The sequence below is a fragment of the Mirounga leonina genome, unplaced genomic scaffold (genome assembly GCF_011800145.1).
Source record: "Mirounga leonina isolate KUSES-001 unplaced genomic scaffold, KU_Mleo_1.0 Mir_175, whole genome shotgun sequence".
NCBI classification, from domain to species: domain Eukaryota; kingdom Metazoa; phylum Chordata; class Mammalia; order Carnivora; family Phocidae; genus Mirounga; species Mirounga leonina.
In genome coordinates this window covers 15,727,349-15,869,326 of record NW_023270453.1, presented here as the reverse complement: position 1 = coordinate 15,869,326, position 141,978 = coordinate 15,727,349, and the positions used below count along the sequence as shown (strand labels likewise).

General features: G+C 48.1%; 2 protein-coding genes across 4 annotated transcripts; both read left to right on the top strand.

The window, feature by feature from the left end:
• Positions 1 to 4,036: 4,036 nt before the first annotated feature.
• On the top strand, positions 4,037 to 32,074 carry RBM17 (RNA binding motif protein 17). Its single transcript, XM_035021704.1, has 12 exons — positions 4,037 to 4,178; positions 11,284 to 11,421; positions 15,663 to 15,779; positions 18,558 to 18,724; positions 20,773 to 20,870; positions 23,777 to 23,833; positions 25,016 to 25,157; positions 27,080 to 27,231; positions 28,354 to 28,427; positions 29,254 to 29,352; positions 30,471 to 30,543; positions 30,673 to 32,074. Exons 2-12 carry the CDS (start codon positions 11,299 to 11,301, stop codon positions 30,774 to 30,776), a joined length of 1,206 nt encoding a protein of 401 aa, XP_034877595.1. The 5' UTR covers positions 4,037 to 4,178; positions 11,284 to 11,298; the 3' UTR covers positions 30,777 to 32,074.
• Positions 32,075 to 62,311: 30,237 nt separating this feature from the next.
• PFKFB3 (6-phosphofructo-2-kinase/fructose-2,6-biphosphatase 3) lies at positions 62,312 to 139,363 on the top strand. Of its 3 annotated transcripts, XM_035021702.1 has the most exons (16): positions 112,119 to 112,600; positions 119,913 to 120,038; positions 120,914 to 121,010; positions 121,674 to 121,740; positions 122,252 to 122,326; positions 122,694 to 122,750; positions 124,925 to 125,049; positions 125,739 to 125,946; positions 126,225 to 126,371; positions 126,533 to 126,637; positions 128,189 to 128,318; positions 129,018 to 129,080; positions 129,207 to 129,271; positions 131,097 to 131,270; positions 132,715 to 132,737; positions 136,664 to 139,363. In XM_035021702.1, the coding sequence occupies exons 1-16, from the start codon at positions 112,525 to 112,527 to the stop codon at positions 136,668 to 136,670; spliced, it is 1,545 nt and encodes a 514-aa protein (XP_034877593.1). In that variant the 5' UTR covers positions 112,119 to 112,524; the 3' UTR covers positions 136,671 to 139,363. The 3 variants fall into 3 exon arrangements, with proteins under 3 accessions (XP_034877594.1, XP_034877593.1, XP_034877592.1); XM_035021703.1 differs by lacking the exons at positions 112,119 to 112,600; positions 132,715 to 132,737 and adding an exon at positions 62,312 to 62,406; XM_035021701.1 differs by lacking the exon at positions 132,715 to 132,737.
• The last annotated feature ends 2,615 nt before the right edge of the window (positions 139,364 to 141,978 follow it).

The following is a 141,978-nucleotide window of genomic DNA, read 5'->3' as shown; positions in this document are numbered from 1 at the left end:
AAAAAACCAAAAGAGTTGGTTAACCATGGTTGGTTAAAAATCTGTTTCCTTGTAGAAATCTACCTCTCTTGGGTTATGTGGATCTTTGCTTGGTGCCAGTTTTGTAGTATGCAGGATGGGAAGATGTGCTTATTTCCAGGCCCTTATTTCCAGCGGCAGGTCACTCCCATTCTCTGCTCATGGTCTGGCTCGGTTTTCACTTTGAGCACTCAATGTGATTTCAGTGATATTCAAATGATTTCTACAGGGTTTGCTCCTTCTAACATAGCCTGCAAAATACCATGTGCTATAGACTGAATGCTTGTGTCCTCCCAAAATTCATACGTTGAATCCTAATCCCCAGTAATGGTATTAAGAGGTAGGGCCTTTGGGATGTGAGGAGGTCATGAGAGTTGGAGTCCCCATGAATAGGCTTGATGCCCTTATAAAAGAGATCCCGGAGAGCTCCCTTCCCTCTTCTGACATGAGGACAGACTAAGAAGACATCAGGCAAGCCTTGCTTATTCACGTGGTAGCTTCATGGTCCTATAGGTGCATTCAAATAAATAACAGCCTGGCAAGTAAGAAAAGAAGAAGACAATAAGAAGAAGGAACATGGAGAGAATGGCTGGCTGGCTGGTGGGCTGCACTGACAGGTGCACAGACCTTCATGGGCCCAGCTTGGGTTTTCTTCTCAAAATTCACCCAGGCCCTGGACAAATAAATCTGTTCACATCTATTTCATCTGTTCACCAGTTCTCTGCCCCCTGGGGAGGAGTGCTGTCTCCTACAATCTGGTCTACCCACCTCCCACCACAGACTGGGTGTAGAGACAGCCCCAGATCTACCTTGTGTCTCTCCAATGAGATCTTAATCTCCTGCTGGGTTGAGTCATTGCCTGTGTGTCTAAACCAAAGTTCCTTCCACTGAGAATTCAGTCTCACCACCTCCCAATCACTGCACATCTTCCTGCCTCTGGGAAGGGCCTGTTTCCTAGAGTTGTACACAGCCTTGGTTCATTCCCTGGCCATCTCTTCCTAGTTATGTTACCTGCCTCTAGCAGCCTTCAATATGTCTGCTCCATTTTTTCCTACCCCCTTTTCCTTCTGCTAGACTGAAATGCTACCTGGTTGACCACAGGCTCCTACAAGTAGCAATGCCTTTGGAGAAGTCTTCGGATTCCACAGCTGAGTGTGAACCTGAGAATCAGGTCTATGTGTGACCTTGAACCTAAGCCTGATTACATTTGAACCAGCAATCTGGAGTAGGAATGGCTCCCCTGATTTGGAAATCCTCACCTCTAAAATGGAGCTGACCCCCACAAACCTGGGGCTCCAAGCCAACCCTGGAAATGAACCCTCCCAAGCCAGGACTGGTTCCTTCAAAACAATTGAGTGAGCACTCCAGCCCTGAGCACGTTTGTCTTATTGCCAGAAGGTTCCCCTTCTCAGTGAGGGCTGATCGCCACAGCTCTGGGAATGGCCTTACCCTAGGACTGAGGATCTCTGTCCTAATGCCATACTACATTTTATTTAGGATTTTTGCCTTGACAGTCTTAAGTGAGAATGGCTTATAGTTTTCTTTGGGGTATATTTATTAGGTATCACTACTGTGATGGCTCGTACAAGAAATTTGAAGCTTTCCTTCATTTTCTATGCCCTGGAACAGCACATTAGGATTCAATGGCCCTAAGGGTTTGGACTTGCTGCTATTTTGGACAGTAGGTCTTTGCTCTTCTTCCCTATTTCTCCTCTGATTGTTGGTCTGTTTACATTTTATAACTTGTCTAAAGCCCATTTTAAGAAATTATACTGTCCTCCAAATTAACTCCTTGATCTAGATTTTCTGACTTATTTGATAAAATTCAACAAAGTCTTCTCTCAACTTTCCTCTGTGTCTGGAGCTCGTTGCTTTGATTCCATACTTTGTATATTTGTACTTTCTTCTTGTTTTCTTGTTCAGCTAACAGCTTACCTATTTACTTTCAAACAATCAGCTCCTGGATTTATTTTTTAGTTATATATTTTTCTGTTCTATACACCATCATTTTAGGCTTTTATCTTTACTCATTACATCCTTCTGCTCTTCAAAGTATATTTTGTTCTATTTCTACCTTCTTGCATGGGTGCTTAATTCATTTCATTTATCCTAACTCTTTAATTAACATGATCATTTAAAATCATGATCTTAGGAATATGTAGCTAAATCCCATGGGTTCTGATTGGTCATTTTCACTTTCATACTCTTGCAGGTATTTTCTATTTTGTTTTTGGTGTTTTTTTTTTGATCCAAATGTTATGTGACCCTTTAAAAATTTCTGGGCAGTAGGAATATTTTGTTTTCTGTTTTGTCATTAATTTCTAGTTTTACTGAATTGTGATCCTATAATATTATCCATATGGTTCTACTTATTGAGATATATTAAGATTTTGCCTGTGGCCTAAAATATGGCCAACCCTGAATGTTCGTTCCAAGGACACTTGAAAAGATGTAATCTCTGTTTCAGGATACAGAATTTTACATATTAGATCTACCATATTAAATTAATAATATATTATTGACATATTAATAATATATTACCAAATATCTAATATTAAATATATCAATATATTATTGTTAATAATATATTATCTAATAACTAATATTAAATTAATTATGTACAATTAATATAATAGAATATATTTTTAGGTCTTCTCTATCCTCTTTTACCTCCTGTGCCCTCAGTCTGGCAAAGACTATCAATTATTTCTAACTATTTATTCTTTTTATATCTCCTATAGTGTTTGCTATGAATAATGAAATTATGATATTCGGTGCATAGATATTCCTATTTTTTCCTCATTGTGAATTGCAACTCTTATGATTGTAAAATGCCCTTCTCAATCTCATTTAATGCTTTTTGCCCTGAAATCAGTAAGTTTGTGATCCCTGATTTCTTTATGTTTGCATATTCCTGGTATATCTTTTCCAAAGTTCTTGTGTTTTTGAACTTTCAGAATGACTATTTTATGCATGTTCTTGTGCGTAACATAGAGTTGTGTTACGGCTGGTGCTCCAACCTGGAGTTGCATTTTTCAGACAAGTATGTTGGGCTTATTTAACATTTACTCATGTAAGGTGTTTCGTCTTAGTTCTCGCATGTTGTTTTGTTATGCTTTCTGTTTTGTAACTTTTCCAGACAGCTCACTCTGTGCTCTTGTTTGACTTTGTAGTTGTGTGTATGTGTTTTGATCACTTGAAAGGTTTGCATTTTTGTTCTGGGTTCTGTGATTATAATGACAATGTTACTTGATGTCTTTAATCATCTTATTTCTTTAGGTTGTCTATTACCTCCCTACTATATTTCTTTCTTTTCTCCCTTTTCCTACTCACCAGATTTTAGCTGATTATACCTCTTCTTAGTATGTTCCTTTGTAGGAAGATGTGTATTTTGATCTCTCTTATTTGATTTATCAGCTCGAAATATTTTTTATCCCTCATTATAGAGGTGAAAATCATATTTACACGAAATCCTATTTTCTCTTTCCTCGCACTTTTTGTTACATCGTTTTTAAATTGGGAGGCCTTATAACATTTACCTTCTCTTGTGTAAGCCTTCTCTTGTGTAACCTCATCTACTCTCTCCTTAGTCGGACTCTTAATTCAATGCATCCGTTTTGCAGGAGCTTTCCCATACATCTCGCTTATGGCGATTTATTTTCAGCTTTGTGCTTAGACATGGACGGTTTTGAATGAGTGAGAACGAAAGGGTTGGAGGGATTCTACCCCCCTATCCTATTAGAACGCAGCGGGCTCGCAAAGACCGTCTTGGCAGCCTTTGGACATTTCTCCTGCTCACCATCTGGGGTCACTGCCAGGCTCTCCCGAGTCTGAAGTTTCACAAACTCGGGCCACTGCGACCCCTCGTGGCGGGAGAGAAGGACGCCGGCGGAGGGGAGGTGCAGTGCGGTCCTCCCGCCGGCAGGGGTCGCCGGAGCAAAGCGGCCCGCGGCTCAGGCGCAGGCGTGCCTCTCTCCCGGCCGCACGCGCTCCCTGACCCCGCGCCGCCGCGCGACCTGCGCACTCGGCGTAGGGGTTGGCGCCGGTTCAGGTCTTGCGGTCGCGGGCTTACGCCGAGTACGCCCAGGCCGTCCTCTCCGCGGCGCCTCGGCCCCGGTGCGCCGCCGCGGCCCATGGGGAGAGTCGGCCGGGCGGGCCGGGTAAGTGGCGCCCGAGGCGGCGTCCGGTCGGGCGGCCCGGCGGGGAGCCGGGGCGGGAGCGCCTCCCCAGGTGGCGCTGGACGCGAGGCCGCGGCTTTAGGCCGCGCCGCAAGGGGGGCGAGAGGTCCCGGGCCGGCCCCCCGGAGCCGCCGACGCCCTCGGCCTCCGTGCTGCGGGTCCGCGGCCCCGGCTGCGGGCGACCCGCAGTGTTTCCCCTCGCGCCCGCCGCCGCCTTCCTTTATTTGCCTCGGGTCGCCGGGCCCTCGAGTTCTTCCTGTCTCCTTCCTATTCTTCCCCTTCCCCGTCTGTGTGTTTCCTCTCTTGGACCCGAGCACGTTGTGTTGTTTTTTCTTTTCCCCTCTCCGTCGGCCCTGTTTTGGAAAAGTTGCTCCGTCCCTAGACCCTGGTAGCCAGGCTTGTGTCACCTGTGGCCCAGCACACTTGTGCCCCCCCCCCCCGGGCCCGGGGAGCGGAGAGGAGGGAAGTCGCTTCCTTCCCGGCCGCGGGACGGGTCCCTCCGGATGTGTTGACCTCCCCGAACGGCGCAGGTTTACCTAGACAGATGATGGGAGACAGAACTCAGGCGTTACCTCGGTCCCTGTCCTTGTCGGGCGGTGTTGTAGCCCTGATGCTCAGTCACCAAACATGTTTCCGGAGCATTTCCCTTCCCAGACCATGTGTCCTGAGCAGCAGACGCGGGATAAATAAGTAAGATTGGGTTCCTACTCCGGGAGTTTGGTCTCTAGGAAAACAGGCGTTAAAAACCCATCCCTGGGTTGATCGGAGGCTTCCCAGAGGGGGTGATGCTTATAACTGAGTCTGGGAGGTGTTTTGTTAGGTGTGCGGGGGCGGGGGGGGGGGGCGGAAGGCTCCCTGCTGAGGAAAGAAGTGCAAAGGTAGCAGACGAGAAGCACCATAGTGCATTCTGGAAACGGCAGGTAGGGTAGTTTTGAGGGGCGGGTAGTCGGGTGAGCTCGAGAAGGTTCTTTGAGAAGGCAGTAAAGGAGAGACGCTGAAGGCCCTTATTGCTAGAGCCAAGCCTACGGATGGAAAATAGCGTGTCCTGGAGAAGGGCAGAATTGTGCATATACTCCGGCGAGCGCTGTGTCTCCGGACAACAGGTGGAGTTTTTAAAGGCTGCACCTCAGTTTCCACACGTTTAGGGGATAAAGGCCACCGCCATTTTTACTGTAATAGAGATATTTGAGGAACTGGGGGTAATGCATTAGTAACTTAAGCAGAGGGTGTGTTTTAGAATTTTATTAAGAGACGTGCTGCCTGCTCTACAGCTTAGAATGAGTAGGTTGTGAGACAAGAATGTCACAAGGTGTGATAGACGTGTTATCAGTGGAAAGCTGTTGTGATGGTGGAGTTCTGTAATAACTAAAGATAGCCTTGATGGAAAATAAGAATTTGAGGGGAATTGTCCCAACTGAATGCATAGAATGGATTTCTTTTTTACCTGATTTGTTGTAAATTACCTTCAGGGAACATCCAGGGCTAGTAATCCCTCAAGTCTGTCATAACAGTGAATAGTGAAGGACGTTTTGTTATCCACCCACATTCCAGGTGACTTTCCTGGACTTCGTGACAGTACACCTCCTCCAAAGAAGGGATGTGACCGGGGTGTCAGAGGTGGAGATACAGGAAAAAAAATGTTTTCATTCTTTAAAAAGTCGTTGTAAATTTTACATGGGCATATGCTTTTTATTGCTTATTACCTGTATTTTTTGTGAACATCAATGTGCACCGCCCCTCATAGTTCCCTTCCTTTTCCTTTCTATCTGTATATACTTTCCACGTTCTTTAGGCTTTATTTTTGCTTTATGATACATGAGTATCTATTTAGTGATTTAAAAAAAAAAAAAGGTTTCTTAACCATGCTGCTTCTTCAGGTGCTCAGAACTCAGACTTTGACTCATTGTTAGTTGTATGGTGGTGGTCGTTTTTCTCCCATTATGATGGTGTACAACTTAGAATTTAGCACACTGGGCGCCTGGGTGGCTCAGTTGCTTAAGCGACTGCCTTCGGCTCAGCTCATGATCCTGGAGTCCCGGGATCGAGTCCACATCGGGCTCCCTGCTCGGCGGGGAGTCTCCTTCTCCCTCTAACCCTACCCCCTCTTGCACTCTCTTTCTCACCCTCTCTCTCTAATAAATAAATTAAAAAAAAAAAATTTAGCACACTAACGTCACATACCATTTACAATAAGTTGTGTCCTTAAAAAGCAGATCTGAAGATCTTATTGTTTCATAATGTGATTTAAGTAGGTGCACTTGATAACATTTAGAAAATACGAAGTGTTTGCAGTGTTCATAGCATGATGTTCAGCTGGATGAAGACAAAATCAGCCCTTACCTTTAAGGGACTTGTAACAGAGGAAGAGACAAGCGTGTCAACCGGGAGGCAACGTAACCTGTAGAAGTTGCTCTGAGTTTGTTCAGGGGAAGCAAGTTGAGGATGGAGAGTTTTATGTGGGGTGGCAGACACTGAAGGCTTCATAGATGCACTTGAGAGGTGAGAAAGGTGGGCTGCTTCTGAGAAGACTCGTTCCATGTTCTTTTTCTACTAGTTGCATGTTTAAAAAAATATTTTGCCAGCTTAGGTAGAATTTTAACAAGTCATCATTCTTCTGGCAGACCGTGTTTACTGTGTTTCTTCTTAAGAACAAAAATGGCGCATACGTGAAAGATGTGTTGATCAAAGCCTGGTGTCACTATAAAAAAGAAATAGGTATTTTAAAGTTCTAAAAGTCACATGTCTGTGTTTGTATTTGATCCTGACTTAAAGTGTATCCAAATGTTAGAATGCGCTAGTTTTTATTACCTGCTGCTAGACTTCATGAAATAAATGTGTTCTGTCATCTAAGTAACATCTCAGCAGTAATTAGGTTAAGTTCATGGCAGTCTTGTCAATGCTTGTTACATTTCAGTGACTGCAGTGGGGAGAATGAATGAATCAACTCTGGTATATTAGAAGTGCTTCAAACAGCTAAAATCAAAATGTGCACACCTTTATATAAAAGGAGGATAGTAAGGAATTAATGGGAATGGAATTCAGGGTGCTGCCCACCCCTGGGCTGGGGAAATCACATGAATGGGATGGGGAGGGGGTGGGCATCGGGATTTAATGCGGTTTTTTGGTCCAGATTCTGACTCTTGTGGTAAATTCACTGGTGCTGTAGCATTGCAGTAATTAAAAGCAGGCCATCCATACGTGGATGGATAATGAGTGTGTCATTGCTGTGATTAATCCAGTTCTGTGAATTCAAAGTCCATTCAAGCGAGAAAAGTAAAGAAAGCTCTTCCTCATTTACTGTGATGCACAGATCTGATCTATAAGCTCTGTGTCACAGAAAACCAGCAGATGCTGGTGAAATGACATCAGTTTCTAATATTTGAAGTGTGTTTTCAAAGGTTTTGAGAACAGAAATGGTGGTTTAAATGAACGTAAGATTTTGCTCCATAGTGATTTTCAAAGCTTGGAGAGGGGGCAAATCAAATGGAATCGTCAACAGACCATCTTCGATTTGGAAATGGAATCACTGGAAGTATGGCCCCATGGGACCTCATTAATTCAGCCATGAAATCTTTGGATGTAAGAACTCTGGTGGAGGAAGAGATCCTCTATACTGTTTGACTTTGTTTTAACCCTCAAATTTGGGAAAATATTTCCATGAAAGTTTACTCTTCCTGGTAGGGAAATGTACTAGTGTTAATTAGACAGCAGCCTGTTCCTCAGGTGCTGCCTCTCCCTCCCTTTTGTTACTTCCTGTTTGTGTGTGGTAAACATACGTTAACACACAGCCTGGGATTTGAACCATTTTAAGTGTGTGGGACCACGGGGCAGTAAATGCATACACATTGTACAACCATTAGTACCGTCTATCCAGAACCTTTCTCCTGTCGTTAACATTCTAGTGGAACCTCAGGATTGTGTCATTTCTCTGCTGATTCATGTGGCTACACAGACTTCACTTAATAAGTAATATCTCAGCAAATACTTGTTTATTAAATTCCTACCCTGTGCCAGAAATTGGAGATGCACAGGTGGATAGGCTAATCTTTTTGCTTCAGAGTTCAGTGGGCATTTGGTTGGCATATTTCCATTGGCACCAACATATTTGTAAATACCATTTTTGGTGAGGTTCTTAAGTTTCTTATGAAGCGGTACTGGGAGAAGTAGAGTTTGGGTTGCAAACAAATTTGCAAACAAATACTAACTTTGTTTATAATTTCCAAGAAAGCTTCATTGTTTATATTTACTTCCCAGAATGTGTTAGTCTTCCCTTGCCTTTGTGAGAATAAAGAAAGAGAAAACGAATGAACCCATGGTTTAACTAGGCTTTTGTTTAGTGACTATTTGAATGAAGAGAGCCTGTACAGTTAAATGAGGTTAGATGAAGGGTGTGTGGCCATTTTTGAAGTAGTTTGAGAACCACAGTAGTAAGCTGGACATTCAGCATTGTTTTTCTTTGCTGTTGCTCTGAGTTCTTCTGATGAAATTTAAAGTTTAAGGATAGGTATTTAGATAAGAAGAGTTAGTTTTGAATACCGTGTGGGCTCTTGCGGAAGGTGCATGAAAGCCTCTAAAGCTCTTCGGTACATTGCTCTTCCTTCTGGGCACTCATCGTTGGCCAGAATCTCTGAAAAGATGGCTTGGGGCGGGGGGGGGGTGTTGCAAATAGAGCATTAACCGTGCAGTTGGCCTACCTTCCTGTTCAGCTCTGGGTCAGACGTGATCGTAGTCTGGGGAGAGTGCAGGGAACTCAGCAAACTGGATTTAGGTTTTCGTGGGGTTTACCATAGTGTGGATTAAAACAGGTTCTGAAGTGGATGCCAGGGGCTTTCCTTACTGTTTCTTTATTGCCTCAGTGACTTGAGCTTAATGTGACAACGGGCCGCCAAGTTCCCGAATAAAATGTTCACTTTGTCTGGCACTGCAGGCAGTGGGCATTTATTTCCCTGTTGGATATGCTGTCTAGGAAATTCTTTGTTCATGCTATCAGCTGAGCTGGTGAGTTGTCACTGAAGCCTTACTGAGGAGAACATGCAAGCATTCCTCGATTTTTAGGTGATTCATTAGAGCAGTCAGCCACCAGTACCCTGGGCTCTCCTTTATTCTCCGTGTCTGTACTGCCGTGGGGGCCTTTCATTTAGAAATCAAACCTGAGAGCTTTTAGGTAATCTGAGGGCTGGAATATTAAGGATAGAAGAAACGGAAAAGCAGCAACAGTTGTGTGGGGCCTGACTTCCAGGCTGAGAACTGCTCTGCTCAGACCCAGACCAGCTCTTCTTGCCGGGGGGAGGAAACGTTGGTACCCACCCCACACAGAGTGAACCAGGGTCAGCCAGGATGTTGCGGTGGCAGGGTCTTAGAATACCAAACCTAGAAGGGTGGAGAAGTAAGCATATACCAGAGAGAAGTTTTTGCCCTGAGTCTGACACAGCCGGGAGGATTAAATATTTTCCTTCTTGTCTGTATTACCTTCTTTTCCTTAGAGACCGACACAGGCGAAACAGGATTTGTTTGACACAGTTCCTATGGCAAAATGCTGTCTGGACCTGGGAACTGACAGATTTTTTTGGAATGTGGCCATGAGTCAGAAACTACCTATGCTAAATATTTTGCAGTACGGGGATTTCAATTTTTTTTCTCTCTCTTTCCACTTGTGAGAAAGAGATTGATTTTTTTTTTTATTTTGGGAAGGGTCTCTGTTGTGGTCTCACCCAGAATGTTGAGTTTTTTAAAAAGGTGACAGTAGGGGCACCTGGGTGGCTTAGTTGGTTAAGCGACTGCCTTTGGCTCAGGTCATGATCCTGGGACTCCAGTCCCACATCGGACTCCCTGCGCAGGGGAGCCTGCTTCTCCTTCTGACCCTCTCCCCTCTCGTGCTCTCTGTCATTCTCTCTCTCTCTCTCTCTCTCTCTCAAATAAATAAAATCTTATATAAATAAATAAAATCTTAAAAACCAAATAAAAAGGTGACAGTAGGGATTTAGTGTAAAGGGTTGTGGTGTTCCCATTACTAGGTTTGAAATGGGTCTTCCCACCATGACCTGGGCAGATTTATCTCCCAAAGTCCCAGTTCTGTAGCAGGCTAAGCTTTAATGGTAGCTTCTAGTAGGCTCTCCAGCAGATACTACATTTACTACCAGCCTGGCTTGATAAGGCTTCCTAAGTGTGAACTCTTCCTGTTTTTGTTGTTGTCTTGTGTTCTCTGTTCTGCAAGGGTATTATGTATCGATCATTTACATGTAGATTATTATCTTTGTAATTGATGTTATTAGAGATTACAAATTTCAACTTGATGGAATATGAAGAAGTCAGGATATTTATGATCTGCCTCTCTACTCTCAATAATCATAATTTATTAAAATACAGCATCCATGATATAATTTGTTTTTTAATTTCTAGGCATATGTTTAGATTTCTTCTTTTATAAAAGGTAGCTAATAGTGCTAAATCAACCTGGTAATAATGGGTTGTTGTAGTTTCTACTTTTTGTTGTTGAGACAAAAAAGAATTTTTTAAAAATTGGGTACATGTAGGGGCGCTTGGGTGGTTCAGTCGTTAAGCGTCTGCCCTCGGCTCAGGTCATGATCCCAAGGTCCTGGGATCGAGCCCCGCATCAGGCTCCCTGCTTGATGGGGAGCCTGCTTTTCCCTCTCCCACTCCCCCTGCTTGTGTTCCCTCTCTGTCTCTCTCTTTCTCTGTCTCTCTCAAACAGATAAATAACATCTTTAAAAAGAAAAAAGAAAAATTGGATACATATAATTGACAATACGTAATTATTAATAATCATTATATGCAGTAGCACAGAATGATTTCACTCATGAATTACTTGGCCACATGATATAGGTAAAAAAATTAATTCTGCAAGTTTATTTGTAAGCTAATATGCAGATCTAGTGTCATGTGTTAGGGCACTGATTGGCAGTATCAGGCATCTTGGCTTCTGTTGCTGAAGCTTCCTGGACGAGGTGATCTCTTCCAGTACCTTTCACCTCTAAAATTCCATGATACTGAGTTATTTTAACATGAAAAGATGTGAAATCCTTCCTGTATTTTGCATTCTTTAAACCCCATCCCCCTTGCCTTTCAGCATTAAATTGGAAAGATGTCCCTGTATGATGACCTGGGAGTAGAGACCAGTGATTCAAAAACAGAAGGCTGGTCCAAAAACTTCAAACTTCTGCAGTCTCAGCTTCAGGTCAAGAAGGCAGCTCTCACACAAGCAAAGGTAAGATAAGCCCATGGTGTGGAAGTGGAAATCTATAAAGCAGGTTCCTCCTGAGGAGTACGAGTGCTTTGGTTTCAGCTTGCTCTTCTGCCTGTTTATCAAATATGTAGGGTTAAACATTTATAGGCGGAGAGACTCTGGGTGGAGAGAAGTAAGGAAGTTAAGGTGAGTCCTGGGAATAGAACTGTTTGAGGGAATCAGAATGAAGAAAAAGCAGGACTGTCGGTTTCCAGCAATGACACTGGTTTTCAGGCCTTTTAGTGTGTCTGAGATTGGCCGAGGGTTTGGTTGGAGTGTTGCTTTGTTAGCCATATTCCTGGGTTGGGGCTTGGGAGTCTGCTGTTCGTTGTAGGGGTCTGGAAGCAGCACGTGGAGTAGTGAGGCTCGGCAGGAATTAATAATTTGTATGCCTTAGTGAGCGCTCAGATTGGTTCTGAATGTGTCGGGCATATGTAGTCTGGGAGTAATTGGTTTTGATCCTGTTGGGTACATGTTGGGCACTGGTGACATCTTTGAAATTGAACAACATACAAGACATTAAGATTGTTAATAATGTTGTCCACTGTTGTCCATAAGTTGTCCACTGAATATTTGATCTAAAATGCTACTGTCAAAATACTTGTAGGAATGAGAATGGTATCTGGTTTGCTTGTTGTTTTAAGGGCCCTTATGTTTTAGAGCGCATAACCCAGTGGAGGCTATATCCCCCTAAATGGGGCGAATATTGTCCTACCTGGGTGAAAACTGTGCTGTTTTTATGTGTGGTGCAGGATACACATTAGGTACATAAACAGGTACATAGTATATCTGTGGTAAAGTTTTATGGGGTGGGGGGTCCAGGGAATGTATTAAGAAGTTCCTTGAGAGGAAAGCAATAATGAAACAAGTTAAGAAAACCTGCCTTAGAGGGGCACCTGGGTGGCTCAGTCGTTAAGCGTCTGCCTTCGGCTCAGGTCATGATCCCAGGGTCTTGGGATCGAGCCCCGCATCGGGCTCCCTGCTCCGGGGAAGCCTGCTTCTCCGTCTCCCACTCCCCCTGCTTGTGTTCCCTCTCTTGCTGTCTCTCTCTCTGTCAAATAAATAAATAAAATCTTTAAAAAAAAAAAGAAAGAAAGAAAACCTGCCTTAGAGATATATTGAAATATTTACTGATAAAATGTTTGAATTTAGGGGATTTGCTTTAAAATAATCCATTATGGGGCAGAGGAGGTGAGGAGGCACACGGAACACAGTTCCCCGTGAGTTGGTAGCTGGTGACGCTGGGTCACAGAGATTTAAGGATTCATGAATCTGTTCTCTTTACATTTTGTGTTTGGAATTTTACATCATAAACATTTTTTTAAAGTTGGAATTATTTTTCTTTTCCTTTACTACCTCCTCAATTGGTGCTTCTGTTGAAGTGCTTACATGTGAGTGCTCAGTGGTGTAAAAGGTTTTTAGGATTAGTATACCCACAGGTAAAACAACAGTGAAAATTTTTGTTTTGTCAATTCTGTTGATCAGGGTTTTTGTCTTTTTCAAATTCATCATGACGAGATTTAAAATTTTTATGCCAGTATTTTTAAAGAGAGAATTTTGTTGTTTTAAAACAACCTTTCACCCCACTTGAAGGGAAGATTAGCAAAGCAAGACTTGTTTTTCCTTTTAATTTTTAAAAATTGTTAGTTTTTTGGGCGCCTGGGTGGCTCAGTTGGTTAAGCGACTGCCTTCGGCTCAGGTCATGATCCTGGAGTCCCGGGATCGAGTCCCGCATCGGGCTCCCTGCTCGGCAGGGAGTCTGCTTCTCCCTCTGACCCTCCTCCCTCTGCTGCTCTCTGTCTCTCATTCTCTGTCTCTCAAATAAATAAATAAAATCTTAAAAAAAAAAAAAATTTAAAAAATTGTTAGTTTTTTAAATCTTTCTGAATTTCATGTAACTTTTACTTTGCACACTAGATCTAGGAATAAGGTTTTATATTCCCATACCAGTACCATTTTATGTATTATTCTTCAAGGCCTAACATTCCCTTTTGTAAAATGGCTCTGGCTGTTAAGGAGCAATCTCACACTTAGTAACATAAATTCAGTTAGACTTTAAGTGGATATAATTAGTGGACAGTCTTAGGTCAATGAGAGAGAACAAAGTAGAAGAGCAGAAGTCAAAATATACTAGATATATACAGATTAAAAACTGGGCTAATTCTTCAGTTAGCAGCGTAAATACTGTCAGCTTCATGGATTACCTGCAGCCAAATTTTAAAAATCCTAATTTGTTTCTTCCTGCCCAATGTAACTTCAGGATCACTTACTCTATCCAGTCAGTGCATATTTATAACCTGTCGGTTAAAAACTAGCTTATATAAAATACTATTGAGAAAATAGATCCTTTGAAAAAATATATTAAAAAGTTAAATGAAATTTATTCATGACGTACTGATTTTTCTGTACTGTTACTTTACTCACATGAAAAAGCATGAGATGCTGATAAGCAAGGAAATAGGCTTTTTTATGAAGTCTATAGACTGTTGGACATCCTTGTTAGTATCTGCTTCAGTCTGTTTAATTTACATTTATCAGGTTTTCACTTCTTCAGTACAGTAATTTCAGCTACTAGGACATCTCCTGAGGTTTCAAATGGGTTTTTAGAAGATAGGTCAGAATAAAAAGTGGCCTGTGAAATCATTTCTGCTAACTTTCTAATATCTTTTTGAGATTGCTGTGTGAAGTTAGTATTTTGTTTTTCTTGAAGGGACGTGAAGGTACGTTGCATTGATTTTCTTAGGTTTAATTGACTAATTAATTACTCAGTTCTAGGTTGGCCTAACCAAACCTGTAAAAGTGTTTGGTAGAGAAAACTTTACCTACAGCTGAAAGATGGAGCTGTGGTCTCATCTGTGGAATAATAGAAAAATATATGATTCTGATAATCTTCCCCACTGCCCTCTCAACTTTGGTATTCACTTAGTGGATTGTATATTTAATGATTGGATTAAATTTGTTTCCTTAACATTATAAGCACTGTTAAATTCAAGAGGGATAGTGGTTTATTTTGAGCCTTTTGTAGTACTAAGAGTGAAAACGTGTAACACTTTAATTGCAGCGGGGGAATTAAACCTTTGTAACCACAAGACCAGATGGTCACTGGCCTGCCCATCTGACGTTCGCCCTGCTGCCAGACAGCCTGCCTCTGAGCGCCGCAGCGGTGATGCCAAATGGAGCACAGCACCGCACCTGGGAGACACTCAGTTTTCAGGAATTAGGGGCAGAGAGGAATAAGTGAAACTAGACTGCCACGAAGTTACCAGATGGGTCTAGAACGTGCAGCGTTTTACAAGTGTCGGGAAAAGGAGAAGGAGACAAAGACGTTGCTCTGGAGATGATGGTGACAACAGGAGGGAAAGGAGTCTCTTCTAAAATGAGAGCTTTAACAATCAAACGCGTTGTGGGACTTTGGTATGATTCTGGTTCAAAATAAATGAGCTATTTAAGCATTTTAGGGGACAGTTCAGAAAATCTGAGTATGACTTGGATAGGAAATGATAACGGGATTTTTTATTTTATTAGGTGTGGTAATAGTACTGCGCTTATGTAAGAGAATGTCTGTAATTTTAGGAGGTTAAGGGAAAGTGTCATGAGTCTCCCAAATTCCTTCCGGATGGTTCAGTGCAATATACAGTGTACGGTAAAGAAAATGTGGTAACGTGGGAGCAGTGGTGGCTGGTTCATGAATGAGTATTGTTGTCTTTTTAAAGTTTTTCTGTGGGTTCAAAGTAAAAGAGGTAGGAGTTTAGATTCTGCTGGGAGGGAAAAACTCCTAGTCCACAAGTATCTTTCGCTCAGGATGTAAAAACATACCTCTTCCTTGGGGAAAGGCTCCCACTAGTCCAAGTGTGTTGTGCTGTTGGAGATTTGCCCTCCTATGCTCAGAGGGAAAATCAGTGTGAGAGCTTTTCTCGTTTACTATTTTACATGCAAATTTAAATAAAAGAGACCAAGCTTACTGTAAACCTTCTATAAGAATAGAGGAAATTTGATTAACAGAACAATAAAAACATTAAAAAAAATAGAGGAAATTTGTGTTGTAAAAAAAAAGGCTACAGAAACTGGTATATGGTAATGGTAATAATTAGAAGGCTGTTGTTTTAAGATTGTTTTTCTCATATCTGAAAGGTTTGTCACAGAGACCACAAAGCTTTGTTACAAACAGTATGAGTTTTAATTTGAAGCTTCAGTGTCCTTCTCTTGTTTGTCCATGATTTTAGAGCCAGAGAACGAAACAGAGTACAGTACTTGCCCCAGTAATCGACCTAAAGCGAGGCGGCTCTTCAGACGACCGGCAGATCGTGGACACCCCCCCGCACGTCGCAGCTGGCCTGAAGGTGAGCCCCAGCCCTGCCTGACGGGCTCTCCTGTTTCACGCATGTGTCCTCAGAGCACGATCCCCTCAGTGGGTCATTGTAGGCTAGCCAGTGTCTTTTCAACTGAATTGTAAAAATTAGTATTGAAAATAAAATAGTGCATTATAGAAAAGTCAGAAACTGGAGAGATGCAGAAAGGAAAGCAGTAGGACTTCAGTCCTACCCTCTAGAAGCTAAAAACTTTATATTTTGGAATATCTTTCCATTCTCTGCCTCCTCTATCTATCTTCTGTTCTCTAACTTGCTCTTCTCACTTTATGTGTTGTGAGAACACACTGTCTGTGTTAAAAAGTCAGGACTGTATGATCATTTTAATGGATTCACTGTACTTCCTCAAATGGGTGTACTGTAATTTATTTAGTTCACTTAAAGCTGGTTATATGGGTTGTTTCTAATTTCTGCTGTCATAAGGAACGTTAGTGCTTATTGTCTTACTGTGGATGAAAATAGAGAAAAGGTTTAAATTCTACCAGTCTAACCCTTATTACCTCAGCGATTTTACGTCATCTTAAAAACAAAGAAACACACATGATCAGCTCTGTAAATGGGTTAGTGAGGATGAGGAGGATCTGGACAAGGATAACTAAGAATCATAGTTCAAACGATACAAAATGAGGGATAAATGAATTCAGTGTAAACTGTGGTTAAAATCACACCCACTCTTCAGGTAACATTCCTTCTTCTACAGATGGCAGTCAAGTAATATGACTGCAAGAGTTTAAACAGCACCGTGCACACAAATTGCTTGATGAAAAATGACCAAAAGGTTAATAAATAGAATATGCTATTATTGCTGTTTCTAGCAAGATATCTTCCCACCCCCCACCCCCCCACCTATCAGAGAGAACCCAAATCAATTTGAGACACAGTCCCAACTGCATGCCCCCTCCCTTCTTTATTTAGTTTCAGTCAAAACTGTTCTGGGTTGGATTCTGTTCTCCTCATTTGCCTTTATTCTGAGATTTCTTGGCCAGAAGAACTGGCATTGGTCCTGCAGGCTGATAGTCGATATATCAAGGAGGAAAGGCATCCCCCAGTGGAGATGTTTCTGGGGATTCTTCATCATTTAACATTCTTTCCCCACAGATTATCTACCTAATTTTCCCTGACCACATCTAATCAAAAACTGGTTCACTGTCTTCTGTTACTGTGTCTTGACTCTACAATATCCCCACAACATATAAGTGTTTTAGTTTTACCCACCCTCCCCAGCATTGGGGTATTAACATTTTAATTTTTTAAAATTGAACAGATTGCTTTACTCTTTATAGCATTTAGAGATGATGGTTCCTTGTTCCACTCAGCAGGGTTTATACAGTAAAAGTTGTTTACTTTCAGATTTTGAAATGACAAAGAATTAACCTTGATATTGACAGTTGGTTCTGTCAGAAACTCTGTGGTGATAGTATTATATAAATTGAGTAGCTGATTGTTAGTTTCTCTCCTGTCTTAATAATAACTGAAAGGAAATCTTGTTCATGTGCCTTTGTGTTTTTAAAAAGTCTTTTATATGAATACAAATTCATAACTACCCTTTGGGAACCTTTCCTTAAATAGATTTGTATAAACTTTCCACTGTTCAGGCCTGGGAGCTGATTATAGCTTTCTAATTTCTTATATTCATTGGACATCATGTTTCCTGATTTTTCTAAAGAAGCATTGAAATGTTTGTTTTACAGTGCAAAACATCAGACGGAGTGGTGTAATGCAGGAATTGTGGGATTTAGATCCATTGACATTGAACATAAGCTCTCTGTATCACATCAGTCTTGTGTTCAGATACACAGTACATTCGACAAACAGCTGTCCTGCCTTTGCTGGTATGGACAGTGTCCTTCGTGAGGTGGTGCAGAGCGGGCCCTCCGAGACTCTAGTCCCAACCTGTGCGTGCTCAGGGTAACTGTGGAGACCAGCTAAGGCATCTCATTCGTGTAGATACTAAGGGGGAGTTATGCTAAGAAAACTAACAAAGTGTGGAGGTTTAGGTCCCCATTTTCAGGTTAGCTGTGCTGTGTCTGCTTTTTGTTTTTCTGAGTTCTTTAAGGCTACCTCTTTTCTCTCAAAGAGTAGCCCCAGTCTCTAAGTGTACAGAAAAATGCAAAATGTTATCATCCAAACCTGACCTTAGTGGACCTTAAAAGAACTAATGATGGTGTGAAGGGAGTTACAACCACTTGTGCCAGACTCGGTTCCTGAAATGCAACCTTCCTGGAAAGGGACGTGTATTCGAGAGGGTTTCAAACAGCCTGAGAGGATGCTTTCTGCCTTTATTGTGAAGTCTTAATATATCATGTTTCCATGTAAGCAGAATCCAAAATTAGTCTGTTAAATGACCACAAGAATGATTGTTATTCATGGATTGTTTATTTTTAAGTTTTCATAGAGACATATTAAAACAGAAGTATTCACTGTTTATTATAAATAGTCAAATTTATTGCTTGAAATTTTAGGTGGTGGCAGCTTGTTTAGGAATTCCAGGAAGATGCCCTAGGGTATTTATAGAATTAATACTGAAGGAGAGGTGAACTCTTGGCTCAGCTGTTCCATAGCTACATAGTGTGTGGCCGTGTCAGGTCACTAACTCTCCTTAGGCTTCTGTTCCCTTGTCTATAAAACAAAGGAGGCAGGTAGATGGTCTGCAAAGCCCCTTCTAACGCTCGTATTCTTTGACTTTAATTCTACGAATACAATTCTAAAACATGAGGATGATACATAGTTTGGCATTTTTACCTTCCTCAGGATCCTGTTCCCAGTGGATTTTCTGCAGGAGAAGTTTTGATTCCATTAGCTGATGAATATGATCCCATGTTTCCTAATGATTATGAGAAAGTAGTGAAGCGCCAAAGAGAGGAACGACAGAGACAGCGGGAGCTGGAGAGACAAAAAGAAATAGAAGAGAGAGAAAAGTAAGGCTCTGTTTGGATTCAAGGATATTTTCATTTGAAATAGTCATTGTGATATTAACGAATGAACCTTGGTGCTGTCTGTAAGGCTGAAGTTAGTTTTCATGGTTGATCTAAGCAGTCATCAGAAGGAATCAATCTGTTTTTAAGATTTTGTACAGGCATACCTCATTTTATTGTGCTTTGCAGATGCAGAATTTTTTTTACAAACTAAAAGTTTGTGGTGGGGCGCCTGGTGGCTCAGTTGGTTGAGCGTCCGACTCTTGCTTTCCGCCCAGGTCATGATCTCAGGGTCCTGAGATGGAGCCCTACCTCAGGTCCATGCCCAGCGCGGAGTCTGCTTGAGAGTCTCTTTCTCTCCTTCCCTCCTCCCCCCAAATAAATAAATCTTTAAAAACAAAGATCATGGCAGCTCTGTATGGAGCAAGTCTATCAGCACCATTTTTTCTTTTTTTCTTTTTTTTTTTTTAAGATTATTTGAGAGGGAGAGTGCGTGCGCAAGTGGGAGGAGGGGCAGAGGGAGAGGATCCTCAAGCAGAGTCCATGTTGAGTGTGTAGCCTGACACGGCTCCATCTCATGACCCTGAGATCACAACCTGAGCTGAAAGCAAGAGTTGGATGCTCTGCCGACTGAGCCACCCAGGTGTCCCTCAGTGCCATTTTTCTAACAGCATTTGCTCTCCTCATGTCTCTGTATTACTTGGTAATTCTCCCAGTATTTCAAACTTTTTCATTATTATATTTGTTTTGGTGATTTATCATCAGTGATTATGACTTGCTGAAAGCTCAGGATGGTTAGAATTTTTTAGCAGTATTTTTAAGGTATATACATTGGTTTTTTTTTAAGGCATAGTGCTATTATTACATACTTAATAGACTACAGTGTAGTGTAAACATATCTTTTCTATGCACTGGGAAACCAGAAACTCCATTTGATTCTCTTTATTGCAATATTTGCTTTACTGTGGTGGTCTGGCACCAAACCAGCAATATCTCTGAGGTGTGCCTATGGTTATGTTCCAGCATGAAAACAAATGCTAGGAGAAGATTTCATGTCTAGATGCAGAAGACTTGAAGTCTACATTTTGGGTGAATTGTTAGAAAAGAAACATAAAAATCTGAAGTTGAATAATCGGTTTTTTCCTATTCTTCTAGAATCGTAACTATTTAAAATACTTAAAATGTTATGGGTGCCTGGCTGGCTCTTGGTCTCAGGGTCGTGAGTTCAAGCCCCATGTTGGGCAGTAGAGCTTACTTTAAAAAATAAAATAAAATACTTGCAATGTTTAACTAATTTTGAGCCAAATGGAATTTTGAAAAGCTTATATACATCTTTTATTTATATTTTTTTAAATTTTTTTTATTGTTACGTTAATCCCCATACATTACATCATTAGTTTTAGATGTAGTGTTCCATGATTCATTGTTTGTGCATAACACCCAGTGCTCCATGCAGAACGTGCCCTCCTCAATACCCATCACCAGGCTAACCCATCCTCCCACACCCCTCCCCTCTAGAACCCTCAGTTTGTTTTTCAGAGTCCATTGTCTCTCATGGTTCATCTACCCCTTATTTATGTTTTTTAAAGGTATGGGTGAAAAGGTTTTATTTGTATTTCTTATTTTGAAAATACTGAATGTTAATTATTCAGTAGTTATATAAAATATTATATAACTTCTCATTATTTATTGAATCATTTCATGAAGTGAAAGCACATTCTAGAGACTCAAAATTATTAAAGTATTATCTATGTTGATATGCTTTAAAATTGAAAAAGGTAAACATCAAGGAAACTTTTTTCTTGCTACTTATATTCATGTGCCTGTTAAATTTGTTCAATTTATCTTTTGGATTTTTCTCACTTAATTTTGCTACTTTAGTCTTAAACCAGTTATTTGCTCATGTGCCCCCCTCCCACCCTCCACCCCCCAATTAATAGTTTAGTGGGAAAGAGAGGGTTTGAATATTTTCTAGCCAAGAGCAAGTCAAGGTAACATCCTTGGGTTCATATCTCTCAATTGGTTCGTCTGTAATGAATATTTGGTTCCAGGAGGCGTAAGGACAGACATGAAGCTAGTGGGTTTTCGAGGCGACCAGATCCAGATTCTGATGAAGATGAAGATTACGAGCGAGAGAGGCGGAAAAGAAGTAAGGCGTGGAACATAAATGTCACATTTCAAACATGGTGACATTCTCCTGTTTGCTTTTCATGTTCAACTTGATAAATAGTTCAGTTGACGTTGATTTCGGTAATTTTCTGTCTGGAATCCCGGCAATCCATGTTTGCGTAACAGTTTTAACCTATATCCTGTTTTCACGTGTATTCTCTTATGAGCTTCGCGATCACTTTCTCACATGTGTTGCTTGGAGACCTTGGGGATACCTTAGGTACCTACTACCACAGTTTCCTTACCCACAGGACCATCACATTGACCTCTTCCCTGTAGCCTGCTGCGTATCTGTTCAGCACCGACCAGAGAGTCAAGGCACTCGTTTCCACAGCGTTTGCCACTAACATGCATGAATTTGAGGAAATCTCTTAGTTTCCCGGGACGTTGGTTTCTTTCAGGGTCTGTGGAGAGCAGGGAGACAAGAATTTGAGCCAGGTACTTCATAAGGCCCCTTCATCTCTAAAATTTCACAGGCAGAATTGTACTTCTGTTAGAGCTGACTTCTTTGTGATCTCTAGATGGCTAAGTAGTGTTCATTTTTGAGAGAATGGAATGCTTCTTACATTAGCTTCATTGTGTATTAATTGCTGGGATTTCCTTGGCTTAGTTGACCAGTTTGGTTGACAGGTTGAGATTTATTTAAGTGAGAAATTTAAATCTTCTGTTTGTCTACTGGATACCAGCTACTGTTCTAATAAGCACTTTCATAGATTATCTATTTTACATCACACAACTCAGAGTAGGAGCTATGATTATCCCCATTTTAAAGGTGAGAAATCTGAGGCACAGAGGGAATAAGTGCTTTATAGATACAGATCCACGGTCCAGCTTATCCAAGATCTTCATATGCCCAAAAACCTATGTCGTCATCTTTAACATGAGACCTAAGAATCATGTTACCATAAAGGTGCAGTATATTTCCACATACATGAACTCAGTTGTATGACTAGCAGTTTGGCAAGCCTGGTCTTCCCCAGTGTACAGCCAAAGCTGCTTTAGGGTTTAATTTAAAATTTAAAATACTAATTGATTTGGAAAGGAACAAGTCTGTAATAATTTAGAATTCTTAATCTTTCAGTGCAGATATGAATTAAATGTATTTATAGGATGCTTAATAATGGCAACAACAAAAAGCCAAGTTCACAGATACAGAGAGAACAGATTGGCAGTTGCTAGAGATGGGGGTGGGAGGTGGGCAAAATGGGTAAAGGGGATGAAAAGGTACAAAACTTCAGTTATAAAATAAATCATGAGGTTGTAGCGTACAACATAGTTGTAGTTAATAAAACTATATTGCGTATTCCAGAGTTGTTAAGAGAGTAGATCTTCAAAGTCCTCATTATAAGAAAAGTTTGTAACTGTGTATGATAGATGTTAACTAGACTTACTGTGGTGATCACAATATACACAAATAGCAAATCACTATGTTGTACACCTGAAACGAATATGTCATATGTCAGTTATACCTCAATTAAAAAAAAAAAATACATGCTGAGCACTGTTAGGTGCTACGTTGTCTTTCTAACGGGGAGGAGAGTTAACATTTGAGTGTGCTCTGTATGTCAGGCATTATGTTAAACATCCCATATCTATCTTACTACTTAACAAATGTTAATTGACTTGTTTTAGAATCCAGTGCATAGGTTGAATATTTGTCTTACCTTTCCAGCTTACACATTGGCTGCCCTTTGGATAAGGAGCTGTGCTTTCTATGTTAAGGACATTGTTTTTTTTTAATGTTAACAAGAGCCATACAATCTAGTATTAGGAAAACAATGGCATTATATCCATTCTGCACGCTGCTGTTAACAGATCGATGTTCATATTTTAACCAGATTAGTAGCAGATTTCCAGTAATCACCTGAATTCTTTATACTGAACTCAGAGCTGATTTTTTTCAGAATCAGTCAATAATCATCTAGGTCTTAGTGACCAGGTTAAAAAAAAAGGAATGATAATAGGTATTTCAGGAGAAATGTAAGTTTTATTCATGTTCGTATTTCTCCGTAAGTACGTTGTCTAGTCCGGCCGTGTTCATCGTGATGCACGTACAGCGGCTTTAGAGGAGTCACTTTTGTGAAACCTTACGTATGCTGGTGCAACGTGGTCTGTAATCTGTTTGGTTTTTTTTAAATTTACATTTTATTGTTTTGATTGTTTCATTGGCAATTAAGTTGTAATACATGTGTTAGGGTTTGTGTCTAATGAAAAATTCCTTATGTCCTCCATGCTGTTCTCCCTCGGGTTGCTGGGTAGCAAGTGGGGTCTGTTTTGGTTGGTTGTGTCGTCATGGCCCAGGAAACAGGAGCAGGAATGATGACAGCGCAGGGGCCAGAAGTACCCACATTTCCAGATAGGCGTTTAGGTCCAGGGGTTACACCCTGGAAAGGAGTGTGCAGATAGTGGGCGCGAGCGTTGGTGCCGTGGGCAGCTGGGTTTTATCCTGTCCCTGCCCGTTGACTCCTCTGATCCTCTTCTCTTCTGAAAGATGGAAGGCAGTAAGACCTCCTTCTGAGGTTTATTGAACCTGAATTGAGATAACACATATGAAAACTCCTCACAGGCAACAGACTCTCAGGAGAGTTATGTTACTGCCTCCTAAGTAACTGCTCGCTCTCTGGGCTGTGTCCTTTCACCTTGCAGTTCGCTCATTAACTGCATTCTGGGGCTCTTGGCTGCCTGCTATGAAAAAGATATTTTGTCTGCCTCTGTTTTGCCCATTTTCTGTGTTTTTAATCCTAGACTCAGATGAATTCGTAAGTGTTAGCAGGAGGAATGAGGTAGCGGGTATTTTCCTGCCCCCTCCCTGGGCGAAGGGGTGCAGTATAGCACGGGGCGCCGGGTGTCCTCTCCGCTAATGGCGCATTCATTCCTGTCTTGCAGGTATGGGCGGAGCTGCCATCGCGCCACCCACTTCTCTTGTAGAGAAAGACAAAGAGTGTACGTATCTGTTTCTTGTCCTTTTTTCTTCTGACCCACATCTTGGGCCCGGGCAGGGGAAGTCTTGGCTTGAATCAGCCAGCTGTGCTGAATGTAAAGGGTCATGGCCTGAAAACCCAGCCTCTGGCTCCCCCACTGAGGCCAAGTGGGAGACCGCCCTTCACTCCTCTGCTTTAGAAGTTTTCACGCCAGGCTGAGGCTTGGATTTCATATAGCGATATGCTTTTCTTTTCAGTAATTTGTTTTATTTTCTCTGACATTTCATAGTTGGAGTTAGGTTAGAACAAATGTTGCTCAGTTTACGGTTTTCATACTCTGTGGTTTAGAGGCTGTTAAATTCATGACCTTCCACAAGGTGGCAGTGCCTTCCTTAATTAGATTTTTCTGCAATTAGTTTCTATTTCCTTACATACGTTGTGTATCTTTACTTAGATTGCCAAAACATGCTCACCCACTGTTTATTCTCCCAGTGGTCTATTCTAGAATATTTGGGTTGGAATTGGACTTTGATACAGCATCTAGATCGTTTTTGTATCTGCTGCGTTGGACCACACCTAAACTGTCCTAAGAAAATATAATCATCCTAGTGCTTTTTAATACCTGTTACCCAATTTATGTTATCTTTTTAAAGAAGATAATTCAAAAGATATTGTTAAATACCTTTTATGTGAAAACACCTGACAAACCATAAGCCCCAACTGAAAGAAGTCTCTGGGAGTGGGGCCCAAGCATCTAGATCTTTTTAAAGCTTCCCTGTTCACTGTTCTGGTACATGGTCCCTAATCTCAGAGACCTTTATTGTTTGCTAGGCTAACGAGGTAGTGAGATTAGAATCTTAAGACGGGTACACAAAGTGCTGTGGGCATCAAAAGAGAGTTGGACCTACTTGGAACATAGAGAACGTTTAAAGTTTTAGACACAGATTGTCATTTAAGAGCACTTTAAAGGGTAAATAACATTTCAGTAAGATGTAAAAAAAAAGACATTCGAGGAGATAAAAACAGGAGTAGCAAAGCAGGAAACAGGAAAATAGCGTTCTACCTCTGATTTTTCAAAATGTCATGTAGTGGCTGTAAGATTGATTTGTTTTTTTCTTACTCCTTGTAGGTACTGATCTGTGTAAATATAGTTCAGAATTCTTTTGTAGTACTTTGGTAAACCTGTTTTATTTTTATCCAATAGTACCCAGAGATTTCCCTTACGAAGAGGATTCAAGACCTCGCTCCCAGTCTTCCAAAGCTGCTATCCCTCCCCCAGTATACGAAGAACAAGACAGACCCAGATCTCCGACTGGACCTGGCAACTCCTTCCTTGCCAACATGGGGTAATGGTTCTGAGTGCTCTCATCTCAGCAAGTGTAAGAAGAACGAGACTCGGTGTGGAGTGTTGCCAGCCTTGTCAGTCGATGTAGCTTTTGTTGGGGAATGAGGGCACTCTCGGGTTTATGGGGAGACACTTGGTGTGTTCAGTCACACAGCGTCCTTCTTAAGAATCAGTGCTTGAGTCATGTGGAGGGTGTTCCAGCCTGACACTGCTAGGTTTTCTACCAAACAAAAAGCCTTCTCATGTAAGTTTTGAATGATTTAGATACTGAACGTTATAGTCTACAGGTAGGAACAGTTTCTGATAATTATTTACATTGATTTTCATAACATTTGCAAACAAAATAGCTCATGTGAATTAGAGCTGACATATGCTACGTCCAAAGGGTGAATGACATTTTTTTCTTGATAAAATGAGCCATTTGCTTTAAAGTCATGGTTCTGCACTTTGGCTTTAAAACACGTAGTCATTCTGACTACAGTTAGAAATTTGTTTGCCAGCATATAAAATTCAGTTTTAATGTTGACTTTCAGGTGGGGCTTGTGGATTTGTGTGGGTTTTTGGTTTTTTTTTTTGACCCCCACTGGATTCGGCCTGCGTTTTGGTTTAAAGAATGTTTTACAGTGTTGACAGTGTGTCTCCTCCTATGAGGAGCTATCCAGTGAGGCGACGTTACACTAGGCCTACACTCTGCCTGTGACCCTGCTGTGCCCTCCCCTGTGCGCATGTGCTTTGATTCTGAGAAGCCTTGTTGGGGGCACATGGCTGGGCTTCACTCCTGCAAGAGGGTATTCAGTGTCTGGCCTTGTTGGTATCCCTCTGCTTGATCTGTGCGGCTTTCTGTGGTGTAATTGCTGGCTAGTAAATTACTTGAAGAGGAATACAATTTAAAATGCAGCTCCTCGGTCACAGTAGTCTCCTCTCTGGTGCCAGAAACCACACAAGCAGCGTAGATAGAGAACACGTCCGCTCTTGCCCTGGACTGTGTGCTGGAGTGTGGACAGACATGAAGCTGTTTTTTGTTCTGCTGAATTCCCTTGGGAACAGGGATTAAATGTTCGCCGTATACCGCAGGAAGGTAGAGGGTGGCGTAGCTCAGCCATCTTCAGAGCTCTCTGCTCTAGGTCGACTTGTTCAAATGGAATTTTTAAGGAAATTACATACGGAAAATGACGTAGTTGCACTGTTACTTGAAGCAGCGTTTTGTGATTCAAGCCCTAAACAGCAGTGGTTGCTGGGGGGCCCCTTAGAGACCCGTGAGGCACCTCCAAGCCCAGTGTGAACGCTGAGTCCTAAGGAAAGAGCTATGGGCTAGGAATCAAGAGTTGGAGGTTCCGGTTAGACTTGACCCTTAGTACCTACAAAAGAATTTCTGAATTGGGTGTCTTGCTTTGCTCCTAGTCAGCCTTAAGCTGGTCAGCTAATCTGGGCCTCAGAAGATTTGCCCGTCTGTTAAATGGATGATCTCTAAGAGTTTTCGTTTATAAAGACTGTCATTGGAAACTCTGCTGTACTATTTAGAAAAATGTGGTGGTCTTCATAATGTGAAATGTATGCTTGCTGTTTGACAGGCACACTCAGAAATGAACCGTGGTCATAAACTGTATAGCGGTGCACACAAGACCTCTAGTGTTTTCGAACAGGGGTACTGGGAGAATTTTGTAGGAAACGGATATTTCCCTTGCCTCAAAGATAATCTTGGGATGTCCAGGATTTCAGCATTAGCCTTTTCCATTTTTTTCATCCTGAACATCCCCACAGCTTCTAGCAAATGGCCTGTTGGTATTATATGTGACCACATCGAAGCCCATGTGGGATTTACACTTTCTCTTTTTAGAAGGCGATTGCTGTGATATAAAATTGGCTTATGCTGTAGCTGGGGACTTCAAGTCCAAGAGCTCCTTCTCTTTTCCTTCCTTCCAGTGGCACAGTAGCACATAAAATCATGCAGAAGTACGGCTTCCGGGAAGGCCAGGGTCTGGGGAAGCACGAGCAGGGGCTGAGCACAGCACTGTCTGTGGAGAAGACAAGCAAGCGAGGAGGCAAGATCATTGTGGGCGATGCCACAGAGAAAGGTGGGTCTCCTCCACAAGCAGACCTTCCAGGGTGGGAGCAGGGGGAGGTGTGGTCCAGCGTGAGAGGACCGGCCCTCTTTGCAGTAGAACAAGAACTTGGAATTATGATGCATTCCAGTTCTGTGTTGTAGACACAGAGACTCCAGAGGCGCATCTATTTGTTTAGAACGGATCTAGAGATAGGAAGGTTCATGGGAGAAAAGACGAGAGACTGGCAGAAAATAAACAGCACTCAGAGAAGTGATTTCATGCCTGTTTCTCCTAGGCAAAGACCTTGCTAAATTGGTGAAGTTGTAGTTAGGTTTTTAGAGCATGAAAGACAGAGCCACATATAATATGTCCGTGATTGTGTCAGTGTATTTCCATCCTGTAAGAGTTCTTTACTTTTTTCTTTTTCCTGCCCTTTCATTTTAAGAGTGATTTCTCATTTTCTTACAGATTGATTGCTCTGTGAGATCTAATGTTATTTCACAGTCTGTTTGATAGATGATGCCTGCTTGGTGTTTTATTTTCATGTGATTATTCTGTGCTGAGGGCATATTGGAATGAGACAAACATAGCTTCACATTTAAGCAGAATTGAGTTTATTTTGAATATCTTAGTTTAGCTCCCTTTCCTAAAGAAAGAAGAAAACTTTGCTGGCAGCCCTGTCAATACGTAGCCTGAGGAAGCAGCTGGTCAGGCTGATAGGCTAAAACCCCAAATCAGCAGTCGCCCTGATTTGGGGGGTATGTGAAGTTAGTCAGCCAGTGGCTGGCTAATTCACTGCTTATTACGTTAGGCTAGTGACCTTTGGCCACACTGCATGTGGCAGTACTCTGACCTGTAAGGTTTGTGGTCTGTGCTCTGTCAACTCTGTGAACTGAGGAGGTGAACGAAGCAAAAATCGCAGGTAATTAGAGAAGCTAAAAACTTGTAGAAATGATGGTAAAAACCTATACCAAAGCAGGGCAGATATTTTCATCACAGATAAGGCTACATTTTTGCTCAGAGACTGCTTGCATAAATGCTTATAGATGACTCTAAGGACATAAATAGTGAGAAGTACTCTGGAAATTAAATTAGTCGTTGTAACTCGGACTCAGTGTTCTAACACGCCTACCTTTAAATGTTTTGCTACAGATGCATCCAAGAAGTCAGATTCAAATCCATTAACTGAAATACTTAAGTGTCCTACCAAAGTGGTCCTCCTAAGGGTAAGAAGCAGAATTGAAGAAACCGGGTTGTCCTACCTTGAGTTTTGCGTGTCAGTCCTCCCTGAGCTATCTTTGCATGCTTTTAACACTACTGCTAATGGTAACAGTTAAAACGGAAAATAATTTTCTTTGCAAATGATCTTTCTGGATAGACTCCATCTAAGATTGATGTTTTAGATTGTTTTTCACTAATGTTTATTTGCTAAATATAATATTTAAGACCACAGTGAGTAACTGCTTTAAAATATTTGAAATCAGTACAAGTTCAGCTTAGTTTAGGTATTTTGGTGCTTACGTAGATGCTCTTGTGACACTCTATGAAGCTTAATGTATGTGTGTGTTTGTGTTTTTATGTTTAGTGTTTCTCAAAAGATTTATTGATTTCACCTGTTATTTTACAACATCAATGCATTCATGCACTTACGCTCATTATTCACACCTGAAACGCTTATTTTTCCCTCGAGCAGTAGGTAAGCCATGTTTAACTTGGGCATCTGTCCGTGTAGGACACTCTTTTTCAACTTACACTTGAAGTAGAACATAAGCTCAAAAAATTATTTTTCAGTTAGATGAGTAAACGGAATAAGAGTGTACATCTGTTCTCTATTACGTGTCGTGAGGTCATAATTTGCTTTAATTCAACATGTTAAAAACCATAAATACATATTTTTATTTTGTTAAGAAATACCAACTCTTGGGTACTATAAGGATGAAAATTTTCATTGTGTCGTTTGGGATTGAGAACATTTGCCATCATGAAAGAAATTTATTCATCTCGTTTATATATTTGTAAATTATACTTGAACTTCTTTATTTTTTTTCGTAGAACATGGTTGGTGCAGGAGAGGTAGATGAAGACTTGGAAGCAGAAACCAAGGAAGAGTGTGAAAAATATGGCAAAGTTGGAAAATGTGTGATATTTGAAGTAAGAGGGTTTTCTTTTGATGTTTGTAACCCAAGTTGTAACTGACAGATTACCAAACATTTTCTGCAAGTAGAGACAAGGTGTGCTCTGAGTGTGTTGTTACCACCAAAGGTGACAGATGTTACTTAGTCACACTTCTCTTACTTGGTTATAACAATTTTAAACATAAAGACAAGAAGAACTTCAAATTTTATTTGGTGGAGGAATAAAATGTTTCATTTTATGATTGACGTTTAGTTTGGTGATTCAAGACTCACTGTCATATGTTCAGTAGTTCAGTTAGTTGGACATGCCTTTGGTTTCTTTCATTTGGCAAGTGTATATTTAGTGCCTCCCACATACATTTGGGAGACAGGAAACGTGGTCTGTGCTCTCAGTGATATGTTAAGTTGAAGAAGCAACAAAACAAGCACATGTAAAAATAGGGAATGTGCAGTTGCTAGACTCTGTAGTAGTCACTATAAATACAGGAGTCAAAAAAGGATTTGATCACAAAAAATAGAGCAAGCTTTGTGAACAATATCAGATGTGGGCTGAACTTGAAATGCATGGGTAGGATTTGGATAGGAGGAAAAGGTATCCTGATGGGGTCACAGCTTCTGGGAGACTAAGGAGGGCTACCGAGTGGAATGGTTGGGTGTGCTGGGAATCAACGGGGGCGGGGGGGGGCGGGGCCATGTTATGCAGGGCTTGAAGAGCCCAACAGGAATTTCAGTGAATGTGAGAGGCAGTTAGAACACAGATCTCTTCATCTTAAATTTCTGATCCCACTACTGCTGCTCTTCTATTCCATGTTCTGTTTGTTGACCACATAATGATTTGTTTAGGTGTCGGCTGCCATAGGACTTCTTCAGGGTCAAAGACTGCCCAGCTTAGTTAGTTCTGTGTTGTCTGCACCTAACATGGTGCCTCTCATAAACAGACATTCAAAAAAAAAACCCAGACGTTAACAGATTTTGATGACAAACAAATCATACTTATTTCCTTAGTATTTGACTTGTCTGTATATGATAATCATTGCAATACTTACTCTGACAAAGATCAATTAAGGAAGAAAACAAACTCATCTGTATCTCAGTTGATAACTTCACATATGACACTTTCCGTTTCTTTCCCAGATTCCTGGTGCCCCTGATGATGAAGCAGTACGAATATTTTTAGAATTTGAGAGGGTTGAATCAGCAATTAAAGGTAAGTGGTAGAGCTAAATGTAAAGAATAAAATGGAATTTGTGATCTTGATCCTTATAATTAAAACATATTCTTGTAATGCCTTACAGGATACCTGTATTAACTGATACTCTTTCTGTTTGTCTTTTAGCCGTTGTTGATCTGAATGGGAGGTATTTTGGTGGACGGGTGGTAAAAGCATGTTTCTACAATTTGGATAAGTTCAGGGTCTTGGATTTGGCGGAACAAGTCTGATTTTAAGAACTAGAGCACGAGTCATCTCCGATGATCCTTAAATGAGCTGCAGGCTGAGCAGAGAAGGAAAAGGCGTCAGCCGGCCTGGGTGGCTGCCGCATACAGAGACTCTTGGAAGGACTTCTAAGATATATGTTGATTGATCCCTTTTTTATTTTGTGGTTTTTTAAATATAGTATAAAAATCCTTTAAAAAAAAAACCAATCTGTGTGCCTCTCTGGTTGTTTCTCTTTTTTTATTACCACTTCTGAGGTGATTACATTTTTTGCTAGGATTTCATGATAATTCTCAAGTGCTTCAGTGATACAGCATTTCTTGCACTAAAAAAGCTAGAAATTTTTGGGATATGGGGTTGTATTGTTATCCTTTGCTTTTCTTTCTTTTTGATTCATTTTAATAAAACCTGCAAGTTACTAAACTGTAGCTTCATAAATTCTATAATAAAGCATCATCTTGGCCGTCTGCCGAAGGTGAAAATGTTTGCTTTCTCTAACAGAGAAGTTCTTATTGACTCCAGTCATAGAAAACTCTTTGTGACATGAGCTAAGGTTGAAGAATTGCCAACCTACCATGACTGTTTGGATAAATCATCTTTGGTGAAGTTAGACTGTGGGGTATGTGGTGGGTGTAGGGGTAGATGGGTATAAAAACCATGGATCTAGCACTTGTTTTCAGAGACTCACCTATAGTCTCTGAAATAGAAATGACATGTTGATTCTAGAATTCACAGGTACATTGTAAACGTGTGTCCAGTTATATTTTGGAAACTGTGGCTCCTTGGGGGTCATGTTTCTACTGGCAAAATTCGCAATAGTGTTAGTTCTCATATGTAATTTTTAAATTTATAAATGTTTCCACATAAGCTACTTAACCTGTACTGCCAGTTGATAGAATTCTGGAATTGTGAAAAATTGTACCGTTGAAGTGTGGTGGTATGTGTGGCTTAAAAATGTAGCAGGACCACAAAAAAAAAAAAAAAAACAAAGCCAGGTGACAATACTTGGTACTGAGGTTCATTGCCAGCACAGGAAGTGTTTCCAGAATATACTGTGCCTGTGTTCTGTTCCTTGCTTGCCCACGTACTGCGTGTGACTTTCCCAGAGTGGCAGCTGGAGAGCACACACGTCTATGTTGTCTCTAGGTGATTACCACATGGAAGTGTGTTATGACCCTGTGGGGGAAGAAAGCACTCAACAGTTCTTTGCATCCATGGTTTGGAGACAAGGAATATTCTGACCCTTTTTAAAAAAGGATTTTCTCATGTTTTTATTTAACATAAATAAAAGAATAACATTTTCTCTTTTGTGGTATTATTTTACTGAGTAAAGCTGAATTAAGACTCGGTTTTTGTGATAAAGGTGCACATATTCTCTAAAATAAGTTTGGGTTAAAGAATATAAGGTAAAAGAATTACATACTTGAGTATTTTGCAGGAATAAAAATCAACAGCAGCCCTGAGACTTGAGCAGGTCTTCCTATGGACCTGACCACCTGGACCAAATACTGAATGTGGATGACACCTTGGGCTTACAAGTACCTAAACGTGTTTATGCTAAGTACAGACCTCCCTCAACTTATGATGGGATTACATGCCCATAAACCCACCGTAAGTTGAAAATCCATTTAATACACCTAACCTGCCGAACAGCCTAGCCTAGCCTGGCCCACCTTAAACATGCCCACAACACTCCCATCAGCCTCCAGGTGGGCCAAGTCCTCTCGCAGGAAGCCTGTTGGATAATCAGGTGTTGAGTGTCTTGTGTCACGTACTGAGGACGGCCCTGTGAGTGAAGAACAGAACAGTGGGATTGGCCAGCTGCCTGGATGCAGCTCACTACCCAGCATCATGAGAGTGGATCCGACCACGTGTCGCTAGCCTGGGAAAAGATCCACATCCAAGTACGGTTCCTACTGAATGTGTATCGCTTCACACCATCGTGAAGTTGAAAAACTGTTGAGAACATCTGTATTTATGACTACAGCTTAATGTTCTTAAAAGTGTAAGTTCCAAAACGCCTCTAATGCCTGTATAATTGTTGTGCTTTATAGTAACATCATTGTTTATTTGCATTCAGGTGGCTTTTTTCAGTGTTTTCATGATCCACTCAGAGAAATGCAGGTGCCTACGATTCTTGTTAGCAATGGCACAACTTCGTATCTCTCTCCCCAACCTCTCTGATTATTAATTTTGAAATTTTCCATGACTGCATTAGTCATTTAGTGTTATTGGCAGTGAATTTCTGATACTTCTAAGTTTTCTGCAAGATAGTGCTTAAGAACTTTGAAGTTAATTTCCAGTATTAACTGCAAGGTCAAAATTTCCATATAAACTAAAAAATCAATGAAGCTATGTTGTAATAATTAGGTTCAGCCTCCTAGACATTTGTCACTCCTGGTCCACCTGTGCTCAGCGAGCCCTTCCTGTGTTCAGGGAGTTGCCTGCATCCACCTCCCTCCCTAAGGTCAAGACCAGAAACTTGCTTTCCCAGCCTGTCTTGCAGCTGGGGCAGTGTCCTGGCCCTTGTTGTTCCCATTGCATGTGGCAGTCTCTGAAGAAGCCGTCCTCACCCTGGCGGGGCAGGCCCAGTGTCATGGCCTTTGGGGCAGCGGTGCCAGAGACCTTGTCGTGTTGGAGTGGCAGGGCAGGCTCTGGAGCAGTTTCGAGGTGTGGTTTGGCAGTGTTCTTGGTCTGTTTAAACCTCCAAGCATGACGGGGGCCAGTCTGGAGATTCTTCTTTCCTATCTAGTTTTTTGTTTGTTTGTTTGTTTTTGGTTTTTGTTTTTGCTTTGTAAATTCCTTTCCTTAAGCCAGAGCGTGTTCTCTCAGTTGCAGGTAAGAACAACTGACTGATAAACAAGTTGATAGCTGGAATTGCAAATGACAGATCTTAAAAGAAGGAGGAGATAGGACAGGATTAGGGAGGATTCCCTGTGCTAGGTTAGTTGGCGAAATTGGTGAACCTAGTTATTTGGTGGTAAAATATTTTGCCAGACTGTTACTGTGCTTTAGCAGTAACAGACCAGACTGGTGTGAAGGGAAATAAGAGGGAAACCACAGAGCATTAGCATGTGTTGGTCACTTCTTAGGCGGCTGTGATGTTGGTGCCAGGCTGCGTGGGTTCAAACCCTGGTTCTGCTTGCTTGCTGTGTGACCAGGTGCCTTGGCCGGAAACGGAAATGATAATCACACCTCCCTAGGATTGTTAGGAAGATTAAGTCAATCATACATGGAAAGCAGTATCTCAGAAGTGTTGAGTCAGTGCAAGCTGCAAAGTCCTGCAAAAGAACGATAAAGCTGGTCTCGAAAAGGGAAGACTCCTGTGCTCGCCACCTGCATCTCAGTTGCCCGAGAGTTCTGAGTTGGAGTCCGGCTGGTGCAGGGAAACCTCCCGTCGCTGAAGCTCCGCCGAGGGCCCCAGCAGCAGCCTTAGCCAGAGTTCACATTGCAGATTGTAGTCCTGCGAAAATGGGACTACAGGTGCTGCTTTCCCATCTGAAAGGATGGTTTTGAATTGCTCAAGACAACAGCCTTAATTACTAGGCAAGGGAGAGGGGACTGGACAGACAGATGCCCAGAGACCCGCTGCTGTAAGACAGTGCTCAGGTGAGAGAGCCTGTAGGTGAGCTCGTCGTCGTGTTTGCTAGGGCCTGGAACGGGCCGCTATCCACGTCCTGTCTGCCTTTGTGTGTTAGGTCCTGTGTTCAGGGCAGGTCACCTGGCTGTGTAGCTGGAGGTGTGTACCAAGTCCGGCCACATTTGGCTCTGATGGAAAAAACTGCCTTTCACTCCCGAGATTTAGACTGGAATCAGTAACTGGAAGAGACTTGGTGTCGTCTCTAGGTCAGGGGTGAATGCTCTTAAAGAGTACATATGGGAAGAACAATGAATATTTGGGGGGGGAGCCAAAGAGGTCGACTGGCAACACTGCATATCCCAGTACCTATTCCCAAACTTCTATCTTAGGCCTCTTTTTTAAAAGCTGGAAAAATGAAATTCTTAACCTGGAGCCAGGAGCAGCCATGTGACCGTTCTGGCCCGTGAGCTCTAAGTGGGAATGGAGTGTGCGTTTCGGTAGTTTTAGAAATGCTTTTTACTTTCACAGTGGAGCCATGGCAGCCATTTAGTCCAGGTGAGCAGCCAACGTGCCAAGGAGGGTGGGAGGAAAAGCTTGGTCATGTCCGTGAGGTGTCGCTTTTCAGCTTTTCTGTACAGTTGTTTCTCTTTTGCTTGAAGGTGCATTCACTTCTTGCTGATACAATCTGTTCCCAAAATGTGTGTGATATTTTTAAAAACGGGGGAAATTTTTTTTGCAGATAATTAAAAATCACCTATTAGTATAAAACCTTGCAGATTCTTCTCCGTTTGCTTTTCCTAGAAGCAGTCCCTATCTAAACCGAAAGAGTTTAGTCCTTCATTTTGTTGCAAAAAGCATTTCTTTGTCGATTGCTGGGTACAGGTATTGTTTTTAGCACTGGGAATGAAGGAATGAATATGGTAGTAATCCTTTCAGAGAGTTCACAGTTTATTTCACACACACATGCGCGCGCACACACACACACAAGCAAAAACAGTGCAAGGTGAATGGTGCTGAGAGAAGATACGTCACTCGACTTGAGTTCTTTGAGGTTAATGATGTCCTCTCTGGTCCCAGCATCTAGCACGTATCTGGTAAACAATAAATTGGCAGTGAATTTGCTGACTGTGAGGCCACAGATCACAGATGACTGAGCAGATCTGTTAGGAGTGGCAAAGTCTGAGACTGCAGTTAAAGAAAAGGTGACTTGTGCTGTGGGTCTTGAAGGAAGAGTCATGATTGCCCTCTGGAAAGAAAGACAAGAGGACAGCTTCCCAGACAGAACTGCAGGGGAAGGACAGAGAAGTGATGGTGCCTTGCAGCCTTCTGACCTCGAGCTAGTAATGATCTGATCCTCAGCTCGATTAGTTCTTCCTCTCCCAGTTTTCTTAAACTTTTTATTTCAGATGTACAGAATTACATGACAGTAGTACAGAGTTCCCTTGTACAACCCCTTATACCACATGAGGGTGGTACATTTATCACAATGAGCAATACTGACAGGTTATTATATTCTTTATAGGATATATATTATTATAAATTATTAATACGTAATTTATTCAGATTTCTTTAGTTTTTACCTAAAATCCTTTCTCTGTTTTAGGATCCCATTCAGGATACTATTTTCCATTTAGCTAGCCTATCTTCTTAGGCTCCTGTTGGTTGTGACAGTTTCTTAGACTTTCCTTGTTTTTGATGACTGTGACAGTTGACTACCAGTCAAGTATTTTGTAAAACAGTCATCAGTTGGGATTTATCTGATGTTTTTCTCATGGTAAGACTTGGTTAATTTGGGGGGGGGGGGGGGGGGGGAAAGACCACAAAAGTGTAATGCCATTTTTATTGCCTATCAAGGGTACGTACTATGAACATGACCTGTCACTATTGATGTTTACCTCGATCACCGGCATGAATTAGTGTGCCAGGTTTCCCCACTCTGAAGTTACTCTTTTCTCTCCCTTTCTGTTCTGTACTCTGGAGGAAGTTGTTATGCACAGCCCACACTTCAGGAATGGGAGGTGGGTTCCACCTCCTTGGGGTGGAGTAGCTACATAAATATTTGGAATTCTGCATGGAAGATTTGTCTATTTTTCCCCCATTTGCTTATTTATTCAGTCTTATGTCAGTATGAACTTACTGATATGTATCTTATACTTCGGGTTATAAACCAGTATTCATTTTTTGACTCAAATTGTTCCAGCTTTGGCTGTTGGAAGCTTTTTCAGTTGGTACCTGTATGCCCTTGGCCTTTGACATCCCCATCATTGTGGGGTGTTTGTTTGCTTATAGCACTTCCTGGCACTACAAGATGCTCCAGGTTCAGCTTGCTGATTTCCTGCCTGAGTCCTAGAATCAGCCATTTCTCCAACGAGCGATGGTTCCTTTTCCTGGGGAGTGGTATTAGGAACCAAGATCTGGGCATTGGGTGTGCTCATTGCTGTTGGGGTGTCATTGCTTCCAGGCCCTCTCAGCTGATAGCGCGAGGAAATATATGTGTGTAGAATAACCTGTGTATATGTGACCATCTGTGTGTATATTAAAGTAAATATGAATCCATACTGATGTCTCCAACTCTGATCCCTTGCCCCCTGGACTCCCACCTTCTGCCATCCATTTACTTGATTGCTTCAGTGCCAGTATATATTTATAGCACTTACAGAATGTTTAATCCATATCCTCTGGGAAACAATTTTATCAACTAGAGTACAGTGCTTATGTACAGTTCAACATGTGTAGTCTTACAGACTTCACTCATTTCCAGTTACTTAGGTCAACACTTTATTCCCCACCCTGACCTTTAGTAAGGTGATTTTTTATGTTTGTAACACATTTGGATTTATCTGTCACATTCTGCATTTCACCCAGGGATCCTCCAATCTCCTAAATGAGTTTTTAAATTTTTATATATACATTAAGGTTTACTCTTTGTACTCTGAAGTCTTACAGGTCTTGACAGCGGCTTAATGTTTGGGGTTCACCATTACCGTATCACACAGAATGGTTTCACTGTCCTAAAATACATCCCTGTGCTGCACCTATTCAAATTTCTCCCCTCTCCCATGCCTGGCAACTACTCTCTTTATTGTCTCTATAGTTTAGCCTTTTCCAGAATGTCCTCTAATTGGAATCATACAGTATGTATGTATGTATGTAACCTTTTCATACTGGCTTTCTTCCCTTAACATTGTGCATTTGAGATTCATCCATTCATTCATATCTTTTTGTGGCTTGATAGCTTGGCTTTCATCAGTGACTAATATGTCATTGGATGTTTATTCCTTCCCTTATTGCGGGACATCTTGGTCATTTCCAGGTTTTGGCAGTCACGAATCAGGTGCTATCAATGTTTGTGTGAAGGTTCTTTGTGGACACAAGTGTGGACATTGTTTGGGTAAATCTCTAGGTGTGTGATTGCTGGGTTGCGTGCTAAGACTATATGGTAAGACTCTCCCATCATTCCAAGTTCACCCCATACTGGCTACTTTTTTGAAGCATATAAACATTCTCAAATCTCTCCCTTCTGTAGGGGAAAGAAGTTAAACTTGCATTTTTAGCTCACTCTCTTACTCCCCAGTGCCCAGCCTCTTCTTTCACAGCCAGGCTTCTCAAAGAATCACGTGCCCTCCATGGCCACTTGCTGACTTTTGATTCCCCACCCCCTCTCAGTTCAGCCCACACTTAAGGAATGGGGCTTGTAATTGACTACAAATCAGACCTCTGCTGCCACCAGACCTTCTCGATTGCTCTGTTAAAGATCACCTTGAGCCACTTCTAAAGGGGGTCTATGCAGTTCTCCTCATTGACCTTTTATGGCATTTGACACTTAACCACTCCCTTCTTGAGGCCTGTGACAACTCTTCCTGTTAGTGTTTGCCTTTATCGCTCGCCCTCTCCCTGGGTGATTTTATCTGCTCTCCTGGCCTTTAGTTTCTGCAGTGACTAACACACATCTTTATCTCAGCCAGTCATTACAAAACTTCTGATCTGTATCCAACTGCCTATTAGATGTCCCCCTCCCATCTGAAACGTGTTCAAATTTCACTTGCTTTTCCCATTTCAAACCTCCTGCTAAGCTCTCTAATTTGGGAAAAACATCGCCTAAGTCAGGAGCCTAGGCATCATCTTAGATTCCTCCTTTTCCCTTCTATCCCAACCTCGTATGTAATTGAGACCTGTTGATTTTATTTATTTTCTGTCTTTCATATTAACCCAGGGGAGTGCCTTGATTTCAGAGCCTCATTCTCTTGCCTGGAATGGATGGTGGTCTGTCTCCACCCAGTCTCCCTTTTCTGATCTTGCACTCTTCTAATCTGCCAAAGTCATGCCTTAGCTGTTCTGGTTATACCCAAAGAAAAGAATCTTTGGTCTAGGCAAGCCTCGGCTCTGGAAGCCAGTAAGCTGGGGAGTTCTCCCTGATGGAAACTTGTGCTTACTTATCCCACCACACCTTCACCTCATATTCCAGCAGGTAGAAACATTGGCAAGTTGTTTTGCCTGGAGAATTGACCCTTTCCCTGTCTTCCAACAATTATCCTGTACCTGGTGAATTACTACTCATGCAGGGCTTATTGGCACCACAAGCCTTACGATAGAAAACAACAGCCTTCTGCTCTATACCTCTCCTGAGATACTACTTTTAACTGTGTGAGTTGGGTTGCTTCTGGTCTCTGCCTCCTTATTCCTAAATACATCCTCATGAGGCTACTTTCCACCAACCCCCCTCCACTGCTCCCATTCTTCGCCTTTCTCTTCCTAAGCACATGTCTAAGAATGGTCTGAACTCAGTCTCCACCTTCTTAATTTCCATTCACTTTCCAACCCACTACAACTTAAGGAGTAAATCCAGAAAAAGATGACATGGACCCAGCACAGAGAGGGAAAAGCAATCCCCAAGATGACAGGGAAAGAAGGCTTGACCCAGTAGCTGTGCAGAAGGCCTGGAGAACTCAGTCCCTGTGGGGCAGGAAGATGAGGGCTCTTGGAAGGACGTCTTGAGCGGGAGATGGAATACTCTGACTCGCTTCCAGGAAAAACTTGACTTAAGTAATTCCAGGAAAGGTTGGACAATAATGAAAATGAACCATGGCTTAGCTGAGAGTAATATACAAAATGTGGCAACAATACAAATACTCATTTCTGGTCATTTTTTTTATTTTTGTTTTATTATATTAGTCACCATACAATACATCATTAGATTTTGATGTAGTAATCCAGGCATTGTTTTCATATAACACCCAGTGCTCCATGCAGTACGTGCCCGCCTTAATACCCATCACCGGGCTAACCCATTCCCCACCCCCCTCCCCTCTAAAACCCTCAGTTTGTTTCTCAGAGTCCACAGTCTCTCACAGTTCATCTCTCTCTCCGATTTCCCCCCCTTCATTTTTCCCTTCCTTCTCCTAATGTCCATGCTATTCCTTATGTTCCACAAATAAGTGAAACCATATGATAAATGACTTTTGATGCCTGACTTATTTCACTCAGCATAATCTCCTCCAGTCCCATCCATGTTGATGTAAAAGTTGGGTATTCATACTTTCTGATGGCTGAGTAATATTCCATTGTATATATGGACCACATCTTCTTTATCCATTCATCTGTTGAAGGGCATCTCTGCTCTTTCCACAGTTTGGCTATTGTGGACATTGCTGCTGTGAATATTGGGGTGCATATGGCCCTTCTTTTCACTACATCTGTGTCTTTGGGGTAAATACCCAGTAGTGCAATTGCTGAGTCATAGGGTAGCTCTATTTTTAATTTTCTGAGGCACCTCCACACTGTTTTCCAAAGTGGCTGTACCAACTTGCATTCCCACCAATAGTGTAAGAGGGTTACCCTTTCTCCACAACCTCTCCAACATTTGTTGTTTCTTGCCTTGTCAATTTTTGCCATTCTAACTGGTGTAAGGTGGCATCTCAATGCGGTTTTGATTTGAATTCCCCTGATGGCTAATGATGATGAACATTGTTTCATGCGTCTGTTAGCCATTTGTATGTCTTATTTAGAGGAGTGTGTCTGTTCATGTCTTCTGCCCATTTTTTGACTTGATTATTTGTTTTTTTGGGTGTTGAGTTTGAGAAGTTCTTTATAGATCTTGGATACCAGCCCTTTATCTGTAGTGTTATTTGCAAATATCTTGCCTCTTTGTTTTGTTGGCTGTTTCCTTTGCTGTGCAGAAGCTTTTTATCTTGATGAAGTACCAAAAGTTCATTTTTGCTTTTGTTTCACTAGCTTTTGGAGATGTATCTTGAAAGAAGTTGCTGTGGCCGATGTCACTGCCTGTGTTCTGCTCTAGGATTTTGATGGATTCCTGTCTCACATTGAGGTCTTTCATCCATTTTGAGTTAATCTTTGTGTAGGGTGTTAGAGAATGGTTGAGTTTCATTCTTCTGCATGTGGCTGTCCAATTTTCCCAGCACCATTTATTGAAGAGACTGTCTTTTTTCCATTGAATGTTTTTTCCTGCTTTGTTGAAGATTATTTGACCATAGAGTTGAGGGTCCATATCTGGGTTCTCTATTCTGTTCCATTGGTCTGTATGTCTGTTTTTGTGCCAGTACCATGCTGTCTTGGTGATCACAGTTCTGTAATATAGCTTGAAATCGGGCAACGTGATGCCCCCAGCTTTGTTTTTCTTTTTCAACATTTCCTTGGCAATTCGGGGTCTTTTCTGATTCCATACAAATTTTAGGATTGTTTGTTCCAGCACTTTGAAAAATGTCATTGGAATTTTGTTCGGGATGGCATTGAAGGTATAGATTGCTCTGGGTAGCATAGACATTTTAACAACGTTTATTCTTCCGATCCATGAGCATGCAATGTTTTTCCATGTTTTTGTGTCTTCTTCAGTTTTTTCCTGAGTGTTCCTTTACCTCTTTGGTTAGGATTATTCCAAGGTATCTTATGGTTTTTGATGCTATTGTAAATGGAACCCTTTCTCTAATTTCTCTTTCTACAGTTGCATTGTTAGTGTATAAGAAAGCAACTGATTTCTGTGCATTGATTTTGTATCTTGCCACATTACTGAATTGCTGTATGAGTTCTACTAATTTGGGGGTGGAGTCTTTTGGGTTTTCCACGTAAAGTATCATGTCATCTGCGAAAAGAGAGAGTTTGACTTCTTTGCCAGTTTGAATACCGTTTATTTCTTTTTGTTGTCTGGTTGCTGTTGCTAGGACTTTTAGTACTATGTTGAACAATAGTGGTGAGAGTAGGCATCCTTGACGTGTTCCTGATCTTAAGGGAAAGGCTCTCAGCTTTGAGGAGGATATTCGCTGTGGGTTTTTCATAGATGGATTTTATGAACTTGAGGAATGTTGTTCCCTCTATCCCTATACTCTGAAGAGTTTTAATCAGGAAAGGATGCTGTATTTTGTCAAATGCTTTTTCTACATCATTTGAGAGGACCATATGGTTCTTCTCTCTCCTCTTATTAATGTGTTCTATCACATAGATTGATTTGCGAATGTTGAACCACTCTTGCATCCCGGGGATAAATCCTACTTGGTCGTGGTGGATGATCCTTTTAATGTATTGTTGGATTCTATTAGCTAGGATTTTGTTGAGGATTTTGGAATCCATATTCATCAGGGATTGTGGTCTGAAATTCTCCTTTTTGATGGGGTCTTTGCTTGGTTTGGGGATTAAGGTAATGCTGGCCTCACAGAATGAGTTTGGAAGTTTTCCTTCTGTTTCTATTTTTTGAAACAGCTTCAGTAGAATAGGTATTATTTCTTCTCTGAATGTTTTGTAGAATTCCCCAGGGAATCCATCAGGCCCTGGACTCTTGTTTTTTGGGAGGTTTTTGATCACTGCTTCAATCTCGTTACTGGTTATTGGCCTATTCAGGTTGTCAATTTCTTCCTGTTTCAGTCTTGGGAGTTTATAGGTTTCCAGGAAGGCCTCCATTTCATCCAGGTTGCTCAGCTTATTGGCATATAGTTGTTGATAATAATTTCTAATAATTGTTTTTATTTCCTTGGTGTTAGTCGTGATCTCTCCCCTTTCATTCATAATTTTATTAATTTGGGTCATTTTTCTTTTGGATAAGTCTGGCCAGGGGTTTAACGATTTTATTAATTCTTTCAAAGAAACAGCTTCTAGTTCCGTTGATCTAATCTACTGTGTTTCTGGTTTCTAATTCATTGATCTCTGCTCTAATCTTAATTATTTCTCTTCTAATGCGTGGCTTAGGCACCAGTTGTTGCTTTTTCTCTAATTCCTTAAGGTGTAGCGTTAGTTTGTGAATTCGGGATTTTTCTATTTTTTTGAGTGAGGCTTGGATGGCTATGTATTTCCCCCTTAGGACCGCCTTTGCAGTATCCCAGAGGTTTTGGATCAATGTGTTTTCGTTCTCATTGGTTTCCATGAATTGTTTAAGTCCTTTGATTTCCTGGTTGACCCAAACATTCTTGAGCGGAGTGGTCTTCAGCTTCCAAGTGTTGGAATTTCTTCCAAATTTTTTATGATTGAATTCCAGTTTTAAAGCATTATGGTCAGGGCACCTGGGTGGCTCAGTCGTTAAGTGTCTGCCTTCAGCTCAGGTCATGATCCCAGGGTCCTGGGATTGAGCCCCGCATCAGGCTCCCTGCTTGGCAGGAAGCCTGCTTCTCGCTCTCCCACTCCCCCTGCTTGTGTTCCCTCTCTCCCTGTCTCTCTCTCTGTCAAATAAATAAATAAAATCTTTAAAAAAAATAAAGCATTATGGTCTGAGAATATGCAGGGAATAATCTGTCTTTTGGTGTTGGTTGAGACCTAATTTGTGACCCAGGATGTGGTCTATTCTGGAGAAAGTTCCATGTGCACTCGAGAAGAATGAGTATTCTGTTGTTTTAGGGTGGAATGTTCTGTATATATCTATGAGGTCTATCTGGTCCATTGTGTCATTCAAAGCTCTTGTTTCTTTGTTGATTTTCTGCTTAGGTGATCTGTCTATTGCTGAGAGTGGAGTATTGAGGTCTCCTACAATTAATGTATTGTTATCAATATGACTCTTTATTTTGGTTAACAGTTGGCTCATGTAGATGGCTGCTCCCATTTTGGGGGCATAGATATTTACAATTGTTAGATCTTCTTGTTGGATAGACCCTTTAAGAATGATATAGTGTCCTTCTGTGTACAGTCTTTTGTTTAAAATCTAATTTGTCTGATATAAGAATTGCTACCCCAGCTTTCTTTTGAGGTCCACTGGCATGGAAGATGGATCTCCATCCCTTCACTTTCAGTCTGGATGTATCTTTAGGTTCAAAATGAGTCTCTTGTAGATAGCATATGGATGGGTCCTGTCTTTTTATCCAGTGTGCCATTGCAACCCTGTGCCATTTTATGGGAGCATTTAGGCCGTTCACGTTGAGAGTGATTATTGAAAGATACGAATTAATTGTCATCATGTTGCCTGTGAAGACCTTGTTTTTATAGATTGTCCCTGTAAATTTCTGTAGTATATCACTCTTGGGGTCTTTCTCCTTTTATAGAACCCCCCCTTAGTATTTCTTGCAGGGCCGACTTAGTGGTCACATATTCTTTCAGTTTCTGCTGGTCTTGGAAGCTCTGCGTCTCTCCATCCATTCTAAATGACAGCCTTGCTGGATAAAGTATTCTTGGCTACATGTTCTTCTCGTTTAGTACCCTGAATATGTCTTGCCAGGCCTTTCTGGCCGGCCAGGTCTCTGTGGATAGGTCTGATGTTATTCTGATGTTCCTCCCTCTGTACATAAGGACTCTCTTCCCCTTAACTGCCCTTAAGATGGTTTCCTTGGTTCTAAGATTTGCAGGTTTTACTGTTACATGCCGGGGTGTTGGCCTGTTTTCCTTGATCTTGGGAGGGGTCCTTTCTGCCTCTAGGACACAAATGTTTGTTTCATTCCCCAGATTAGGGAAGTTCTCAGCTACGATTTGCTCAAATATACTTCTAGTCCTCTCTCTCTCCACCCCCTCAGGGATTCCAATAATTCTGACATTGGAACATTTCATGGTGTCACTTATTTCTCTGATTCTATTTTCATGGATTCTGAGTTGTTTTTCCCTGGCCTCCTCTTTTCCCTTTTTATCTATTAAATTGTCTTCCAGGTCACTAATTCGTTGTTCTGCCTCACTTACCCTAGCTCTTAGATTATCTAGATTAGATTGGCTCTCATTGGTAACATTTTTAAGTTCTGCCAATTCAGCTTTCATTTTTGTCCTTAGAGACTCTATGTTGCCATTAATTGATTTCTCCATTCTAGCTATTGTCTTCACAGTTGCTAGCCTGAATTCCATCTCCGAGATCTTGGTTATATCTACATCCATTGTAAATCTGTGGCATAAATCATAATCTCGGAGTCTTTCCTAATTTGGGGGGTTCCTCCTCCCTGTTGAGGGGTGGTTGAGGGAATGTATAGAGTCCAAATTATTGACCACAACCCAAGCAAGATGCACCTGTTTTCTTGGGACCTTAGGGTTGCTGGCCTCTTGTTTTACCAGCCTATCTTCTGGGTGAGGGGCCTGCTGCGCTGTTACTCGGGCAACCATGTTTGGGCATAGGCTCAGTGGAAATAATTTTTGGGGGGCTTTTGTTCCCTGGCAGTTTTCCGCAACTCTTCCAAGAGTCAGAGCAGAAGAGACCGTTTCCAACACTCTGCCTCAGAGCAGAGAGACTGCAGTCTGTTCTTCAGTGAGCTCTCCAGGCCACATGGTCTCTGTTTCTGTCTGTGCTGCTATAAACTGCAGCGTCCTGGGTTTTGCACCCCTCCACAGCGCCCCCAGTCCTGCCCCCAGGTCGGGGTACGTCTTTGCCCTTTGTGCCTCTAAAACCACCAACTGCCCACAGTTCGCATGTGTGACCCCACCGCTCCGGGTTTCCGCCCCAGGGGCTGCCCTAAAGTCCTTTCACCGCCGCTACCGGTCTGCGAGTCTGTGCCCCGTCCCTAGCGCGGGAGGCTATTGCTCACCGGCGGTGTAGGATCCCCACGGCCAGGCACCCTCCCGCTGCCGTTTATCCTCCAATATCTGCCCGCGGAATCACGGCTCCCCACTTTGCACCTCGAAACCAACTGCCTGTGATATTCTATTTGTAGAGATCCGGGTCTATCTTCCTACATCTCAGGCTGATTTCGTGGGTGCTTGGAGTGGTCTGGTAGATATCCAGCTCAGTTCCCGGGATGGTTGGAATAGGGTCCCCTATTCCTCTGCCATCTTTTCCCCCCTCCCTGGTCAATTTTTTAAATGCTGCTCTATGACTAACTTGAAAGGACGAGTAGGGGGTGTAGAAAGGCTAACTCTGTCATTTCCCAGGAAGTCACCGGATTGTTAAAATTTTCTTTGACTCCCCCACGTTGGATATCTACGCTGGATTCTCTGTTTTCATTTTCTGGATTTCCTCCCTATTTTTTGTGGGGCTTATCCTCTAGTAGTTTCCTGAGAAAAGAGACTTGGGAGATACAGTTTTTGAGGCTTTGCATCTGAAAGTATCTTGATTTTGTCATTGTACTTGATAATTTGGCTAAATCAGAACTCTTGTTTAAAACCCATTTTCCCTCAAAAATGTTAAGGTATTGCTACATTGTCCTCTTTCTTTAGTGCTGTTGAGAAAATGAATATCATCCTTTATAATCTGTTTCTCTTCTCTCTGGAAGGTTTTGTGATTATGTGTCTTGGTTTATATCTCTTCATTTGTTGGGCATTTGGGACATGTTCAGTCTAGAAATTCATGTCCTTTGAATTCCTATCCTGGAAATTTTTCATGTAATATGTGGTATTTGCTAACTTCCTCTCCTTCCATCATTACATCTTCCTTCATTGTATCTCATCTGGAGCTTTTATTAGTCAATTTGTTCCTGAATTGGTATTTCTGTCTTTTCTCTCATATTGCTGACCTTTCATCTAAGGCAATAAAATACAGAAGTGGTTGAGTCCTCGACCAGAACCTTAAGAGTTTAGATGTACCTGAATTATGGAGCTGCGTGTGTTGTTTTATTTTTAGAAGCAGTACCTTATAAAGATTTTCACGTCTTTTGAAGAGCAATGAATTTAATAATAACATTTTATATAAATGCACATATACCAACAATGTGGGAAAGTTAGCAGTTTCCTTCTAGAAGTATATTCCTCTGTTATTAAAATGTAGATATTATTTGCTAAATAAAAAGACATAGACCTTATTCCGTGAAATGCGATTTAGTAAGTTTCCTCTTTCAGTTATCGGCTAGACATTCACAAAATAGATTTTACTTTTTAAAGGTAACCGAAAACTTTTTTTAAAAGTGTGAGAAAGGGAAAGATTAGGGAAATATCTTACATGAAATAGCTGGGTCCTTCTCTTTAGCAACTGCCTTTTTCCCCTCCTCTGCACTATCAAATGAAATAAAAATACCTCTTATTAAGTCTCTTGTATTATCTTCTTCCTGCTATGTCCCATCTAAGCAGTGAACACCTGATGTTTTCAAGTTTCTCATAAGCCAAGGCATTGTCGCCTGTGGATGGGTTTGTGACAGAGCCTGTGGGTGGGTCCGTGGCTTGCTAAAACCAGAGCAGACATGAGGGGAGGAAGTAGGTCCACAAGAATGGAGTTGCTAAGAGAATTTTATTACTGATTTATCTTCAAAAAAGCAGAAGGAACAAATAGAATCAGAGTCTGATAATTTAGCAAACAATCTTAAGCTAGCAAAGATACACTTTGCAGTTACTTGCAGTACTGTTCTTCAGGCTGTAATCAAGAAGTAAGAAAAAAATCATGATGACGCTGTATCATTTGGAAGTAAGCAGATGGCAAGTCAACGAACCATCGTAGGCGAGTATAGATATGAGTACTGCATGAGAGGCCAGCTGTATTGAGTCATTCTGACCTGAATTTTGCATAATTCTTACCAAAATTCCGGTTGAAAAGTAAGTTCAGGGCTGTTATTCCTACTTCGTTTTTTTTTAATTTTTCAAAATAACATATGCGCATAATTATAAAATCCACTAAGTGCTCAGAGGCTCGTAGCAAATTAAAACAGCCCTCTGCCTCACCAGCCTTGTTGCCTAAAAGAAAACACATTCAACTCTCATAACTGACTTTTTATGGCATTTATTTCTCTTTTGAACTCATTGGCTCATAAGCTATTTCTTATTTGTAGATGTGTTTCTAGTGATTTTCTGTTATGGGAGAGGAGGATTTAGCTCTCTTATCCCAGCTGCTGTCTCATCTCTCCCTCCAACTCTTGTTAACTGTTTACATCAAAATTCTGTGTTAAAGCAGTAGTCACTACAAACCTAGTAGGACATAAATATGACTCATGCACGATCCAGGTAGTATATTATAGTTATTTTTTATATAACCTTTAGGTTTTCTAGAGTTAATAATAATTGCCCAGTTTTTAAAGATTGTTTAGTATATGTACCTATTTTAAGATTTTTCTGATTTCTCCTTTGGTGTTTATCTGCCATTTAGTATTTTTCCCCAGGTCAGGCATATCAGTGAATCTGTGGATTTTGGGGCACCTGGGTGGCTCAGTTGGTTAAGCAACTGCCTTCGGCTCAGGTCATGATCCTGGAGTCCCGGGAATGAGTCCTGCATCGGGCTCCCTGCTCAGTGGGGAGTTTGCTTCTCCCTCTGACCCTCCCCCCTTCTCGTGCTCTCTCTCTCTCAAATAAGTAAAATCTTAAAAAAAAAAATCTATGGATTTTGTATTTTCCCTGGTGTCCTCTTCCCCAATCTGGACTGGTCACTTCCTAGGCCTGCTGCACGTTGCCATCTCGACACTTCCCTTGGCTGTGTTTCATGTTGGGCCCTAATTTTCAGACTCTCCTACCTTCTACGTTTTCGCTTTAACAGGATACATCCTCCAGGCATTAATGTAATTGAAAACTGAGGGGTGAGTGGAGTCACATACAGTGTTGGAAAAGGAGAAACTTGACACGTCCATTCTCGTCAGTTCATTGTTGTTGCGACGGGGGGCATTGGGGGATGAGGCTGACGGCAGAGGCTGTGTGCCCTTTAGGCTGACCCCTGGCCTTTCCATCAGGAGGAGAAGCAAAGGGCAAGGACCTCCTACCTGGTTAGCCTGACGTGGCAACTGTTCGACGGCAGCTCAGGCTGCAAGCTGCCGCGGGTACACGTCGGAAATCTGGGAGTGCAGAAGGCCTCCTTGGGTCTGAAATACACTCCCCGGGTGGCACTCTGAGGTTTGTTTCTGGGGTGGCTTGCACAGAATGGATGGGTCAGGGGTGCATGGAGAGGGGAGAAAGGTCCCGGGGGGAGGATGGAACAAGAATGAAGGGGAGCCCCCGTATCAGGAAGTGAGCTCTGAGTAATCTTGTCGATCAGTCAGTTTTCCTGCTCTGCCCTCATCTGGCATTTTTTTTTTTTTTTTAAATCACATTGTGAGGAAAAGTGGCCACAGAACAGGGCTGGGTCTCAGTGGGCAGTGCTGAGAGGAAGGTTCTGGGCAGAATCAGAGTGAAGTTGGTAATAAAACTGCCTTAATCTATAAGTCAGTGGAAATCATCAGCCATTTGCCAGCAACATTTCCAGTTCCTCAGTGGATAATGACGTCAGAGCCAAATGGAAAAGCAGTGCATTCTGTACGGTTAGGCCTCATATCACAAAGGCAACAAAATGTAACGGTAGCTCTGTCAGTTTCTGGGGGCTGCCCAGAGCGAATTACCACACCCGGAGGCTGCAGGCGGAATTTGCCGCTTTCACAGTTCTGGAAGCTACAATTTTGAAATCCGGGTGCCTAGGGTGGTGCTCTCCCTGGAGGTGCTACAAGAGGATCCTTCCCTGCCTCTTCCTGGCTCTGGCAGCTGCTGGCAGTCCTTGGCACTTTCTGACTTAGGGACTTAATTCCGATTGTCATCACATGACAGTCTGTCTCCATGTCTCTTCTTCTAAGGACACCAGTCATGCTGGCTGCAGGGCTCCCCCTACTCCAGTGTGACCTCATCTTGACTCATTACACCCGCAAAGCCACTGTTTCCAAATAAGGTCACATTCTGAGGTATCAGAAAGGACATAAATTGCGCGTTTGAGGGCTGGGCGGGGGGAGACACTATTCAACCCAGCACAGTAGCTTCAATAAGAGAATGCTTTTGTCGCTTACAGAAAAGTTCCAAGATAAGCATCCAGGGGTGGCCAGGTGAAGGTATCGGGCACCTGGAGGCTGCCTGTCTGATGGCTCCTCAGTCATCCTCAGCATGTGCCTTCCACTTCATGGTCTGTGAAGGCTGCTTAAGTTCCATCCATCACGTCTGCCTTCCACCTTCAAGAAGGAGAACGGGGGGAGAAGAAGGGTTCACACGGCCCATGCCAGGTGTCCTTCACACTGCAATGCAGTATTTCTGCTTATATCACATTGGACAGAACTTTGTGGATGAGGCTGGGACGTAGCTTTTTTCAGATGGCTTTACGTCCTGTTCAAACTTGGAAGTTCCCTTTCTGAGGAAGAGAGAGTGGACGGAGATTAGGTGGGCAGCCAAGAGTCTTCCACGGTCGGGGTGGCTTTGTCCCGCTTCCCCATATCATGTGGAGTAAGTGGATTCTTAAGTGAATCTCCAGAAGTTTCTGTGTTTGTTAAGTGACTCTCTAAATGTCTGGATAGTGTTTTCTCTCAAAAACTGATGTATGTTTGTAGGACTCAGAGATGACCAAAGAACTCCTCGAGTGACTTTTTTTTTTTTTTTAATGAAATCCAGAGCTACTGCATTACTCTAGAAACTCAGGGGGAGTTATGATGCTTAATGTCTACCCTTGTGCAAGCATGACTGTTAAACAGCCCCAGCCTCCCATATCCTGCCCAAGACTCCTCTGGTCTGGAGGAATGAGTTGCCCTTACCATCCTGCATCCGGGCCACAGCATCTCCGTGCTACCCTTCTTCCATGCCCTTCCTGTGTGGGTCCACCAATCATCCAAAGCTGCGGACACAGTTAGGGTTTCTGCCACAGTCCAACGAGTCTGGATGTTCTCAGAGAAAACAAAAGGGAAGACCTTTTTCTGGCAGAGGCACTACCTTTGCTAAAAATAAAACCTTTGGCCCCGTAGGAAGTCTTCAGGAGGCCAGGACAGGATGGAGGAGGACACTTTTCTCACCTGCCACCACCACACAGCTCCCCTGGTCCAGTGAGTCATCCTCTTCGCTCTGACGCGTGGTCTCTGAGTCACCTCGCTTCTATGCCCGCCTGTTCCAAGTGTTCCAGCTGAGGTGAGCCTCCCATCGACAAAGAGGGTGTTCTTCTCCAGCTCTTCTTCACGCTTCATCTGCTCCTTGGCCTCAGCAGCACTAACAGTTGTCAGTGCCTCCCCCCACCTTCAAGTACTTGAGCATGCCTTGTGGAGGAGGCTTCCCGGCAGCAAGGGCACAGTCGTGCCTCAGCTGGCCGCGAGAACATGGGGGGCGGGGGGCAAGTGCAGGGAGAGGGTGCAAGGGGCGAGGGGGGTGCCTGCGGTGCTTATGCGCCTCACCTGAGCTTGCTCCTGTCCGTCTCCCTGTCTTACAGGTTCCTTGTCTCGGGGCCCATGCATTCTGAATGGCACGGCATGGACGAGGCTGGCCTCCTCACCGAAGAAGCCCTCCTTTTTCTTGAGGAAATAAAAACGGACCATTTTCTCAGACTCTCTGTAGGCTTCACAGTGGACGGTGGCTGATAAAACTCATGAGTGCGCGCTCCTCAACAGCAAGGCTGGTGTGTAATTTCCACGCTTGGGGCCATCTCACAGACCGTATTCTCTTCATAACAACAACTATATGCAGGAATGAAGGCCACGCTTGTCCTCCAAGCCATCAGACAGACGCATGTTCTCTGACACAAATAAACCTTTCTCCGACGGGTCCCCCCAGCCACCCACACAACCCCGCATTCCGAATAGCAGGTCCCCTCCTGCTAACGACAGACCTTTGGGGCAGGCCCAGAAGCAGTTTCCAAAGACTGGAGACCTCGCCCCCTGGGTGGTGCCGTCAGACCCACCGCGCTCTTCGGTGGCCCCGAGTGAGCCGATTTGTGTTGAAATATTTCCTCCTCCCAGGGCGTAAAGGGGAGGAAGAGGCTGGAGCAAGATGTTGAACTTCTTTATGAAGCAAGTCGATTTGGAAATATTAGGTGAGGAGGGAATGGGGCTCTAACTTGCTTTTATCAGTGTTAAAAGATGCCATCTCCCTGCTTATCTGATAGAAGTCAGTATTTAAGCCAAGTTGTGATTTGGTTGTTGACAGGTTGAAAAAATATTCAGGGAAATTATATATTTTTATACCAGTTACCCATTGGTGAAGTATTTCTTAAATGCTTACCATTCCATTAGGCACTATGATAAATTAAATAGTATATCAGATGTCTGAAAATCATGTTGAAAATCCGGGTGCAAATACGGTTCTAAAATATGTAAACAATAAAGCTAGTAAACAGGTGAAGGGGTAATTGGCCCAAAAAACCCACATTCAGAGCTTAGAGGACAGGTTTTTTTCCCCTGACTTCTAGAGCCATATTAAAACGAAAAATTCCAAAGCATGAACACCTCATCCACACAAAACTCCAGATGTTTAATACCTGGCTCCTCATACTCAGCCAGCGGTGGATGACCCCTTCGGCTCCGAGTCCTCTGCAGTTTCCAGTTCTCCATCCAGCCGGCCGGAGAGGGGCCATGGAGCATCCCCAGTCAGGTGGAGAGATGTGACACTGAATTTCAGGTTAATCTTGGGAATCTGAAACAGGTCATTTTAGTAACATGGTTTAAAATCCTTAGTCCAAGATTGGTGCTTGTCTTGAACATTTGCTCTAAGTTTTAAGGACTGGGATATAAAGAACTTTAAATATCCCACAGAGAATGCTTCTCCCAACCATCCCCGGGTCATTCTGAACAGGACTGAAAGGCCTTCGAATCCCCTCCTCTCCGTACAGGAGCTCCGTGGGAAGAGGCATCCCTTTCCCCTTTTTTCCACACACATCCTCTGCTTTCCAGCACGCAAGTTACAATTCTGTTTAATGAGATGAATGTAGAAATACCTGGGGTCGGGAGCCTCGGTGACACGTCTGCCTTTGGCTCAGGTCATGGGATCTCACATCGGGCTCCCTGCTCAGCAGGGAGTCTCCCTCTCCCTCTGCCCCTCCCCTTGCTTATGCTCTCTCTCTCAAATAAATAAATAAGAATCTTTTTTAAAAAGGAAATATCTGGGGTCTTTGAGGGAAAGTTTTTGCTTTACTGGTCAAAAGGAAGGATGTAATTGTGCTACTTCTGTCCCCATTCAAGCTTGCATGCCGTGCACCTCATGTCTGCAGACGCAGCATGGTCGGACTGTGGACAAAAGCCCACTTGCTGCGTGGCTGGAACAGAACACCATCGATTCATTGCACCAGCTCTGCACTGCTTACCTCTGGACTTCTCATGTCAGAAAAAGAAGCCCTTTCTTGTGGAAATCACAGCCGACCCGAGCTTCTGTTACTAGTGGGCAGAAGCCTCCCTAACTGAGAGAGAATTTGGTATCTGAAAATGCGTGGCTCCCAGGATTATTTTTTAAATTTAATACAGAGCTTAGGAGGTATTGCTTCTTTGTCATTGTAACACGTTTACTGAGCATTTTTTCACATGCCAGGCACTGTGCGAGACCAGTGACACAAGGAGGGACAAGATGTATTTGGAGTCCAAGCCACACAGAAATACGAGCACGTATTCAGCAAAGGTCACTTTGTGATCGACTGACTCATTCATTTAACAGTAATTATTGCTCATCTACAGTGAATCAGGCTCTCGGAGCCAAAGCTACAAAGATGGATGTCCTAGCTCAATGCTCTTAGGAGCACAGCCTTCCAAACATCCGTCCTTCATACAGTGAATGTTGAGGAACGACTGCTGTGTACCAGGCCAGCTCAGGAGCTCATGTCCTGAAGGAAAACATCAGTCAGCAGGGTCACAAAGTTGCCCCGCTTTGGGGTAGTATATCATACATCACAAAAGTTGGATTCAGGGGGCAACCAAACAAAGGATGGGGGGCACACCAGCATGAATGGTCAGGCTCTGTCCCGGGGGGGCGAGGTGCTGCCGTGCGTGCTGCCAGCCTGCCTGTCTCCCTCTGCCTTGTCTCGTGTGTGGCCAAGAAATGTCCCCCGGTCAGGAGGCCAGCGTCTTTCTCAAGCCCCATTTCCTTTAGGAAGTTTGCTGTGTGATCCGTGCCCGGGTGTGCAGCAGGCTCGCCAGGGCCCTTCTTACCTCGTCCTCGCTCCCCAATCCGCCCTTCTGCCCCCAGGTCAGCGAGCTGTCACGTCAGGACCAGGAGGTGTCTCAGTCACTTTACAGTTGAGAAGGGAAGCCTGCGAGTCAGCCGCAGAACCCAGTTCTCCGGATTCCTGGCCCTTCTGCCAAAACTGTCCATGGTTCTGCTTCGGGGAGGCCCAGGGGGATGAGCTGCTCTTCTGAACTGGGGTTGATGCACCTGCTTCCCGAATACAGCTCCTTCCCTCAGGAGCCACTCCTGCCAGCTCAGAGCGCGTGGTTCCAGCGGGAGCCGCTCCTTCAGGGCCTCCGTGGTGGCGGCTGGGGGGAGCAAGGTAGAGGCCCCGAGCACCACCGGCATCTGCCCTCGGTCACGCCCCCGCCCCGCGGAGGAGGCCGGGCGGCCATGAGCTAACGAGGTGACCGGTGGAAAGAAGATGCAAGAGACAGGCAAGGTCCTGGCTTGTACTGGGGCCATGTGCCCACTGTTCCCCACACAGGCCACCACCGCTCCCTGTGGTTTGGCCTTTCGTTCTGAGTCGCGTCAGCTTTCTTCCAGATGACTGCGCTTTGGCCTAAGCTCCTTTGAGTCTGATGTCTGTCCTTTCGCACCAAGAGTGCTGATGACCTCCACTGCTACCGGAGAAGCGCCCTCACCCCCGGGGACTGTGATTTCAACTCTCGCCTTTTCGTTAACCGTCCACATGCCGTCCCCCCACCCCCGCCCAGTCCTTAACTGTCCTTCCATCTGCGCAGCGGTCGGGCGAGGCCCAGACACAAGCACAGGATGCCCCCAGAACACGACACCACCTAGAAATTCATTCCCCGGCTAATTCTTGAAGCCATTTTTAAGCAGCAAGGGCCTTGAAAGAGCTTAAAAGCTCTTCTCGGACCCCATCTAGAAAATCCCCAGCAACAGACCTATAATTCAGCTCTCTTTTTAGCTTTGAACATTTTATTGCAAAAATAACCCACAATTCAGAAGGTCTGGGAAACCCTTATTTCGTTGTATGTTTTTGCCGACCTAATCAGGGTCTTTTTGGTCAATAGGTAACCTCAGTGCCTTGGAACAGGATAATGACATAATTGTTTTCTTTATAGACTCCCTTTCTTTCTTTCTTTCTTTTTTTTTTTTTAAAGATTTTATTTATTCATGAGAGACAGAGAGAGAGAGACAGAGGCAGAGGGAGAAGCAGGCTCCCCGCGGAGCAGGGACCCCGATGCGGGACTCGATCCCAGGCCCCTGGGATCATGACCTGAGCTGAAGGCAGACGCTTAACCGACTGAGCCACCCAGGCGTCCCAGACTCCCTTTCTTTTAACCGTGGAAAAGTTTCTATTTAAGCAGAGGAATAGGAAGCAAATTAAACTCATACTTTTGATATTTGGGGTTAAGTTAGGTGACCAGTATCTATTTGGCATTTTAAGAACTTGTAATTTTTTTTTTTTTAAAGATTTTATTTATTTATTTGACAGAGACACAGCGAGAGAGGGAACACAAGCAGGGGGAGTGGGAGAGTGAGAAGCAGGCTTCCTGCTGAGCAGGGAGCCCGATGTGGGGCTCAATCCCAGGACCCTGGGATCATGACCTGAGCTGAAGGCAGACGCTTAACGACTGAGCCACCCAGGCACCCCAAGAACTTGTAATTTTAAGAGAATGTGGCAAATGTGAGTATCCAGTGCACCAACCTTGTAATCCCACTTTAATATATATATTTGAGTAATTGATGTGGACTCATGATTTGACCTAAAAGTGCAATGCAATTTTATGAAGATTGTAAGCAATATGGGAACATCTAAAAGAACTTAAGATTCACCATATTTAGTTGGTTATTTGGGAGGGCTTGTGAGCAAACCAAAGTGTTCTGAAGTATAAAGTAGTTCATAAATGCAGTTTTAAATTGAGAAAGTAGTGGTTTAAATAACCAAATTTCTACATGGGACCAGTCATCAAGTTCCCCTTACCAGTGACTATTAAATTTTACTGTATTTTACATGATAAAGATATAAGTAGAACAACGCAGTTTTAAGTTAAGCCTACGGAATATCCCACATTGTGAATTTGGATAAAATGAGTGTTAAAAATAGAAATAACTCCAAGCAGTCTTTCGTATATATAAAAGCCACCCTTCAGTACAGTAAAAATCTATGCTCCTCCAACTTTACAGATTCTCTTTTAAGCAGTCATTTGGTCCTCACATTCGGCCAACAACTAATATTCTCTGCATTTTACAGATGGGGAAACAGAGGCAGAGGAAGGCAGAAATGGGCAGAAGGAGAGCCGGTCACAAATCTCCCACCAGCCCCCGCAGCCTGGCTCGTCCACTGTTCCGTTTGCCTCTAAATTGTCCTTATCACGGGTTAAGTGAAAGCCCATCGCGAAGACTTGCCCTTTTTCTCTGGAAGTGATTATGTGACTAATGGAAATCACAGTGGCTCTTCGCGTTCCCCTCAGAAGGTTGCAGCATATTCCGGGACCCTGACAGGGGTGGGAAGCCACCGCTTGGCCAGAGCAGTTGACCCTGATTTCTGGAAAAGAGGCAGCCTGGCTCCTCAGCCATAAATAGGTTGTTAAGACTAAGTCCACTGAGGTCGGATGGCCCTCGGTTCCCAGCTAAGCTAACCCTCTGAGGACGGTGATTTCCCGCCTGCAGGACACTGACCAGGGAGAGCAGTGAGAGCAGCGGCCTTGGTCAGGAGGCCTGCAGTGAGGTCTCCGCTCCGTCCTTGTCTGGCCGGGCACCCAGGGCAGGCCAGCTCCCGAGCTGAAGCCAGCTTGGGGCCATGCGGCGAACGCGCGCCCCTGCGTCGGTCAAACATTTGTCAGAGCACCAGGAGCAAACAACAAAAGGCCTGGTCATGTACTGGCCCAAGAGTGAGCTGCCTGAGAGCAGCCTGGTGACATTCTAGAGTCATTTCGGGCTCTGATGTTTTCAGTGGCTCCCCCCTCAATGCCACCCCAGCCCTGGGCTCGACGGGCATCAAAGGTCCGGGTTACGCCCTGTGCCCAGCTCGCGGAGACCCACCACTGAGTTTGGAGCCTCGCTTCCCCGGCTCTGTCCTTCTGAAGAAAGGGGTAGCTGTTCCCGAGGAGTGTCAGGAGCTGGTCAGCCTCAGGGCACACATTCCCAGCTGCCTACAGAGCGGAGCCACAAGGAGGCTGAGCAATAAGCACAGTGGTGCGCTCCAGCCATCAGGGACATCGAGGACTGGAACAGAATCTGTCCCCTAGAGACGAGATCCTGATTTCTGAAACCAACTGGAAAGAATTAATTACATTCCATCACAGTCAGGGCTGTACATAGGAATCGGTTTAAACAGGAGGATTTTTGGAAGGTCCTTAAAGCATTTTTTTAAATTTAAATTCAATTAATTAACATATAGTGTATTAGTTTCGGAGGTAGAGTTCAGTGATTCGCCAGTCTTATGTAACACCCAGCACTCATCACATCACGTGCCCTCCTTCATGCCCATCCCCCCATTACCCCATCCCTTCCACCCCCTTCCCCTCCAGCAACCCTCAGTTTGTTTCCTATAGTAAGAGTCTCTTATGGTTTGTCTGCCTCTCTGATTTTGTCTTATTTTTTCCTCCCTTCCCCTATGATCCTCTGTTTTGTTTCTTAAATTCCACATATGAGTAAGATCATATAATTGTCTTTCTCTGGTTGACTTATTTCGCTCAGCATAATACCCTCTAGTTCCATCCCTGTTGTTACAAATGGGAAGATTTCATTTTTTTGATGGCTTATTATTATTACTGAGGATTATTAGGGAAGGAGGAGACCCTCTCTGAGCCAGGTCAGACTGATTTGGTGGGCTCCATGATTCCTTCTACATCTATTCGCTAGGATTCTAATGATTTCCATGAATTCTAGAATTTGTGAGGAAGAGCTTTCCCTCCTTCCCTATGTATTTATTCAATGTTTTATTTATTTATGTCAGTATGGACTCACAAATTCTCACTTTATTCTACGGGTCACAATCCATTACTACCACGATTTATCTTCTTGCTCAGATTGGCTCAGAGGAGCCCTTTCAGCTTGGCCTCTGTGGCTTTTGGACACGTCCTCGTCATTTGTTGGTACCTCAGCAAAATGATTACTTAGTTTCTGGCACCACAAGATGTTCCAGGCTCATCTTGTGTTTTGCTGTTCCAGCCCGCCAAGGTCTCTTGGTTCCTTCAATCGGAGACTGGTATTTAGAGACCAACAGTCATGAGTTAGATGTGTCCATATAACTACTCTTAATGTTTACAGTTTTCTCCGATACTGTGGATCACGGATTCGTTCATGGCTACGTAGTTAGACGCGCGTGCACCAGCATGCGCATATGCACACAGACACACTCACATGTTGGTAATGGACCAATGAGCTCATCCCCAGGCAGCTGGATTTCCTTTGTCCCACACAACCCCATGGAAGCTCAGCCCCAACATTCCTGGGCCGGCCCACATGTTCCCACCCTGCATCTCCCATTGCTCCCATTGCTTCTCTCCTCTTCTGGGGACCCTTCCCTCTCACTACCCCAGGGACCCTGCTTCCAGCTCTAATAATACTAATATTAATAATAATAGCAGCTACCTTTCATTGAGCACTTGTGCTCCAGGCAAATATGATTTCACGGAATCCTGACAGCAATTCATGAAGAATGCATTATGCCCATTTTACAGACAATACTGAGGCTCCACGAGGGTATGTCATAGAGCCTAGAAAGCCATGCAGGGATTCTTAGCCAGTCTCTTCTCCCCACCCCTGCTCTTTGTATGCAGCCATCCTAGGGCTGGCTGGCTGTAGGTCTGCCTCTTGGCAGAACCCAAGGAGCTGCCGCCAGGGCCATACCATGCCAAGGGGCATAGAGTTGGGGGCGTACCTGGCAGTGGGGACAACCCCCGCTGGACTCTCCACACTGGGGAATCTGGTGGAGGTGGGGGCGGGGCTCTCAAGTACTTTGCGGGCCCTGCTGGTCCCTGTCCCAGGCACGCCTCTTCCTTCCTTCCTCCTTCACACACTCTTTACCACCATTCCTGGGCCCTGATCAGAAGGTTCCCTCTTCCTATGGCCTGAATTCCTTCATTGGAGATGAAACCTTACATTCGACAACTAGAGAGGAAAGGCTTGAAAATGCAAATACCTGCTAAGGAAGGGCTATGGGAAGGAGGAATTTCCAGGGTAGAAAGTGTGAGATCTATTCTATCTGAATGTCACCCTCCCTTTGGAGAGAGCATGAAAGCCTTCGGTGTGGCCTAGAAACTGGGAAAGAAATCTGGGAAGAGGGGCCTTTGCTTCTTGCAGTAAGACAACCAGAGGCTATGGGCTCGGCACTTCCTGCCCCAACAGCCTGGGCGGGGTGGCACCCAGCAGGGCATCGATGCCAGAAGAGAAGGGTGGCTCGAGCCCTGGATGAAAGGAGCCCCGGGTCTGATCCAGTTCCCAGGGGGCCCTCACCCCACAGCCCAGACCCACGCCCCTCTCTGGGTTTCTTAGTGCAGCCGTGACACCGGGAGAATTAGCAACATCCTTATTACCTGAGAAGTTTGCTCGCCTTGCAAATTCTTGCACTGCGCCCTAGACTTAACTAGATAAGAAACTGCCTGGGAGGCCCAGCCACCGGTTACAAACCCTGCCCTCCAGCCCGCACTCCTGCCTGCAAGTTGGAGCACCTCTGTCCTCCGGACTCAGTGACCAGATGATGTTATTGATTGATGGTGACCATTCTAAAGTGATGGTAGCTCACAGTTTCCCCCGTGGTTCCAGCCACGAGGAGAGATTTTCAGACACCACTTTGACGCGTTAAGAGCTCCTCGGAAGAGTCGGGTTAAATCAATAGTCATTAGACTGAGAACAGAAATGTCGGCGGACGAAGTTGGCCATTTGGAGAGTAATGACGAAATGACTTCACTCTATGACTCACACTATATTGTTGACAGAACCTGGGAATATATTCTTGATTTCAAATCGTTTCACTTCTTGCCTCCACGTCGAAAACCAGAATGCCATGTCCCCCTACCTCAGCCCGTTTTCCCAACCCGTACCAGGTCCTGGCTGCAATGAGCTCCTTCTTGAGCAAATCCAATTTTTCTTTTACTTTTTTTTTTTTAAGATTTTATTTATTTATTTGACAGAGAGAGACGCAGCGAGAGAGGGAACACAAGCAGGGGGAGTGGGAGAGGGAGAAGAAGGCTTCTCGCTGAGCAGGGAGCCCGATGCGGGGCTCGATCCCAGGACCCTGGGATCATGACCTGAGCCGAAGGCAGACGCTTAATGACTGAGCCACCCAGGCGCCCGCAAATCCAATTTTTCACGCCACTTGCTTCTCTCTTGTGCGGACTTGCCGGTGTCCTTCCCTCCCTTGTGCAGAGGACAAGCAGAAACACTCTTCGAGTTATGAAATGTCAACATCAACCCTCGCTGGCTGACTCTGATTGGGAGTGAAAGCACAAATGTCCCAGGATTATTAACAACACCCAGCATCTGAGAGGCTGCTCTCCAAAATGACAGAAACAAGACAGCAACGAGTCCCATGCTCTTGTTCCTCCATAGGATGACGCTCAAAGTGGAGAGATCAGGCTCCGGGGGTCCTAACTGGTTTTCCTCATAACGCTTCTGATACCAAATGTGTGGGGTTTCCACACCAACAGGCAGTTGTCTAGGTGTCCTGCCCTTCGGTTCAATTCTGACCTGACTCCCTGGAGTCAGCACAGACCCCACAGGGTAGGTAAGGGCTCAGTCCCACTAGACCGCCCCCCGCTTCAGATGCCAATACAGCTGCTGTGTGCCCAGGTCCCCCCTCTTCTGTCCAACTTGGCTACAGAGTCTCCACAATGTTCCCTCTTTCGGGTTTGATAATTTGCTAGAACTGCTCCCAGAGCTCAGAAAAGTGCCTTATTTGTTATTATCAGTTTATTATAAAGGAAAGGACTCAGGAAGAGCCGAACGGAAGAGATGCCTAGGACAAGGTAAGAGGGTAGAGGTGTATGGACCTTCCATGCCCCGAGCACGCCTGGAAGCTCTCCCAACCCTGTCATTTAGGGGTTTTTATGGAGGTTTCATTACGTTGGCATGACTGACCACTGGTGATCCGACTCAATTTCCAGCCCCTCTCCCATCCTTGGAGGTGGAGGGGTGGTGTTGAAAGTTCCAGCCCTCTAAGCATGATGTGGTCTTTCTGGCCACCAGCCCTAGCCTGAAGCTGCCTACGTGACCCTGCTGCCACCAGTCCTTTCATGAGTGTGCAAACACTCCCTTATCCCTGTGCAGATTCCAAGGGTCTTGGGAGTCGTGTGCCAGGAACTGGGGACAAAGACCAAATATGTATTTCTTACTGTATCACAATCAGCCACATGAGTCCACAAGGTAGTAAAGCTGCCAAATACAAGGAAGAAAGGCCCACCCACCTCAAATTGCATGTCCTCTGGCTTCACTGTGACTCGCGGCTGGACAAGTCTGAGATGTGCAGTCTTGCACACTTTATCTGGCTTTAGATAAAATTTGCTTTCCTTGGCAAGTGAGTCCATGGAGTAAAGTGCAAGTCCACTGAGTGTTACAGTTGTGGCAGGGAAAAGAGCAGGGGGAGTTGACAATCTCTCAATCTGGCCCCCCCCCATCCCTCACTTCCTGTTCCTCTTACACAGACTGACACCCACACTCATGAGGCCTGTGGCACAGGAGCTGAGGTCTGAGAGCTCAGGCCCATGCAACAGTGTCTTTCCAGAAGGCTCTACCAGGGCCATGTCCCAAGCCAACCGACAATACCTCGTCTGAACTAACAATTCCTTCCTTCTCCCAGACATGGGCTCCCTTTGAATGTGGGGCAGGAGTTTGGACTACTACCCATAAAAGAGAGCAGGCCAGGAAACTGATTCTAAGAAATGATTAAAAACAGACAACCCTCTGGCTCGGACTTTTCAGTTCACCTGGACGGCTTTTTTCACTACATAGAAGGTGGGGAAATTGCTATTTGCATGAGTGTCTCAAATATTAGATCAGGAGACTGTTCCTAACATCATTTCTTCAAATTGCAATGTAAAATAGCACTTCCCACGGGAATTAACTCTCAGCTAAACAGAAAGATGACCTGCCTTTGAGATACTTGATCCCATCAAATAATCAAGCATTTCTCAGGTGCTGGCCTGTACAGAGGCAAAATGAGTAGTAATGTGAGGAATGGCCTCCCTCCTCTCTCTAGGTTACAGTTCTTCAAGTCCCATTATTTTTATTATTTTTGACATATTTAACGACCTGTGCGTGAGGTGCTGTTCCAGGTTGCCGGGAAACAGCAATGACCAAAGGAGAAAAACAGAACGTTTGTCAGAGGTGGTAATTGCTGGGGGGAGTGGGGGGTGGGAGTAAAGCGGGGCAGGTGCCCAGGAGCGGGAAGGGTTTAGGGTTTTGAACGAGGGTGGCCAGGGAGGCTACCAGAGATGCACTTTGACGGGGTGCCTCCCTCCAGCCCTCATTTCATTTCAGTTCAAGCCAGCCAGCCACTTGAGCCGTCCCCCTGTGCCTGAGGACCGAAACATAAGCGCGGGGTAAAGTTCCCCAAAGCCTTCCGGGGAGGGCGGCCCCGAACCGGCCGAAGGAGCCGGCGAGGGGGCCCGACGCCGCCCCTGCTCGGGAGGGGGTGGCCCGCGGCCCCGCGGCGCGCCGGCAGCGCAGGGGTTAAGCGGGTTCCGCCGGGCCCGCCCCGGAGGCTGCGCCGCCCGCCTCGCCGCGGTTCCTCCCTCCGGCTGTGACGCGCCCCGTTTTGCCCAAATATGTCCCTTCCCCGCCCCCCCACCCCGCCCTCGCCCGGCGCCCGCAGGCGCCCCCGAGCCGCGGGGCTGGCACTCGGACGTCGCCCGGCCTCGGAGTCCCGGGACAGCCTCGCGGGGCGCCCCCCTCCGCGATGCCCTTCAGGAAAGGTAGGCGCCGTCCCCGCGAGCCCACCGGCCCGGCCCTGGCCGCCCCCCGCGCCCGCACTGCCCCCCACGCCCCCCGGGCCCCCCGCGCGCGCCGCCCCTGCCGCCGCCGCACGTGCCCTCGCCGGTGCGAGTGGCGCCACTTGGAACCAACCCCCAGGCGCGCTGCGTTCAAGTTCGCGGTTCTGCTGGAGCAGGCTCGCGCGCGCGGACCCGCGGCCTGGGGGCTCTCGGGGGTGGCAGCTTCGCCGCGTGGGCTCCCGGCCGCGCACTCCGGTTGCAGGCTGAGCCTGGGGGGGGGGGCGGCGGGGGGGCACGCCGGTGTGGAAGGCAGGTCTGTGTGCGAGTCCTGCCGCCGCGCTTCTCTGCCCCCGTCACTCTTGGGAAGTCATCTGACCACCCCGGAGCCTCAGGGTCTTCTTTGGCAAAATGGGCACGAATAGGGACGACTGCATGGGGACCGGTGGGACGGTGCACGGAAAAGCAAACAGACGTGAGGTGAGGTGGGCCTGGCCTAGGGAGGTGCCCTCCAGCAAGACCTTCCCTCACCGGGCCCCCTGCGTGGAGTGCCCCACCTGGCCCTCCTGAAGGAGCTGCATTCAGGCTCCTTCACTGGGGCCTTCCCCCCTGCAGGGGGTGGTGGGTCGCACACGGCCTGTCAGCAAGCCCAGATGCTCCTATGGCCCCCTGCCCCAAAAGGGGGCTCCCCCCCCCCCCCCCGCCGTTGTATTGGGCCTCATTTTATGGGCAGGGTGATGGAGGCCCTGATGCTCCCAAGTCACTGCAGGGCTCGCTGGAATGCTAGCCCGGGACAGAGAGGAAGACTCAATTTCACTTTGCAATCAGAGCTATCTGACTCCTTCCCTGTTTGTTCAGCCTGGGAGGGGCTTGGGCTCCGGTGACCCACTGTCACTTAAAACCCAAGGCTTCTGCACCCCCACCTGGGTACGGTGGCCTGGTGAGAAGTAAGTGAGAGGAGGCCTCCACCCTTCCCGGGTGCCTGGGACTGAGCGTGTGGCCCTCTCCCCGTTCCCTCCGTCCCTGTCCTCTTGCCCTCTCTTCCCTTCCCTCATAACTCAGATTAATAGGTTAATGCTGTGGTTGCCCGTGATGCCCTATTGGCCTTTGTCCCTTAAACAGAGGTTGCTAAGATGCCACTTAGAGCTCCTGGTTGTGAAGGTGGATGGTTGGCACTCCTTGTTCTTTGGGGGATGGTGAGAAGTGAGGTGACCGCTTCTAAGAGCCGTCCTCAGTCAGCTGATGACGTTTAGTCCCATGGTTGCTGTCCTCAGTGTCTCCATGATTCCCGATGTAACACTGTGCCCTCGTCTGGAGGTTCCCTCAGCTCTCCTCACCTGACCGCGTTTAGCTGCAGCGGGAATAGGGGTGTATGTGCTGAGTTCACCCCTTCTTCCCTCTTGTTTCCTTGTGGTCTCTGGTGGCAAACTCCGAGAAGGCAAGGGGGCCTGTCAGCTTGTCTCAGCATTTGTTGCAGGGGGTGGGGGTGGGCGGTGGGGGAGAGGAGCAGAGGGGCTTATGCATCAAGGATGAAATAAATACTGCGCTGCTAGATTTCACTTGATGATTGATAGATCAGGACAAAACATTTGCAAACTACTAAACGTTAAGCTTTTTTTCTTTTCCTTTCTTTTTTTTTTTTAAATCTGAAGAGAACATTGTTGCACGAAGTGAAAATGCCATTCCTCCATTCTATGGATGCCAATTCCTGAAGGTCCCAGGATGTGAGGAACAGACCTAGCTGGGTTTTCTGGAAGCTTTGGTGATAAACCAGGGCAGAGACTCTGGAGGGCTTCGGGTCCTGGGCAGGACTTCTCTACTTTATTGAGTTGTGATCTCCTATTTAGAAGGGAGCACGGGTGGGAATTGCAGGGAGACCTGGTTTGTTCAGTATGGTGATGGGACATCATCTGGAGCTGCCCCCGTGACGGGGGCTCAGCACTCTATCCCTGGAACTGTCCAGGTGGTGGGGACTTGAGTGCAGATACTCTTTTATGTCTTTTTGGACTTTGAGCCATCTGAATATATTTACTATACAAAAAAAGTAATTTCAAAAATAGGAAGAGACTTCCCTGCTCTTTGCCCCCCTCACCAAGATGAACAGAAACCAGATGGAGAAAGACTTCCTTTTAGCTAAACTCTAGAATGTTACCGCACCGCTCATTCCCTTCCCGCGCTGTTTCTGTGTCCTGACAGGTAAGACTTTGGGATCAGCTTGGTCAGAGGCCTGGCGAGAAACTTGGGGCATGCTCACGTGTATGGGGCAAGCTGAGAAAAGGTTAAGAAAGGGACTATTACAAAGGTTTGGGCAGGGTGTAGGAAAGGCACAGAAGAGAGTGTGGAACCCCAGGCATTACCACCCCAGGCCTAAAGGGCCGTGGAGCCTGTGGCCTGATCGGAGCTGACCCTCCCTTAAGGATTCAGGCAGCTTGTAGCCTTCCAGAGAACAAACTGAGAGAATCAGCACCCCTGGCCCTCCCTCCCTCTGACCTCAAGGCATTGGCCCATTGATGTCCTTGTAGGTCAGCGTGCTGGCAGGTGGATCTGGTGAGATAAACAGACAACCAGCCTAGTATTTTAGGTATTGGTCCTGTGTCTTGAGTGTGGGAGGAACGCAGCTGATGTCTCCTGAATGCAGAGTTCGGAGATTGCATGCTGCATCATTCATTTAATCATTCATTCATTCGTTTGTTCATTCGTTCATTCATTCATTCTCTAGATTGAGTGCTTGCTAGGCACCAGGAACACGGACGCTGCTAGTTGAATAAGATCTGGCAGTTCCCTCCCTGTAGTTAGACCTCCATGGTCTGCCTCCCCAGCATGGTTCATGGTACTACAGTAAGTCAGGCAGAAAGCCCCAAGCATGAATGGATGAACAGACGTGACTGCGACCGGCCCAGGCAGCAACTGACAGTGACCTTCTCCCCACTGGACAGGTGGGGATGAAACGCGAACTCTCACTTCTTTTCTTGGTCAGTTCCAGGGTGACGGTGGCCATGGTGGGGGAACAGGGTTGGGTCCTCTGCCACGTGGCTGGAAGAAGTAGGTCTGGAGAAGTCAGCCTTGAGGTTGGTTTGAGTCAGAGGAGGAAATGTGCTACGGTGAGAACAAGAGGGGGGCGGGCAGGAAGAGCTTCGGCCAGACACCGGGAGGAAGGCCAGGATGGCTGGTGAAAGCTGGGATGAGCTGCGGAGGAAGGCTGGGGGAGTTCTCCCTCTGGAGGCCTTCCCAGGTAGGAGGGGTCAGCCCTTCTCCTGGGATTTGCGTGTGGCTCTGCTCAGAGGCCAGGGTTTCAACGAAATTCTCAAGGGCCCTTTCTGGTCAACAAGTCTGTAACACTGTCTTCAGAGAGCAGGGTCCCAAGTATTCTAGCACACTCCCCCCGCTTCAGAGGGGACAGGTGGAGGTTCTGCCTGACAGAAACCAAACTAACGTTACCGAGCATCTCCCACACCCCAAGTGCCTTCCGTGTGTGCACTTACCTCCCAACTACCCTCTGATGCACGTGGCATCGTGTCCATTGTAAAGATGAAGGACCTGCGGCTCACGGGGATTATGCAGCTTGTCTAGGTTCCCTCATCAAGCTGTGCGCTCAACAGGGCTGGGACGCAGACCCCTGCCTCGTGCCTTTCCAGCACGGCCCATGATGGGACTGGAGAGGAGGGGACCCAGGATATGACTGGCATCAGGCAGGAATCACAGAGTATGACAAATCAGCCATTAGGAACCAGCTACTTCTTTCACGTTGGCAATGAGCAGAGAGACAGACGAAGGTGCCTGACTCATCTGGATCTTTGAGAGATGGATGGATGCAGGTGGGCCTGCCCAGGAAAACCCCCGCCTTCTGCCTCTCTTCAGGCGGCCCCAGGACACTGCTGTCATGGGTGCTGATCCCATAACCCCGGCTGGTGTCATGGAGCTGAGGGGTCAGCCAGATGACAGGCCACGGCTGCGTGCCGGGTACTGAGTTTCAGGGATGCTGAGGGAACAGAAGCCAAAGCCAAGTACCACCGTCGCAAGGGATGCAGGCCCTTCGGAACTCCTGCAATTCAGCCCCTGGGGTTGCGATTTGCTAACCGGGGTCAGCATTTTTGGACCTTAAACCCAGGACCTCTCCTTCTTTTCTCTTCACTTCCCCAGTGGCCGTGCAGAGAGCAGATCCTGAAAACACAGTCTCCAGGAGGGGCTGGGCACCCACCCTGCACTCTGGGTGTCTGCGTCCGCAGGCTGGATTCTGGGGCGCGTTCTCCTCCCCCGGGGCCCAGCGACTTACCGGACGAGATTAGGGCTCCCGGGCCATTTCAGAGTTCTGTCCCTGATGTGACTGCAGCATGCTTCCTGAGGAAGGAGACCCGGGGATGGTGTGTATGAAAATGCCATGGCCCGGGAGCTCGGGGACCAGATAGTGACAGGCCCACCTGTGTCAGGCGCTGGCTGGGTTATCTCAAGCCACTTAAGAGCATATGGCCTCAGTTTACCCATTTGGAAAAGAAGGTGTGAACTAAGATTCCCTCCAAATCTGATTCAATTTCGTCTAATCATTTGTCACATAGACACTGAGTGTCCCGAACTTCTTGGCCAAGCTGGCTGCAGGGGGCGGAAGAGATCCCCTCTATGCCTTTGTTCCCAAACACTGTGCTGGGCACCCTGGTCTGGTCTCCACCAGTGTCTCCAGGAGAGAGGCTATGTTTTAGGCAAGTGGCAAATGATGAGGTCATGGCCCTGTGTTCTCTGGGCTCGGTGTTCCTTCAGCTTTGACTTCGAGAATGAAATTTGTGCCAAAAGGAAGTTGGTGTCGGAGTCTAATTTCTTGAATGTGCATTAGACCCATCTGTCCTATGAAGTCAGTCTGGAAGTCCCTGTCCATCATAATCGTGGGTCTGCTGTTCCTTCAAGTAGCTCCAGGGCTAAGAACTTCTTGCTGATCTAGAGTGAGCATCAGTAACAGGCCCTCCAGTGTGGAAGTTTAGGTGCGGTGTCCGTGCCCTACACTGTGTTGACAATCAGTTTGTCAGAAGGAGAGCTTCCCTCATCCCCCGGTGTCCTTGGCCAGATGGAACAAGCAGGCATTCCAGAAGTGTGGTCCCCTGACTTGGCTTTTCTCCCTTGACGTGCAGGGTGCTGAGCTGTGCTGATGCTTTTTGAGGAAACAACTGTGTTCTTCCTTAGGGCCGAACTGCTGTGGTATTTTTACCATCTGCTTGACATACTGAATCCCGGCAACAGGTTGGATTCAGGAAGCCTCCCCCTGAGGCTGCGGAAGTCACTCTCGAGGCTTGGGGATCTGGCTCAGCCCTGCCACAGGAAGACAAAGTTTCATCAGTCAGTGGGGGCAAATGGGAGCTCAGGGAGGTACCCCAAGGAAGTGTGGGCTTCGAAGCAGGAAGAGAGAAAGAGAAAGATCTTGGCCAGAAGAAAGATGCATTTTGATGCCGACAGACTCTATGGACAGCCTGGGGCCTCGGCACAATGCCCACATGACTGTTCGGGTGACCAGAGGCCGGCTGGGAGTTATGGGTACAGAAGCATTGTTTCCCTATGGAAAAGACCAGACCCCATGGCTCTTCTTCCTGGCCACACATTTGGATTAACCAGGGAACTTTTAAAAAAGTCTGATGCACCAGAAATTCTGATGTCATAGTTTGGGTTGATGCTTGGGCAGACGTTTTCCTAAAACAGGACTTCTCCCAGAATATATAGCACGCTGTGATATTTTGTCGTCTGTTCCATTTCATTAAAAAGGACTCTGGTCTGCTTTCAGGAAATTGATTTCAAGGCCACTAATGGGGAGTAACCCATAGTCTTGAAAGTACCGTTCTCGCGTGACTGACAGCTCAAACTGCGGAGGCTGGGAAGCTGTAAGCCGCATTTCCCAGACTCCCTTGCAGCTAGGGCTCTGAGCGTGATTTAGGGTCTTCCGCAAGATCTGAGTGGTCACGCTCCAAGCTTCTGGCAGGTACTGCTGTGGAGGCGTCCGGCCTCTCATGGGGGCTTTCGGAACCAGGCAGCTTCAGGAGGAAGCAGTGAATCTGGATGAAGGGATGGAGGCCCCATGCACAATCAGTCATCTGCAAGGGCCACATTTCCCTGGGGACATTCACAAAATAACCATTTGGGGGAAACACTAAGAAAGGGAGGGTTATAGGCTCAGTAGCTGAGGACGTTTAGTAGAAAAGGCAAGAAACACAGCTGGATGCCAGCCGGCTGCCCCTGCCTGCTGGTACCTCTCCTAGCCGGTAGTGTTACTTCAGTCGCTTCCGTACGCCCTTCAGTCATTTGGCAAACGTCTGTTCAGCACCTAGTGGACCAGGTGTAGGTGAAGAACTGAGGGTACAGCAGTGACCACCATAGGCAAAACTGCCTGCCTCCGTGGGACTTGCATTCCAATGGGGGTAGACAGACAGTAAACAGATAAGTGAGTAAATACAGAGTGTGCCCAGTGGGCTGAGTGCTCTGGAGAAAAATGAAGCAGGAAAGAGGAGGAGGAGGGGGATGGGGGCAAGCGGCTGTTAACTAGGATGGTCACCACAGGGTGACATTTGGGTAGAGACTGAAGGGAGTGAGGAGTGGACCGTGCACTATGTTAGGAGAGTGTTCTAGCAGGGGGAAGTGTAGGTGCAAAGGTCCTGTGGCCACAGTGGGCTGAGTGTTGGAGAAACATATGGAAGCCAGTGAGGCTGGAGCCGAGTGAGTGTAGGACACCATTCAGAAGGGTAGCAGGGCAGATCCTGTAAATCAAGGCTACTCTGAGGTCTTGGCCTCTTCCTTGGGGTGGGATAGGAAGCCCTTGGAGGGTTTAAGGAGAGGCGTGGCATGAATTAACTTTGTATGATGAGCCGTACTTGCAGCACATGGCTGCCTTCCTGAGACTGGACTGTGGGGTCACAAGGGTGAATCAGGGAGACCAGGTGGGAGTCTGTTGGGTGAGTGGTGATGTTGGGTGAGGTCAGGGTGGGGAGGGGCAGGCGGGTGTAAGTGGTTGGATCCTGAATATATTTAGGAGACACAGACCGCAGGTTTGTGGGGGATTGGGTGGAGGAGAGGAGAAAGAGTGAGTCACAGAGGACTCCTACGCCCGCTCTAGGTGACCGGGAGAGGTGCCGAGAACACTGGTTGTTTTCCTAAGGGCTGTGTGGCCAGCAGGGGTGGGGGCTCGGCTGGGCTCCGTGGAGTAACTGTGTTGAGTAGCGGATCTCCCCAGGCAGTGGTTCAGTTTGTATCCATGGTTCTAGAGGCTGGGGACTCAGCAAGGAACCTTCTAGAAAGATCTATTATGCTCTGGGCCGACTGCAGGACAGATACTTTAAGAACAAACTGGCTTTCAGAGTCAGGGTTGATTATTATTGCCACACATAAGGGATCCCTCACGTTTTGATGTGTTTTACCTGTGGATGCTGAGCATGGATACGGTCCAAGCTGGTAGAAAGGCATGTGGTGGGTTTTTCTTGTTGCTAGGGTTTCTGTGTCAGGGGTACCCAATTGCTGGTTAATTTCTGTCCCTTCTTCGGTTTCCTTAGCCTGTGAAGGGCTCCATTGTAGGACAGGGGAAAACTCCACTCCAGAAAGGCTTCCTGCACAAACTCAGCCCAGCCACCAGCTGGCTAACTTAGCTTCTGGGCTGGGCGACCAACTCAACCTGGTTTGCCCCAGATTTCCCCTGTTCAGCATGGAAAATCGTGAGAACCAGCAACCCCCTCAGTCCCAGGACAGTTGATCACCCCACCTACCTCCAGCCAACCCTGTGCCACAGGCTCGCTGGCCTCATTCAGAGAAATAGGTTTTAAAACCTCATTAATGTTTGAATAAAAAAGGGAAGAATCCAAGCAGATGTTATGGTCCTGGGCCATAGACTTGAAACTACGGGAGATCCGTTTCAAAGCAGTTCTGCCAACAGACGTATAAGAAAATCAAAACAAGAATTTTGTCATCGACTTGCCGCCTCATAATAGCGGGAAAGCAATCTGAGTCTGCAGATTGGCTGGTTTCTGTGTGAAAAACCTAAAACCTGAATGTCACACTTTTATAATAAAAAAGCGAGTCAGTCAGCATCCACTTGACCATGAATCGTGTTTGCTGAACATGAATGGAGAACAGCAACATGGAACCTACTTCAAGCCGAAACCATGTTTTGTGCAAATCCTGGATTGTATCAGAGCTTTTCACTTGAAGTCATTTGAATGAAGCAAAAGGTCATGTTGTCACTGCGGCTTTATAGGACATTTAACCTTATAAAACTTCAAAGAAATTCATTTTGGAGTGCCTCCCAATAGGTAATAAGTGGCATGACAATAAAATCATAATCCATGCGACAGAAGAACCAACTGTCCCGGGAGGTGAGACAGTCCTTTTTTCTCTGTGGCTATGTTCCTTTCTCTGCCTTCTGTTAGAAGAACCAGGGTTGGTGTTTTTGTTTTTCTCATATTTTTAAAAAATTTAAATGCAATTAATTAACATATATTATTAGTTTCAGAGGTGGAGGTCTGTGATTCATCAGTCTTATATAATACCCAGTGCTCATTACAACACATACCCTCCCCAGTGTCTGTCATCTAGTTACCCCATCCCCCAACCCCCCTTCCTCTCCAGCAACCCTCAGTTTGTTTCCTATGATTAAGAGTCCCTTATGGCTTATCTCCCTCTCTGGTTTTGTCTTGTTTTATTTTTTCTTCTTTTCCCCTATGACCCTCTGCCTTGTTTCTTAAATCCCACATATCAGTGAGGTCATATAATAGTCTTTCTCTGATTGACTTATTTTCCTTAGCATAATACCTTCTAGTTCCATCCACGTCATTGCAAGTGGCAAGATTTCATTTTTTTGATGGCTGCGTAATATTCCATTGTATATATATATATACCACATCTTCTCTATCCATTCATCTGTCGATGGACATCTTGGCTCTTTCCACAGTTTGGCTATTGTGGACATTGCTGCCATAAACATCAGGGTCCACGTACCCCTTCGGATCCCTACATTTGTATCTTTGGGGTAAATACCCAGTAGTGAAATTGCTGGGTCATAGGGTAGCTCTATTTTCAACTTTTTGAGGAACCTCCATACAGTTTTCCAGAGTGGCTGCACCAGTTTGCATTCCCACCAACAGTGTAGGAGGGTTCCCCTTTCTCCGCATCCCCACCAACATCTGTCGTTTCCTGACTTGTTAATTTTAGCCATTCTGACTAGTGTGAGGTGGTATCTCATTGAGGTTTTGATTTGGATTTCCCTGATGCCGAGCGATGTTGAACACTTTTTTCTTGTGTCTGTTGGCCATTTGGATGTTTTCTTTGCAGAAAATTGTCTGTTCATGTCTTATGCCCATTTGTTAGGAAGAACCAAATGACTGGCAACACCTTTTTAAAAAATCAGGTAGTGTGGAACGTAAGATAAGGAAATAAAGACATTGAATCTCTTCAGGGACCAGCGAAGTGCAGATGGAGACCGCAGTGGGAGACACAATTTTACCCCTACTTGGTTGGCAGGAGGGAAGAAGTCTGCCGGTGTAAGGTGTTAGAGTGGGGGTCAGAAGCGTTTCTGATACATCGTGAGGGGTGTGTAAATTTTGCAAGTGTCCAGGAAACAGTTTGGCATTATCTTGGGAAGGTGGGATTCACATCCCCCGTAACCAGGTGTGTCCTTCCTGGGCATGTCCCCGACAGGAACTTACGCACAAGCGACGTTCGCTCCCAGAGGAATGGCTCTCAACAGCCGACTGCGCACGCGCGGGAGGGGAGGGCGCGCGGTCTTGCGCAGTGATGCCGCGCGGTGTTTGCCGGGCGGCGGTCTCCACGCGCCCGTCTCCACGCGCCCGTCTCCACGCGCCCCGCGTGAGAGACAGCGGAATTCCATGTTGTCACGGCCGTTTAAAAAGATGGCAAGACATGAGATGCAGCACAGTACTTTTTAAATAAAGTTAAAACGCCTAAAACGAAACAGTATGCTTTTAAGCACTATGTACATAACAAACCAGTATTTCTTCTATGAAGTTCAGGGTGATGGTTACTTCTGCCTGGAGGGAGGCAGGAGCAGGGACGGGGAGCATATATATAGATGTAACAGCGTACGAAGCTCGGATGTCAATGGGCTGATGGATTTCTGCTTGTCTGTTACATCGCTTCAACCGATGGTGTAAAACGGGACCACATTCAGGGATCAATGATGGGTGTAAGAGATGGACCGGGGATTATGATGAACCCAAATCTCTGTGCCTGGGGCCCAGAGAGCAAGGAAGAATGAGGAGGAACTGCTCCTCCTACTTGTTAAGGAGATCAGCAGTTCCCAAAGCTGTGTTTTCACCGTTCGTAAAATCGTTGTAAGGCAATTCGAGTGCCCTTGCCCACGGTAGGGAGCGGCTTCTGAATGAAATGCCGTGAGAAGAGTATGGGAAATCTCCCTCGTCAAAGTAGAACATAAAATTGTATTTTTAAATTTTAATTGCTCGTTTCTGTCATTACCAATGACATTTTAGTTTTAACAGAGAAATGAAATTATTTAGAGTCCATGTCAAGTAGTAGGTACTTTTAAATATGAGGTCCTTAAAGGTAGGGACCCAGATTGGGTAGATAGAGACAGACAGACGGACACTGACTGTAAATGCTGGAGTGGAGCCTGGGCATTAGCGTGGCGATTGGCCAAATGCATTTGGTGTCTGTATTGTATTCAAGTTCATTTCCTGCTTTTGATGGTTGTATTGCAGTTGCACGGTAGGAAAGCATCTTTGCTTTTAGGTAATACACATCGAAGTGTTAAGAAATGGGGCAAATTTTATCTTCATGGTTCAGAAAAAAAATAATACGAATTTTTAAAAAACTTAATTTATGTACTATCTTGTATATGTAAAATATATATTTAAAAAACGTAATAACATACCGAGAGAATGATAAAGCAGATGTGGCAAACTGTTAGTGTGAATTGGTGAGTCTGGGTGAGGGGTACACAGGAAATGCCTTGTGCCACTTGAAGTTTTTCTGCAAGGTTGAAATTATGTCAAAAGGAGAAGTTAAAACAGAATGAGAGATGCTTGGTCACCTCTCCAGCCTCATTGCCTAATCCCGTCCCCTGGTTCCTTTTGCCCCATCCTTCCGTCCTTCAAGGTGCCAGGTCATGAACATGGGGCCATGTTCACTCTGCCTGGAATATTCCTCCCTCAGAGCTTTGCACGGCTGCTTCCTGCAAAGCATTAGCTGATTCTCACCTCCTCACAGAAGCCTTCCCTGACCACCCAGCTAAGAGCCCTCACCCTGTCCCATCCCTCTCTCCTCAGCTTTCCTCACCCCACAGCTTCTGAGGGTACAGGCAAGAGCACTTTTTATAGATTCATAGACTTATGACCCAGCACTTCTGCTCCTAGGTGTCTACCCAAGAGAAACGAAAATATGTCCACACAAAAAGATACACGTGGATTTTCAGAGCAGCGTTACTCATAATACCCCTAAAGTAGAAACCACCCAATGGCCATCAACTGATCGATAAATAAAATATGGTATATCCATACAATGAAATATTGTTCAGTAAATAAAAAGGAATCCTGTATCTACAAAGCAGACGAGTCTTGAAAAACATGCTCAGTGAAAAAGCTATTCACAGAAGATGGTATGATTTCGTTTATATTTAATGTCCAAAAAAAGCAAATCTGTAGAAATAAGAAAGTAAATTCGTGGTTGCCTACAGGTTGAGGAGGAGGGATGTGGAGGTGTGACAGCTAAAGAGTTCTTTTGGGGTAATAGGTTCTAAAATTGGGATGTTTACACGAGTCTGTGAATATATAAAAAACGTTAGATTGCCCAGTTTTAAATGGGTTGACTTATATCTCAATAAAGCGGTTCCAGAAAACAAACAAAAGGAATTCATCATCCTCCACGGCAGCTGGTTTCTCAGCCTTCAAGAAGCAAGGCTTTTGTCCCCATTTTCTGGAGAAGCAGAAAGATAGAAAGATTTTACAGACTTTATCAAGGTGGATGGATGACCAGGAGGAAGGGCTGAGGCTGGGACCTAGGTTGCAGGCTCCCTCAACTTCTGCCTGGTGCATTGGGGTCCTTGTCCTTCTTCCGGGGGGGGGGGGGCAACTTTGGGGGCAGTGGTGACCATGGTTCCCTACCTGAGAGCTGCCCCGAAGCATCACAGAGACCTTAGACAATATTAGAGATGTGCTGGGCAGAGACCCGTTTTCTGGTCCCGTGACTCCTCTCCTTGTCATGTGGCTGTGAACTGGTCACCTCACCTCTCTGGACCTTCATTCTCCCATCTATAAAGTCAAAGAATTAACTGGAGTCTCTCTTCCAGCTCTTGCATTCTATGATTCTAGAGATTCTCTTTCATCTGTTGCACCATAATTATTGTTTTTAAAAATATACATTTGATTTTTAGCCCCCAAGTGGGTGTAGTCATGATTCTTAATTTGTGATACATCTAAGTGTTTTTAGTTATCTCAATGGGTCTTAAAAAGCCAAGTTGAATTAATAGCCCTTCTTCATCCCCTCCACAAAACGTGGGTCAGCCTGAGCTCTGGACGAGCCTATGTTGCCAACTTGGGCAAATCAGGGCAAGCCAATCTCCTACCATAACATGGCATATCTCTGCCATGCTCTGGGGTCACTAAATCTTTTGTCCTTAGTGAGTCCAGAAAAGTGGTTCACAGCAAGACCTATGTCACTCTTCTTTTTGTTACTGGCTTACGTTTTACATCTCTTTAAAGCTGGGGCATAGCATATATATAGTAAGTGTACAAATCCCAGGTGGTTTTTATACATATGTGTACATCCATGTAACCCAATGCCTGACCAAGCTATAGAACATTTCCAGTACCCCCAGAAGGGCTTCTCAGCAGAAACCACTATGCAGACTTCTCTCATTATGAATAAATTCTGCTCATTCTTGGAATTCATATAGATGGATTGTACATTATGTTTTTTGTTTTTTGTTTTTTTACGTTATGTATCTTTTGAATGTGGCTTCTTTCCCTCAACATCCCAACTGGATTTTTTCCATGTTGTTATGCATAGAAATCCTTAGTTCATCCTCATTGCTATGTAGTATTCTATTGTGAGAATAGTTGACGTCTTGTCCCTTTGTTTCCTTTTTTTAATTTTTAAATTTTTTTATTTAAAAAATTTTAATCCCAGTATAAGTAACACAGTGTTATATTATTTTCAGATGTACAATTAGTGATTCAACACATCATGTCCCTTCTATTGTTGATGGGCCTTTGGGTCATTTCTGGTTTGGGTTATAATGTTAAGAACCACCATGAACATTCTATTTGTACCTGTCTTTTGGTTGGTAAAAGCACCCATTTTGGAATTGCGGGGTTGAAGTGGAATGGTAGCTTTAGCTCCTAAATCAGCCTTGCTCTGGATGATTTTCTGCTCTGTAAACTAGAGACTGTATTATCTATCTGTCTTCCTCAGGAAAAGTTTACCTTCTCAAGATTTTTTTCCCCTTCACACCTTCCTGACCATGTCTTCGCCTCTGAAAACACTGTTTCCCAATTCTTTCCATTAACTGTCTCATTGCACACTTTTCCCTGTGCACACCCCTCGCCCCCCCAGCTGTGCTCTTCTCATCAGCTCCCTCCTTGGTATGTTTGTGCCGTTATCTTCAAGGCCCCCCGTCAAACCACAGTCTGCCTTGAAGTCTTCAAGCTGGAGGGAATCATGATTCTTGTGCTATAATTTGTGTTCATTCTGTCTCCCCAACTTGACCGTAAACTCCCTGGGCCAGCCTCGTGCCTGGTAGATGATTGAAGACTGTATGTTTGGGTGATTCATTTATGGGAACATTAATACTTCCGTGCACATAAGATTCCTCAAAGAATATCATTCTCTGACTTGAGGTTGCTTAATTCTCCATTCTTGATGAAAATTTCAAAGTGCATTAGAATCTTATACTATTTCCTTACAACGGTCATATCAAAGGTGATCCTTTGATCAGGGGAGCCTGGTCTGCTGAGGAAGGAATAGAAGGTGCAGGGCACCTGGGTGGCTCAGTCGGTTGAGCGTCTGCCTTCGGCTCAGGTCATGATCTTGGGGTCCTGGGATTGAGCCCTACATCGGGCTCCTTGCTCAGTGGGGAGCCTGCTTCTCCCTCTGCCTGCTGCTCGCCCTGCTTGTGCTCTCTCTCTCTGTCAAATAAGTAAATTAAATCTTTTTTTTTTAAAAAAAAGAGGAATAGAAGATGTGCAGCTTTTCCATACTGGCTCATGGAACTTTTGGCCTTTAGGTCTCTAGGTGTAGTTGAACGTGTAAAATCGTTCAGGTGACTTATTTTGGGGTGCTTCATTTAATTTCATTCTCCAGTGCCCCCTTCCTTCATCCCTCCCCCTTCTAACAAGGCACACACTTATTTTTCCAAAGGAGACTACTTTTGGTTCCATGCTGCTTTCTCCACCTTGCTTCGATTGTGTCCTGAGTTATTCTAGTTGGGAATATCCTCCCTCACGATCCCCTAGGGTGTCGGGTGGACATTAAAAATGAAACAGAACCTCTGAGAGGGTGGCCCTGGACTATGCAAGCTACCAGCATTCAGCGGTGGCGGGTCTCCCCTAGAAGGTGTGAGAACCACTGCTGACGCTTTGCCCACCTCCTGTAACAGAAGGAGACACCAAATGCTTAACTTACAGCCAGAAACGCATCGTAGCCGAACTGGCCAAAGGGAGGCCTCGATTTCAGGAGACCTCTCTGACCCACTGAGCCTCCCAATAACCAATGCCCATCATGTTCTTTGATTTGAAACAGAAGTTGCAGAATCTGCCCTCCTTCTCGAAGTCGGTCACTAAAGTGCCCCCTTGCTGAGTCATGTGGCGGTCTCATGCACTTGCTGTGTGTGTCCACCAGCCTCTGAGCTGCCCTGCTCCAGAGACATGCCTTGTAAGCAGATGGGAAATATTTGTCGGCACCAAACATTGGATAAAATACCTGGGACGTAGGGACTCACTTGCCACAAACTTGTCCCTTTAATTTCGTATGTATTTTCTTTGTGTATCTACACGAACATACCAACCTTGACTTGTGTTTGCCTGATGACACAGAAATGCAGTTTCTTGGTCCACCGAGCACTGATTGTGTGTTAGGAAGGTAAACGTGTGCAAGGATAGCGAGAGACTCTTGCCTGGGGGAAGTTTTCATTTCTGTCTCTTTCTACTTTAAAGAATGTCAAGCCTTCAGAAAAGTTGGCATAGTGAACAACCTCCATCCCCTAGATTCACCAACTGTTGCATTTCACCATCTTAGTTTCTCAGTTGATTTTGTTGATGTTGAACCATCTGGGAAGGAGCTGCAGACATCATGACATTTCATCCCTAAATGCTTCAGCATGTTCTTCCCAAGAACAAGAGCATTCTCTTAAATTATCACCATATAGTTATCATCCTCGTTGGAAACTTAGCAGGGACACAAGACCATTACCTAGTTGCCAGTCCATATTTGAATGGTCTCAGTAGTATCTTTTATAGATTTTTTTTTTTCTTTTTGCATCTAGGATCCAGTCAAGTGTCACACATTTATCTAGAAGTCTCTTTTGATCTTGAAGAGTTCTGTAGCCTTAGTTAGTGTTATTTTAATGATACTGATATTTGTGAAGACCCTGGCCACTTCTTTTGCAGGAAGCCCCTTAACTTGCAATTGCCTGATTGTTTTCTTATTCAACCTGTTTGGCAGGAAAACTGCGTAGATGCTGTGTGTCCTTCTTACTGACATTACATCAACAGACTAGGGGGTCAGCTTGTCCCTTTAATAGTGACGTTAAATGACTCTGGTCATTTGTTTGGGCTACTCATAAAGATTACTTTTCCCCTTCCAATTACAGATGTACCTGTGGAGTACCCTTTGGGATCACTCACAAATCTGTTCCCAATCATCTTTTATACAGTGGTTTCAGCATGTATTGGTGATTCTTGACTGAAACACTGATTATGGTGGCTAAAAATGGCAAATTTACATTTCTGTTGTCCTCCTGACATTTATTAGTTGGCCTTCTTTTGTAAAGAGGAGCCTTCCTGCCCACCCTCCCCTTTGAAATAGATTTCATTTCATTATTATTATTATTTATTTATTTATTTTTAAAGATTTTATTTATTTATTTGAGAGAGAGAATGAGAGAGAGAGCATGAGAGGGGTGAGGGTCAGAGGGAGAAGCAGACTCCCCGCTGAGCAGGGAGCCCGATGCGGGACTCGATCCTGGGACTCCAGGATCATGACCTGAGCCGAAGGCAGTCGCTTAACCAACTGAGCCACCCAGGTGCCCCATTTCATTATTATTAATAGTAGGAATAGTATCAATATAGATTCAGGGATTTTAAAAATTATTATTGCATGCATTATAATCTATTCCTGACATTATTCATTTTGATGCTCAGATTGTCCCAATTTTGGATAAGAGCCCTTTCAAGCTGGTTGCCATGTCCTTTTGGCACATCCTCCTTGGTTTGTGAGCTCTACCTTATATTTTGGGACAACCAGATGTTCCAGGCTCGGGCACTTCCCCAAGGAGCCCTGGTGAGGTTTAGTGGAGAGTGATAGTTGGAAACCAAGGTCTGGGCTCTGGTGTGCTCGTTGTCCCTGGGGTAGCATCGTTTCTAGGGCCTTTCCAATTGACAGAGCTAGGAAACAGAAGTTTTTTAAGATCCTAAGTTCACATTGCTCTTATTCCAGTCCAGTTCCAGAAAATTCTCCCTCTCCTTTCCCAATTCCATAGGTGGTTTTTTTTCATTTTTGTTTTTTATATTTTCCCCAGGAATTAAAAAAAAATCTTGAATCTTCTTTACTCCTGGCCTTATTATGAAAATAATTCTCATTATTGATGTCTATTTTCCTTGTAAGTGATGACATTGAGTAGATCATAAATTCAGTGCAGAGGTGAAGGCTAATGCCAAATCTCCTGAGGCTCTAAAAATAGCCTGCTCAGATAGGAGAACCTGGAAGGAAACACAGCCGGGAATATGTTATGTTTTTTTCCATATTTTGCAGTCATTTCACAATGAATGTATATTACTTTTAAAGTAACAAATAGGAATATTTTAAGGCAAAAGAAAGCTACATAGGTTGGATGTCAACATCTTGGTCCTACGTGTTGTAAGGAAGGAAAAATAATTTTCCCTTTCCCCTTTTAGATTCTTGGCTGAGACTCTCCCTGCCCCTATCAACAATAAACAGGAAGGAAAAAGCCAATTTTTAAATTATGTATGTGATGTGCATACATTCAGGAGCCCCACAAAGATACTCTACTCAAATTGCCAGGCAGTTGAGCCTCCTGGACCGGTCCGGGGCCTCAAAGGCAAGGAAGAATATTCACAGGAGGGTCAGAAGACGAAATGTATGGTAAACAAAGTTTGCCCAGCCAGGCATGTAAGTAAGGTGATGTGTGGGCATAGCTGTCTTCCTGGCATGGCCCCCTTTCCATGTCAATCCCCCCTACAAAAGGATATCTTATACTCTGTTTGCAGAGCTCCTGTGTGTCTGCAGTTTCTCCAAAACACTCCCTATGCCAAAGAGGCATATTTTGGGGGGGCATATTCTGGGGCCCTTCCATATACCTCCTAGGAGCCAGGCACTGTGGGGACCGAGCGATGAGGAGGATGGCAGGTGGAGGGCAGGGCTGGGGGCCTCTTCCCCAGCAGGAAGGTCAAGGAGGGACCCCCCCACCCTGCACGCCCCTGCCCCTGGAACCCAGGCTTCCTGGACGGTGCCCCCGCCCGCGCCAATTTTCGGGTCCCCTGTCGCGGTGGCGCTGTGGGGCACGAGCCGCCTCCCAGGCCGGGGGCGCCACAGAGCCGGCCCGCCCGCCGCTCCCTCGCTCCCGCTGATGTCCGGCGCTGAGGTCAGCGGAGCCCTGCCGATCGGCCAGGGGGTCAGGTCAGCCTGGGACGGTCGGCGCGGGGCGGGGCCGGCGGACGGGGCGGGGCCGGCGGGCGGGCGGGGCGGGGCCGACGGGCCGGATTGGCTGCAGGCGCGGCGCACGGGCCGGTCAGCGCGCGCCCCGCCCCGCCTCTCCGCGCCGCACGCCGCGTTCACGTGGCGCCGCCCCAGCCTGCCCCGCGCCGCCGGGTCTGGCACGTGGGCGCGGCGTGCACCCCGCGTAGCTGCGCGCCTGGTGGAGGCTGTGAGCGTCCCCGCCCAGTGGCCTGTTTTCGTTTTCTCGGCCGAGGTTTTCCCCCGGGTTAGGTCTAGGAGCGGACGCGCGCTGTCAGTGCGCCAGAGGAACTAGGTCGGCAGGTGGCTAGCAGAGTCCCGGGTTGGGCGGGGCCGGGGCGGTAGTGCGCGCGGCACAGGAAGAGGGACACACGGGAAGCGTTAAAGGAAAGTCAGAACGTGGGAGATTGAAAACGAGCAGTGTTTTTATCTTTGGGGAGTAGTTATAAGTGCCCGACGCCGCTTTTTCCTGCTCGGCATCCTGGACAGGATGTTCTGTGTCAGTCACATCAGTAAACAGCCGCCGGCACAGGTGCTTTGAGCCACAGGGTCCCCAGAAACCGCAGCCACGTTCCGAGTGCAAGTTGTCTCAGCTCCTGGTCTGGGGCCCCGATTCACCACGAGCTGAGGACACAATGAATTGGGACTTTGGTTGCCCCTGAGTTTTTTGGAGGGCTTGGAGTTAACTTGCAGAGAGTGATTCAGCTGGTGGAGGGGCAGGATAAGTTCTAGGAGGAGTGCTCAAAGAACTGGGGATGTTTAGCCCAGACCAGACGGGTCCCAGGGGCCTGTGAGCCTGTCTGCAAGTGTTTGAAAGACTCGTGTGATCAGATTTGACTGGTCCCATGCCACCGTGCTGGGGACAGAGCGCACTGTTCGCGGAAGGTGAATTTCAGGTCAGTTACAGAGAAGGGGCAGGAATGAACTTTGTGGCGTTCTCTTGAGGAACCAGGTACAGCTAGGCGTTTATACTTATCAGTAAGAAAATGGGGGAGCTCAGATTCGGATTTTGATGTGCCAGACTTCAAAGCCTTTGCCTTTCATGATGCATTTGTTTTAATGGAATGGGTTACTTTGGGAGTAGTGCCAAAGGGTTTTTTTGTGGATGGAACTCATTGCACTAGAGGTCATTCAGCCGCGCTTAGCCATGTCAAGGATTCTCTACCTGGGATGAAGAGGGAGGTCGTCCTGGGCCAGAGGAGGAGGCCACCTCTCTCTCCAGCAAGTCAAATTTTCCAGCAGGGCGTGTCTCTGACCAGTTGTGCCTATGAAGGCTCTCCACCTTGTTAAAGCAATAATCTTGACTTGGAGTTTAACAAATGCGATCACAGTATCCAACTGTTACACAACATTCTTACTGCCCCTTAGCCCTTCCTTTTTTCAAATCTGATGCTTCTTCCCCTTGCCCAGCCCCTCTGCCTAGATCAGACTAAAAGTGGGACCAACACAGTAGGAACTGAAGAGTGCAGGGGTAAGTAACTTGGGCTCATTTCGGCCCTCGAGGCAGCACCAGATCTGGTGTCCGGAAAGGTCAGGAGGGAAGCACCTGGGCTGCTCTGACTGGCTCTGTGGCGCTCTGTGTCTGACACTGCAGACTGCAAGCCTGGAGGGCAGATGCATAAAGGAGGTAACCCTCTCTGAAGTTTTGGATTCATTTTATGAAGTAATAGCTTCACACTTTATGAAAAGACAAGAGCTTTTTAGGAATCTACTTTTGCCTCTACTCCATGTATTAAATTGTCAAAAACAAAACCCATAAGAGCATCTCTGGGAGGAAGGTGGGAGTACAGAATGGGTATAAAAAGGCAATATCCGGTTTTTCTTGGCTCTCCAGCAGATCTGGTTACAATTTCTTACCAAAACCCAGCCAGAAAATACCAAACAGCCCTCTTCCTCCAGAGGCAGCATCCAGCCAGAGTTGGTCTCCTCTCTGCCCTCAACGTAATTTTCAGAGATCTAGAAGCTGTCTCTGAAGGCCCACTTACTTTCCTTTCAGTAAGTCTCTGGTGATTACTTCTTAACCTTCTGGGTCTTACGTGTCTCCTTCAGGGTATCAAGGCATTGGAGATCATCCAGGTAGCCAGTGCAGCCCAGCTAAGCAGTGCTTAGATCTCAGATTAAGATCTAAGCCGTGCTGTGGAGAAGGTGAAATATTCCTGTCTCCCTGCAAGTACTCTCCTTCCTTCTCCTCCTTCAGATCCTTCATTAAGGAGGGTTCTTAAGGTGATATTAGCTCAGTTTGCATTTGAACTGATCTCAGAGATCTGGAACTCAAGGGATGGTACCGTAATGGTGGGCTTTAAGGCATAAACAACTTAGGGAGAGGGTAGGGAGCAAAAGTTCAGACACACTCTTCTTTCTCTGGCCTTTTGCTGTCCCCACCCCAGCATCCTCCTCCTAAAGGGCAGCTGGGGTCAGGTGCTGGGAAGGGGGGAGTGTGTTGGAAGGCTAGTATTGAGCCCCCTGTCACCCACTGTGGCCATCTTTGTATTAATGGATAAGGGGCAAAGATGGAACCCTCCCAGGCTCTTGCTGCAGCTGGGAGCGAGGGAGGCGGGGAGTTGTGCCTGGGCTCTGCAGTCAGACTTCCTGGGCTCAGATGCGAAGCTGTGTGACCTTGGAGAAGTTCCTTCCCCTCTCTGTGCCTCGGTTTCCTCGCCTGTCAATGGCAGGGTAGCTCTGAGGTTTAGGCCCCAAGCACTCCAAACATGCCTGGCACATGCTGGGTGCTCATAGGCGGTGGCTTTGATTCCCGACTTGAAGGAGCCCGCAGTCCAGGAATGACAACAGCCCTGTGGTTGCTCTCTGTGAGCTTAACTGGGCTGGAAGAGACAAGGATGGGTGGTGAGCACAGCAGCTCCCCTGCCCCAGACGCTAACCTGTCCTCTGGGTCTGCCCTGCGGAAAACCACGTGGCGTGCGGGGCCCTGACTCGTGTCCAGGGAACTTGCTGATGGTCCGTCCGCCCAAGACAGCCCCTCCCGCAGTGGTCCTTAGCCAAATGCCTCTCCTTCCTGTCCCCAGAGTTCTCTAACAGGGTCCCCCCTCTCGTACTCTTGGCACGAGGTAGCTGGTTGGGTGGCTGATGCGCCTGGGAAACAGAAATTTTCCCATTCTTTCTTGTTCTCCTACTTGTGGGATTTTTAATGGGGTGTCTGGTGGCGACAGGCAGAGCTGGATTTCAATTTTAGTGCAAGGAGGAATAAGGCAGCTCCAAAGTGGGCTGGAGCCATTGGAGTTGATAAGAAAGGGTAGGGAGCCTCAGCGGATACCCAGCAGACCCAGCCCATCTTTCCCTGGGGGTTTTTGATGTTGATCTTGGGCCTTTGTTTCTGTTCCTTAGGCTGCCTTGGGGGTGAAATTGCTCTGGTTGACTGGTGGGCTGGGAGATGGCTAAGGGACGGGGAGGAAGGGGATTGCTTGCTGTGGTCTAGACAAAGGTTTACAGGTATGCAGAGGCTTTTTAAAAATACTAGTGAAAAAATTCCGTATCGTCTAAATGTTGTGCTGTGCGGTGATATCCCAGTAGCTGAGCTCTTGCCCACAAAATTGGCCACCAGGCTCAGGCTCATGGGAGGACTGGCCCCTGCCTGATTCCCAATTTTGTGTTTTTATAGTTATTTCATGGATGTGCACTTTCTCATACCTTTCCCAGCTTCTTGGAGATTGTGGGTCTAGATACTGAAAAGATTGAAATATCGATTGGTAGTATGTGTGCCTTGCTCTCTGGAAAGACTTTCCCTGTTGCCTATTTGTAGGAACTTTATATTAGTAACATTTTGGGAATCTTTTTTGCAGTGACTTTCCTGGACTGCTGTTTGTGGTTGTTTTGAAGTGGTGGGGCTGGGGGAATGTGCCCTGGGGGCCCACCCTCCGGTTCTCTAATGAGGAGACCATGGATTTGCTTTCAAGCAGGAGAATCATGTTTACCGGCTACAAGGGCTCCAAAAATAGATGCTTACCCCAAGACAGGTGGCAGTGGCATGCGGGGAAGCAATTTAAAAACCTCTGTAGCTCTTGACTGTCACCTTATCTTGAGTGACTTGTCGCATTGTTTGGTGATCTAGAAATGAGAAAGAATACTAAGTCCTTTAACGTAAAAAAAGAAATCCACCTGCCTGACTCCCTCCTCTTCCCCTCCACCCCTTGTTTATGTTTTCTTTCTTGCTCCTCCAACGAATGAAATGCAGAAAATACACATTTAAATGGGACTAGAAGCTTTCAGCCACAAAAATTCCTGCGGCTATTGATGATGGGAATGGGAAGACTAGGAACAGAAGTGGGGCACGGGGGGCACCATCCGTGGGGTGGGGTGGATGGGGGAGTGTAAGGAGATGGTGGTCTCGAAGCTGGGTGGGTGGGTGGGGACAGAGGGGTAAGAACTTTCTGGAAAGAGGGGATGACCAATACGATTTCCATTAATCCAGGAGTCGGGACAGGCAGGGCACACCTCATGTCCTTCCTCGGCCCCCAAAAGATTACTTGGGTGCAGGAAGAAAATATGACAACTTCCCTTTCTGTTTATTTTAGTGCATCCTTTTTAATTTCTAATTTTTGCTTAAGTTTTATGATCGATACGGTATAACAGCACAGAAGCACATGTTTATGATTGACAACTAAAGAAACGCCTTTTTGGGAAGTAATAGTGTGTGGTCAAAGTTTGGCTGCTGCTCCTCAAAGAAATGATGACACAGCCTGGGGACGACGGGGAGGGGGGTGCTTGAATGCGTGAGACTCATTGGTGATGTTATTACAGTGCAAATTTGTATTCACTGGGCTGGAGCCCCAAATTCTGCATTTGGAACTGACGCAGAGTGAGATGGTGTTTTCCTCTTCTTGCCGCAGTGTTGCACCTGGTGTCTCAGACCTAGAGGGAAACCCGAAGCCACAGGGCGGTCAGGAACAGATGCTCTGGCATTTTCTTTCCTGGAATGCCTAGCCCTTACTCTTGCCGTGGCGAGGAAGTCCCGCACGCACGCTGGATTAACCACCGGCATCGGTTCCCATAAGGGATGTGTCACTGTCACATGTCTTGTGATGTTAATTTGCTTCTCAGTCCAGATGGTGTCTGTGGCCCACTTCACAGAGAGGGAAGGTGCTGGGTGCAGCCGGGTGGAAAGCCGATGGCTGGGGAGTGTGGAGAAGGAGATGCGCGGGCAGGTGCCCTGCTGTCCCTGCCCTCTGTTCTGTACCCGGCGGACTGCGGTACTTTCCTTAGCTTTCCTTGCCCTCCTCTGGGGCGCTGCTGACACAGGGGCACCACACCTCCTGCTTCTGATGTGAACCAACATTTGCCAAGCACATTTCAACCCTGCAGCTTCCAAGTGACAGTTCCGCGAGGCCACTCTTCTCTTTCACCACCTTGCAGATAAGGAAACCGAGGCCCCGAATAGTTAAGTCACGTGTCTGAGATCATAGGGCTTGTAAGCCGTGCGGCAGGGCACGTTCTGCCCGCTGCGTGCTCAGTGTTCTTTCTGTTCGAATAAAGTAAAAACCTCTGTCCTGGGAGCCAGGAGAGTTCAGAGGCTTGAGTTTTTGAGGACTGGACTTCTCATTTATTCATTCATTCATCGAGCAATATGATGTGTATGGTACCACGTGGTCAGGATTCAGAGATGAACAAAATACTCCATGGCCTTAAGGAGAGAGAGAAGCGAAGATGCATTCACCAGACTATTGAGTGCTGTGATGGGGTCAGAGTCCCCTGGCCCATAGAGGGGGTGGCAGAGAAGGTTACCTGGCAGCAGTGTCCTGAAGGGTGAATAATCCTAGCAAGATACAGAAGGGGAGGGTGGTACCAGCAGGGAAATCAGTATGCTGACATCAGAAAGTTTTCCTCAATATGACCCAAATAGAAATGATAATAATTAATACATTTGAAACTTAATAGAGATAATCCTAATGACATGCTTGTTAATTGCTGTGTCTTCTTGCCAGACCAGCTGCTTTAATCATTATGAAATGTCCCTCTTGAACCCCACAATTCTTTGTTTTGAAATTACTTTGCTCTTCATAGAGCGACTTCCTTTTCTGTTGATTAGTGTTTACGTGGTGTATTTTACTTTTAAGTATCCACGTCTTTAAAGTGGGTATCTTAGAGTTGGGCTTGCTTTTTCTTTTTATCCAGTGTGACTGTGTCTTTTGATTAGTGTTTAGACCATTTACACTGAATGTAATTATCAGCCGTCTTCAAGCACAAGAACCAAAAGCTCCTTGTCCCTCATTCCTCTCAGGGGAGCAAAGATGGGGGACAGGAAGGGTTGTTCTTCCAGCCTGTTCTGAGCCAGAGTCTGGATTTGGGTTTGGCCTGCTTGCTCTAAAGAAGATTTCCTCAGTCGCGGGTCCCAGGATCAGTGGCCTTCTGGGTGTGGGCCTCAAGGGGCTCAGGTTTGGAGTGCTAGCTTGAGAAAGCAATGGCCGGTAGGTGTAGACAGTTTAGAAACCACTCTCCCCGCCCTCACACCCACATCCTGCCATGCAAAGCATCCAGCTTTTCCCCTTGTGTCCCTTTCTGGCCTGAAAAAAGCTCACTGGCCTCATGATGACACCTTATAATGCCAAAGAGCTGACTGATTTGCAAAAGGGGTTTACTTCTGTAGGGCACACTAACTCAGTGTAAATCTTACGGTGCTCTGGGCTGTCGTGAGCAGCCCCCCCACGGCAGAAGAAAAATCCCTTCAAAAGCAGAATTTCTAAGTCCTTATCTCAAGCTTACAGTGTAACGGCCAGGGGTGATGTGACACGTCCTATAGTGAAGGGGACTGGCCCTCGTGTGGGAAAGGATGTCCACCTCTGTGTCTGTACCATCCAAATGGAGGGCCGTTCTCCAGGTAAATATCCAAATACCCTGTTGATGCACCCTGTCAGTGCCCAGTAATCTTGCAGTCCCGCCACTAAGTTCTCAGATCCCTAACGGGACCAGGTCAGTGGGACCCGGCTCCTTCCTGGTTGGGAGGGAGCCACAAGAGGCTCAATTCCCAGTGCCTTAAATTGGAGCTGAAGACCCAGGGTCTGAGGGCCAGGGACACCTGGCAGGGTATGGGTCACTTCTTTAGGTGTGGTTTTCCTGAGGCACAGATGGATTCTTCGGGGTCACCCTGGTGGGCGTTGGGAAGCAGGATAGAAATGTCCAATGAGGCACTGGGGACTGGAGCAACTTACAGCTTTGCCCAAGGCCAGAAGGCTTGACGGAGGGGAAGGAACAGAACTAGGGCTTCCCCTGCGGTGCTAGAACGCATCTGCCCTGTCCGTCCCTGGAGGAAGGCCTCTACTAATCCTCCGTGTCTTCCCCCTGTGAAGCCTCATTAAGGCTCAGATTATAATCCATTAGGCATCACCCACTCGAGTCATTCAGGTCTTCCCGGTAGCCCCTCACACCGCGCCTCTGCCGCACTCCCCTTCTCTCTGGCCCCTGACCCCATAAACCCCCACTTGTCCACTTCAGAGCTCACCTCACACCCCTTCCTGCACGAAGCCTTCCTTTACGTCTTGTGGCAGGATTGAGCGTTATTCTCGGCGCTTCCACCAGGCCCTTAAGCACTTCATAGTGGAAGCTCTGTCACCGCTGTCCTTTCCTGTGCTCCCCCCCCACTTGTCCACCAGCAGCGCCCGCCCCCAAGGGGCGGAGGTGGTCCTCTGTAACCCTTCTGGTCCCAGCGCCGGGCACGACTTCCCCAACCAGGGGGGAGGGCTGGCTAAGAAGGCTGTCCCTACTGTCGGCTTTTGTGTGTCTCGTCAACCTGTATTTTCCCACCCATACTCTAGAGGGGTGGTGCCTTGTGCTGGGTTAGGCACCGAGATGAATATTCCAGCTCTGAAGAGCTTAGCGTGTGGGTGGGAGCCCACACAGCAGATACCCAGTCCCATGCACAGGCTCGGGTCACCAGTCTTTGATGCAACATGGGAAATCCAAGCGGATGGCCACAGCAAGAGGGAGATGCAAATAGTCATGCAGGACGGGTAGGAATTAGACAGGAGGAGGAGGGATTTCGGGTGGAGTGCTCGAGAAAAGCAGAAGTGTCCGGGAGGAGGGGCTGTTTGGGGGAAGAAGCAGGTCAGATCACCAGAGTGCAGAGAGGTTGCTTGAGAACCCGCAGTAGAGAATCTGCCACGAAGCCTGAGGGTTTGGAAGCGGTCCTAGAGGAAGCAGGGAGACAGTGATGGTTTCTGAGCAGGGGAAGAACAGAACCGAAGCGTTGTGCTGGAAAACGAGTGTGTCGGTGGTGCGCTCGCTGGATTGGAATGCGAGAGGCTGGCGGAAGGGGTTGGGAATGGTGACCTGGGGTTTGGGTGAGGCTGTTGGGGTTTGATCGGAGTGGAGATAGTAGCAACAAGAAGAATACCAATCACGTATGTGAGCACACACGGAAGGTAGGACTCGGTGATGAATAAGCCCTGAAAGGACTCGAACCGGCAAGTTGTACAAAAGGAGGGATCAGTGCTGACCAGGTGGGCCTCACTCCAAAGCCCGTACGTTGTCTGCAAACCTCTGGGAGCCTCAGTTTCCTTGTGTGTAAAATGAGGGGATGAGATCCCTGTGACTCATTCTGATTTCATGCTAGACCTGGTCTCAAAGCACAGACCTGCTGTGTTCGTCATTTCGCCGACCCAGGCCTGTTTCCCAGAAGAACCTAGACTTCCCTGACCTCTTCCTGTCTGGCCACATAACCTGCTTTTTCAGTCCAGCGTAGGGACCCTCCGGAGAGCCACAGTGACCGCAGCAGTGGTCTGGCCCCGTCTCGCGGCCAGTGTGTTCTGGGAGTGGGGGTTCTCTTCACCTCCTCCTGCTGCCGGAGGGTCTGCAGTCCGGGGCCGAGGAAGCCAAGGCCTCAGGCCCAGTTGTCAGGGGGATTTTTGTCTCTGGAGCCAGGCTTGCTGACACGGGACTGCCAAGCAGGGGCTAAAGCTGGGCGGGCTGGGGTGAGCCTTCATTTCATGGCCCCCTGGGCTGTGAGCAGCTCCTGAGGCGAGAGGAAGGGCGGCGGCCGAGCCTGCACTTGGCACTTGCTCAGGTGGCTAGCGGGCTCCTTGGCTGCACCCACTCAGTATCCCTCTTCCGCAGCCTTTGTGGGTGATGCCCCGACGCGCGGTCCTCGTGTGTCTTCATGGACCACTTCTGTTTCGTTTCTTTTCAGTTGAGATGGATTGGCCCCAGCATCTCCACCAAACACCAGATTCACCTCTTTGGTTTCCATGCATGAGGGAAAGATCTCTTTTTAGTAGGGAGAAGTATGAAGTTGCTGTTCAGGTGGTGATACATTACCGACAAATAGGGACATTTCATCTCCGTCTTGCTACGTGCCCTCCTCGTTCTTGGCAGTTTTGGGCATTTTAGGGACAGAATGCTAGGGATAACTGTAAAAATCCCAACGTATTGAGCACTCAATGATGTGCCAAGATCGTTCTAGGTGTTTGCATGCATTCACTCACTCACACAGATGGGAGAAGGTCCTGATCTTACAGCCAGCATGGCTGGGGCCTGGAGAGGAACTGAGGAGCCCAGAATGACAGGCAGTCCCTGCTAGAGCCAGAACCCGACCAGGGAGTCTGGCTCCTCGGCCCTTATATGTATAGATCCACCAAAGTCACCGTGGAGAAAGGAGAACCACAAACCAAGCAAACCAAAAATAGCTAAACACGGAAACAGTTATACATTTTATGTTTATTCATAAAAGAAGATATATCCAAATGGCCAATAAGTAATGAAAAGCCACTGTACCTCCTTAATTACCTAGGAAATACAAATTAAAGCTACAGTGAGATACTGTCTACCTCTCTTACACTACTCCGTGCCAGAGTGGAGTAAAAGGAACTCTCACGTGGAGGGAAAATTGGTGTAATCACTTTGGAAAACCACTTGGCAGTAGTCCCTGGATGGAGGCAGGCACTATGACCCAGCAAGTCCACTGACCCAGCAATGCCATTGGCACAGTCCCCACAAAAATGCCTTCATGTGCGCACTGAGACATGTACAAGGATGTTGGCAGTAGCATCACTTGTGATAGCCCCAAAGGGGAAACAATTCAATGTACCATCAATGTGGATAAATACGTTGTAGTATATCTGTGCAATGGAATGTATAGAACCATGGTAGCCAAGGAACCTTGGCGGTAAGAGGCAACATGAAAGAGCTTATGAGCAAAATGTTGAGTGAATAAAGCCAGACACAATAGAATACATACTGCCCTATTCCACTATACAGAGACAAACCATACAAACTAATCTGTGTTGCTGTAACTAATCCGGGGGCTGGCGGGGGGGTTGTTGGACTGGTAAGGGGCTCGGGGGGCTTCTGAGGCTCTGGTAAATGACCTAGTTCTTGAGCTGAGCACTGCTTACTCAGGTGTGTTTGTTTTGAGCATTCATGGAACTTTGCGTGTTTATAGGTCTGTTATACTTCAGTAATATGTTTATTTAAAACATAACTTGGGTGACAGGAAGTCTGGGCCCTAGTCCTCACTCCTGTTAACTTGTGAGGGCCTCAAGCAAATAAACCTCTGTCTGGGTCCGCTTTCTGCAAAATCGATGGCTTGGACCGGACCCCGGTTTGCAAATGTCATAGCCCAGAACCATCTCTGCAGACAAAGCCTTGCCTGAAATCTAAATATGAAACACATCACGGGGGTTGGGATGACATTGGGAATGACAACAGCCGAGGAGCTGTGGCTGCCGTCTGGGTGGGGCTTGAGGAGGCAGGCAGGAGCACCCCGATTGCATGCTCTGGGAGGGCTGCTGGGCTGCCTTTCCTGCACTGGGAGGTGACTCCAGGCTTCTAGCACTCAGCCTAAGTGGATCTACTTCAGCACTTTATTGTTCTGTGATGGCTTCCTATATGACAGATTTCCTAACTCTGCTGTAAACTCTAACAGGGTTGACTGACTCTTTGGTTTTCCTCCTAGTGGCTGGAGAAATTCAGAAGCTACCTGATGACTGAAATGTAGCCATTCACATTTTAGTATGAATTCCTCTTATCAGATGTTCCCCCCTCCTACACATCATAGAGTTCAGTGAACTGGAGTTAGTGGAAGTTTTTGATGCAGGGATGGGGTGGGGATGGTGAGAGGGAGACAGAGTAAGATGGGAGTAAGATGAGAGTAAGATGGGCAAGAGGAAGGGAGTGGGAAGGAAAAGTAGCCAGATGGGAGGGCAGTGCACAAGTGGAGCAGCATTGAATCCTAATGCCACTTTCTGGGAGAAGCAGGGCCTCCTAAATCACAGGCGCAGCCCCTTCCCCAGGATCTCCACAGGCCAGCTGTCTACACCCAGCTTGCTCTAAAGTGCAGCGGGACTGGCCCGAGAAGCAAGCTCCTGTCTGGTGGGCTGGAAATGGTAGTGCCGCAGGTCCCCTGCTCGGCACCCCCAGGCCCCCTCAGCACCTCTGCTTGGCTTCTGCCACAACAGGCTGGGACTAGGGAGCCTTGATTGTGGGGCCAGTGGAGGAAGGAGGTGAGGCCCCTTGTGCTCTCACTGTCTCAGCTGGACCGGGCCCAAATGTGGGTGAAGTTTGTCATCCAGTCTGGGTCCGGGGCCAGGAGGGCAGAGGGCCGAGTCTCTGCCAGGCGGCATACTGCATTTACCAATGCCCCGGGGGCCCTGCTCGCTCGGCAGTGGGGTCAGCCAGAGTGGCTCTCTGTCCCCATGAACCCATCCTGGGAACTTCAGGCTCAGGAAGCGGCCGTCGCCGAGCCCTGCAGGTTTTCGAGCCCCAGAGCCCCGAGCGCAGGTGTGTACCTGCGCATGCGCCCAGCGGCGTCCCAGCTGCCCCGGTCGGTAAGTGCCACACTTGCCGTGCTCATCGGGGACTTCCAGCCTGTCTCCTTGTGTGCTGCGGGAAGCACTGGGTGCCATAAGTGACCTCCCAGGGGACTTTTTAATCCTATGATAGCGAGCAGGAAGTCCTTTTCTCTGGAAACTACCTAGTAGTTGAGTATCCTAAAGGTTTATCTAGCTTCTTTGAGAAGGCCAAGCCAGTTCTTCATTCTCATAAGCAAAACAAACAAAAAAAGAGTTTTCAAGGCAGCTGAATGGCTGGTCATAAGCCGCATAGAAAAAAAAAAAATTGCAGATGTGGCAGGAACACCAACTCCAAAGTGTTCACTTGTTCTAGACTTGATTTCTTTTTTTTTTTTTTTTTTTGCTCAGAAATCTCTCCAAAATACCTCCAGACTCCACTATGATTTTATTTGCTGATTGCTTCCCATGCATCTTTCCCTTGCTTCCTCAGCAAGGTATAAAATCTTTGCAGTCAGGCGCCATATATGGCTCCCTCTTCCTGCAGCACCAGCCCGAGGCTCGGTGCATGCTGGTGCTGTGGCTAGGCGTGGTGCAGCTGGAGCCTTTATTCAGCTAGCCACTGGACTTGCCTGAGAAGCTTTTAAGAAATTGCACAGCCTGAACCCCACCCAGCAGTTCTGATCTCATTGGTCTAGCATGGGCTTTGCAGACTGGGTATTTTTTTAAAAGTTCTCTGGATGATTCTTACACATCACAGATGTTGAAAACCAGCGACCTGTTTCATGGTTCAGACTAATCAGTGTTGTGTGTTCACTCTCTGCCACTCTCCCTCAATTATCCAGCATATCAGCCTGGCATCTCAGTTTATTGAAACCCAACACATAAAAAACCTGATTTAAATAGCCGGGAGGCCAAGTTCTGGCTTTGCATGCGGACTCCAGTGGAAGAAATATTTAGGTGACCAGACTGGGCCCCAGAGGGCTTCCTGGTGAAGTTGTGTCACATCTCCTATCTGCCCACAAGGCCTTCGAGCTCCTTCAGCGCATCCTCATTTGGCCCCCTCATTGCTTTGGGAGGATTGTAGAAACAGCGGCTGGGTTAGTGGGTAATCCATTTAGAAGGCATCCCATGATGGGCTGTTTCTGCAGGTAGCTAAGCTCATCCACTTTGCACGGATGCCGTAGCATCCAGAGCCCACGTGTCCTGATCTTGGCTCCATATCCGGGGGTGCACGCTGTGGGGAGCCTCTGGCCCCTCTTTGCTGCGTAATACGTGTGTGATACCTAGTTTGAACCACGAATAACTGATTACCGTCTCCTGCTTGTGAGGCTCATCATTTTAGGTGGAGCCATCCAACTTGTACAACGTCTTGAGGGTCCCAGAGGTCACGACATGATATGGGGCCGAGCGGTTCAGTTTTCTCGTTCGTATGGAAAGTGCTGAGCTGGTCCAAGTGGCCCTCTAATGAGGGCATGCAGCATCTCAGGGACAACATACAGGGGTCTCTCAGTGATGGGACCCGGTGGAAGAACTGACTCTGCCCAGTTTCCAAAAGAAGACCTTCTTTCTTCTGGAAGAAACCAGCAGGAGCTCTTTCAGTATTCTGTGTCATCCCATTGAACACCTGCAGCCGTGTCAAAACTGCCTGTGCCTAGCTCTATCCCTGGCTGACCCTGGCGGTCCCCGGTCAACCCTGGCTGTCCCTGGCTGACCCAGGAATTTCTCCTTTCCATACCTTTGCCCCAACTTCTGGTGTGGGCCTCCCGAGTTCTCTTTCACAACTGTCCCCTCACCAAAAAAAAAAAAAAAAAAAAAAGGGATCAGAAGAAGATACCCTCATTTATACTTGTTAACTGCGATTTGGTTAGTTGAGGGGCTGTGCTCCCGGGCAGCCCCCTCCTCTGGAATGACATGGGGGCTCCCGGGGGCCCCTCCTGCCTGAGGTTTCCTGGCAGACCTTCCTCTTTTCTTGCCCCCTTTCCCCAGATGTATATATGCATTCCCCCCAAAAAAGGTTGCATTTCTGGAGGCCAGTAGGGTACAGATCTCATCTGCATTGGAATCCCTGTTATGTGACCTGGTTTAAGAGTTTTACCTCTCTCAGCCTGCATGTCCTTCTCTGGAAAATACTGACACTTACTTATCAGCAAGTTGTTGGGAAAATGTTTGCAAAATTTGAACACAGGGTCTGGCCCAGAATCAGCGCTCAGTAGATGGTGGCTGTTTTAATAATGACTGCTGTTAGGATTATAAAGTAGTTACTATAATATTACCATATTTTAATTACTATAAAATATACAGGAAGGCACACACACAAAACAAGAACGAAAGTTGCCTCTATTTCAGCCACCTGGATGTATCATTTTTGAGGTGTAGAAACACCCAATAAATTTTAGAAAATTGAGATTCCACTAGCATTACTTTTATGTGTAATTTCCTTGTCACCATGGTTTGCTGTTAGGAGTACACCTTTTGGATAGTGCCTTAGAGTTCTCAAAGAATTCGGTCACATTGAAAATGCCACCATTTGTGTCCTGTGCCATCTGTGTGTACCGGCTTTTATCTTATTCCCTGGTGATGAGTTTCTGGTGACTCACGTTAGCACTGTGCCATCGGATAGGGTCCTCTTCATCTACGATGGCGCTTTGACCTTGATTTAAGCGCACCAAAGGACGCCCCTGTAGACAGTGCTCTGCCTCTCCATCCCCTGAGAGTTCTCTCTCATTTGGAGTGAGGGCAGCCTTCCTCACACATCTTTGCTAGTCCAGCCTCATGTTTCTGCCTTCTTTGGGGTGTCTTTCCAACTCTTGGGGCGGCGATCTGGGGCATCCCTGGGCCAGGAGGACACTGAATGACTCTGCCCAGTTTCCAAAAGACCAAAGCGAAGGGAGAACGCCTTCAGAAGGCAGACTGTGATCCCTCCAGAAGAGACCAGTCCCTTGAAGCAGACATAAGCCAGGAGAGGCCATTCCCAAGCCTGCCCAGAGGCCAGTGCCCACTGCCCACCTCGTGCAAGGCCTTGGTGGTGGGTGCCTGACATGCTGTTCCTTCAGCTTCCTCCTTCTGCGGAAGGCCTGGATAAAAGTTAAAAGTCAAGCAGCATGGGAGGGGGTATGCTCTAAGCCATTTAGCAATCATAGGATCTAACTGGAATGGGGGGCAAATTCTTTTTTTTTTTTTTTTAAGATTTTATTTATTTATTTGACACAGAGAGAGAGAGCACAAGCAGGCAGAGGGAGAGGGAGAAGCAGGCTTCCTGCAGAGCTGGGAGCCCAACGTGGGGCTCGATCCCAGGACCCCAGGACCATGACCTGAGCCGAAAGCAGCCGCTGAACCGACTGAGCCACCCAGGCGCCCTGGCAAATTCTTTTCTGAAAGCAAGTTTACTAAGGGTGGAGAGAACAGACCATAAAAACTATTCATTGATGGGGTGAGGAGGGTGTTGGAGGATCTCATTTGTCTTCCGTCCGGTGTGGCTGGACCAGTACTCAGTCTGAAGGCGACTCCGTGGGGTTCTGAACTCACCTGTTCACAGTGATGTCGTCTTGCTGACTCCCTGCAAGAGCAGGAGCCCTGGCCGAATTTTCTGGGGTGGCCCCAGTGAGGTGGCTTACCTTGCTTTCAGGGAGACAAGGTGGCCAAAATCAAAAGTTTTTGGTGGTGTTTTTTATGATATAAAATAGAGAAATGATTTTAAGTAGAACTACTCTCGATTATATTATTAACGTTTTAATTACCAAGTTTGTATTAGTAAAATTTTGATGAAATTCATGATACATTCACCAGTTAGGAATGCTTTTGGCTGTATAACTAACAGATTACCTGACCAACAGTAGCTTAAACCAGAGGAATGTCATTTATTCTTTACCATAAAGCACTGGTCACACTTTCTTACCCCATGCACAAAAATAAACTCAAAATGGATGAAAGACCTAAATGTGAGACAGGAATCCATCAAAATCCTAGAGGAGAACACAGGCAGCAACCTCTGTGACCTTGGCCACAGCAACTTCTTGTTAGACATGTCTCTTGAGGCAAGGGAAACAAAAACAAAAATGAACTGTTGGGACTTCATCAGGATAAAAAGCTTCTGCACAGTGAAGGAAACAGTCGACAAAACTAAAAGGCAACCTGTGGAATGGGAGAAAATATTTGCAAATGTCTTATCAGATAAAGGGCTAGTATCCAAAATCTATGAAGAACTTATCAAATTCAGCACCCCAAAACCAAAAAATCCAGTCAAGAAATGGGCAGAAAACATGAACAGACACTTCTCCAAAGAAGACATCCACATGGCCAACAGACACATGAAAAGGTGCTCAACATCGCTCGGCATCAGGGAAATCCAAATCAAAACCTCAATGAGATACCACCTCACACCAGTCAGAATGGCTAAAATTAACAAGTCAGGAAACTACAGATGTTGGCAAGGATGCGGAGAAAGGGGAACCCTCCTACACTATTGGTGGGAATGCAAGCTGGTGCAGCCACTCTGGAGAACAGTATGGAGGTCCCTCAAGAAGTTGAAAACAGAGCTACCGTATGATCCAGCAATTGCACTACTGGGTATTTACTCCAAATATACAAATGTGAAAAGAAGGGGCACCTGCACCCCAATGTTTATAGCAGCAATGTCCACAATAGCTGAACTGTGGAAAGAGCTGAGATGTCCACTGACAGATGAATGGATAAAGATGTGGTGTATTTATACAATGGAATATTATGCAGCCATCAAAAAACGAAATCGTGCCATTTGCAATGATGTGGCTGGAACTAGAGCATATTAGGTTAAGTGAAATAAGTCAGTCAGAGAAAGACAAATACCATACGATTCCACTCATACATGGAATTTAAGAAACTAAACAGATGAACATAGGGGAAGGGAAGGAAAAATAAGAGGAAAACAGGAAGACAAACCATAAGAAACTTTTTAAAAAAATTTTTTTATTGTTATGTTAATCCCCATACATTACATCATTAGTTTTAGATGTAGTGTTCCATGATTCATTGTTTGTGCATAACACCCAGTGCTCCATGCAGAATGTGCCCTCCTCAATACCCATCACCAAGCTAACCAAGTTTGTTTTTCCGAGTCCATCGTCTCTTATGGTTCGTCTCCCCCTCCGATTTCCCCCCCTTTATTCTTCCCCTCCTACTACATTCTTCTTCTTCTTTTTTTTTCTTTCTTAACATATATTGCATTATTTGAAGAAACTCTTAATCATAGGAAACAAACTGAGGGTTGCTGGAGGGGAGGTGGGTGGGGGGATGGGGTAACTGAGTGATGGGCATTAAGGAGGGCACTTGATGGAATGAGCACTGGGTGTTATATGCAACTGACGAATCGCTGAATTCTACCTCTGAAATGAATACTACAGTATGTGTCAATTGAACTCAAATAAAAAATTTAAAAATACATTCTGGTTCAATGGGTTATCCAAATAAAAAAAAGGAAATAAAATTATATCACTACTTATATCATACACAAAGTAAATTCCAGTTGGATAAGCCTTCGGTGGGCTCCATGCTGGGTGTGGAGTCTACTTAAAAATTTTTTTGGGGGGTCTTGATTTAGCTCTATTTTTAGAATGCGATCCCCCGGGAGAAGGAAGAAGTGTCGGGGAAACAGAGAAGGGCAAGGATGCCCGTTGGGATGTGGCAATCCCAACGTTGCGCGCACCACACCACGCAAGCAGGCCTTGCGACATAGCGCCAGTTCGCAACTTTCTCCACCGTGGGCTCCCCTCGGCGCGTCCCCGTGGTGCACTTCGCCTACTCAGCAGAGGGTGGTCTGCTGGCCAGTTTCTGTTCTCACCAGAGTCCAGGGGCAGGAACCTCAGCTGTTTGAACCTGGGCTCTTCCCCTCATTTGGAATATGGGCTGGGGGCATGTCGTCAGGGTGCGGTGGAAACCCAGGGATGGAGGCCACATCACAGCGTGGTCAGGCCTGGAGGAAGTGCATTCAGCCGTCTGAATCACCACTTTGGGGTGGGCTGGGACAGTTCGAAACTTCTGATCTTCGTACATTTGTGGAGTACTTCACAGTCTTTCCGAGAGCGTTTTCATCCATATCTGATCTGATCCTCATAAGCACGGTCCCTGGAGCAGTCCAGTTTCCAGTCCACGATGGGAGCCCCCCTGGGTCACTGTAATAGGACCACTCTTCATCACACAGACCTATACTGAACACCTCCCGTGTGCCCGAGGTTTTCGCAGGCTCTGGTGTCACCAGGATGAACAGCTGTCCCTGTTTTGAGCTGCTTAGAGTCTGGTAATTATTATTAAGTTTCTATTTATATTTCATCGAGAACAGTTTGGATCACTGGAGAGTGGAAGAGATGCTGAGAGACCATCTAGGCAGCTCATCAGTGGACGAGGGAACTGAGGTCCAGAAGCTCTGGCCTGGTGTAGCTGCCTCGGCGGCAGGGTCCAGGCTCCTCGCTCCCAGGCCGGGCCCCTTCCTCCCCCACTCCCACTGGCTAAGCTTGGGAGATCAGACAAATCTGGTTCCCAGTAGTCGAGATACGAAACCTAGATCCTCCATAGGTTCCCGAGAACTGCTTTTTGTCATAGTAATTTCAAGTGCCTGGCTCATTTCGATATTTATTATAGGTCCAATGGCGTCACTCCATTAACTTCTCCCTAGAACCGGATGCTTTTAACATCACGAGACACTTTCACGCTTTTAGTGGGCTTTGCTTTGTGTGCTGTGTGAAGACCGTGTTACGCTGTTTTCAAGCCCAGGAGTGAGCTGCTTAGCCTGAAGATTGTAGGTTTTCATGGGAACATGACAGTTGCTTACAGATACTGGAGAGCAAGCCTCTCTTGCTGGAATGGGGTACAGGCTTGTTCTGTCCCCAGCAGCAAAATGAGAGCCCACGGGGGAGAGTTACGGGAAGAGGTGTTTGGCTCAGTGTAAGAAAGTCTGGCCAACAGCACTGTCTAAAAAGGGATCAAGCAGCCTGAAGCTGCAGGTTTGAGCTGAGGCTCTCCAGGAGGGCTGTCAGAGAGGGGTTTCTAGATTCAGGGGGGAAATGGCCTGAGGGACATCCGAGGTTTAGATGGAGCAAGGTGAGCTGGTTCATTGCTGGGAACACCTCCCAGTTGCTGCTCCTCATTTAGAGGCTATTCCAGCAGCAGCAGATGCCCAGGTGAGGGCAGGTGGAGCAGCTTGGAGCTTGAAAGTCCTTTGCTACCCCTGCCTTAGCCATTCAGCCACGTCTAGCCTGCAAGTCTGAAAAATATCATTTAGCCAGGCAGCTAAAAACGGGCTCTGCTGTGAAGGAAGACGGGATGCATGATGGTTAATTTTATGTGTTGACCTGACTGCACCAAGGGATGCCCAGATCGCTGGTAAGACATTATTTCTGGGCACGGCCATGATGTTTCTAGAAGAGATTACATTTGATGTGAGGGGTAGAGTAAAGCAGATGACTCTCCCCACTGTGGTGGGGCATCATCCTATCCACTGAGATCCTGAATGGAACAAGAAGGTGGAGGAGGGGTAAATGTGCTCTGTCTGCTTGAGCCAACACATCCATCTCCTCCTGTCTTTGGACATTGATGCTCCTGGTTCTTAGGCTTTCAGACTCAGACTGAATTACACTGGCTTTCCTGGTGCTCCAGCTTGCAGGTGGCATATCGTGGGACTTCTTGGCCCCCAGAACCATATGAGCCAATTACTATAATATCTCTTCTCATACATACATGCTTTCAACCTTAAAAATAAAAATAACCAGGGGCGCCTGGGTGGCTCACTCAATTAAGCGACAGACTCTCAATTTTGGCTTAGGTCATGATTTCAGGGTCGTGAGACTGAGCCCTGTGAAGGGCTCTGCACTCAGCGTGGAGTCTGCTTGAGCTTCTCTCTCTCCCTCTGCCCCCTCCCCCTGCTTATGTGCTTGCTCTCTCTTTCTTGCAAATAAATAAATAAAATCTTAAAAAACAAAACAAAACCCAGGTAGTTTACCAGCAAAATGAGTTTATTTGGGAATAGCAGAGCAATTGCAATTTGGGACATGCACACTGTGGTAAATCACAAGCAAACCTGGAGAACAAGGGAGGGGAGCATTCTTTTATGGAGAAGAGAGGGGAGTTGGAAGGGCTGGCTTTGTCAAAAGCCCGATCCATGGGAGGAAACTGGGAGTTTGAAGTGTAGTGGCTTCTCATTGGCTAGGCTGTTGCTGGACAAGGAGAGAAAGCTCCCTTAGTCCTCTGGGGATGTAAAGTCCACCTCTTCTTGCCCAGGAATGTGGAATAAGCTGCCCAGGTGGTGCGTGCTCAAGAGCCCCCCCTTCTGGGCTTCCTGACTCCATTTAAAATGTTTCTCTTCCTTAATTTTCACCCACCCTCCGTCACTCCCTCCTTCTCTCTCTCTCCTTCCTTCAAGAGCCCTAACTAATACAGGAAGTAATGAAACCTCCCAAATATGTGATTGATTTCACTGCATGGGAAGGAATGGACAAGGAGGAGGAACCGGGAAACTGTCCATTTTCTAATGTCGGCGCCAGCACCTGGTGTAGGGTTCAGAGAGAGGCAGATTCTGTAGAAAGCTGAAGGCTCCGTCTGCACAGAGCTCTTGGCCACCAGATACTGCGTGTACCACGGGCCAGGTCCTCTGCTCTGCACTGTGCATAACCCTCTGTTATAGGTGGTGGGCATTGTCCCTGATTTATAGCCGCATGAAGTCACTGCCGCCGTGCCTGGTGAACCCGCTTGGTGTGAAGTGATTTGTTGGAAGTCCTCAGACTCTGCCTCTCTACCGCCACCGCTCATGCTCTTGGTGCCCTGGGCCTCGGTGGGGAGCTCTGGGCCGACCATGGCTTCTCCAACTATCTCAAGTCTCTTGCATTTGCTTTTCCCTACTCTTCCTATCATGCTCTTCTCCTTGGTCTAGTTAACTACCCTGTTGTAACTTTAACAGGTTTCATAGCTTCATTTCTCAGCTTTCTGTCTCTCATCTAACTGTCATTGATTTTTTTTCCTTTTTTTATTGAGTTAAAATCACATAATATAAAACCATTTTATTTTTAAAGTTTAATTTTACTTAAATTCAACTAATTAGCATATACTATGTTATTAGTTTCAGAGGTAGAGGTCAGTGATTCATCAGTTGCATAGAACACCCAGTGCTCATTACATCATGTGCCCTCCTTCATGCCCATCCCCCAGTTACCCCATCACCCACCCACCTCCCCTGCAGCAACCCTGTTTGTTTCCTAGAGTTAAGAGTCTCTTAGTGTTTGTCTCCCTCTCTGATTTCGCCTTGTAAAACCAACCATGTTAAAGTGCACAGTTGAGTAACATTTACACATTCACAGTGTTGAGCAACCATCACCTCTGTCATCACTCCAAAAGGAAGCCCCATCCCCATGAAGCAGGCCCTCCCCCTTCACCCCTTCCCCCAGGCACTGGCTGTCACAAATCTGCCTTCTGTCTCTATGGATTTACCAATCCTAGAGATTTTATGTCAGTGGACTCATGTGATACATGACTTTTTGTGTCTGCTTCCTTTCACTTAGCATAATCGTATGAGTTTGCTTGGGCTGCTCTAACAAACTATCATGGGGGGCTTAAACCACAGAAATTTATTTTCTCACAGTTCTGGAGGCTGGAAGTCCAAGATGAGGTTTGGTGTTTCCTGAGGCCTCCCTCCTTGGCTTGTAGATGACCACCGGCTGGCCGTGTCCCCGTATGGTCTTTCCTCTGTGTGCACACATGCCTGGAGTCTCTGTGTGCCCAAATTTCTGCTTCTCGCAGAGAAATTCATCAAGTTGGATTGGGGCCCACCCTAACCTCATTTAACTTAATGACTTCTTTAAAGACACTATGTCCAAATACAGCGACATTCTGAGGTGCTAGGGGTTAGGGGCCAACATAGGGGTTTTGGGAGAACACAGCTCCGGTCCATTGCCGTGATGTTTCAGGATTCATCCATGTTTCAGCATGCTTCAGTACTTCCTTCCTTTTCATGGCTGAAGAGTATTCCATTGTATGGATGGACCACGTTTTGTTTATCCATCCATCCGTTGATGGACACTTGGGCTTTTGGCTCTTGTGAATAATGCTGTTATGCCCACTGTCTCTTTACACAAGGAGGTTCCCGGCATTGGGGGATGATGGGTGGGAGAGGAGAGCCAGGTAGCGTGTGTAATACTGTCCCAGACACTGGGTGGTAAGTGGCTGGGTGCACATTCAATGTCCAGCCTGCCATATCAGGGTACTGCGGTGCCACCATCCCCCTGAAGCTGGTGCACAGGTCTCTGGCGACGAGCTGTGTTGTTGTGAGCTTGCCGCGGGGATGGTGGAGGGCTGTCAGGCTGCCTGCGTGTTTCGCAGGCTTAATCACCGTCCAGCTGGTTGCACACTATTCTTGGCAACTCTGATCCACGATGATGGATGAGTGATGGCTGAGTAATCATCTTCTTACTGATGAAGAAACAGCCTGAACTATCAAGAACAATAATGCCGGGGGTTGTCCAACTTATCCTCCTTGAACAGACCTGTGTACAACTTATCTAGTGATGCACTCTGAAAATCTTTCACCTTCTGTAAGTCACATAGTCTTTTTCTTAGCAAAGGTGAGTTTTCTCCTGTTTCTTTTTCACCTGTGATTGGAGAGAAAGTGTCATGAGGGTCATGGAAGACCCTTACGCAGGGAGACATCTGGGGTCAGTAGTAGCCATGGTTTCTCTCTACCCAGAGATGTTACATTGGTTGATCTGGGTCTTACCACACTCCTGGATGTTTTCTTCAATCTCTCTTTGTTTTGTATCTGTGTCTATAAAATATCGTCATTGAGAAACTACTCTGGCAAGAAACAAAGCCATGAGTGTTCCCAGGCATATCTCCATGCTGACAATGAAAAGAAGCAAGATGACGGCGGCAGAAAGAAACCTGGCTGACCCCTCAGCCGTGCCTTCTCAGATGGCTGGCTTGGTGTGGGTCTGGTCCTCAGATTTTTCTCTTTAGAATTGGATTTTAGGGACGCCTGGGTGGCTCAGTCGGTTAAGCATCTGCCTTCGGCTCAGGTCATGATCCCAGGGTCCTGGGATCGAGTCCCGCATCGGGCTCCCTGCTCCGCGGGGAGCCTGCTTCTCCCTCTGCCTCTGTCTCTCTCTCTGTCTCTCATGAATAAATAAATAAAATCTTAAAAAAAAAAAAAAAGAATTGGATTTTAGCAGTGCGTCCAGAGATAGGCAAGCTTTGGGAGACTGAGTCACAAACCAAAGTGGTCAGAGAATGGCATGTAAATATAGATTGCCCACTTGATGCATTTCCAACTGTGGGTTGGAGTAGACCATTGAAGGCAGCTCACCTGTGAGTTCTCTGTGAGAGAAGACAAATGGTAATTCTGCGAGAGGAGGTTAAGTGGTAGTTCTCTTTGCGAGAGAAGGGGAGTGATAATTAGAAGGCTGCTGTGCATGGTGGACCAGAGACAGGAGAAAGTGGGTTACTGTATTGGCTATACTCGAAGAGCTAAGGCAGCCTGATACATCGGTGTCTCAATGAATTGTCCATTAATTTATTCTCACTGCAGATGATAACTTTTTTTTCATGATATGAGGGGCCCCTACTGCTTCATATGGCTCAGTTACGGGTTCCAACATCCAGCTCTTTTTCTGCCCCACCCCCCTCTTGTTTTCAAGCCTTCGAGAGAAATTTTCCAGAATAAAGCTTTCTGGTTCGCCTTCCTCTTTCAGTTTCACAAGGATAAACATTATTTGGGGGAGGTGTGGAGGAGAAATTGAGAGCCAAGTTGTTTGAAACAGATCTCCATGCAGGAGCCTGTTTCTTGAGCTGTCATTCACCCCCTCTTCCTTATAAATCCAGATCAGAGGTTCTGGACCTTATGATTATTTCAGGGTCCCAAGATCATTGCCTGCATGTTATAACCTGTTCTTAACACAGCAACCAGAGGCCAGTCTTTAAACAAGTTCTCATTCGGTCAACCCATGAGAGCCTACCATGGGTGTGCCTCTGTTCCAGGCACTCAGGATGGAGACATCAGTGAACATGAATGTATCCATGAATATGGCCTCCCTGTCCTAGCGGGTCATTCGTTATATTGCTCAGTCTTCTTTTTTTATTTTTTTAAAAGATTTTATTTATTTATTTGACAGAGAGAGAGACAGCGAGAGAAGGAACACAAGCAGGGGGAGTAGGAGAAGGAGAAGCAGGCTTCCTGCGGAACAGGGAGCCCGACGTGGGGCTCGATCCCAGGACCCTGGGATCATGACCTGAGCTGAAGGCAGGCGCTTAACCAACTGAGCCACCCAGGCGCCCAAATGTATTGCTCAGTCTTCTTATCGCCCTCCAGTGGCTTCCTAGCTTTCTCAGAAGAGGAACCAGCCTTCCAGATCGATCTATAAGGTGCTCCACCTACCTCCTCATGCTGAAGCCCTCCCTGTTCCACCCACCCTGGCTCTATCCCACATCAAGATCCCACTCCAGAGCCTTTGTTCCTATTTCCTCTCCTTGGACGGCTCTTACTCCAGATGTCTGGAAGGGAGATCGAAGACGGCTAACATATGGAACGTAAAAGAGCTCAGTGTGTAACAACGTAACGTGGAGATGACGATATTTTGGATTTATGACGTTAACTAAAATATATTACTGATGCTAGTTTCACCTGTTTCTTTCTACTACTACAAAATCTTAAGCTAAGATTGTAGCTCCTGTGGTATGGCATAGAGATGTCAGGCTATTGACAACCTGGGTGAAGCAACCATTCTGTAAAAATGTATTACTGACAATAGAAATTTGAGATTTATCTAATAATTTGGATAATGTTGGAGACGTAGGAGTATTTCTTCTTTCTTTCTTTCCCTTTACTAATAAATTAGGACATTCTAAGACCTTTGGCAAGTACACAAAAGCCCAAGGTCTCCTTCACCTCTTTTTTCTTTTTTTTAATGCTGATGCAGTTTCCTTTCACAAAACTGTTACTTCTTTATTTTTTTTTAAATTTAAATTCAATTAATTAATATACAGTGTATTATTAGTTTCAGAGGTAGAGTTTAGTGATTCATCAGTTGTATATAACACCCAGTACTCATTCCATCGTGTGCCCTCCTTAATGCCCATCACCCAGTTACCCCACCCCCAACCCACCTAACTTCCAGGAACCCTGTTTGTTTCCTAGAGTTAAGAGTCTCTTATGGTTTGTCTCCCTCTCTATTTTCCTCCCTTCCCCTATCCACTGTTTTGTTTCTTAAATTCCACATACGAGTGAAATATTATAATTGTCTTTTGCTGACTGACTTATATCACTTACCATAATACCCTCTAGTTTTATCTTTGTCGTTGCAAATGGCGAGATTTCATTTTTTTTGATGTCTGAGTAATATTCCATTGTATATATATACATATCTTCTTTATCCATTCATCTCTCGATGGACATCTGGGCTCTTTCCATATTTTGGCTCTTGTGGACATGGCGGCTATAAACTTTGGGCTATTTGTTCTTCTGCGCCATGAGCCTTTCCTACATCGTAAGGTGAAGGCTCTCCAGATGTGCCTGCTAGAGTACAAAGATGTGTGAATCTCTGCGGGGCTGGCTTTGTTTTCATCTGTTAAATAGCACCTTCCCTTGTAGGATCATGTGAAAGCTTTTAGGTATGAATCCTCACAGCAGTTTCTGAAGATGATTCTGCATCTTATTTCCATACCATAGCATTTCAAGACCGTCATCAAAAACCACTTGGATTCAAGATTTTGTTGTTAGCATTGTTATTGGGAAGGCAATTGCATGTCCCACTTGGAAGGCGATTGAAATGGGAGAGGCTTGAAAGACTACCAGGCTCGTTGAAGATCATGTTTTTTATTCCTTGGCTCATTAGCTATGTGATCACAAGCAAGGAATTGAATATTTCTGAGCCTCAGTTTCCTTAACTATAAGGAACAAAAGGAGGAGTGAGTGAGTTTGTGTGTGTGCGTGCATGCACACTGGGGGGACACTATGAAATTCCAGAGTAATTCGTAATTCTGGCAAGGACCACATCTTACTTGTCCTTATCCTCCCTGGTACAGTGGCTCTCGGTGAATACTTGTTGAATGTGGGAAGAAATCAGAGATGTTAACTTCATTCCATGTGTCCTCTTGGACTCAGAGAAAAACTGAAGAACCATGAGATGGATATGAAATTACCAGCTGATCTGCCCCCATTATGTGCAAACGTTTCTTACTGTTCCCAAGGGACCTCCCCACAGCCTGCATTTACCTACCACTTCTCTCTTCGTTCTGTTTTTATTCTCAGACATGGACATTTCCCCCTCTGGTCTTAAGTTACAAGCTCTTGGGCGTGGGAGCTTTTTTCTTTGTAATACTCAGCATGAGGCTGGGCACACAACACCATGATGACAAGCTATTTGCCCACCCACTTCTCTTCCCTGGCGGGACCCAAAGATCATTGAGATCCCAGCACAGTTTGCTCCTTGCAGCAGCTGACACACAGTCGCTGCTGTGAGTATGTAATAAACGCTAGACACCAGAAGATGGGCAGTGAGCTTCTCAAATCGTCCCCCATCCTTGTGCTCCGTTCCCCTTAGGGAAAGACAGGGTCAGCAAGGACCTCTTGGAGCCCTCAGCTGAACTCTGCATGATTGTCTTTCCCTTATTTTGTTTTAGGCGTGCACATTGGGGACAAACTACAAACCCATTGATATTTTCCCGAAGATCTATGCAAAGCCCAGAAATAGAATCCTTTCCCCCTAAATTAAAACACAGCTTGAGCTTGATTCTGTTTTTCCACAGGTACAGGATTCATGCAAATTCTGTTTGTGTATGTGTGTCATTTGCAAGAAGCTAAGATGTTAGGACATATGCAAATCACCACAGAGTTCTTGACTACCTCTCTGCCAGTTCCCTTCTCCCTCAATGCCTGGACTGACACAATCTGGGTCTTTGTTTTATGCAGGATTTGAGGAAACTGAACTCTCACTGATTTTAAATATTTTGTTTTCTTAAAGTTTTTTGTTTGGAAATATAAGAAGTTACAAAATAGTTCGTAGAGTCCCATGGACCCTTCACTCAGCTTCCTCTGTTGGGGACATCTTACGTGACTGCAAATATCAAAACCAGGAAATTAACATTGGTATGATCCCGTGAACTAGACTTTAGGGTATCTGGTTTTTAAAAAGCACAAATATTTTGAAGTCACAAAATAATACTTTTAAAACACAAATAGTTTATGTCCTGGTCTTGGGTGAGGAGGTCGACCAGGAGTGTAAGATACTCTGAGAGCAGTAGCTAGGCTTGATGCTGGGTAAGAAACACCGACAGGCAGTTTTAAGAGACTGGTCCCAAGCTCAGGGGCGTGCCCTAAGGAAAGTGGAGAAACACAGCCTGGGCGGAGGGAGATGGGAACTTGCTGTAGGATTCAGTGGGACTTGGGCAGCCCACTTTTCATCTCTTCACCCAGACCGCCGGCTGTGGCCACTGAGGAACGTTGTCACAGCCTCATAATGAGACATGTAAGTCCACTTGATGGGAGACAAGGATATGACACTGGCAGAAACAAAGCGATTTTTTTTTTAATAGTTGCTTTTTTTTTTAAGACTTTTTTTTTTTTTTTTTTTTTTTTGACAGAGAGAGACACAGCGAGAAAAGGAACACAAGCAGGGGGAGTGGGAGAGGGAGAAGCAGGCTTCCCGTGGAACAGGGAGCTTGATGCGGGGCTGGATCCCAGGACCCTGGGATCATGACCTGAGCCGAAGGCAGATGCTTAACGACTGAGCCACCCAGGTGCCCCACAAAGCGATTTTTTAAATAGACTTTATTTTTTGGAGTCTTTGGTTCGCAGCAAAGTTGCGAGGAGCGTGGAGTGCTGTCGTATATCCCTGCCCCACATGTGCACAGCCTCCTGCATTGTCCACATTACTCGCCAGTGGCGCATTTTGACTAAGGATGAACGTGCGCTGACGCGTCATCATCTCCTAAAGTACCTAGTTTACCTGGGGGCTCACTTTTGGTGTTGTGCCTTCTAGGACTTTGGATAAATGTGTAATGACGCATATCCACCATTATAGTACCCGTCAGAGTAGTTTCACTGCCCTGCATCACCCCGTGTTTCTCCTGTTAACTGTTTCTCCCCCCTAGCCCTTGGCAAACCATTGATCATTTTACTGCCTCCATAGTTGTGCGTTTTCTAGCACGTCATGGAATCATACCATGTGGAGCCTTTTCAGACTCTGCATAATATGCACAGAGGTCTCCATATCTTTTCATGGCTCGATGGCTCATTTCTTTTTTAGTGCTGAATGATACCCCGCTGTCTGGATGGCCCACCGTTTATTTATCCATTCACCTCCAGAAGCACATCTTGGCTGCTTCCACTTTTTGGTGATTATCAATAGAGCTGCCGTAAACCTCCCTGGGCAGGTTCTGAGTTGGGTTTTCTACCCCCTGAGGTGGCATCGTGCGGGCATCTGTGTCTGTGTTCCCATTGACGTACGAGTGACAAACAAAAAATTACCCTCTCTCTTGTTTTTGGATGGATGGTGAGGTAAGGCTTTATTTCAGTCTTTTATTTGGTGTCTCATTTCACTCTCTCAGACATGGGATTGTTAAAGGAGCAAATGATGACACGTTGTGTCTAATTAACAACTTCTGATGGCTCCCAGCCTGCTGCAGCTTGTCCTCTCATTCTCTCGCTGGGGAGGAGGTGGGTATGGCATGGTTTAAAGGTTGCAGTCTGGCTAGCTGGCACAAGATCTTGCAAGTGGGGTTCGCTTCTTGCTGTTGTTTAGCCCCATCGGGGAACGGGGGTAAGGGTTAGATGACGTTGGCCAAGAGGGAAGAGCGTGTCATGGAGAAAACTGTTTCCACCATCTTTCTCTGAGTCTCCGCCTCGCTAAAGAATTCTCTATGAGCACCTGCACCAGGCATTACTGTACAAGAAGGTCTTTCTCTGTTCTTTTCTGTCCGGCAGCTCAGAGGTTCTGGGCGAGAAGGTCTGAGGTACAGTGCAGTCTTCCCCTTCACCAGCCTCCACTCAGCACCCTGGGGTTAAACTGTGCCCATCACGAGTCCCCTGGGGAACTATCAGATGTCTGTGTCAAGTCAGGGAAAAGATTTAATAACTGGCAGTCTTGACCTTTGACCTAGTTCCTTAACCCCTCTCATCTCTAAACTTCCCCTTCCTCCATTAAAACAAAGGGCTGACTCATCTGGAAGGTTCCATCTAGGCTTACTTGTGCCCTGGACCATGGAATCTTCCTCAGTACTTGGAGCTGTCCTGTCTGCCAGATCTCACTTTATTACAGACGTTTTTATATCCTCTGCAGCCGTTTCTGAAGGACTGCGTGTCTAATCCCCAGATTGGTGACAGGGGAGTTGGTAGAGGATGGACCCATTAGCAGAACTAGGGAAAGAGTTAGGAGGATGTCTAAATCAGTAAACTCTGAACTAGTACATTCTTGGAATTCAGTTGCAGTGGGGTTGTTTATAAACGGTTCTGCAGTGAGGCAATTTTGTCCTCATAAGCACACTACCCTAATGGACTTGAGGGTTGTGAATGCCACACCCGTTCTAGCTGTCCCCTTGCTTTATTCTCAAGCGTGAAGTCTTCCTTGAACCCCACCTATTCCCACATTGTTTGCACTTAGACCTCAGAAGCTAGGGGGTTAAGTGAACTTCCGTTTGCCTGTCCTCCCATCAGGTGCAGGCAGTGATGAGGAAGAATTTCCTCTTTACTCCGGAGCCATGGACACACAAGCCCAAGGCATTGTGGACACACAGGCAGGGCAAGTGAGGGGTCTGGTGGCTGGTGCCAGTGCTTACTGAGGGACTTCAACTGCCCCCTGCTTTCAGACCTGGACCCTGCCAGACACATTATCTAGGTCAGGACGTTAAAGACGGGCCTCCCTTAGCGAGGACCCCACTCTCCCTGAGCTGAAACCCACAGTTGTTTGCAAGCTTAGAGGTTGGAAGAGTGCCACCTCGCCCCGTGCCCTGGCTGTGTGCAAAACACCCGATGGGATAGTAGCAGGCACACAACCAGGCACTCCGATTCTTCCGATTCTTCCCGGAGAGGCAAGTGTGCAAGCATGGAGGGGTGCAGCCACTCACACGCGCACAGCGGGCCCCCTCCCTGACCCCAGCGAACCCCAGCCAGCAACTTTCCCGAGGGCTCCAGCGCTCGTTCGCTGCTGTTTTTCTCTGGATCAGCCCACTCTTGTTTCAAGAGTGGAGGGGGACTCTCCCTGGGGCGTTATAGGGTGTCATCTCTGGCATTTGCTCCCACTGCAGAAAAACAAGTCCCATGCAATGCACTCGGGTTTCTGAACAGCTGCCCGAGCGCCGAAACCAGACAGTCAGCAAAGCTGTCAGAGGGAGAGCAGGGACTCCCGGGGAGGGCCGCGGCGGGGGGAGGGGGGCGGCTGCCCGGAGCGCAGTCGCGACGCGGGGTGGGGGTGGGGTCCGGGGTACCCGCGCCGCGGGCTACGTTGGGGCGCTCGCGGCCCCTGGGCCGGCTGGGGTGCGGAGAAGGGGGGGAGGGCCTGGCTGGGCGGGGGTGCCCGAGTGGGGGTCGGGGACACCCGCGCCGTGGGCGATGCTCGATACTCCCGGCCCCTGGGCGGGCTGGGGTGCCGGGAAGGGAGGGAGGCCCGGGAGGGAGGCCCAGGAGGGGCGGGGCGGGAGCAGCTGTGCCTGCCGCCAGGGAGCGGGCGCGGTCCAGCGGAGCCGAGCGGGACGTGAGCGACGTGTGGCAGGCTCTGCGCAGACTGTTCTAGAGCAGTGTGGATTTCAGGGAGCGCCGCCTTCTTCCTTCCAATCACAGCACAACCTCAGAGTGAGCTAGGCACCTCTGCAAGGCAGGGCACCGCTTCGGTGCTGATGTACAGCGTGCTAAAGCCACATGCGTGGAAGACCACTATGCGGGCGGCAGTCCCCGCTAAAAGCACCCCGGATCTTCACAGGGTGGGCACTGGCCTGACCACACGACTGTCCCATGTCACTAGCTGGTGCAAAACTCCGAGGACCGTGGAGGCAGGAAACAGACACACCAAAAAAAAAAAAGGCGAGGAAGGGATGTGAGCTGTGCCGGATAAATGTCATTAATTTTAGGGGTTTGCCTAATTAAGGTGCCACCTCCCAATAGTTTCCCGGGGCTTACAGTCAGGTAATGAATTGCAGGTCGGAAGAGGCTCTAGTTTTACTTACTCTTCTACTCAGAGAGATTAAGGTTTATTGAAAATACTGTAAATGGTGACAGCGAAGACCAAGATGACTCGGTCCATTTCAGTCCGGCCTCCGGGGCTTTCCTGTCCCCTTCTGGTGCCCAGCCCCTTGGGCCTCTCAGCAGAGACGCTGGGGTGGGGGGAGGGGGGAAGACCGGGTTCCAGGTCTTAGGGATGGGAGTTGGGGGAGCAATGTGCAGCACAAGTCAAGTTTTCTAAGGGATTTAGGAAAGTGGGCGCGGTGAGGAAGGACGACCAGGGAAGCCCCCTCCCCGTGGGTGGCAGGGGTCGTGCTGGATGAGACTCACAGGTATTATCAGGGAGCAGCTTTGGCAAGGGGTGACCCAGAGACCTATGCGACACAGGCGCTCTCGTCATCTCCCTTCTGGCTTCTCTCTAAGGTAGCAGAGACCCCCACCCCCGAATCCCCCAACCTCTCTCCAACCTGTAGCCCTAAACCCGGGTCTTCAACTTGACTGTGCCTAACCTGGATCGCGTGTTAAGAATGTAGAGTGTTGGGGTCTCACGCCCAGAGAGGCCGAGTCAGTAGGATGCATCCAAGGTGATTCGGCTGCGGGGGTCCACGCACCACACTGGACGGCTCCGCTTCTTTCTTCCCAGCACCAGTGAGGTGATTATTCTGGGAAGCTGTGCCAGTCATCTTTAGAGGACGTAGGAGGAAGCTCAGAGAGTGGGACTTTTCAGCCAGAGCTGAGTTTAGGGCGTCATCAGAGGGATTGAAGGAGCAAGGCGCGCTGCTGTGGCCGACCTGCAGGGGGCGCTAGCAGGTCCCCTCCTTGCTTGCCCACCCCCACGTGAAAGAAGGCTGGATCTCGGAGAATGCGTCCCCGCCCCGAGGCTGACGTCTGCGTAGCTGCCGGTCCCGACTCTTAAAAGCCCGGGCGCCGAGCGAGGCATCCTAGCAGAGCTGGAGAGGCGACGAGCGGGAGGCAAGGCTGTCGGACTCGAGCTGGCACCCGGGGACCGCGGCTGTCACTGCGCTCCGAGCATCCTGGTGGCTTCCCGAGTAGACGAGCCCGGCCCTGCGGCAGCTGCGGGTGCAGCCCTAGCGTCCTGCCCTCTCGCCGCTCTCGTGGAGCCTCACACCCCGGACGAGCGTTCGTGATTTAGCACAAAGCACGTTTCCAAAAAGCGCACGGGAGAGCTCCCGCGCCGCGCTCCCGCGCACGCACCCCCCCTTCCCCTTTGTTTCGGGGGTCGACAGGCTGCTCTCCTCCCCAAGTCTGAATTCTTCGCGGGGGGCGGAGGGCCGCCGAGTCTAGGCTGTGAAGATGCCCTTGGAGCTGACTCAGAGCCGAGTGCAGAAGATCTGGATCCCCATCGACCACCGCCCCTCGCTGCCCAGATGTGAGTGCAGATTCGCGCGGGGGCCGGGCTGCAGGGGAGCGGCGCGCCGCGTGGAGAGCCAGGCCATTGTGTGGCGGGCGCTGGCGGGGCGCTGTAGTGCCGACTCCGCTCCTCCGGCGCGCTCGTGCCGGGCCCGGCGCCGTCCTCGGCGGGTCCCTGCGGGCCGGGGCCGGGCGCTTCCCGCTCCTCCCCGCGGACGGGCGGGTCCCGTAGCTCTGGCCGCGGGGCGGAGACCGCGCGGGCTGGGGCGCGGGCGCTGCGCCTCCTCGGGCCGGCGTCGGGGGCGCTGTGGCCCGGCCCGCCGCCCCGCCGTGCTCCGCTCGGCTCGCCGCGGGAGCGCAGAGGCACTCGCAAACTCCGAGCGCGCCCCGGCCTCCGCTCCGGAGCGCCGGGGGCGGGACGCGCAGAACCCGGCGGGAAGCCTACGCTGCGCGGACGCTGGGCCAGGGACGCCCGCGTGTCCCCCAGCCGGAGCCGCTCGCCCGGGCGCCTACCGGGCCAAGTCCCGGCCGAGGGACGCGGCGGGTCTTTCCCCACCCTTTCTCTGCCTTCGCTCCCTCCCCTGCTCTCTGCCTTTCTCTCTCCCTCCTCTCCACCTCCGTTTCCGTCGCCCCCTCTCTCGCTTTCCATAGTTCTATCCCTTCTCTAAATTTCTATCCCGTTTCTCTCTTCTGCGTAGTTTTAATCTCTTTATATTTCTGTCTGCTCTCTCTCTACCTCCCTGTCTCCTCGCTCTCTCCTTTTTTCTTCAGTGTATTTTCTTTCTTCTTCTCCCGGCTTCCACCCCCAGTTCCTGTGCTGGGGGCGAGAAGAGAGCTGCCTGGAACCAAGCCTGTGCTCCTGGGGCTGGGGAGGGTCCGTGGATCAGTGACCGCACAGTTGGCAGCATTTTGCGCGCGGGTGAGCGACACACAGACACACACACACACAATCCACCGTGCTTGAAATTTGCTGGCAGTTCACCTTCCTGCCCTGTCATGGGCCATAAATGCTTTGGAAAGGTTTACCTTTCATCTTGGGCTCTGTCCCTAAGCTGCGGAGAGAGGCACCTATTAAAAGGGTGGTTCGAGTGGTTTGAAGGCAAGACCTGCTCTCCAGGTAACGCACCCGGGAGTCTACCGGGTGGAGGGTGGATGGGGTGAGTCGAGTGCTGGGTGTTCTGCCTCAGCCAGGCTCAGGTTACCTGAGAGGTAAACATGGGATCCAGTGTCCAGATCCTCAAAGCGGCTTCTAGGCAGTGACGGTCCCTGAGCGCCAGGCCCCCTGCTGGCCTTCTCTGCTGCCACGTTTCTCAGGGGATGGTCACTGAGGCCATGGTGACATCTTGCCACCTCAGGCTCTGCCCAGGTCTGAATCACCAACCAACAACCCTCCCCCCCACCCCCCGTGTCCCAGACAGGAGGCAGGGAGAGCTGGCTGTGCGGTGCTCCTAGGTCATCCTGGTGATGGGGACCTGGCAAGGTGCTCTGGACCCTGGGGGCCACTCCTCCACCAGCTTACCCCCTCTGCCGGACCTGGGGTTCTCGGGGTCCCAGAAGCCTTAAGAACTGGTTTCTTTGCAAGGTAGCCAAGGGCCGGGGCTTTGCAGGTCTGTTTCTTGCTTTCAGATACACTCTTAAATAGCTTTCTGCGCTGGGGCTGACCACAGTATTCCCCGATTGGTAGTGGGGAATGCAGTGCCCTAAATCGTGAGGGAGATGTGGCCGTGGCAAGACACAGAAACAACCCCACCCTTTTTGACTTTTGAATAAAACCAGTATTTCTGGAGCAGTTTGTAAACTGTAATTGGTCGTGCAAATAAAGGTTGGTTCTCTGTACGTACACACGTGTGTTTGTAGGTAAGTGTTATACATGTGCACACATTTAGTAGTCCCCCGAGGTTCATGGTGGAGGCGTGAGGTTCCGTGTGGGGGCACTGAGATTGGCTGGCATTTGCTCAGTCGTGTGAATCGGAGACAGACAAGTGTGCGGCTATGCTTCCTTCCTCCGGGCCTCAGAGACCCATCCATTAGACGCTATCAGTCTGCACGTCTCGCACGCAGATGAGAGATTTGCCTAAAATCCCTGTGAGAACCATTAGAGCTTGGTGTGTGCCTGGGGTGGGGGGGCGGGTGCTAAAGCTGATGGATTAAGTCTCTTGTCCCCGCCCACTCCTGGAATCCCTCTGTGTGGTTCTGGGGTGTAGTCTCAGACACATTCTTCCTTATAAAAATATCTGCAGCCTGGATATTTATTACATGATCTTATTTCAAGTAGTGGTGTCTTTTTGGGTTTATATAGTCATATTTGTTTCTCGGCAGAATGGGGAAAAGAGGGTATTTCTTCTTGGGGCATCTTTCCTGGTTCCCTTCCCTCCCCATCACCTTTCACCCCTTCTTTAATGGTATTTGGAAACTTGGAATGATTTTCTTCCTTCTAAACCTGTTGCCATCTTTCTAAGTGGTGTCCTAATTAAGGGTTTTGAGGCAGATTCCTCTGAGCTTTCTTAATTAAACGATGGCATGGTGACCATTACTGTTCATGTACAAAGAACAGTAAAACAACAACAGAAAGTTCTAGATGGGCTAGTTGGACGTATTTCTGTGTCTAACGCACATCAGTTGGGTGCCCTGTTGATACACCCATGTTGTGGCAAATTCTTACAAAACCTGAAGTGTCCTTCAATTGCAAACTGTAATAGGACTTACTGACCAGCATGCAATTGATAAGGAAGTAAATGACTGACTGGTAAGGGCCAGCTGTGCGTTTAGGACACTATCACTCAAAGTGGAGAGCCTCTGTGTGGGAGTCCCGACTTTTTTGGGTGAGGTATCTATCCACTCAAAACCTGAGTCTCTACAATCTAGCTCATAGGTTATGCCCCGTCTCCTGATAGACTTTCATCCTAGTAGGGGCTCAAACCCATGGCGGGGGGAGGGGGCATTCCCACTTGAAGAAAGAAGGGAGGGGGGATGTTCAGGAGTCATCCCAACCTTATCTTTGAGGGGCCACTACAGTTTGTGGCAGGGATTCTCAGCCCTGGCTGCATGTTAGGGTTATTTGGGGGAGATCTGGGGGGAAAGAAATCCATGGTGGTGAGCCCAAGCCAAGTTGGAAGTGCTACAGATGGGGTTTTGGGTTCAGCCACTGGTTGAGAACCGCCAGTTGACTTTCAGGTGAAGGATTTCAGATGAGAAAGACCTAGGTGAGCCCCAGTTCTGTCCCTCACTCCGTGTGCAGTGGGACCCGTCTTCACCTGTGGGTCTTGCTTCCTCGTGTCTAGAATGATGGAAACCATAACGACTCCTGCTGATGGAGGCTGCTACAGGAAGCATTTTTTACACCCATCCCCTTGTAGTTCATCCTCCCGAGAACCTTGATGAAGCATCCCTCCATTTCATGGGCAAGGAGGCTAAGACACGGAGAGCTCAAGTAGCTTGGCCAAGGTCCAAGGAAGTGGTGGGGCCCTGCCTCGAACACTGTTTATTTGACTCTGTGCTCTGTCCTCTCAGCTGTGTGGTATTGCTTGCCTCCCAGGGTGGTCAGATGATTCACTCAAATGCCCAGTTCCTCCCTACTGCCGGCAGAGACCCTGTCCGATTAGGAGAGCCATTCGTTGGACAAGGGTTAGTTAGGCATGAGTTACAGCATGCATGCAAAGTAATGGATGATTTGGTATCCAGCAGTGGGACAGAAGAGCTTTCTGGACCTCCCTTCTCTTACCCCAGGGCCAAGTAGGTGAAAACTTCCCAGCGAGCCCTTCTTAGGTGGGGGGTGGGGGTGGGGTCACAGAGGCCTTGTGGGCAGTGCTCGGTTTGCTCTTGCAAACGTTCCTGTAGATACATGGCAGGGGGGACTCCTGCCGGAACCGTCTGGGAATTGACCCCGTCCGCATCCGCAGCTTGCCCTCTGTCTGAAACACCCCTTCCACTCGTTTCCCTGGAACTTTGCATTGAAGCATGATTACCTGCTTGCAGAGAAGAACACCAGTGACTTAGCATCTTTTGCAGTTGGCATTTTGGTGGGGTGCCTTTGGGTGGAAGGAGGCATGGGAGCAACAAAAAGTGTCTTCCAACGGTTTCTTTTCTGAGCATGGGTTGTGGGCGTCGGTGTGGTGGGTGAGGACAACTGCTGAGTGCCTGTTGGTGTCCGTGCGTTACATGCTCCCGGAGAGGCAAGTCATTGAATCTGGGGAGTAGGGCCGGAACTGGAGCCCTCGAAGGCAGCCTCTGTGCAGGGCGAGGGGCTTTACCCTGGCCCATCCAGCTGACCATTTTTAGGACCGGCCACTCAGGTCGCCCCATCGTCTGCTGCTCACTGCCCTCAGCAGCCGGCCTCTTGGTTCTCACTTGCTTTGCCGTATCCGCCGGTACAGCGGTGCGCCTGGCTGTGGACAGTTAGCCCTTAGCTCAGGTGCTCCCCAGGGACGCTGACTCTGACTGCCCAGTTCACACTGACCCCGTGGCCATGCCCAGCCCCAACGCCAGGGCTCCACGCGGACGTGTGCGCTGCTTCCTCATGGCGTTCAGCATGCTCCGAAGTGACTGTGCCTCTGTGTGCTGTCCTTTGTCTCCTCCCCACGCCACCCCAGACCAGGGGCTTGTCCGCGCAGCGCCTGGGCCACATAATGCTCGGTGCTCACAGGGCACCCGGCACGTGTGTCTGTTGCGTGAATGAATGAATGCAATGACAGGAGTTGAGGGTGGGCTCCCAGAACTTGGTGACTTTCTGTGAGCTCTTGCTCAAGTGTCAGCCTTAACCCCGGATGAGGCTTTTTAAAAAATTATTTATTTATTTATTTATTTATTTATTCTTTAAAGATTTTATTTATTTATTCATGAGAGGCAGAGGCAGAGGAGAAGCAGGCTCCCTGTGGAGCAGAGAGCCTGAATGCAGGACTCGATCCCAGGACCTGGGATCATGACCTGAGCCGAAGGCAGACGCTTAATTGACTGAGCCACCCAGGCGTCCCTGGAGGAGGCTTTTAGCTTGAGCTCCATCCCCCTCCCCCCACAAACCCCAGTGAAGGTGTTTACAGTCTGTGAACCCAGAGGTCTTTAAACAACTGCTTCTTTCACCCTTCAGCATAGCAAACATATGTGTATCCTCTTAAACATGCTTACGTGGACATCTGAATACATCCGAGTATAAAAACTTTGGGGGGTGGGGGTCAAAAAGAAGTTAAAATGTTAAACATTTATGTAAGGTGAAATGAAACACATATGAACTTCTGGGAAAATTTTGTTTTAAACTCCACACGTATTTTCCCTAGCCCCTGTGCTGTTGGGGGAGAAGAGGAGAGAGCAGAGTGCCAGGGAACGTGGTAGGAGAGGTGGAAGGAGGCGCTCGTCTTCCGTGGGTTAAAAAGGTCTGCAGAGAAGAAGAAACTGAGGGTCTAGGGGGAACTGAGGCAGGGGCAGGTGATGATAGCATTAAGACACCTGAGCTCACCTGTGGGTTTAAAAAAAGGGGAGGGAGGGGTGAAGGAGAGTAAGACTCAAAATTTAGTCAAAAGGTTTCCCTGCTCTGAGACCCGGCCCCTCTCGCAGCTCCACCGAATCTTGTGCGAGAAGCCAAAGGAATAGGGAGAATGGCTTCTGCTTTGCCGAATAAGAGAGGGATGATTTATTCGGGTTTGAGGTTCAACTTGAATTCTTGGCTTAAGATATTTACTCTGCCATGTCCTTATGGTTTTTTTCCTCCCAGAGCATCGACTGCCAGGGATTTGTGCATATGATTACTTGGTAGTAGAACTAATTCCCTATTTATAAATCGGTCAGCCTTTGTCTCCACTTACTTGGCATGAATCCATCAAAAGTATTCCATGCGTGTGCACAGCTGGTGGGGGGGCACAGAGAGAGAGAAGAGAGAGAGTGTGTGTGTATGTGTCCATCGGTTCTGGCATATTTGGATGCTCTTGGGAGCAGCGGCATGGTGGAGACAGACCCAACCGGTGAAGAGCCAGAGTGGCTTGCAGGAAGGATTAGAGTAAAGGTTGTTTCCAGGCATAAGCGAGAAGACTTTGCTCTTGAGTCACCTGCAGCCGCCACAATGCTAACAGTAGGGTGTGTCTTACGTCCTCGCTGGTTTTCGGGAAGGCCATCACTTTTCTTTTCTTGCCCCTCGGACTCAAGAAAGCCCATTGGTGCTTCTATGCTCTATTTGCATACTTCTGCTGGGCAGGGAAATGCCTGTTTTCTACAGACTTGTTTGTCCCCAGCTCCTGGGAGCTGGGGAATCCCAGCCAAGCGCTTTTGTGGCTCCTGAATGTCTCCTGGCCCCTGATGGCCTTTCTTCTTCCTCACTCTGCATGGAGAAGGTTGCTGATGGTCTAAAACATGAAAGAAGAAACAGCCCCCTCTCTGCTTTGTTTCCTTCCTCCTTGCCCCCAGACCACAGGTCCAGGGGGCAGATCCTAGAATAAGATGGTGGGTGTTTGGACGTGTCATCTCAGTTTGGTCACAGGCTGAGCATGGGACCGTGTTAGGGCGTCCAGCTTAGGGGAGGTGTCCTCCTTCAAGCCTGTGCCTGTCAGTGGCCTGGTGGCTCTCCTTCCTTCCCCATCTGGCACTCGCTTGCTCAGGAAGACACAGAGCCCCTGTCTAAACCTGACGTCTGCCTAGATCTGTGGTGTGATCACAGTAGCTTTGCCTGCGTCCATGTGGCCGGTGCCCAGGAAGCAATGCCACGTAGTTGCCCGGGAGACCTAGCTTGACTGTGGCAGCCGGCGAGCACCAGGCAGTGTTGCTGGGCTGGGGGTGGGCAGGTGGCTGGTCTCTTGCTCCCAATGGGCGGCCCCTGGCACTCTTGTCACCAGGATGCTGGAGTCACCTTAGAGTCTCAAGGGCAAGACACCAGCCAAGGAAATACTGCACCTTAAGTGTCCAGACCAGGGTTCTTTGGGTTCCTTTCTTAAAACCCAGTGAAAACCTCTCTCCCTGGTGTTTTTTTCTTATTGAAACACCTCTCCTACTGTACCTCACCCCCACTGGTGTTGGGCAGTCCCTTCCTTAGGCACCCCCATAGTGCTTCTGCTCTGGGGTTAGTAATGGGGTTCCTGGCTGGGTTTAGGGGCCTCAGGGAACGGGTTGGTATTTGGGGTCAGCCCCTGCCATGCATGACCTCAAAGCAGGATGGAGACATATAACTGGGGGGCTGGGGTCTCTGGCCAACAGGGGGTCTTGGCCTCGCTGGACTGTAAAATGCCCAGGGCTTTGAGATGAGAATGAAATAGGAATTTTTGCAGAATTCCTGAACGTTCACCCCGGCACAGGATTTTGTTCATCAGCGTGCACTGCTTCATCTCTCACACCTTTCTTTGTTCTCCCCCTAGCCTGTGGGCCGAAGCTGACCAACTCCCCCACTGTGATTGTCATGGTGGGCCTCCCAGCCCGGGGAAAGACTTACATCTCAAAGAAGCTGACTCGCTACCTCAACTGGATTGGCGTCCCCACGAAAGGTGAGGCCACGGGCCAGGGCCAGGCTGGTCACGTTGATTGCTGCGGTCTTGCTCGCCGACCCCTGAGACCGGGAGAAATGGCTGCCGGGACCTGCCTTGCAGGGCCACTCTGGGGCTGGCCTGTCCCCCGTGGCTGTGGGGGACCCTTTCTGGCTGTGTCACTCACTGCGCTGTGTACGTACCCTAACTTTGTGTTGGGGTATTTTCCCACCTGCTGCTGTGTCATTCCCACTGCCCCCTCCACGTGCCAAGCTCAGCCCTCCCCTCCTTCAAGAAGCCTTCTCTGGCTGCATAGTCTGTGGGGAGCCGTGCCCCTCGAGTTCCAATAGCACTTTGTTGTGACATCCTTCTGACTGTCATAAAGTGCTCCATACCATCAGTTACCTTTTTATGACTGGTCTTCGCAACGACCCGGGGAAGGTCGTGAGGTCGGCCGAACTCCCTTGGGCATGTGCTGTCCCCCATGGTGCCCAGCGCCGCGTGTCATACAGTGAGTGCCCCGCCAGCGCCCGGTGCTTCCGCCGGGCGCGGGCTGCTGGGTCAGCAGGAGAACGGCCGGTCTGGACCCCGGGGGGGCCGTGCGCAGAAATCCTTGCTCCTGTCGCCACGTCACGCGGTCTCCCGAAGCTGGACTGCACCGGGGCGGCGGGAAAGCAGGCCACCATGAGCAGCGTTGGGCCTGGGGATGCTGGGCTGCCTTCCCGGCTCACGGCCCTGCACGGGGGTCCACTTGCTGGTGTCCGTGTCTTAGCGCCACCTCGTTCAGGTTGGCGTGGGTGTGTTGGCGTGGTTTCCTTTTTTCGGGAGAGTTGCGGATGTGTGTGGCTCCCTCCTCCCCGGGGGTCAGCTGAGGGCCCTTGTCTTTGCCTCCGCAGTGTTCAATGTCGGGGAGTACCGCCGGGAGGCCGTGAAGCAGTACAGCTCCTACAGCTTCTTCCGCCCCGACAACGAGGAAGCCATGAAAGTCCGCAAGTAAGGCCCGGGCAGCTGCGGGGGCCTGGACTTCAGTTTGCTTTGCTTCCTGAGGGCAGGTTCTGTAAGAGAAAGAGGAAGCGGGCCTGTGGGAGGAGGTCCGGCCCCACCTCCGAGTGTATTAGGGTCACAGGTCTCAGCCTCTGTGGGACTCACTCCTTCATCTGCTCCCAGGGGGTCCGGTTCAGCTGACGGTTGACAGAGATCAACAGCCATGTCTCACTGAGAATGAACAAAACCATTTTTGTGGAAAACCTTCTGTTGACATTAGAAAAGGATTTTTTTTTTTTTAAGCCCAGGGGGGTCATGAAACCCAAGTGCCGTGGTGCCCAGCCCTGACAGCTTCTTAGACTCACCTGGGAGCTTGGGGCGATCCTGAAGCCAGCCCTACCCTACCTAGTGCCGTGGGAATCTCTGGGCAGGACCTGGGCCTCAGTTCTGTAAAAGCTCCCCGTGAGATTTCGGTGTGCAGCCAGCCACGAGCACCGTCTCCCGAGGGTGACTAGCCCCCCGTGTGAGGCCTGTGGGTCTGTGCAGGCCGGGCCTGGCAGTTTAACGGTAGGCTTGCGGGTCGCTCCGTTCATCGCGAGGACTGGGGGGCTGCTTGGGCGTCCCCCGTGGGCTGGGCTGGTCCGAGGCATGCATTCTCTTTCTGTGTTGCAGGCAGTGCGCTCTAGCCGCCCTGAGGGACGTCAGAAGTTACCTGACAAAGGAAGGGGGCCAAATTGCAGTGAGTCTGGGGACTTGGCCCGTTCTGCTGCAGCACCCTAGCAGGATGGTGCTCTGGAGCCAGAGCCTTTGCAGGGACACCTCCAAAAGGGACAGTGCCCCGGGCCTGAGAGTTCGGGGGGGCAAGGGGCTAGAGCAGCACAGGACCCAGGAAGGTGGTTAACCGGGAGCGGACTCGGAGCATAGCCGGTTGGTGTGCTCTGCCCGCCCTCCCGTGAGGGCCCCAGCCTCCGAGGCAGGCTGGACCTGGGGTGGCTCCGCCATGGTAGCCAGGGTCCCTCCCCCGTACCTTGCTGTTGTTCATTTGCTTTAAGTTCTCTTCCCACCTGCCCGTCTGTCCCTGAGTGCCCGAGGCAGTGGGAGGGACGGGAGGGGCAGGGCGTGGTCTCTCCTGGAACCACATTTTCGGCTTACACCCAGAGGTGACAACTAGGCTGGCCTACTTGTGGTTTGGTAAGTACTGTTCATCTCAAACTTGGGCTCTCTTCACTGCCCTTCTTTCTCCCTATTAGGTTTTCGATGCCACCAATACTACCAGAGAGAGGAGACACATGATCCTTCATTTTGCCAAAGAAAATGATTTCAAGGTGAGCCAGACTTCTTGTCTTGCTCTGGAGTATGCAGGAGCAGGGAAAACAAGCACCTCAGGGATTGCCTGATACCCGTGTCTGGGGCACCTCTGCTCCATGCCTGGTTCTTTACCTCCCACTGCCCTTGTTTTGCAGCCTACAGATTGGGCCTTACTGGTGGGGGCTCTGAGGGGTTACCGTGACTAGGAAGCAGGGAGGGTGAAGGACTCGGGATTGAGCAAGTGGTTCATTTTACGTGTTTGGGTATTTATAAATGGGGTACTTCCTCCTCAGATGTGGTGATGACATCACAGTGACACCAAAGTCAGCCCTTTGTGTTAATCACATTTGTTGTTTCCTAACTTTTCGCTTTGCTTTCTTCCAGGTGTTTTTCATTGAGTCTGTGTGCGATGACCCTATGGTTGTAGCCTCCAACATCATGGTAAGACCACACAGGACCCCACTCTGGGGTGGCAGTGAGAGAAAAGTGGGGAACCAGATCAGGCCCAGAGCAATAACTAGATGCTGAGAGCGAGCTGACTATCCCAGCTTGTTGGTTTTGTCTGAGAGGTGGGATCCAGGAAGGCGGGAAGTGCAGAGTGGTATTTAATTTAGAAGCATGTTCTGTGACTTGGACTGGCTTTATCTGGGGTCCTTGCAGACATTTGGCAGAAAGCAGTCTTTGCGGGACATAAGAGATAAAGCAGGGGACTGGGAACAGTTTCTGTGAGTGGCAGTAGCTTGGCAGCTGGGTGGGGACAGGGCTGCTTGGGACAAAGGGCAACTCACCTCTCCAGATGGGAAAGGAGACAGCGTGGGCTGGACTCTTCAGCTGTTAAGGTCCTTAATCAATAAGAATGATCGAGTGTCGATAAAACTCCGTAGGACGCAGCCAGAGTAAAAGGCAGAACCCCCAAGAGTGGGAAGAATGGAGGTAGTAAAACAGTCTTCCTGCCTTTGCATCTGCAACATTCCCTTCTCCCCTCCCAGTGCCGAGGGGGAGGTTTACCCAGATCGGTTGAGGATAATTGGCAGCTTAATTTAATTAATTCTTAAATTTTGCCACTTGAGAGCAATATATCATAAATGGAAACAGTTACCATGAAGACTTTATCACAGGTCACCTTCTCAAATAGATAATTTTCTCTCCAGCTTAAATACATGAGAGCAAGATGTGTCCCTAATGAGAAGCAGGTCTGATGCTTGCACAGGGAAGGCTCTGATTTGCTGTACACAGCGTGCGTCTTTAGAGGGTTGCTGAAGATTCACTGGCTTCTGGTATTGGAACTTTTCTCCAAGGTAGTGGGAATATTTACAGGCATTTCTAAGAAATGAGTTCGTATTTCAGGAAAGGCTATTCAAATTGTGGAAAATCAGTCCGGATTAGTTTCAGCGCATCCAAAGGAAGAGGCTCAAACTACGGGGACGTAGGACAGAAGTTGCTGTGATCTGAACAGAGGGTTTTGCTGTGTTTCTCCGGTTTGGTTCTCCTAGTCCCACTTGGTAGCGAGGCACAGTGCAGGTGCACAATTAAATTTTCCGCAGCGAGCAGTCCCCACGTGCTCAGCTGGGAACTCACCACTTACCTCGTGCTCTGTTAACACATCTGGTCATTTGCCCCATTTCAGAAATCCGTGGCTCTGCTTAAGCTCGGAGGCAGCTCTGGAGCTTAGGCCTTCCCACTGCGCTCTTTGTGGCGGCCGTGCTAGGGAGAAAGGGGTTTGGGAACTTAGATTGTTTTTCACTGTGGTAAAATATACGTAAGACCAGATTTGCCATCTGACCCGTGTAAGTGTTCCAGCCGTGGTATTCAGCACGCTCACATCTCCGATGCAGCAGTCACCCCCCCGATGGGCAGAACGTTTTCATCTCCCCAGACTGAGACTCTGCACCGTGAAGCACCTAACTCCCTACTGAACTCGGGTTTTTGAAGAGTGTCGGCCTCTCTCGCAGTACTAGTTGTTGTAGAGGAAAAGAACACCTGCATTAATAAATTCTGAGTTTCCCTCAAATCTGCCCCATTGCTCAGACCTATCACTTATAGGAGATGGCAGGTCGGAGGGTCGTTTCTGCTTCACCTCCTTCCCAGGAGAGCAAACCTTCGAAAGGACAGGACGTGTGGGCCAGGTGGAGAAGTACTAATTGGGGACCAGTGACAAGCATGTGCTGCCCCATACGGGTGGTGGCAGGAGGAATGGTGCCTGGTGCGTAGGGCAGGGCCTCGCTAGGTTCTCCAGAGCATGCCTTTGCTAACCGGCCGCCTACTGTGCTTATCCAAAACTCGAGTTCAGGGTTGCCGGTCTGGTGGCGACCTGGCTACTGGGTTGATCCCGAATTGTGGCCCATTCAGATGTGTTCATTAGAATCCTTGGGGGTTTCCTGTCTCCATCCTTCCAGGGAGCGATCCTCTGTCTCCCGTGGGTGCTTTCCCAGTGTAATCATCCGGCTCTGACTCAACCCCTGTATATTTCTTTTTTTCCTCTTAAATGCCGGGTAGGATCATCATTATTCTGAGCTGCTCTGTACTTTCCCTGTTTGCAAGCCCCAAATCCTGCTTCGTCTAAGCAGAAAGCCTTCACAGCGTGATTCATCAGCTGCCTCTTTGTGGTGTTACAGGAAGTTAAAATCTCCAGCCCGGATTACAAAGATTGCAACTCAGCAGAAGCCATGGACGACTTCATGAAGAGAATCAATTGCTATGAAGCCAGCTATCAGCCCCTCGACCCCGACAAATGTGACAGGTAATTCCTAAGAGATGACCGTTCTGAGTCCCCCACTTTAGTGTTTTCTTGCTGTCCCCACAAAGCACTTGCTCCTGGATACTTTCGTCAGTTCTCTTTTAAAACATCTTTTGAAAAAATCCTTGGGCGCCTGGGTGGCTCAGTTGGTTAAGCGACTGCCTTCGGCTCAGGTCATGATCCCAGGGTCCTGGGATCAAGTCCCACGTCGGGCTCCCTGCTCACCAGGGAGACTGCTTCTCCCTCTCCCTCTACCCCTCCCCCTGCTCATTCTCTTTCACTTTCAAATAAATAAATAAAATATTTTAAAAAATAATAAAAAAAATCCTTGATTGCGTATTCAGTGTCAATATTTCAGGTGCTCACCATGTTGAGGTGTGGAAGGTGCACATCGAGCCCCATCTTCCTCTTGTCCCTTTGCTGTGTCCTTTCTTTTCTGTTCTGTTCTCTTGCTTTGCTGTCCCCCTCTTCTGGGAAGCATCGGCCTCTTGACCACGCCCTGCACACTTATTCTCTGTCTCTGAGACAGCAGACTCCCATCTGCGCCTTCACAGAGCTCACAGGCAGACGTGGTGGTTTTGTTGGGGCTGAGTCTCTGCAATGGGCCTGGGGCCTGGGGTTCACATGCGGGCCGGCTGGGCTGGGCTGTGCGGTCCGGGGACTGCGGGTCAGCTGCTTGCCTTCCTGTGCAGGGACCTATCCCTGATCAAGGTGATCGACGTGGGCCGGCGGTTCTTGGTGAACAGAGTTCAGGACCACATTCAGAGCCGCATCGTGTACTACCTGATGAACATCCACGTGCAGCCCCGCACCATCTACCTGTGTCGGCATGGCGAGAGCGAGCACAACCTCCAGGGGAAGATCGGAGGGGACTCGGGTCTGTCCAGCAGGGGCAGGAAGGTAGGGGGGAGCAGGGGACAGGGCGGGCTGCTGAGGGATGGGGTGTGTCCCCGGGTGTGTAGTGCACGTGTGGCGGGGGGGGGGGTCTCTGGGTCTTCGGGGAGGATGTGCCTGCAGGGGCTGTTCCTCAGTGGCTCCCGGGCTCCTCCTCACTGATCTGATGACAGCAGAGCAATGTCCCTGCCGTGGAGTGGGATGAGTCCTGCACTGCTTCTTGGGGGGTGAGGGGGCAGGAGCCTGAGTCCAGCGCGTGTCCGTCTTGTCCCGTGCCCTCTCAGTTTGCAAACGCCCTGAGCAAATTTGTGGAGGAGCAGAACCTGAAGGACCTCAAGGTGTGGACAAGCCAGCTGAAAAGTACCATCCAGACCGCAGAAGCCCTTCATCTTCCCTACGAGCAGTGGAAGGCGCTCAACGAGATCGATGCTGTGAGTGCCGGGACCCGACCTCGGCCGTGGGAGGTGGGGCGCGGGCGCGAGAGGGCAAAGAGGAGGTCTCTTCCCGCCGAATCTGCCCGAGATGAGGGCCCTTGCAGACGTGCACGTGCTGTGTTGAGCGACGCGCGGTGACGTCTGGGTGTCCCCACCAGGGTGTTTGCGAGGAGATGACGTACGAGGAGATCAAGGACACCTACCCCGAGGAGTATGCTCTGCGGGAGCAGGACAAGTACTACTACCGCTACCCCACCGGGGAGGTACGTGCGCTGGCGGGGCCCTGTGCCTGCTCTCTGCGTGTGACAGCCGGGCCCAGTCGGCCCCCTTCCTGGCGACGGGGCGCAGTAGCCGAGGGCCAGAAGGGCTCTGCATCCAACCTCCCGCATACCCCTTCCGATGCTCGTTCCTGGTGCTCTCAGCTCCCATCCAGTCTTCCTAAACCGATCCTTGTAAACAGCTCCAGGCAGTACAGTTGTATTTCCCCGTGAGCAGCCGCCAGATGCGTTTCTCTGAAGATTATGTAGTGATGTGGGAGACAACGTCAGTCGGGGCGATCATTCGCTCAGCACGAGGGACCCCCCCCTCCCCCCGGCTACAGGCGAGGTGGCAGACATGTGTCATCTCAGGTCATGTGTACTCAACTGAGTTGCAGCCACGTGTGGCCCTGTCTGGTCGAGCGAGCAGGGGACGGAGCCTCTGCAATGCGGGGTGCTCTGGGGGTCTGCTGCAGGGCGCCAGGGACACTAGTGGGTCCTTGCTGTCTGCAGGCTCTCGGTCTTTGTCCTACTCCATTCCCTTGTGCTCAGGGCGCTGACCACCTCTGTGGCCCTGGCCCCCCCGTTCTTGGAAGCTGATTAGTAAGAGAAAGCAGCGGAACCATGGAGGGAGAGTCGTGAGTGAGAGCCGTGAGTGAGAGCCGTGGTGGTCCTTTTTATTTTTATTTATTTATTTTTCTTAAAGATTCTATTTATTTATTTGAGAGAGAGAGAATGAGAGACAGAGAGCATGAGAGGGAAGAGGAGCAGAGGGAGAAGCAGACCCCCCGCTGAGCAGGGAGCCCGATGCGGGACTCGATCCCGGGACTCCAGGATCATGACCTGAGCCGAAGGCAGTCGCTTAACCAACTGAGCCACCCAGGCGCCCTGTGGTGGTCCTTTTTAAAAGCCACCCGTCAGCCCCTTCTTTTTCAGTTTCTTTTTATTGAGAGGAAATTCACACAATATAAACTTCCCCATTTTAAAGTAGACGATTCAGTTAGTGCACTCAATACTGTGCAACTGTTACCACTAATTCTAGAACGTTCTATCACTCCCAAAAGAACCAGCAGCCTGTGACCCCCACCCCCAGGCCCTGGCAACCACGGATCTACTCTGTGTGTCTGTGGGCATGTCTCTTCTGCATAGTTCATAGAAATGGGGTCGTATAACTCGTGGCCTTTTGTGTCTGTCGTCTTTCGCTTAGTGTAACGTGTTCAAGGGTCCTCCATGTCGTAAGCGTGTGTCGGGACGTCATTCCCTCCCCCATGTGGAGGATCAGGGAGCAGCCGTGAGAGAGGATGGTTTACGGTCCTCTCGGAGGACTGCTTTTCCACATCCTCACCCACAGGGGGACAGTCTCCCTTTTCTAGGAAGCCAGTGGAGGTGGGTCCCCCGGCGCCCAGGAGGGATGCGCCACGGAAACACCACCGGCTGTAGATCGATTCTCAGTTGATTCTGTGTCCCCTGGTTTCTGACCACAGGAAGGCGTGGCCCCCATCCTTCCCTGCGTGCACCTCTATTCCAACGCAGCATCCCTGTCTGTCTGTCTTGCAGTCCTACCAGGACCTGGTCCAGCGCCTGGAGCCGGTGATCATGGAGCTGGAGCGCCAGGAGAACGTGCTGGTCATCTGCCATCAGGCCGTCCTGCGTTGCCTCTTGGCCTACTTCCTGGATAAGAGTGCAGGTGCTGCCGTCCTCCCAAGCCTCCTTGGGATGGTGGGGGCGATTAGGAGCCAGTCGGGCTCCCCCAGAGGGAGGAGGGAGACTGGCCTTGGAGTGTGGGGTTGCTGCAGACCAAGGCCTTCCCCCCCAGGCCACACGGGTCATCTGCTGTGCTGCTGGGTGTTGGGGCAGGCCTCCGGGCCCAGGGCTTCCCGGCCAGCCCTCGGGAAGGCCTTCAGAGCACAGTTGATGAACAGTCTGGTGGGCTTAAGGGCTTCGCGAAACAGCCTCCTGAAAGTCCTCAGCTCCTCACATCTCAGGGGCTTTGGGCGGCGGGCCGGGGGCAGCGCTTCAGCCCAACTCTAAAGAACAAAGCACCCAGAAAATTCATGAGACTTAAGACTTAAAATTTAAGCCTGTGTCTACCCAAGCTTCACCCAAATCTCCACGCACCTAAACCGGGGAATGACTTTTAAACTCTAACACACGGCGTGAGGGCAGGTTTGGGGTTGGTTTTGATCGTGTTCTTTTGGCTAGGGGTTTCTCCTAGGGCCGCCTGCCTTGAGCAGGAGGGGCCTGTGTGTGGGGTGGGGGGCACGGAGACACGCTCGGCCAGGACCCCGAGGGCGCTGACGCCGTGGCCGAAGCTCTCCCTGGGGACCTGCAAGTGTCCGTCCTCAAGGCTTGTGTCTCATTGTGAGGCCCTTTCTCTTCTTTTCAGAGGAGATGCCTTATCTGAAATGCCCCCTTCACACCGTCCTCAAACTGACACCTGTTGCTTACGGTGAGTGTGGTGACGCAGCCCCTGCCACGCCCTGCTTCCCTGGGACAGTGGCTCCTGGTGGCTCTCGAGTGGACGTGGCCTGTCCCCTTGAACTGGAAGCCAATCTCTGTCCCCACCCTCACGCAGGCTGCCGTGTAGAGTCCATCTACCTGCATGTGGAGTCTGTGAGCACGCACCGGGAGAGGTCAGAGGTGAGTGCACTCCGGCTTCCCCCTCCGTCCTCCATCCTGGGAGGGACTCTGGAGTGACAGGGCCAGAGGTGTGCGAGCCCTGGGGAGGCCCCCACGTCACATTACCTGTAACTGCGCACCTGCGTCCTTCAGCACCGGGTTCTCGCTGAGGGAGTTTGTTGGAAATCAGCCGGTCTTTGTGACTTTCTCCCCTGCCTTTCCTTTTCATTTGTGTGTTCCTGCCCTGCCTCTGTATGTGGCTTCTTGGCATCTTTTTCTTACTTTCCATATTTCCCCCCCGCCCCCCATTTCGATGTAACCCAGGGAATGGGTATTAAAGCGGAAGACACATTCCGCTCTTGCAAGCATAACTGTAGCACAGCCAATGTCTTCCTTTGGGGTGACTGAGACGCCTTTCACATTTAGAGTGGTGCAAACGGGATTAGCAAATGCACTCAGTTGTCTGCGGACGCTTAGGTGCAGAATTAGCAAGAAGACGAAAGTTGTGGCAAGGGGGTGGTGGGACTGGAGAGGTGGTGTTGTTTGCGAAGTAGGGACTCCAGGGACCACTCGGTGAGTGGAAGGTTTCTTCAGGAGACCCCAGGCCTGGTGGCATCTGATTTCCCCTGGGGAGGCCTCACCCTTGGGGGGGCAGCCAGGTCGGAGCCCCCACGGGCACAGCAGTCCGCTGCCCGGGCGTGGTTGGGAAGGAACGTTGGACTTACTTTCCACCGACTATCTGTCAAACCACAACGCTTCGCCAGTTGACCCTTTTCTCTTCCACGGAGTGTGATGTTCCCGTCCGTGCAGGACACCTACCTCCCTGTTCCCAAGGAGCTTGGCCACAAGATTTTGGCATGAAAGTCCCAGCTTCCACCAGCCGTTGACTGGCTGGTTGACCAAAGGGAAAGGAGGATGGACAGCCAGGCTTGGCCCTGTGGCGGCCCCTGCTTCTGAACGTGGGTGGTGGGGTGAGGAACGGCTTCCCAGCCTGACTCCGCCAGCGAGGCTGGGCCTCCACTGGGCTCCGATGGTCCCTGAGCACCTCGCTGTGTGGAACTAGGGCAGCGTCTTGAGGGAGACTGACCTCTGCTCAGGCTCCTGGGCTGCAGGCTGCAGAGTCCCAGGGCCTTGGGACAGAAGTCCTTGCTCCTGTTGCATTGTCACTCGATCGGAAGGCTAGTGTTTGGCCCTGGCTTGCCATTTCTGCCCACCTCCGATTTTCTGCCTCTTTGCTCTCCCGGCGGGGGTTAAAGCTTGCATTTCTTGTCCTAAGCCGGGGTGTAGTAATGGGGAGCAGGAACCATCTCGTATCTGCTGTGCGCACCCTGGCTCGCGGTCGGTGGGGGGAGACCAGCCCCGGCTCCTTCCCTCTCTCCCTCCTTGCTGTCCCCTCCGTGGTGACCTGAGCCTCACACTCAGGCCTCCGTTCCCCTTTCTCGGCTCTCTCAGAGGCTGGCAACAAGGTTCTTTCCTCCGATCTCATTATCTGCTTTCCCTGAATGACTGTCCACAGAGCTGGTCTTGCTGTCCGTCCCTCACCTGCTTTGTGAACGTTGCGTTTGTCCGAGTGGGCGTCTTGGAATGTTTCGGGAAAGGGGCTCAGCACATCCTCCCTCGTTCTTGCCAACTGGGAGTCACAGGACAGAATTGCAACCCCGTGGTCCCAGGGTCAGTCACCGTGGTCAGTCTCGAATCTGTAAAATCCAGAAGCAGAGAAATGTGTTTTGTTTGGTTTTGGGGTTTTTTGTTTTGTTTGTTTGGGGTTTTTTTTTTTTTTTTGGCTTATTTACCTCCCCACTCCTTGTAACTGTCGCCTTCTCTCTTTTGTCTTTGTCTTGCTTAGGATGCAAAGAAGGGACCTAACCCGCTCATGAGACGCAATAGTGTCACCCCACTAGCCAGCCCCGAGCCCACCAAAAAGCCTCGCATCAACAGCTTTGAGGAGCATGTGGCTTCTACCTCCGCTGCCCTGCCCAACTGCCTGCCCCCGGAGGTGCCCACGCAGCTGCCCGGACAAGTGCGTTGACCCCTTTCCTTTCTCACAGTCAGTGTCGGGCGGGAGGAGAGCCCCCCTGGGGGCAGCGGTGGCCTCAGACTCAGGCCTGCGTGTGCGGGTGGGGGAGGGAGAGAACATGGGGATCCCCCCCCCCACCGAGGTTCATGGCACCCTGGGGTCCTTCCTTGCTGACCACGGCTGCACGCGTGCACACCTCCTTTCTGAGCAGCTGTTCTTCCCAGGGCAAAACGGGGCAGAACAGGAGAAATGGCCAAGTGTCTGGGTCCCACTCACATTCCCGAATACTTTTTTTCTCAAACAAAATTGAAGACAGAGGCCTAGTTCAGAAGTCTCCCTTTGGCTCTGGGTTGTCGGCCACACGTGGCCCGAGGACGTCTTTTCTGTCCTAGGCCGATGGCCGAGGATCTTCCTTCCGTGCTTCCTTGTGCAGTCCCCGTTGTAGAAAAGCATGTTCTCCTCCAGAGCTGGGGTAGAGCCTGGGCAGCCAGCCTCGCAGGACGGCCTGGGAAGAGCGACTTTCTCACACAACACAGATGCCACATAATCCCACGTAGTAAAGATGCTAAAAAGCAAAAACCCAGCTAGATTTCACTAGTTCAATTTGCTGTGAAGATGAAAAGCTGACAGATGTTGGCTCTTGGGCATTAAGACTTCTTTTCAGAAGAGCATCTTTTTCTCAGTGGCAGCCAGGACTCTTTGCCAATACGAGACCTAGAAATTCCCAGGCACAGATTTGGGGGCCACCTCGAGATGGCCCCCCACCTCCACCCACCACGTCTGGGCTCTTCACAAATACGTCACAGGCTGAATCTCAAATCGGATTTGAGAGCTCAGTGCCGAGGCCCCCGAACTCTTGCTGCGTTTCCCCTGAAGCTCATTTAAATCTCGTGGTGTCTGGACTTGGCGTTGCGGGGCAGAGTGCCAGGCAGCCTCAGGCAGGCTACCGAACCTCTGCAGGCCTCAGTTTCCCCGTCTGTGGAAAGGGGAAATAGCACCTACTGCAAAAGGCGGGTCAGACGAGGTCGTTCGCTCTGAGCGTCTTACACGGTGGTGGCCGCCCCGGCACCAGCTGTGAGATGTTATCATGTCCTTTTATGAAAACCGAGAACTGAAGTGGTTTGTGGGTGACACTCAGTTTAGGCGTAAATTGTGGGGTCACGGTTGGAAGTGGAGGTTGCTGCCGCAGATAATTGGGGGGACTGGCCTGGGCTGGGGTTGGGTGGCCTGCCGGTCACGGAGGACGCGTGGCTGGGGCGCCCCCGACTCTGACAGGACAGTCCTTGGAGGCTGCTAGGCCGGATCCTCAGGAAGTCTGGAAGCCATCGGGTGGGGCCAGGCTGGTCCCAGCAGAGGATGTCCTGGTTTCAAATGACTCGGGGCCTGTACCCTGTCCCTCTACTGACTTCTCTCTCTCTCTCTCTCTCTCCACTTTTTCTCTCTGCAGCCTTTGCTAGGGAAAGCCTGTTTGTAAGTATTTTTCTCTGAATAATTTTGCTCTTCGCACCTCTTTCTCCTTGCTTGCCAGTTTGGCCTCCCGCCTGATAAAATGTGGAGGGCGATGACAGTTTTGGTCATACGTGACAGAGAAAGACGGCCTTGGGGGAGGGGGAAGGGGGTTCATGAATTTTTAGAAAAAGATGCAAGAAGCAATGTGGCCCCGCTGTCTCCTGCGCGTCCTGCTGCCTTCCTGCACGTCCCTCGGGGGTCCTCGTTACTGTTAGTACTTGCAGTGGGCCTGGCTTGACATAAACCTACCTTTTTCCCTCAAGTCCGATTTTGGCACCGGGCTAGGTCTTAATGCCCGATGCATTGTCTTTTAAGTTCTGTGCTGCCTCTAGGAGAGGCCTTTCATGTTGAAAGGAAAAGTAACCCAGGGCCTTGTCTGCAAAACGGAGGACAGGCTCGGGGGGGGGGGTGGTGGGCCTGCAACCCTGCAGGCTCTCCCTTCTGTCCCAGCAGAGACCCACTCCCCTGGCGCTCCAGGACCCTGGCTCTCTGGGGAGGTCTGTTTGGGAACCATTGCTGTGGATCTGGTTGTCCTGTACCAGCATCTGCTTAGCCTTACTGGTCACAACCAGCATTGGGTGCAGCGCTCGAATCAGACCCATTGGTTTCCCCTGTCCTTTAGCCGGAGTTCTGCAGGAAGTTTCTGGTTAAGTGTCAGCCGGAACAGAGCAGCTGCTAGATAATTCAGTGTGTTCACTGCTCCGGCGGCCCCCGCCACGGAAGGAGCCGAGGCCTTCCGTCTTGGAGTTCCATTAACAGCAGCCGTGATATACCCCCTGCCCCAACCCTTCCGGTCACTACCTGCCCATCCTCCCTTTTGCTGATTGGGTGACCTTGACTAATTGATGCAGAAATGGAATTGGCTTGAGGAGTCCAGCCTGTGAGCTTGAAAGCGTGGCTTGTTCTTGGAAAGTGGTCGTTTAGCATCATGCTGGGATTAGGTGGCCCCAGCTGCAGCGAAATCTATTTTGCGATGCTTTACAGCTCGCGGAGAATGGGCTTGCTTGCATATATTCCGTGTCTTTCGGCCTTAAAATAACTCCAGGAGGTCTGTAGGGCAATTCTGTCCTTTTTTACCAGATGAACGAGGGTAAGGCCGTTGCCTCCGGCCGTCCAGCTAGTCAGTAGCAGAACTGGGACTTGAGTGGGTCTGTCTCCCTCTCCTGAAGGCTGCCTGCCTTCTCTCTGCTGGCTTCTGGGAACGGTCAAGACACTGTTCACCTACCGCTCACCGGGGCACCTGACGTTTGAGGCCTGTGGGGCACTGCCCAGAGCTGCTTGGATGTCCTTTCTAGCTCTTGCAGCTTCTCCCATGCACCTGCTCTCTGCAGCTGGCGTGTGTTTACTTACTGGTGGGCCTGTCCATGAAACTCCGTCTTAAAGACAATCTGTCCCCTGTCTGGTACCTCCTTGAAGCCAGACGCTGTAACCGAGTGCTTCTAGAGCAAGAGTTCTCCTGGCGTGAAAACTAGTCTTTGGATTTGGAGGCTTCTACTTTTGCATCTGTGCACATCCTGTTCCTTTTGAGCTATGGCCTGATGTTGCCAGGAGAGACACCTTCCTGCTGGGAGGGTGCCCCTCGGGCACATCCTCCCCACCTTCTAAGGTTGAACTTGCCTGTCTCCGTGGCTCATAGTGCCTTTGGCTAGAATCCCTCCAGTTCAGCAAAAGTGTATCCTCTGGACCCGTCACACCTGCACCAGCGTCCAGCCCCACCTGGGAGCGTGAGGCCACGTCTGAGATCGCAGATACCCACTTTTACTACTCAAGTCAAACTGAGCCCGGTTTGGATCTCGGTTTTTATTACCCTCCATCTTTCGACTTCTGGGCAGTTCTAGCACTTCTGCTTCCTTGTCTGTAACATGGAGACAGGAACAGTACAAGGTGTTTTGATGATGAGAATATAGATGTGGAGCTTAGCAGAACGTCCAGCACATAGTCCGTGCCCGGCGGATGCTTGCCGTTATCACGGGACAGACGGTGCCCTGTGCTTTGCTGGGATGCCCAAGGTGCTCGGGTTTGCGCTCCCTCTGCATTTGGATGCCCCCCTGTTCCTTCTGCACGGGCCAGTGGGGTTTCTTCTCATGAGCAGCAGGAGCACCAGGAGACTGGGGAGTGGGGAGAATCCCTGGGGGCTTACGGGTTGTGGCCTGAGGACACCAGCGAGATTGTGAGATCTTGGTTTCCTGGTTAAATGGGCCCGCCTGCTGGGTCGGATGCCGCGTCCTGCCGTCCTCCCCTGCGGGCGGCGCTAGTGCTCTGGGCAGCAGACCATCGGGCATCCTTGATTTTTAAATTTCAAATGCACACGAAAAAGAAGATACTACTAAAGATGTTTTGTTCTGTTCTTCTTTTCCAACATGTTCTTCCCTTCCCCCCACTATGCTTGAAAGACGAACTGTTTGTCACATTTTCTCAAAGTTTTCTCCTTACTAACCTTGGAAAGGTAAATGGCTCGGTGCATGCCCCTCTCTGTCCCCTCCACCTCTCCCTGAGGCATGGCATCTCAGCCTGTCCGGGCATCTCGGTCTGTGTGGAGACTGGCCATTGTCAAGTCTGTGACTCAAACACCCCGTGCCGGAGAACACGTGTTTTTTTAAGAGCAGCACCATTGTCTCGAGGTCCTCTCTCTCTTGTTTCCTCGTTTCCCTCCATATGGCCTGAGCCAGGGCACCATGTGTGAGTGATGTGACGTGGCCCGTGCCTGCACTCCCCAGTGTCATTGTTGCATTCGTCATCATCCGTGGGCGTGCGAGGTCGGAGGGCCGGGTGGAGCCTCGAGCTCCCTAAGTGGCGGGCTGCAAGGCGGCGAGGTCCTCCCGGGGAGACCCCTACCCACAGACACCACCTCACGTACCTGTGACCTGAGGTGGCGGTGGCCTGGGCTGAGCGGGGGCTGCGGGTCCTGCGAGTCTCTTCTGTCCAGGCGTCCTGACCGTGGGCCCTTGGTTCTGCACGGGAGCAGGGGGGGCTGCCAGGATCCCTGCACCCCTGTGTGCCCGCCTCCGCTCCCCTCTTCCCCCGCCCCCTTCACATGGCCTGGGCAGAGACAGGAGGGGAAAGAGCACTTGGACCAACTGTTTCCTTTCTTGGCGGGGCGGGTGGAGGTGAGGCGAGGAGCGCGCCGTGTGCCCTGGCAGCTGCCGTCTGGCCCCAGCTGACTGAGAAACAGGTTTTTAAGGGGGTTTGATCTTGGTCAGCATCGTAGGTAGGGGTGGGACTTCTGGCGAGGACTGCTTTTGTTAGAACAGGAAGAGAGCTTTAGTGACATGCGTCCTTCCCTGCCTGGCGTCCTTGCCTGGCTCCTCCCCGGTGCCATCCATCCCGCCAGTGGCACCCATGTTCTGGGCACCCGGCCCGTTCCTAGAATCTGGGGTCCAAGGGCCGGACGCGCGGTCTACTTGAGCAAGTTGGGAGGAGAATCCTTATGCTTCGTTGGAGGGCCCCTGGCCCATGTCCTGCCCGGCTTTGGGCGGCTGGAGTCCCCTGGGGGTGGGCGGGCCGGTCTCCAGGCTCTAAAGGGCCGAGGGCTGGAGGGCTCCTTAAGTGCGGGCGCTTGGTGTTGCCCGGAGCTCCGACCCACGAGAGCTGCCTGTTCTCCCACGCCTCCTAGAAGCAGGTGCCAGGCCTCTGCCCCGAGGGCCCTCGCCCGGCCTTGCCCAGGCCCTTCTGTGGGTTGACACTGGGCTTAACTTCCACCACGGCCCTGGAGCCCACCTGGGCCTTCTTCCACCTGTTTGGCGATGACGCTCTTCTGGGGTCGTGCTCTTTGTCTGAGGGAGGGACGTGGTCTCCATCGCATGGCTTTAGTCTTTTTGGCTTTAGGAAGCCTTGTGGACAGAAAACAATAATTCCCTTTCCTTGCCCCTCTCTTCTCCTGGAAACAGAACATGAAAGGCACCCAGAGCAGCATCGACTCCAGGACACACTGAGGCCGGACCCGGCGGTTCCATTCCAGTTCCATTCCTGCAGCTTAGTTAGTGCTTTTCCCATCTACCCGAGGCCAGCGATTCCCCAGGACTTCTTCCGGAACGGGGTGGGTGGGATCGAAGAGGGGCCTGCTGGTCAGAGAGAACTGGGCCACCGACCGCGGCGGGGCAGCCGAGACCCCAGGAGGCCTCTCCCGGGGGCGTGCGTGGGGTCCGTGCCCTCTCCCTGGCCTCCCTGTCCCTCTGCACGGTTCAGAAAGGATGATGAGCCGTCGAAGAGGAGCTGGGAGAAGGCCCCGAGGAGGGGATATTGGCCTCCACGCTGTTTTGTTTTGTTTAGTTTCTATGATCCTGACCTGGTATGTTCCCAGCTTGGGGAGATGACACTCAGCCCCAGAATCCTAAAGTTAAAGGGGGGCCTAGATCTCAGTTGCTGAAGAGGAAGGGATGGTGACAACCTTGGTGAAAACTTTTACAAGGCTCTTCTGTGCCTCGTGGCTCAGACGTTGCCTCGTGAAGGAAGGATTCAGGCCTGCACCGGGCTGGGGCCGGAGGTGCAGGGAGAAGGCTCTGAGCCAGATGCGCCTGTCTGATCGGCAGCCACCTGCCGCGGGGCCACACGCCTTCCTTTCTGGGTCTGCGTTCTGCCTCTGGAGACGCTCAAGGACAGTCTGGCTGTGTCGGCAAAAGGAAATATTGTTCCAGAAGAGCCCCAGGGCCTCCGCCATCCCCCTCCCCCCCGAGCTGCTTGCTCTTGCACTTTTTTAACTGGCAGAAGGCGGGATGGGAAGGTTGCACCTTCTCTTCAGGAACCTCGATGTTTGGGGTTCGTGCCCTTGGAGACTGGAGCTTGGAAAGCATGTGGGGAACGGGGCATGCCCATGAGATGGGGAGCTCAGAGGGACCCCAGTCAACCAGCGGGCAGCAAGTTGTTCGGATCCTTGCAAGACTGACCCGGGAGATGGAGCAGAGATGATCACGGCTCTGGCCTCCTTCCTTCAGGATGTTCATCGTCTCCCTGTGCTTCCCACGTGGGGACGATGGCCCAGCCGAGACGTCCCCTGTGGCTGCATCCTCCAAGAGGCTGTCTGTGGTCTCCTGACGGGACTGAGCTCAGTCCTGCATATTTTTGTGGAGCATCTGCTATACACCCAGCACGGTGCTGGCTGGCTTTATTCCGAAGAAGAGAATGTCCTCGCTTGCCTTTGGCTCCTGTGGCCTTTATGGGGGTGGATCAGACCAGGGCTTGTGGGACATGGGGTTCTGAATACCTGTAGTTTCTGCCTACTGGTTTCTCCTTGCTGCCTCCATGGACTGGGGATGAGCAGGTGTCTTGAGGCCCAGAAGAAATGATTTGGAGACTCCGTGGTAGAATTTCCCCAAATGACCCTTTGGGGAATCTTCGAAGAATCTCTAAAAGCTGGTGCCAAAGGTCACTTCCCTTGCTTGCCCTCTGCTTTCGAGTCTGACAGTCTCGCCCCTCTAAGCTGACGAGACATGTACCGGGAGTGGGGTCGGGGTGTGGGGGTGGGGGACTCGGACATCCAGAGCGGGGACTGGACAACACGTGTTTTTCTGGTTGGGGTTCAGTGGGACATTGGGACATACTTCCGATACCATACAATCAAGTTTGTGGGTTTCACACTGAAACATTCAGGTCCTCCCCCATTCTTCCCCAGTTGGGCACTTTGCCCAAAACGATGTCTGTGTTTCTTTGTTCCTGTGTGACCGAAGATGGGTTATTTTCCCTTTCCTGCCATCTTGAGTCTCGTCAGACGGCAAGTGTGTGCGCACAAGCGTGTGCTTGTAGGTTGGTCGTATTTTTAGACAGAGGGGCCTGCGGCTCTGCTCTTGAGAACAGCTTTCTTAAGTCCCTCTTTCTGGACAAGGCCCTCTTTCTGGCCTCCTTGTCATGCTGGCTGTCAGAGCCGACTCTTGAGTTTTGACCCTTCCTACCGATCCACCTGGGGCTGTGTGTGGTGCCCTCCCCCGGCCGCCAACTGCTGAGGTCAGTACCTACGGAAGTGAACATCCTGAACACTCATTTGTGAGGGCCCAGATGGGGCGAGAGGACATAAACACGGAAGAGGAGAGAGACCCCAGAGAGGTCAGAATGCTTCCCGACTGAAAGCCGGGATCTGACTCGAGGCGCTGGACGGAGCGTGTGTTTGAGCTGTGGTCATAGGGCTACTGATACTCTATCACCTCTCCCCCCTTACTCCCCCCAAAATATCTGGGACCAATTTTGTTAACTCGGCATAGTTGTTTTTGGGTGGGCTTACCCCCTGTCCTTACTCTGTCCTGAGACCACGGGCGAAGCTCGTCATTCGCGGGGAGAAGAGAAACAACCACACCAATGATGTTTTCGTTTGTAATACTTGAAATTTATTTTTTTATTATTTTGATAGCAGATGTGCTATTTATTTATTTAATATGTATAAGGGAGCCTGAAAATAGAATGCTGTATAGATCGGGTTTAGTTGTTCGTTGGTTGGTTTGGGGGCCTTTTACGTGTGACTTACGACTTTCTTTGTGTTCTGTATATTGTCAGAATTAATGACCTGGGATGAGGGTGTGCCAGCTTTTCAAATGGGATGCTTTTCAGAAATTTGTATATTTTGCAGTCGCCAGAACAATAAAATACCTGGTTGAAATACACTGATAAAGTGCACCTCTGATCCTTTTCTGGGGGGGCGGTGGCGGGGGGGCTTGTGGGCAGAGGAAAGCGTTTAGTTGACCCTTGTGGTCAGTGCACCAAGTGTCTACCACTGGGCTCTTGACCGACCTATCACCCATCCTCGTCCTTTAAACGGGACGCGCGGGTACGGATTGCCGGTTGATCTGTACGATACGGACGTCCCTTCCCCGCGCACAGACCGGCCCATGTGTGCGCCCTTGATCCTGAGCCCCTTCAGCAGAAGCGTGCTCACACAAGCATGGTCACACGTGATGGCCCCGGGCAGAGTCACAGGAAGGCCTTTGGTGTTAGGTTCTGGGGTCCTTTCACGTCCCTGCCCTTCCCCCCACCCCATTGTCGCCCCTGTCGTTTCTACAGGGAAAAAAAACTCAGTCGAACTTCTCGGGCCACTCTGCCATGCCTGAAGCGAGGTGTTTGACTTGAGTACCTTCATCTCTATAGATGAGACCCTCTAATGCAGGCAGGGCTGGGGGCTGAATGAGAAGACCCGTGGCCCCCGCTGTTACACGCCGGAAACAGACCTTGCTCCCAAGTTAGTCTTTCTGCCTCGCTGATGCTTTCTCCCATCTTAGCTGCCAAGAGACCAGGAGTCAGCGGTTTGGCACCTCCTTTTTTTTTTTTTTTTTGGCTTTCTTCAGCAGCAATGCAGACCCTTAAGGTCCTTTTATTTATTTATTTATTTATTTTTATTCTTATGTTAATCCCCATACATTACATCATTAGTTCTAGATGAAGTGTTCCATGATTCATTGTTTGTGCACAACACCCAGTGCTCCATGCAGAATGTGCCCTCCTCAATACCCACCACCAGGCTAACCCATCCTCCCACCCCCCTCCCCTCTAGAACTCTGTTTGTTTTTCAGAGTCCATCGCCTCTCATGGTTCGTCTACCCCTCCCATTTCCCCCCCTTCATTCTTCCCCTCCTGCTACCTTCTTCTTCTTCTTTTTTTCTTAACATATATTGCATTATTTGTTTCAGAGGTACAGATCTGAGATTCAACAGTCTTGCACAATTCACAGCGCTTACCAGAGCACATACCCTCCCCAGTGTCTATCACCCAGTCACCCCATCCCTCCCACCCCACCCCCCACTCCAGCAACCCTCAGTTTGTTTCCTGAGATTAAGAATTCCTCATATCAGTGAGGTCATATGATACATGTCTTTCTCTGTTTGACTTATTTCGCTCAGCATAATACCCTCCAGTTCCATCCATGTCGTTGCAAATGGCAAGATCTCGTTCCTTTTGATGGCTGCATAATATTCCATTGTATATATATACCACATCTTCTTTATCCATTCATCTGTCGATGGACATCGTGGCTCTTTCCACAGTTTGGCTATTGTGGACATTGCTGCTATAAACATCGGTGGCACCTCCATTTTGAAATGACTTCCGAGGTTCTCTGCAACCGGCATGGTGGACAGAGCATTTTGGTCAAGGGCCTCGCCTGGCCCTCGGAGCACAAACACCCACCGAGGGCTGGGCCTGACCCACACATCAGGCCAGCCTCTCAACTTCAGAGCCCACGGTGGAGCGCTCGTGATGTGTTGGGTGCGGGGCTCAGGGGAGCGGCCTTCACAGATGTGGGTCTCTGCCCTAGATTGGGGCCGATCTCTCAGGTCATCTACCAAGGAAATTAGAAGGGGGTCCTGGAAGAGGTTGTATGCAAACTTCAAAGCCCTGGGCCTACCAGGTGGTGGGAATCTGCAAGTATCATGACCTTCTGGGCAAGCTCTGAGATGCATGTGTGACTTTGGGTTAGGGCTATAATGACAGAATAAATATTGACGAAAGGGTGACCAGGTAGGCAAGTGGGGGGAGAAGAGGGGCAGAAAGCTGCAGGAAGGTGAATGCCAGAAGGAAATTGATGCACTACTGAGGTCCTAAATACGAGCCAGACATGCTGTGGCTCTTTGTACCTTGAAAACCACAGTAGGAATTCCCCTGTAGCAGATAAAGTCATTATGCCAAATATTAACTGCTGCAGTGCTGAAGATTTAGTTAACCGTGTTCAGTGATCCTTAGGGGTCCCCCAAGAGGTCAGCCTGTTACTGTCATGCCCGTTTTAGGGATGCGGAATTCGAGACTCAGTGAAGGTAACTTAGCCCTTATCTTGGCAGGTAAATTTTAGTGATTCTAATCCAGGTATCTGGGACTCTGAAGTTTGCGGCCTTAACCACTATAGAATGTCCCCTCCACGTCTCCTCGGTCTTTCCCCAGTAATGTGAGTTAGCAGCGTTAAGCTGCTTGCCTGTTGGCTGGGAGGCATGGGCTAATACCTCCCAGCTGGTGGTCAGGTGGTCAGGTGGTCAGGGTCTTTAAGAGAAGTCATCAGCAGCCCATCAGGAGAAGATGGGAGCCCTGGCCCAGTTTGTGGAAATCCCCAGGTAATCTCCAAAATCTATCTGCAGGAGTTCCTTCCAAGAATTTTACTGGCACTTCCAAGAAGCAGCAGATGCACTGTGCCATAGAGGGTGGGAGGCCAGGGAGGGGTGGGGAGTGGGCAAATGGGAGCTTAGGAGGGGTTTACCTCTGAGTAAACAGAGCTGGTGGCCTCGCTCTTGGCAGGGCT

Bases quoted from the DNA above. Each gene is read 5' to 3' on its own strand.
- RBM17 (XM_035021704.1), top strand. From the start codon at position 11,299: ATGTCCCTGTATGATGACCTGGGAGTAGAGACCAGTGATTCAAAAACA. The intron at 15,780-18,557 runs GTGAGCCCCAGC...TACCTTCCTCAG, and splicing joins ACGTCGCAGCTGGCCTGAAG to GATCCTGTTCCCAGTGGATT. The intron at 30,544-30,672 runs GTAAGTGGTAGA...TTTGTCTTTTAG, and splicing joins GGTTGAATCAGCAATTAAAG to CCGTTGTTGATCTGAATGGG.
- PFKFB3 (XM_035021701.1), top strand. From the start codon at position 112,525: ATGCCCTTGGAGCTGACTCAGAGCCGAGTGCAGAAGATCTGGATCCCC. The intron at 120,039-120,913 runs GTGAGGCCACGG...TTGCCTCCGCAG, and splicing joins GATTGGCGTCCCCACGAAAG to TGTTCAATGTCGGGGAGTAC. The intron at 128,319-129,017 runs GTGCTGCCGTCC...TCTTCTTTTCAG, and splicing joins CTTCCTGGATAAGAGTGCAG to AGGAGATGCCTTATCTGAAA.